The 106,953-nt window shown below is 42.3% G+C and overlaps 6 protein-coding genes, 1 long non-coding RNA gene and 15 other non-coding genes across 26 annotated transcripts; 13 read left to right on the top strand and 9 right to left on the bottom strand.

The window, feature by feature from the left end:
• Positions 1–221: 221 nt before the first annotated feature.
• On the top strand, positions 222–295 carry Trnat-agu5 (transfer RNA threonine (anticodon AGU) 5). The gene has a single exon. It is a non-coding gene; the product is annotated as a tRNA-Thr (tRNA).
• Positions 296–4,687: 4,392 nt separating this feature from the next.
• On the bottom strand, positions 4,688–4,770 carry Trnal-cag9 (transfer RNA leucine (anticodon CAG) 9). Its single transcript has one exon. It is a non-coding gene; the product is annotated as a tRNA-Leu (tRNA).
• Positions 4,771–8,253: 3,483 nt separating this feature from the next.
• On the bottom strand, positions 8,254–18,901 carry Btn1a1 (butyrophilin, subfamily 1, member A1). Its single transcript, NM_001170337.3, is given in 8 exon segments — positions 8,254–11,058; positions 11,468–11,494; positions 11,615–11,635; positions 12,331–12,480; positions 13,357–13,638; positions 17,200–17,550; positions 18,069–18,190; positions 18,780–18,901. Coding segments are annotated over 7 exon segments (1,575 nt in total). The 5' UTR covers positions 18,148–18,190; positions 18,780–18,901; the 3' UTR covers positions 8,254–10,393.
• On the top strand, positions 15,282–15,353 carry Trnae-uuc10 (transfer RNA glutamic acid (anticodon UUC) 10). The gene has a single exon. It is a non-coding gene; the product is annotated as a tRNA-Glu (tRNA).
• A 19,657-nt stretch (positions 18,902–38,558) lies between the features above and the next one.
• Btn2a2 (butyrophilin, subfamily 2, member A2) lies at positions 38,559–51,641 on the bottom strand. 4 transcript variants are annotated; one of them, XM_087590650.1, is made up of 9 exons: positions 51,417–51,606; positions 50,523–50,652; positions 48,508–48,855; positions 45,216–45,497; positions 44,686–44,781; positions 44,129–44,302; positions 42,873–42,893; positions 42,755–42,781; positions 38,559–41,067 (listed from the first exon to the last, which is right to left on the bottom strand). In XM_087590650.1, the coding sequence occupies exons 2-9, from the start codon at positions 50,605–50,607 to the stop codon at positions 40,433–40,435; spliced, it is 1,668 nt and encodes a 555-aa protein (XP_087446776.1). In that variant the 5' UTR covers positions 50,608–50,652; positions 51,417–51,606; the 3' UTR covers positions 38,559–40,432. The 4 variants fall into 4 exon arrangements, with proteins under 4 accessions (XP_087446776.1, XP_087446777.1, XP_087446778.1 ...); NM_001408693.1 differs by lacking the exon at positions 44,686–44,781 and having other exon boundaries at positions 39,757–41,067; positions 51,417–51,641; XM_087590651.1 differs by lacking the exons at positions 48,508–48,855; positions 50,523–50,652.
• A 6,997-nt stretch (positions 51,642–58,638) lies between these two features.
• On the top strand, positions 58,639–82,412 carry LOC134482713 (uncharacterized). Of its 2 annotated transcripts, XR_015641279.1 has the most exons (4): positions 58,863–58,900; positions 61,824–62,075; positions 80,996–81,118; positions 81,682–82,412. It is a non-coding gene; the product is annotated as an uncharacterized LOC134482713 (long non-coding RNA). The 2 variants fall into 2 exon arrangements; XR_015641278.1 differs by lacking the exon at positions 61,824–62,075 and having other exon boundaries at positions 58,639–58,900; positions 81,682–82,407.
• Positions 65,273–65,344, top strand: Trnaw-cca8 (transfer RNA tryptophan (anticodon CCA) 8). Its single transcript has one exon. It is a non-coding gene; the product is annotated as a tRNA-Trp (tRNA).
• On the bottom strand, positions 67,284–67,356 carry Trnar-acg4 (transfer RNA arginine (anticodon ACG) 4). Its single transcript has one exon. It is a non-coding gene; the product is annotated as a tRNA-Arg (tRNA).
• Trnas-aga6 (transfer RNA serine (anticodon AGA) 6) lies at positions 67,720–67,801 on the bottom strand. Its single transcript has one exon. It is a non-coding gene; the product is annotated as a tRNA-Ser (tRNA).
• Positions 71,112–71,184, bottom strand: Trnar-ucg4 (transfer RNA arginine (anticodon UCG) 4). Its single transcript has one exon. It is a non-coding gene; the product is annotated as a tRNA-Arg (tRNA).
• Trnaw-cca7 (transfer RNA tryptophan (anticodon CCA) 7) lies at positions 73,402–73,473 on the top strand. Its single transcript has one exon. It is a non-coding gene; the product is annotated as a tRNA-Trp (tRNA).
• Positions 82,413–83,021: 609 nt separating the features above from the next.
• Trnam-cau5 (transfer RNA methionine (anticodon CAU) 5) lies at positions 83,022–83,093 on the top strand. The gene has a single exon. It is a non-coding gene; the product is annotated as a tRNA-Met (tRNA).
• Positions 83,094–83,473: 380 nt separating this feature from the next.
• Trnas-uga2 (transfer RNA serine (anticodon UGA) 2) lies at positions 83,474–83,555 on the top strand. Its single transcript has one exon. It is a non-coding gene; the product is annotated as a tRNA-Ser (tRNA).
• Positions 83,556–84,545: 990 nt separating this feature from the next.
• Trnaq-uug3 (transfer RNA glutamine (anticodon UUG) 3) lies at positions 84,546–84,617 on the top strand. The gene has a single exon. It is a non-coding gene; the product is annotated as a tRNA-Gln (tRNA).
• Positions 84,618–85,079: 462 nt separating this feature from the next.
• Trnaq-uug2 (transfer RNA glutamine (anticodon UUG) 2) lies at positions 85,080–85,151 on the top strand. The gene has a single exon. It is a non-coding gene; the product is annotated as a tRNA-Gln (tRNA).
• A 2,100-nt stretch (positions 85,152–87,251) lies between these two features.
• Positions 87,252–87,333, top strand: Trnas-gcu8 (transfer RNA serine (anticodon GCU) 8). Its single transcript has one exon. It is a non-coding gene; the product is annotated as a tRNA-Ser (tRNA).
• A 5,057-nt stretch (positions 87,334–92,390) lies between these two features.
• Trnar-ucg3 (transfer RNA arginine (anticodon UCG) 3) lies at positions 92,391–92,463 on the bottom strand. The gene has a single exon. It is a non-coding gene; the product is annotated as a tRNA-Arg (tRNA).
• Positions 92,464–96,204: 3,741 nt separating this feature from the next.
• Positions 96,205–96,276, bottom strand: Trnam-cau4 (transfer RNA methionine (anticodon CAU) 4). Its single transcript has one exon. It is a non-coding gene; the product is annotated as a tRNA-Met (tRNA).
• Positions 96,277–96,977: 701 nt separating this feature from the next.
• On the top strand, positions 96,978–97,425 carry LOC148000149 (histone H4). The gene has a single exon (XM_087591847.1). It carries the CDS (start codon positions 97,007–97,009, stop codon positions 97,316–97,318), a length of 312 nt encoding a protein of 103 aa, XP_087447973.1. The 5' UTR covers positions 96,978–97,006; the 3' UTR covers positions 97,319–97,425.
• A 2,815-nt stretch (positions 97,426–100,240) lies between these two features.
• Hist1h2bg (histone cluster 1, H2bg) lies at positions 100,241–101,209 on the bottom strand. The gene is given in 1 exon segment (NM_022647.3): positions 100,241–101,209. A coding segment is annotated over 1 exon segment (381 nt). The 5' UTR covers positions 101,166–101,209; the 3' UTR covers positions 100,241–100,784.
• A 213-nt stretch (positions 101,210–101,422) lies between these two features.
• Positions 101,423–101,911, top strand: H2ac10 (H2A clustered histone 10). Its single transcript, NM_001408987.1, is given in 1 exon segment — positions 101,423–101,911. A coding segment is annotated over 1 exon segment (393 nt). The 5' UTR covers positions 101,423–101,459; the 3' UTR covers positions 101,853–101,911.
• A 1,432-nt stretch (positions 101,912–103,343) lies between these two features.
• Positions 103,344–104,256, top strand: H3c10 (H3 clustered histone 10). The gene is given in 1 exon segment (NM_001013056.2): positions 103,344–104,256. A coding segment is annotated over 1 exon segment (411 nt). The 5' UTR covers positions 103,344–103,360; the 3' UTR covers positions 103,772–104,256.
• Positions 104,257–106,953: the final 2,697 nt, after the last annotated feature.

Below are 106,953 nucleotides of genomic sequence, written 5' to 3'. Positions count from 1 at the left end.
GCCCTACGGGGTAGCTTCCTTCTAGCGCATCCAGCCTGCACTAGTTATTTTCCCGCCCAGCGGGACCAGGACTCAGTTTTCCAGTTGAGCGGTGGTTTGTTAGGTCTTTGGAGCGAAGCCGAGAGAGCATTTTTAAATTTGGAGACTTGCCTGGGTCATCTTCCCAACAAATATAATGTTCATTCCTTTTCTTTGTTGATTTGAACCGCAGAAAGCGTGCCGGCTCCGTGGCTTAGCTGGTTAAAGCGCCTGTCTAGTAAACAGGAGATCCTGGGTTCGAATCCCAGCGGGGCCTTTTTGTGTTTTTTTTTTCTGCTACTCGTTGCTGCAGTTCAAGACTAACTTCAAAGTGGTCGTCCTGCACTGCCCACCCATCACCAAAGTATTTACTCAAATTAGAAAGTTGGTTTTAATTTAAAAAACTAAATAAGTAGATAAATAATAAAAACTAGGGTTAATTAATTAAGAACAAATATATGCATTTCTTAGTGTTCATTTAACGTTCCACGTAATACCTTTCCCCCTAGCAAACACAAAAATTATCAGGGAAAACACACAATAAACACAATTCAAGAACTTTAGCACCTCTGGTTATTTGATTTTCTTTCTCAGGAATTCTTGAATAGATGTACTCTCACCATCTACCCCCACTAGTTTGTTTCTTTTACTTATTTATTTTTTAAACTGTTTTTGAAATTACTAGTAAATCTGTTGTGGAAAGCCCTGCAACACCTCTGACAACCAGATAGAACAAGCCGTAATTTATTTTAAAGTTCTATGATGCTCAGCTATTTGGGGGCGAAAACATCTGAAAACCTATCCAGGGCAACATCCTGTCACAGAGACTGGAACACAGAGACTAGAAGACAACTCAGCAGTGAGGAATCTTCCTCCAAATTCTGAAATACAAGGAAATTAAGAAGTCTGGAAAAAAATGTCGCTTTTACTCTCAGCTGAGTGTTCTCACCGAGACCAGGTAATAGAAACTCAAGGCACCAACCCCCTATTCACTTCCCTAGATCCACAGAATGAGTGCCAAGCCTGGTTTTATGGCTTTTGTGGAAACAAAAGAATTCTGATGCTCTGAGGAACAGCTTAGGAGATAGTTGCACTGAGAAGGCAGATTCACTGATTCACTAGATTTTTCCTCTCTGTCCACAAACTCCCTTTCTCCATATCCTCCAGTGACAGCATATCGATGTCCCCTTTTCTTACCGAACCTGCCTCATCTGCATCATACCACACGCAGAAACTAAGCACTAAGGTACCACTTCTATATGGCGGGTCTAATAAAAAAGATCAAAGGCACGGGGTGTTAAAATCACAAAAGGTTCTTCCAGGTGTTCCCCTACTTGACCACTTCATCCAAATAGCCTGCCTGCTCTTTAACAGTACAATCGGTGTTTTTGTTTGTTTGTTTGTTCGTTTGTTTGTTTTGTTTTTGTTGATCTCTAAGCATCTGCTCATAAGACTGCCTGCCAATTCTGATCTTCACCCAATTACTTCAGTCAATCACAGCAAGGTTCCTTCAGGCATCTGACATAAGCAATGTTCTTTCTCCAAAAGGAATACAAGATAGTCTATTGTGAGCAGATTACGAGTGGCCGTGGCCTCGGAGCAGGAATTCTCTGATTAGCACATTCCATTTTGAATGGATGTTTTATAGTCACAGAACAGCAACAACAAAAGTCATTAACCCATGTGCTTACCACAGATACCTTGGTGTAGATATTGGGCAAACAGATCATATCAAAGTGGGTGGGGCATCTCTGCCATAGATTTCAAATACTATATGATGACAATCTTAGCTTCCCGATCAATGAAAGGCAATCCTTTCCTAAGTTAATACGTTCAGTAGTCAATACAGAAACTGGTTGATGGATGGCTATTAAGGGGACTTAAAGATAGCTCAAGATCATTTTGGTTCTTGATCTTTAACATGCCAACTGCCCAAACCATAGAGGACTAATCATAATCTTCAACACAAATACATGACTTTTTTTGTGGGAACGTTAGTTCATACAGTAGAAGTGACAATTAACTTTTATAACAACCCATATGTATTTATTTGTCATAATAAAACTACCAACGCTTCATTTATCCTCAAATTTACCAAGAACCACTCTGACCTGTGTTTGGGTGTCTTGATTTACATTTTTGGTTTTGCAATTATTAGTTTTTGCAAATTTGATACAAACTAGGAACCTCAACTAAAGAATTGCCTCCGGGTTTGGGGATTTAGCTCAGTGGTAGAGCGCTTGTCTAGCAAGCGCAAGGCCCTGGGTTCAGTCCCCAGCTCTGAAAAAAAGAAGAGAAAAAGAAAAAAAAAAAAAAAAAAGAATTGCCTCCATCAGACTGAACTGTGGGCATGATTGATTAATGATTGATATGCCCATCACATTATAGGCAGAGCCACCCTGGGTAGATGTTTTGGGGAGCAAGGTAGTAGTCATCCTTCATCCATGGCCTCTGCTTCAGCTTCTGCCTTCAGGTTCAGGTCCTGATTTCCCTTGATGATGAATTGTAATCTGTAAACTGAAATAAACCTTTCCTCACCATGACCATGGTATTTTATCAGAGCAACAGAAAGCTAACTAGAACTGTCTTTATGTCCAAATATCCAAATTAAATTATTTTCTTAGAGGTTCTTTTTAAGATTTCTGTTTGACTTTGTCTGGCTGTAGTATCTAGTAACAACGGGCTTGCCTCAGCCTTCTGAGGGATGTACAAGGTCTGGCTTGGCCTAGCTGAGGATGACCTTGAACCTCTGATCTCCCTTTCTTCACTTCTGGTAAGTTTACAGGTCATGTCTTTGTAAGTCTGTTCACTCCCCGAGCTGGGTCCAAACCTGTCCTGTTCTCTTGTGTCCCTACAAACAAGCCCGTGTCTGACCATCAATAGTGTGATGGTTAATTTAAAACGTCAAATTGACAGCCAGTTGATTCTCCAGATTAGTAGGACCTACATAACTGAACTAAGTATATTGCCATCCCTAATGCGATAGGCTTGATCCAGTCTTGGCCTACACGTGGGGATGGTGTGGTAGGTTGGGGTTAAGTAGGTAGCTTCATGATCTGACTGATTTTATTAGCATCTGCTGTCTGGATTTTCAGTTCTTCATAACTGGACGGAACACTTGCCTTCCTTGTTTTCCAGCTTACAAACAGAAGGTCATGATAGTTCTCAGCCTCGATAATTGTGAGCTATGTCTTCATGATAAACCTCTCTGTGTATTTGTATTTCTCTCTGTTTTCTTGTATACAAGTAGATGATAGGTAGGTAGGTAGGTAGGTAGATAGAAGATAGACACACACACAAGTATGCACTCACGAGCACATGAACACACACACACACACACACACAGCACACACTCCAGTTCTGTATCTTTGGAAGATCTTAACTAGTTTAAGTACATACAAAACCAGAATCCTTTTTTATAAAAATCCAGACCAATGAGATGGCTTAGCAGACATCAGTGACAACAATGAGCCATGAATTAAGAGTTAACATTCAATGGATGAAGCAAAGAAGTGCAGGCCGACAGGAACCGGATGTAGATCGCTCCTGAGAGACACAGCCAGAATACAGCAAATACATAGGCGAATGCCAGCAGCAAACCACTGAACTGAGAATAGGACCCCCGTTGAAGGAATCAGAGAAAGAACTGGAAGAGCTTGAGGGGCTCGAGACCCCTTATGAACAACAATGCCAAGCAACCAGAGCTTCCAGGGACTAAGCCACTACCTAAAGACTATACATGGACTGACCCTGGACTCTGACCTCATAGGTAGCATTGAATATCCTAGTAAGAGCACCAGTGGAAGGGGAAGGCCTTGGTCCTGCTAAGACTGAACCCCCAGTGAACGTGATTGTTGGGGGGAGGGCGGCAATGGGGGGAGGATGGGGAGGGGAACACCCATAAAGAAGGGGAGGGGGGATTAGGGGGGATGTTTGCCCGGAAACCGGGAAAGGGAATAACATTCGAAATGTAAATAAGAAATACTCAAGTTAATAAAAAAAAAAAATTAAAAAAAAATAAGAATGAGAGGATCACTCATCCTGAATATGGGTCTTTGTTTTTGAGGCAAGAGGAGGCAAATAACACAAAGATCTACATAACAGCATTTTGCTGATTGTATGTTCCAGAAAAGCTTAATCTCATTGTCAGAATAAGTCAATGTTACACTGGACATAAGCATTGCCTAGGAAGGGATATAAAGTTGACAGAATGTATGTGTACAGGGGAGCTGTTTACAGGAAAGCTATTTACCCTGAGTTCCCTGCATTTAATTACACCCTAATATCTTTTCTTACAGCCAATTTTCAACATTAACTAGTGGTTTTTCTGAGATACAATGTAGACAGGAATTTTTAAAAATTATCCAGATATTGTTTCTATCCATCCCAAAATTATGACACCTTACACTAATGATGTAAACATTATGATTAAAATAGAGCTGTATTCATAAAAAAAAAAAAAAAAGAGTTAACATTCATCTAAATTTTTATGTTAACAGACAAGGAGAGACGAAAGAAAATACTAAAATCTCTACTTTTCAAGCTATTTTGTAAGTACTCGGTGTTCCACTGTATAGATAGAATGAGAAAGAAAAATTGTTTACTGAAGAAGGAAAAGGAAAAAGTTTCTGTAGACTGTAAAGTAATTAGGTTTTTAGAAAATGACAGCTGTCAGGAGTGGGATTCGAACCCACGCCTCCAGGGGAGACTGCGACCTGAACGCAGCGCCTTAGACCGCTCGGCCATCCTGACCCACAAAGGAACATGGCTACCTGCTCTTACTTCTACCTTAAAATTATACTCTCTGCACTCTTGCTTTTACTCAAGATTTAAGAACTTTTCACTCACAAATTAACAGTCTCTGCATCTAAGTGAACTGCCTTCGGCGGCGACTAACAATAAAACTCGGAATCCTTCGCCTTCTGAGCGGCGGGGAACGCGGTCCGGACTGCAGCCGTGTCTGCTCCGGGTCCTCAGCGGAAGCTCCCCAGTGCTCACCCGCTGGTCACTGCTCACCCGCTGGTCACACCGCTCATCCAGGACCCCTCGGGAAGGTGACATCCCCTCAAGCACACCAGTGGGTGCACTGGCCAAAAGCAAAAGCTTCTTCTTCGGGACAAAAACAAAACTGAAAACCAGAAACTGTTTTCCTTCTAAACCCGCCCAACGCACATTCTAGCAATCCTCGACAACAACGGATTTTTCAAATGCAAATCAAGTGTAACCTGAAGTCAGAATTTTTAAATGTGTTGTTGTTGATGTTGAGTCTCAGCCTTCAGGCGGTACAGTGTCCCTGGAATCTCACTGGAAGTCAAAGGAACTGGAGCTTTGTTTTCAGTCTGCCTTAGATCCAGTCAGCGAAAGAACCGCAGACAAATCGCTCTGGCTTTGTGGGCTTTAGAAACTGTTCTGCCCAACTCTACCATCACCCTTGGTTTTAGTTTTTGAGACCTAAGCATTTCATTTTGCTGCCCAAGCCGGCCTCAGCTTCGGAGCACTGGGCTCACAGGCTTGTATCACTGAGTCTAATCTAGAAACTACTTTTCCTTCTTTCTTTCTTTGTTTCTTTCTTTCTTTGTTTCCTTCTTTCTTTGTCTCTTTCTTTCTTTCTCTTTCTTTCTTTCTTTCTTTCTTTCTTTCTTTCTTTCTTTCTTTCTTTCTTTCTTTCTTTCTTTCTTTCTTTCTTCTCCTTCTTCTCCTCCTCCTTCTTCTCCTCCTTTTTCCTCCGCCTCCTCCTTCTTTTTCCTTTCTTTCTTTTCCTTATTTCTAGACAGTTTCTAGCGTTTAAATTTCATTGATTAAACACTGCTTAATCCCCTGAGACTGTGACTAAACTTTCCAAGCTCTAGATATCTAGATAGATGCTAAATCTTAAGTTTTGCTGTTTAAAACAAGATTATAGTTAATAACAGTGTATCACATACTTGACAATTGCTGAAAATTTTTAAAGGTTCTCACCACAAAACAAAAGTATGTGAGGTAACAGGTGTAGTTTGTAACTTCATTTAGCTTTTCCACAATATACATCCAAATATTTTGCACACCATAAATATTATCCTGACTTTCAATTTTAAGTGAGTTTAGGGGATAATGCCCTACACTGTGTATTTAACAGGCCCTCCACACGATTGTGAGGCACTGTGTCCTCGAGTACTATTTGAGTTAAACAAAATATTACTATAATAATATTTTATAATTTTTAGAGAAACACCTCCCCCCCAATATTAGCAAAAAGTAAGAAAAACTCATTGGAAATGCTTTTGATAACCCTCTAGGAGAGAGATTCTTCCCTGATCAATTAAATCAGGGAAGTCTAGGAGTGTTACCTAATACAGAATTTTAAAATTCATCATCATCATCATCTCTTTATGTCACTCCGGCAGTCCTGGAACTTGTTTGAGTTTTTAAGGGGCCCTCATTACTCGCAGAAACTCCATGTGCATCCGGATTTGAGAGCATGGTTTTAGGGTTAAGTTTTATTGAGAGCCTGAATCTTTTTTTAAGGATAAGGGGGGTAGCAAAAACATTTGTAACAATGTTCAAGACTGTATGGAACAGGACTCTGGTCCTGCTTTTAGTTTTGTTTTGAAACAAGGTTTCCGACAATGCAGGCTGGATTTAAACTACAGCAGTAGCTGAGAAGGATGGTGGACTCTTGATCCTCCTGCTTTCCTCTCCCAAATACTGGAATTACAGGTGTGTGCCCTCACGCCCATCTCCAGTTCTTTTTAAAGGCTGCCGTTACTGTAAAAATAAAGTGCCTTTGTTGGAGAATAAACCTCTTCATCACTAAGGGTGTGACCTACAGAGGTTAAAACTAGAACACAGGCAAGCAGTTCATGGTGTTCCCTAAGACTCTAATGCCTGTTCAGTGCTCCCATTTTTCCTTGAAGACAATGGAGAAGGGAAGCAGAGACAGAGCTGGTTGAAATCTGAAAGAATCCCCTCCCCTTTTATGCTAGTGCTTTAAAACTTACTTTGTAGCTCAGGTGGGCATTGAACTTGTGGTCCTCCTAGCTCCAACTCCAGAGTGCTGAGATTATGAGCATGCCTCACTGTGCCCAGTTCTGTGATCCCTTTTCTTTCTAATCTCAGAGTTACTGGCCCATATATTTTCTGTGAAGGTTTACAGATACATATTGTGATACACATCACACATTAAACACAGTGATGCGATTGCCTACCTTTCCTAGGCATTTAACCTATTAAGCATGCGTATGTGTATATGTGTATGGGTGAGCATGTTCTATGATGAGCATGTGGATAGCAGAGGACAATTCATTCCATCATGTGGGTCTCTGGGATTGAACTCAGTTCATCATGCTTGGCAAGTGTCTCTATCTGGTAAGTTATCTCACCAACCCTCCAAAGCATTTTTGAAAGGATGTTTTGATTATATTTCCTGTGGATTTCTACAAATAAAGTCTTTGAATAAAATGAACATACGTATTTATTTACTGAGATAGGATGTTACTATATAGCCTAGGTCGACCTAGAACTGACATATAGTCCAAGCCAGCTTCAAATATGTGACAATTCTCCTGCCTCTGTCTTCTCAATTCTGGGGAATACAGACGTGTGTCACCATTCTCAATTAAATTAATCCTCTTAAATCAAAGATAAATTGTACTCTTCTCCTAGGAGTTTAATATAAGATAAGCTGTATTAGGGTGGCTAGTGTTTGAGATAAAAAAGAGAAGGAAGACACTGGGTGCTGGGGACCTATGAGGTGATAGAGGAAAGGCCTGCTGCGGTTTGAATGTGCCTTCCAATTTTCATGTGTTTTGGAGACTTAATTGTCAAAAGTCATGTGTGAGGCAGAAGCAGTGTTAGGGATGGAACTCAGGACTGGTGCAAGGCAGGCAAGAACTCTATTGTGCAGCTGTCCCTCTTGGCACCTCTGGCAACATGGTGGGATTTACTCACCAACAATGTTACCTTAGTAGGGATAGAAATGAAGCTGCCTTTGAAACAAGGCTGAGGGCAGGGAACCATCAGCATGGTGGCCATTTTGAAGGCAGTTTGATCATCATGAGTAGCTCCCATCTCTGCCTGTTCTGGTAAATCTCCCAGGCCCAGCTAGCTAGGCCCGGGACCATATAGAACAACACTGTTGTAACAGCACATTCCCAGACATCATTCATTCCTGTTTCAGTTTAATCCAGTCCCTCTTATTGGGATAAAGAAAGAAAAGTTCAGGGGCTGCCTCGGCAAACAGACACACATTTCTTTCTCTTTCTTTATTCAGTAACATTCTAGAAGCCAGGAAAATACAATAGAAGTGGAAGAGCTTGGATACACACACAGGCATTGACAAAACAAGTCCCATACAAACAGGAGGACATTGGAACACACACAAATAGGGACAAACTGTCCAGCTGTGTCGAGCATCATGGTACAACTTTGGGGACTCTAAGGCAAAACAGAATGCAGGGTACCTGGGTAGGCTGCATTGAACAATGGCACAGTGTGGAACAGGATGGCAGTGGGAGGGAATGAAGGTGTCTGTGAGGTGTTAAACATTGCAGTGAGGGCTGAGGGAGCATGCAGCTCCTGATAAAACAGCAATGCTACCTAAGCATGCCGAATGAAAGCTAGTGTGGTGGAGATGGTTGTTGCCAGCACTTGGAAGGTAGAGGCAGGAGGATCAGGAATTCAAAGCCAGTCTAAGCTATATAGTAAACCTCCATCTTAAAACACACACACACACACACACACACACACACACACACCACACACATACCACACCACACACACACACACACATACCATACACACCACACACCACACATACCATACACACCACACACCACACACACCACATACCACACACCACATACCACACACCACATACACATACCACACACCATACACACCACATACCACACACACACACACCATACACACCACATACCACACACCATACACATCACACACCACACACACACCATACACACCACACACCACACACCACACACACACCATACACACCACACACCACACACACACACACACATGCACCATACACACCACGCGCGCGCACACACACACACACACCTTTCTAGTGGAGTCAATAATGTGAGGTTGGATTGACCTTCAGGGAAGTCAAGAAAGAGGAGGACATATAAAGAAGAACAGGACCTGGGGTTGGGGATTTAGCTCAGTGGTAGAGCGCTTGCCTAGGAAGTGCAAGGCCCTGGGTTCGGTCCCCAGCTTCGGAAAAAAAAAAGAACCCCTCCCCCCAAAAAAAAAAAAGAAGAAGAGCAGGACCTAACACCCGTAACCTGGAGGGTTTGTTTAAAATTTTCTCCTCTACTATAGCCCTGGTTCTCTGGCCCCATTCATCTCCCCTCATCTCTGTCTCTTGCTAGCTTGCTTACAGTGCTCTCAAACAAGCAGAGGCCAGTCTCCTCCACCCTATAGAACGTGACATAGAAAACTTAAGATACAGTGTTCAGAGACATCCTAAAAAGAGGACAAAAGACCATAAAAGCCAGAGGGGAGGGAGAATGGCTGAGCAACTCTCTCTTCTGGGCTCTTGTAATCTTGTAATCTCACAGGTGCTAAAACTGGCCCTGTCAACAGTTAGCCTTGATAGGGGAGGGGCTCATGTGGCTGAACTTTGGCTGCTGATTGACTGTAGGAGAGGGGAAATCATTGTATTCAGTGACATCTGCTCTCTAGAGCTCAAAGGAGAGCCCATTAAACTCAGTGGGTCAGGTTTGAAGTCAGAAGGGGGTGTTGATGAAGGGAGGGGAAGGAAGGGGAGGAAATAAAGGAAAGTGAGAGTAATTAGAATGCATTATATACATGTATGAAGCTGTCAAAATTTTTAATTAACAAAAAAATGGGATATAACTGAAAAATCCTAGGGATAGGATAAGTGTATCTAGTTGGACCAAATTCACTTCATTTGCCTGTCACATCTCCTCTAAGTCCCTTTATAGGATTTTAGGCCAAGCTCTTCCTTTTTTAGCATCCTGTGGTTTGGTTTTGTTCTCCCTTGCCTAAAACCTGTTGTCCCACATACCCCTTTTCCTGATGTCTCTGCCACAATTCCATACCAACCTCTTGGTTGCCTCTTGGTCCCTCAGGTGATTGTACCAAGTCCTCCTATATAGGCTCTGGCCTGAAGGACTATGAGCACCAGAAATAGTTTAGGAATCAGCTCTCTACCTCCTCAATGTTAGTACAGAAACAAACTAGGATAGCCCTTCTTCCTGCCTTGTCTGGCAGCAAGATACCACCTTCCCAATGTGAATTAATCTCCATCCAACAGGAAGAAAGAAACAGGACTGAAGGAAGCTGGCAGCTAAAGCTTCAGGGCATTAAGGAGTAGTCAAAGGAAGGCAAACTTGTGAAGCTGGAATATTTGTTAAGGTGCTGCTTGGCTAGGTGAGAAAGGTATCAGTTTAGAATGGAGACTATCTTTGTCTCCTGAAGTAGAGCCTTCCCCCAGAGGGGACAAGGGAATGTTGTCCTGGACATTAGCAATGACTGTGATTTTCTCAGGCACATTGGCGGTTGGACAGATGGTTAGGGGCTTTTTACCACAGGACCACAGACAAAAGAAGGGACGGAGGGGACCAGAGAAAGAGATGCTAGGGAAAGCATAGATAAGAGATCCATCACTCATGTTGTAGAAGGAAATGTCTCCTAATTCATAGTCCAAAAAAACCCCAACTCGGCGAGGGGGTCCTGCCAACCGGAGAGGGGTCCGGAGTGGGGTGAGGGCCCAGTACCCATTTCCATACAACTCCACAGCCCAGAACCCATTATCAGGAGTCATGGGGTCAAACCCTTTCTTCACCACATTCTCCCTACACACACCAATGGCCCAATCAGTTCTATCTCCCACCTCCACCTCCCAATAATGTCTCCCTGAAGTAAAGGTCTCACGGCCCAACACGCAGGGCCAGGAGTCAAATCTCTCTGGTCTATCAGGCAGGATCTGACGTGAATCTTCCAATCGAACCGACTTTGAATCTTCATACAGGAAGAGGTGGGGGTGAGCTGTGTCTGGATCCAGAGTCACATCAACTGGAGGCAAAGAGAGACTGCATCAGCCTGTCGGGTATCAGGACTACTAGACCTATCCCTCCTTCCCAGAGACATAGAAGAGCTCTAGAGCTGTAGGGGAGCTGTAGTAGGAGTCCCTACATGTAGCAGGGAGCTATCAGGCTGCTCATTAGCTGTCCTGTCCAGCCCCATCTCTTACTGGAAGCTACAGAATGATTTAAATATCATCAGGGGTATTGTCAAAGGAGCTTTTCTGCTAGCCATCATCGGTGGTCTCCAGACCAAAAGCGCTGAGACCATTCACTGTCACCTTCCCTGTTTCTATCCTATTACTGTGGAGGTCATAGGACTGTTTTTGCATTCAAGCCTCACAGGTCTTTGACTCCCAGGGTAGGGCTTCAGAGACAGTGAGGAGCTCAGAACCACTGACCTTCATGAAGGGCAGTCTTTTTGCATCCTGAAGTGTAAAAAAAAAAAAAAAAAAAAAAAGAGAGAGAGAGAGAGAGAGACCATCAGTAGAGGGTTAACAGGTAGAAAAGAAAAAATCTTGTGACTCAAAAAGAAGAAGGCCACTTACTGAGTTCTTCCAGAAGCCTCTCTGGAAAACAAAAACAAAAACAAAAACAAAAAGGCTTTTTTAAAATGGGAGAGAGGAAGGAGGAAAACCAGAAGGAGAAACACATAAAGGGACACTCTTTAATCTGTGGTGCCCTGGTGATAGGAACACTGCCTGCAAATCAGGAACAGAAATGCTGCCAGCAAAATAAAATAAAGTATAAAAATAAATAAATACAAACAAACAATACTCCTAAGAAATCATCTGGAAGTTTCTCCTGGCTTAGGACTTAGGACCAGATTTTTTTTTTTTTTAAGATTTATTTATTTTATTTATAGATGGTTGCAAGCCACCATGTGGTTGCTGGGATTTGAACTCAGGATCTCTGGAAGAGCAGTCAGTGCTCTTAACCACTGAGCCATCTCTCCAGCCCTTAGGGCCAGATCTTAATGATAAAATTCTTCCTGGGAAACGGAAAGAGAGTGTCCAGAGAACTTAAAGCTAGACTGTGAAAGAATATTAGGTTTACAATGACAGTTTGAGCTGATTCTGACTCTGCCGGGGTCATGAGCCGTTTTCTTCATATTAGGTACCTGTGACTTTAGAAGGTTTATAATTCCCTCCAGCCTCAGAATTTTAAAATCCAGCCGCTTCCTGTTGGAAGTCACTCAAACAGGCCTGAATCCAACCTTCCCTGGAAGCTGTGACACAAAGCCCTTCCAGACACTGTGACTTACCTTTAGAGCCAAATTCCTTCTTCCGCTCTCTAGATCTTTCCTTGTATAGTTTCCAAGTGAAAAATATGGACCCGATTGCGAGAAACCCTAAGGCCAATATGACAATAGCCAAGGCTACTATCCAAGGAGTCAGCCTTGGCAAGAAGGGAGCTAAAAGACAAAATAAGACAAAAACAAACAACAAATCAAAAAGGGTATTGGTTGGGAACCGGAATAATTTCAGGTTCTCTCCTGGTACCAAAGAAGGACAGAGATGCTCTTGGTGCTCTTGGTGGCCTCCCACCTCCCATGGCAAGAATTGCTCCTTTGTGCTAAGCTTTTCAGAAGGATTTGACCCTGGGCCAAAGCAATCACTGAAGAGCCAGTTTGGGTAAGAACATGTGAAATAAAAGTTTACAGAAACCCCTTGTTAGCCATCCATGAGGTCCTTGAGGTAAAAAAGGAAGTTGGCTGCATGCAGGACAGAATGGGAGTTATTGACCAATAAACAAGGAATGATTCCTGGTAAACCTAAACCACAGGTAATAAGCTGGAAATGATGAAGCTTCCAGGAGGAACTTAGAGGTCTTTGGCCATCTATACAGAGCTCCATTGTGGAACAAGGAATGGAGGAGAGGTTCAGGGAGGGCACAGTCAAATCAGAAAAATAGTTTAGTCTCCCTGCTTATTGAAGGAGAAGGGTCGAATCAGGAAGGACCCCAGAGGCAAAGCTTCTCTGTCACCTGTTTCTCTGGAATAAATCTCTGGAATTTTAATGAGATTGGTCTAGTGGTGGTGTGTGCAGACCTAGGGGAAGAACCCAGGACCTTCTGCATGTCATACAAGCACTACATACATCACAGAGAAACAGCCCACTTCTCAGTATCTTTATTCTAATTAAGTCAGTAGGGCTTCCTCAAGTCAGCAGGCAAGAGTTGTAGAGGAAGATGTAGGCAATTTTACCACGATGTCCCTTCTGAGCAGGGTCCCAAGTCATATTACCCTGAGTCTCTGTCGCCATTAGTACACAGCACTAGTTCCACTGACCTGGTAAGGAGATCTCTACTTCCTTCCCCTGGCCAAGGAGGATATTCTGAATGCAGCAGGACATATTCTTTATGGAGTTGTCTCTGATCATCATAGAAGCTGTCACAGTGAACAAGCCTTCCGTATCAGGATTCCTGGACTCTGATGTGGGTGGTAGCATCTCTCTGTTGGCTGTTCTCCACTGTACCTGAGGTTCTGGGTACCATCCAGAGGAGGTGCACTCCAGCTCCATGTCTCCATTCTCTTGAACCTTCATACTGATGTAAGGATCTGAGCCCACAGCTATTAGAGAGAAACTGACCTTAATCTTTCAGTGGATGCTTTCCTGGGAACATGATAATCTTCCTTTGAGAAAGACAGAGAGGAGGCAAAAGTAGACTGGGGCTAGGTAGGATTCCTCTAATCCTAATCTTCTGTATGAAGACTGTATTAATAAAAACAACATCTTATATATTATTAGAGATGGAGCCTTACTGGGATCACACCCTTCAACACAAAGAAAAATCTGATGAGTAGACATAGAGGTGCTTGTCCAACCATCAAGAACAGCAAGAACAATGGCTGAAAGGTGGCTCTAAAGTCAAGAAAGCCCTCTATGGTTAGAAGTACATAACATGATTTAGAGGATGAGAGGACTATGGTAAGAACGTTTTAGGATGGATGAGAAAGTATTCTCCTTCTTAGATTATCATGTACCTCAGAATGGCCTCAAACAACTGAAGATGACCTTGAACTTCTGATCCTCTTGCTTCTACCTCCCAAGTGCTAGTATTACAGACATGTGCCACCAGAAACCATTTTTATACAGTGCTGGAGATCCCACCCAGGGCTTTGTGCATGCTAAGCAAGCACTCTTCCAACTGAGTCACACCTCTACTCCCCACAAGACTATAATCTTGAGAACAGAGTTTGGAATTTTGTTTGGTTTTGTTTTTCCCCCTTGAGGTTTGTTGTTAATAATTTAACTTTCCTTTACCTAGGATGCAGACTCAAGAATTTTCTTAAATGGTTTCAACCTCATCTTTCCTCACAGAATTATGCCCCAACAAAAGTCAACACAGGGGACACACACTGTAATCTTAGCACTTAAGAGGTGGAGGGAGAAGAATCAGGAGTTCAAGGCCAGCTTCTGCTATGTATGTAATGAGTTCAAGACCGTATCTCTAAGACAGAAGAGAATGTTAGTCTAAGCACCGGCGAGGCTGAAGCAGGTGGCTTTCTATGAGTTCTAGGCCAGCCTGGTCTGCAGAGTAAGCTTCAGCAGCCAAAGCTACATAGTAACACCCTGACCCAAAACAAACAGCAACAGAAATTCAGCAACAACGAGGTTAACATAAAGTTACCTTTCTCTTTTATTTAGTCTAAATCTTTTTTCCCCTCTCTTTTCCTCCCTCTTTTTCCTTCTCCCCTCTCCCCTTTCACAGTTCTACAGGATACAGAAAAATGCTGGGCTGTAGAGAAGTATCCTTAAACAACACCTCTACAGTTCTTCCTATTTTAAGCTAGTGTGTATGTATTTTATGAAAATGGCCATCATTTATTAAAAGATAATAACAACATGGAGATTCTAAGTAGCCAAGGTGAATTTTGAACTTCTAATCTTCCTGCCTGTATATCCCAGTTGCTGGAAATACAGGGTGTCACTAGTTGAAATATCATACACAAACACACAAGTGTGTGTGTGATTATATACATATGTTTATATGTATATAAACATGTATACATTATATAATTGTAAGATGCCCTTCCCTAAAAATGACGTGAGAGTTATATTTGGTACATTATATATGGCAAAACATGGCAATGTATTTTTGAGCTAGGAGTACAATTAAGTTGATTCCTTTCCCAGCACATTAAGAGCAGGTGTAACATTTGCCTGTAATACTGTACATGGGAAGAGGAGATAAGGGGAGGAGAGTAGAAGCTCCCACATGGTCTAGCGGTTAGGATTCCTGGTTTTCACCCAGGCGGCCCGGGTTCGACTCCCGGTGTGGGAACTTTGTTCTTTTAGGTTGGTTTGTTCGATACAAATGATTCTAGCACCTGAGAAAAAACGTTAAAGCTTTCTTGAAGCTGTGGAGTTTTGAGACAGACGTGTCAGCTCCTTTCACAAAAGTAGCAAATTAAGTACCTAAATAAACGAGAACTACCGGAAGGGATTATCTGTGTATTATGCACACTAGTCTAAAATATAGAGATTATTTTATGAGTATATGATGCTTTACCATGAACAAAATGTTTTTCTCTTCTCTCTTCACTCATTACCTCGTTGCAAATTCTTACTGGATTTAGCTCTTTCTCGTTTCAGAGTAGGAAAAATGGAGTGGGAGATTTGTTTGCTTTGGATCACTAGCAAGGAGGGAAATTAGAGCTCAGTGTATTCTTTCCTTATTATCTCAGAGAGGGAGGAGGGACTTTGGGTAATATGAGCAAAACCATTTTGGGGTGGATCAAGAATTTTCTCAGCGGTTGGCGGCTCCAGAAGCAAGGCATACACCTGGCCCAGGGCCTGAACAGAGATGAACAGCTAGAGAAGGGAGCAGCTGCAAACTGGGCTCTGCCCTGTGTCCACCAACAGGAGCCTGACCCTCACTGTAACTAATGAGAACCCTCTGCTGAGCTGAGGGTAACCATGTGGCTGCTGCTTTCCTTTCTTCCCAAGTCTCCCAGAATGTCTCATGTGGCTATCTATTATTTATTAATATTAATATTATTAATATTATTATATTATTATATTATTGATCGCATGGCTGTGGTATCCCATTTCTTTCTTGCTACACTGTGGTTAGACAGTGCAGCTATGTCTAGCAGTCCTCAGGTAACTATGCCTAAATTTTGTGCCTTTCTTCCTTCACGACAACAGTACCTTTAAACAATGAGGAGGTCATTCCTCGGTGTCATCAGTTATAAATGGAGAGACCCAAATGACAAAATTATAGTTTTAGTGAAAACGCACTCTCCACAGGGTGAGGATATGTGGTCATACCATTTCCTAAGGTAAATAAAATCCCAAATAAAAACCTCCTGTGTCAAAGTATCACAGGGTGGGTGTGCCACGATCTCACCGAGACAGTCCGATGCTGAGGGACGTGTTGGGGTCTTGCTGTCCCACCATTCTTGTGCTGGTTTGGGGGTTAAACCAGCACATGACAACAATAGTTAGACTAGCTATCTGGGACCCTAAAATGCTCCTTCATTCACATCTCCACAGTAGCTTTTGCAGAAGCAGCATGCCCAGTTGAAGGGCCTCCTAGACCCTTTGGAAGGTGGCATCTAGACATCGGTTTGCTTTTGAGTTTTAAAAAAAAATAATTAAAATTTTTTATTCCTAAAAAAAAAAAAATTTTCGCAGCGGACCACACTCTGTTAGGGTGTGATGCTCACCACAGCCTTACGTAAACGTGAAAACATACACTGGCATACAAATTGACTGGAACTGGTCCAGTAAATTATGTGTACCTTGTAAAAGAATATAATAGCCAGATGCAGGGGTGCACACCTGAAATCTCAGTACTGTGGTGGTAGAAGCAGGAAGATGTCCGGAATTATACAGCAGATATTGTCTCAAAAAACTGAGTTAAATTAAGAATGTTACGTATTTCTTGGACGGAATCATCCTGTGCTAGTGGGGAAAGTGCTAAAGATAATTAGAATAAGGTATCTACAAGAACGACATCTCGCTCTACATCCTGCTTTTTTAGCTGAGTTCCTTCCCACTCATCTCCCACTCTGCGCCGGCCCCGCTTGTTCAAACTCAAAGTAATTTGGAGAATGAACACAATGGTTCCCAAAGTAAGAGTCTCTGCGCTGAGTGACGAGGCGACGCATCCCCTCTGTACCCACCAGCCACTTTGAGATGCACAGCGGCCTCCTCGGAGTCGTCGTTGTCTTTGAGAAAGCACCGGTATTGCCCCTGGTCGGAGACCCTGACACCTCGGATCCGCAGAGTAGCGAGGCCGTCTAGGAGTCTGGCTGTCACCAGCGTCGCCCTCCCGTGGTACTCGGTCATCTGCTCGCCCTCCTGCTCCTGGCCAGCCCGGTACAGAAGTACCGCTGGCGACCTCGTCTGTCGAAACCACAGCAGCTCCATTTGCTCTGAGCTTGCGTTTGGGGAAAAGCGACAGGTCAGCTCCGCATCTGAACCCACTACGGCCAGCACTGACTCCTGAGGTGCAGTCACATTGAAGGGAGCTGCTGTAATAAACAAGGTCAGATGGGACAATGGAATGGGCTGGAGGACCTACAGACCAAACTTCTTGTAAACTAAGGAACTCGGGCTGGCTACTATTCCTTTTGTTCTGTTTACTTTTCAGACTGGATCTCATAAATCCCAAGGTGGCCTCCAGCTCACTATGTAGCCTTGAGTTCCTTGATCCCCTTGCCCTCAACTCTCAAGTGCTAACATTATAGGTGTACCACCACCACACCCAGAGTTCCAATTCCTTTGATTTAAAGGAAAAACAACTAGGCACCCTATGTAACTCTGGATGTCCCAGCTATCTCTGTATAGACCAAGCTGGCTTTGGCCTCAGAAAGATCTGCCTCTGCCCACTTAGTGCTGGAATTGCCAAGTCTGCACTATCTCCCAGGTGGATTTCTTTTGAATTCACTGGATTGTGGTGGAAGTCTCCACCAGGAGCCAAACCGGATTACAGATGTTTATAGGAACTTTCCAACTGTGCAAGAAAGAGAAGGCTAGAACAGAGACTTACCTGAATCCAACGTAGGTAGCTGTAGGACTGTAAAGGTGAGCAGACAGACCAAAGGACAAGAGTTGGTGGGAACTGCCATTTCTGAGCTTGCTGGGGCAATGGGGTTTGCCAAGAACTTCAGGCTGGGAGAGAAATGGTCAGGGCTACAAGCGCCCTGTTCTCCACAAGTTTCTTCCAACCTGGAGGGCTCTTTATTTTCCCTGCAGGGTTATCTTCAGTCCATGTTACAACAGTGCCTACTCTTCTGTAAATCTGGTCAGTCAGGCAATTCCGTCCTACAGCCCTCAGTTGACTCCAGAATAGAACTGTAAGGCACAGCTGTAGATAGTGAAGATATTTTGGAATCTCAGTATTTACACCACCACCACCAACAACAACAATGAAATAGACTCGTGTCAAGTAGGATACTTTGCTGTTCCTATTCAGAAGTGGTAATGACAATAAAGCCTCGGAGGTAGAAATAGAGAATGGAATGAAATGGAGGAGAGAGAGAGAAAGATGGGAGGTAGTCTTCACACCCGTAAGCCCAGCAGCACTCAGGGGCATGATCTCTGGGAGTCACATAGTGAAGTACATACAATCTTGCCAAAGTCTAAGAGAAAGGGGAGAGGCAGAGCTGAAGAGCTTGAGGAACAGAAAGACCAGTTCTGAGAAGAGACAAAGAGAGCTGTGTTATTCTGTGGCTCCCTGAGCTGACAGTGAAGCACCTACCGACTTCAACAGTCCCAGAGGAAAAGGGAACCAGAACCACAGTGAACAAGTGAAAAGGGCTGTTTGTCACCCTAGGGCCAAAGACAGAGCTTCAGAAGGAAGAAGGCTGTGTGCTGTTAGAGAAGCCTGCCCCCAGATAGCCAAGTGTATTTACTTGGGGTGGGGGGAGGGGCCGCTTTTAAACATGTGGACTACAGATTGGTGGTTGGGTAGTTTGGGTTTATCGTTCTCAGCTAAGAGGACAATATATGCATTAAAGAGCTGGACTGAATATAGGGATTGGGGACAAAGAGAAAGAAGGCTTGAATAACTGAAATGAGACATGAGGCCATCAGCCAGCGAACTTACCTCTGTGGCTTCAGTTCTTTTAACCCATGTACATTCAGGAGTTAGGAAGATCATTGCAAGTTTAAGTCCAGCTTGGGATACATAGCAAGGTCCGGACTTACAAGAGCTACATATGGAGAACAAAACAAAAGACAGTGGGATGTTTGTTTGTTAATTTTAAGAAAAAGACTAATGTTAATAATACCTTGTTTGAATTATGCTGAGTTGGAAGAGTATTTGAAACAAAATGGGGAACAGAATAGGAGCCCAGAACGTAAATTCCTTTGTCGTTACATCTGTGAGTAACTAAAGAGTCCACAATGGTTCCAGCTCTCCATGGTTGATCTTTTCCACAAGACACCTTCAGGAGTGTGGGGCTAGGAGGCAGGATTCCACTGGATGCCCACCTTCAAGATGGTCTAACTGTGCAGCTCACAAGGACCTTGAGCTTCACCGTGCCAAAGTCAGCAATTCCTTATGGTATTTACTTTATGTTTAGTTTTCCTGCACAATTAATAAGCTACTAAGTATATATTTGCCAAGATTGTGAGGATTTTTAGTTCTTTTTCTATTATAAAGAATGCTTCTTGGGGCTGGGGATTTAGCTCAGTGGTAGAGCGCTTACCTAGAAAGCGCAAGGCCCTGGGTTCGGTCCCCAGCTCCGGGGGTTGGTGATTTAGCTCAGTGGTAGAGCGCTTGCCTTGCAAGCACAAGGCCCTGGGTTCAGTCCCCAGCTCCAAAAAAAAAAAAAAAAAAAAAAAAAGAAAGAAAAAAAAGAATGCACTTGGCATTTGGTAGAGGGTCCATCTAGTATTCATGAAGCTCTGAGTTTAAACCTAGCACTGCTTAAAATCAGGCGTGGTGGCTTACACTGGTAATTCCAGGTGGAGTTAGAAAGAGCAGAAATTTAAAATCAGTCTCGAATTTAGGAAGTTTGAAGCTCGTCTAAGCTACTTGGCACCCTGTTAGGAACTGTACACGGCATCCTTCAACAGTTCAGTTGGTAGAGCGGAGGTACTGTAAGAGTATCAATCTAGAAATCCTTAGATCACTGGCTCGAAGGAGAGTTGTTTTGCCATTCAGATGGATCTACCACCATGTATGTTTTCTTTGCTACCTGCTACCTGGTAGGTAGCAAACAGTAAGTAACAGTAAGTGGTTTTTTGTTTCTTTGTTTTTAAAGGGTAGGATAAAGTTTTGAAAAAACACACAGTTAAACAAGCATGCTAGTGTGTGCTTCTATTCCTAGCATTTGGGAGGCAGAAGTAGGAAGATCTCTGAGAGTTTGTGGGCAGCCTGATTTACATATCAAGTTACAGGACAACTAGAGCTATCAGTGAGAATCTGACTGGAAAAAAGAAGCAGGAAAAGACAAAGAAGAAATAATAGGAGGAAGAGGAGGAGGGAGGAAGAAGAAAATAGAAAAAGACATGAATTTATGTGTAGCTCTTTGTTTATAAATATGATAACTACCCGATACGCTGTTTGATCCAATTCCATAAGTAAAGCTATTGAATCAAAGGGCATAAACATGTATGTTATCAGTGACCTTTCCTACAATATGGAAAGGACTGTAGCATCTACCAAAGTGTCCTTCAGGCCTGCCAGCAACAAGAGGTATTATCTTACATGTTTATATGAAAATTAATGAAATTTAGTCATCATCATCATCATCATCGTCATCAGTAGTAGTAGTAACAACAGCATAAAGCCTTTGCACTATAGCAAAACTGGTCATTTTTCATGTATTAGCTAACCACTTGGTATAATCTAGACTGGAGTCGTCCAGTCCAATTGCTGTCTATTTTGAGGTCTGTAGACTTTTTAGAATTTAAAGTTAATAATTGTTAAATATTTGGAGTCTGAGGAGATGGCTCAGCAGTTAAGAATACTGGCTGCTCTTGCAGAGGACCCAGGTTCATCTCCCAGCACCTACACAGTAGCTCACAACTGTGTGTAATTAAAATTCCAAGGACCTCCCAAGTATCCACACACACATGACAGACTTACATGCATTCATATAAATTAAAAAAAATTTTAAAGTAAATTTTTAAAAAATTTAAAATTTAAATTTTAAAGTAAGTTCTTTATATTTTTGGCAATATGCCTTCCCAATTTTATTTAATTTTTAAAAATTATTAAGATTAAGACCAAAGCTAGCTACTCCAGTTGGCCTGATGGGCTGCCAGGATGTATACTGTTTCTATGCATGAATCTGGTTTTATTGCTTTTTGCTTAAAATTCTCTGCATGCTAAGGACTGGCATGAGGACTTAGAATGTAACAGTCACTGTATGTCTGAATGCCAACCAGAAATGCCACGCTCATCTTGTTCATACCTACAGGAAATATATATTATCAAAATATCCCTTTCAAAACTTTAGTACTGATTTCTTGCCTCATCAGCTGTGGGTAATTTGTATTTTTAAAATGATTTATACAATAAATTTAAATGTTCCATCCTATCTTATCAGACTAAAGAACAAAAAAAAAATTTTTTTTTTTGGTTCTTTTTTTCGGAGCTGGAGACCGAACCCAGGGCCTTGCGCTTCCTAAGCAATCGCTCTACCACTGAGCTAAATCCCCAACCCCTAAGAACAAAAATATTTCTCCAATAGTTGGGCTGGAGAGATGTTTCAGCAGGTAAGAACATGGACTGCTCTTGTAGAGAACCTATGTCAAGTGGTTCATGACCACCTATAACTTCAGCTCCCAGGGATCTGACACCTCTTCAGACTGCTGTAGCATCTACACTTGTGTGCACAAACCCACACTGGAGCACACAAATAGATACACAATTAAAGGTAATACAAATAAATCTTTAAATATACCGATGATCACTAGATCATTAAAACAGGTTTTTGTCTGTGTAGTTTCATCACTTGGGACTTGGAACCATGGTGAAAGCTGGAACCCTTAGGCTCTGTAGGAAGAGACATAATTAGGATGACCATTTGAAACAGACAGGAGGAGGCTAATGCAGGAGCATTGCTCTGAGTTTGAGGGAGGTTTCCCTGGCCTACAAAACAAGACACAGACCAGCCAGGCTACATAGGGACACTGTGTCTCAAAACAAGAACAGGAGAAAGACAAATGGATGGGAGGAGGGAAAATACTGAGGTAGTCCAGGGCATGTTCAACCTGTGGCCCTGAGCTGTGTGTAACACATCTCTCCAGCGTAACTGTGAATGAGAGTCAACATAGACTCATGAGGTCATTTTGTGCTTTCCCCCTCCTCCAATGTGTACTTTGTAGATGACAAAGATGTTTCCATTGGAAAAGGTTGAGGTTCTCTTTCTGTTCCTGAATTGTTCCACTAGCAGGCAAAACTCGGAATTGGTGTGGTTACTCAAAGCACCTCTACCACATAATAGCTGTTACTTGTCTACACGTTTCTGAACACAATAACTCATTTATGCTTTTATTTCTGGATATAATCATTTATATTTTGGGTGCTCTCTCTCTCTCTAACCCCCCCCCGCCCTCTCTGTGTCTTATTCTTGATCAGAATCCTCAGGTAATGAGGCTGCTGCCAGCTTTGCAACAGTTCTGGCCAACTGAGCCAAGAGGAAGTTGCTGCAGTGAATAAGAATCATGCCAGCTCCATGCTCTTGGCTGGTTTGCTGTTACACTTCATGGTCAGCTCTTTTTCAAGGGAATTGCACACAGTTAACATGCACCCATGACATTTTGACAGTACAATTCTAAAGTTACATTCCTATTTACCAACCTGTGCATAGGTAGGTAGTATGATGGAATTTGTGCATTTGAAGAAGGCACGAAAAGGAAGCTTCAAGGAGATGGGCTGGAGAAGAAGATGGAAGGGTTGCATCCATGTAGATGTAATAGAAGCCCATAAACTGAGATTGGATTGAGCAAGGTAAACAGAGAATTCAGGGAAGGAATTAAACTTGAGGCCTTCCCTGAGTTCTGCCCCTTTGCAGCCTCTGTGCTACTTCTGGTTATTGCTCACTCTGGTTTATCAATGGTCCTGTGGCCTTACTGTACAACTGGCAAAGCAGGGCTGCCTTTTCCCTCTGGATGACAGGGTGTGGCTGGTGTGAGTAATGTTGGACTCTGACTTTTCGGCAGCAGCCTATACATCTGTCATCCAGCAACAGGGTAATGGAAGCAGCAGCTCAGGGGTATTTAGGGATTCAGTCAATATTTAGGGCTTCCAGTCAGTCTGGGGTACACAAGGTCCAGCCTCATTTTAAAACTGGCCTGATCTCACCCATTTTCCTCTTGCCATTGCTGTCATTTGGTAGACCCTGATTTAAACCTTGTCTCCGTTTGTCTTCACCAAAAGCAGACCTTGACACAAAGATGTGGATCCCCGTATTTTATTGGGATCTCAGGAAGCACAGTGAGGAAGTGAAGAAAGGAGAAAAGGACAAAGGACAAGTTTATTAGGCTGCTGTTGTAAGCTCAGCTTTGTTGGGGTTTCTCTTTGAGACAGTCTTACTTTGTTACCTTGGGTGCCCTGCAGTTCAATATATAGATCTGTCTGACCTTGAGCTCACAGGATCTGTCTGCCTCTGCTAATGGATTTGGTGCTAAGATTAAAGGCATGGGTCGGGGTTGGGGATTTAGCTCAGTGGTAGAGCACTTGCCTAGGAAGCGCAAGGCCCTGGGTTCGGTCCCCAGCTCTGAAAAAAAGAAGAACCAAAAAAAATAAAAAATAAAAATAAAGGCATGGGTCACCATACCCTACAACCAGGGACTCTGAAGCAACAAAATGGGACTAGAGACTCCCATCTCAGAACCAAGTGGAAATCTTGCCCTTCACTGGGGCTTGGATAGTGATCTTTGTCAGAAAAATGCCTGAGTATCCAGTACTTCTCCAGGCAAACAGGGTAGGGGGAGGGACAAAGGGGTGAAACCTTGAAACTCGGGAGATGTGAGACTCAGAAGACAATTGTCTTCAAAGAAGTTGAACACCATGCTGTCAATTGTTGGTACTCTCGAGATCTTTCCAAGCCAGCTCACCACTGTCCTATACCAGCTCTGGATCTCTGCTTCTCTTCACCACTGCATTTCCAAATACACTCTGCCTGAAATCCTCCCTCCCTTCCTTTCAGCTAGAACTATAGTGCTTCCTAGTATGCTAGAGAGGCAGAAATGGGCCAGCTAATTGTTGTGATCAACTTCCAAGAGACAGTTTGTGTCCTAAAGCTTCAAAACAACAACTACCATCTCTTTCCTCTCCATCCTTTTCTCCAAAACTGTTTTTATCTTTATTTTTAAAATTATCTTGCATTTTGAGGCTTAGAAATTGTGGGAGGTTAAAGCTGAGACTCCCTGTGAATTCAGTGGCCAACACTTCATTTTGCCAGTTCTGTGGTAAGGGTGGGGCTTATAAAAGACTTGTTTGTAGAACGATGGAGACAAGGAAGACTCATATTCTTCCAAAACCCTTTCTGAGTATTTCTGGAAAGTGAGCAAGACTAAAATCAATTATCAGGTGAGTTACATTTGTGGAAATCAGTTGAATGGGTTTAAGATGAATTTCTTGGAATGTATACATTAAACTCACAATGAAACAACTGTCCCCTCCTGTGAATGTCTGATTGCAGAAAAATTATCATAGTACATCACGCTCTGTTTCAAGTTTTCTTCTTAGAAAGCTGGGGGAAGTTCCTCTTGGCTTCAGATGTCAAGAGTTTGCTGTATCTGAGAACTCAAAGTGAGGAGCCAATTTGGGGTGGGTGCTGGAAGTTCTGGGAGAGTGGTAGAGGGTTCTGATTGCCTGTGGCTATGTGAAGCATTGGCCAAGGTCTACCAGCTGTCCAACTAGGGTTTATCAGTGTCTGTGGGTCCCAGATTAGAGATATAGCTCCATATTGCCACCTACAGCAGCCTGAGGAAGTTTTGTTAGTTAGTTAGTTTGCTTGTTTGTTTGTTTTCAGATGCTTAAGTAAAGATGGGATTCTTGGCTTCACTACAGCAAAGAAATTCAGGATGAGCTAGTATGAAGTAGAAGGGAGATTTTTTTCTCTCTCTTTTTTTTTTCTTTTCTTTTTTTCGGAGCTGGGGACCGAACCCAGGGCCTTGCGCTTGCTAGGCAAGAGCTCTACCACTGAGCTAAATCCCCAACCCTAGAAGGGAGATTTTTAAGGAAGAGATGGTAACATAGATTGATTATTTTATTACATTTTATTTTTATTGATTGATTTTTGTGTGTTGAGGGAAGATGAAGAATACATGCATGTAGAGGTTAGAGAACAGCTTTCAGAGATCAGTTCTCTCCTTCATATGGTCCCAGGGAATGAACTTGAAGTGGACTATCTGGATGGTGAGTCCCCTTCCTGCTGAGTTCTTAGTTTAGACGTAAGCACAGGAGATAATAGAAAGGAAGGTACCCAGGGAAAGGAAAAAACACACCAAGTATGAATGTGAGGATCTCAAAGAAAGACTTACACTTACGTGTTACCAGTAGCCATATATATGATTTTAATGGCTTTCAAGTTAGATCTCAAAGGGTTGCTAAGAAATATTTCTTTCTTTCCTGTTCTTCCTCTTCCTCTCCTCCTCCTTCTTCTCCCCCCCCCCCATTCTCTCTCTCTGCTTTCTGATAAGTGAAGTTATAGGTGGCCCTTATGGTGAGGGATTGGATTTCCATCTGAGAAAGTAAAAACCATGGGCCACAGAGTTTGAACAAGGGGTCCAGTACACGAAAATTGTAGAGCCTGAAAATTGTAGCCTCTACTGAGGCTCTTCTACAGGTCCTGAATTCAATTCCCAGCAACCACAACCATTGGTATATAGGATCCAATGCCCTTTTCTGGTATGTCTGAAGATAGTTACAGTGGACTCATATACATTAAATAAATCTTTTAAAAATAGCTGAGCATTTGAAGAATTTTTATTTATGTGGCTATTTTATTTAGCTATCAACATTTAATATAATAGAAATTCAAGTCAAAAACATTTTAAGCATATATAATACAAAAAGTACATATTCAGCGGTAGGATAGTGTCATCAGATGTCACTTAACACCCAGAAAATTCTGGGGTCTACATGCAATGTACAAAGATGTGAACACAGTTTTTGGTGGAAATGAAGAGTTCTGACTTCCTGGATCCTCTTAAATTGTCTTGAGCTGAAGCATACTTTTGGAAATTCCTCTCTATGATGATTCCAAGGAAGACTATAAGACAGTTACTATGGAATACTTCTCAGTCAATACATTGGGGGAAATTAAGGAAGACAGACAGAGGTACTAAAATAGTTATCAGAGGACTTTGTCATGCCACAGTAGCCTCTGGAAGTAGGATGGCTTTCTGGAATTACGGACCTTGGTCACAAGCTACAAACCTTTATACATACACATTGACCAGTCATTGGATGCCACCCCTTGCCTGCTGTGGGAGGTATGGAGGTCCTTGTACTTGAAGATAAGCACTAGAGGATCCAAGAACATTAAATACATAGGTTTGTCCCTTCAAAGGCAGAGATGCATGACCTGTTTTTCACCCAGAAAGCTGGAAGCAGATATGGTTAGTAGCCTAGTGATCTTGGAAATATCTATGTGGTTGAAAAGAACACACAAGACTCTCCCCAGACCCTTATCCTGTTGTTTTAAAAAATACAATCCCAAACATTCAATTTACCAAATTAAGACTCAGGAGCCAGATGCTGTGGTGAAAGCCTGCTAGCTCAGAGAGGCAGAGAAGGCACCCAGCTGACCTTCCTACTTCACTGATATCTCTGAAGGGAAAAGCTCCTTCTCCACGCTGTCTTAAAAACACTTCCATTCAAACACCCTCCTTACTGTTTTCCTAAGTTCACTTCCTGTCAACTGGTGACTTGCTCCATCTCCTGACCTAGGGTTGACTTTATTTAGCTCTTGGATTAAAAGTATGTGCTAGCACTGAGCCACACCACAAATACTTGTTTACAGTATACCGAAAGCTCCAGGGTCAAAGGCTGAGCCATGCCACAATCAGAAAAAGGATTTTAAAGTTCATAATCTCAGGGTTTACAATGCAATTAAATATCCTGTAACATCATTAGTTTGTCAATCTACAAAACCCATCTTTATGGAAGGGCTCACATGTACTTTCTAAAGAGTTTCAATGTAATTGAAGTTTTACTGTGTAATTAAGTTTCACTGTGCACAGGGAACTGAGTTAATTATCACTAGGAAATTTTTCTCCAAATCCTGCTGTGAATAAATATGCCTAAAATACTTTACTTAGGATCAGAGTCCAGAAGTTTGAACCAACACTGGCTGCTGAATCCAGTTGAACCAAACAACCTTCTTGCCTCCCATGGGTCATCACATTGCTGGCTGTGGTACTTCCAAAGACCTTTATAAATGCCCCTTCTTGGGCAGGGAACCTTTCTTTTACTGTGACCAATTTCACAGCATGGCATTAAGCCCCCCCAAAACTCTGCAGATGGTTGACAGTGTAGCTTGAGATGTAAGGGTTGATCTGGGCCAGCTGGTCATGACCTTTACAGAAGAATGGTAGTGAAGTTATAGGTGTCCATGGAAGAGTGCAGGTAGACAGGCTAAGGCCTTTCTGTGAAAATAGTTCGAAATGATGAAAGAGAGACATTTCTTTTGGATTCTCAGACTTTATCTTAGTTGTAGTAGAAATGGTCTTCAAATACTATCTCTCTCATGAGTATCTGTTCCAGTATAGGTGAGAAAGTCAAACCCCACCACACATATAAGGCCAAACTGAGTTCTTCATTTTTGGAAGGCTGACACCTCAAAATGATGATTGGTGTTGAAGCTCAGGTGTACAGAGTTATGAAAGCCAAAACCTCATCAATATTAGATGAGGGCCAGAGTAGCCACACAACATTCCTCTTGACAGAGCACAGTAGTTAGTTCAGACAAAATGTGACAATTTGATTTAGTTGTGACAGTTTATGTTTAGTTAGTATGGACATTAACCATCTTGGCTAATACATTTGAACCATGACCAGGGGCATGGAAATCCCCCAAAAAGCCAATGCTGTGGGTTTTGAGGACTAGGAATCATCTTGGGAGACATAAAATGGAGGTAGGACAAGATGGAATTACTTCACTTCAAATTCCTCCACCCAGTGAGAAACAACCTTGTGGTTTCCCATAAACACTTTTCTTACAATCCTGTCTTACAGTTAATCTCACTTAACTCTTGCCCATACCTTCATCAGCATACTGGAAGAATGGTGGGACACTTACCTGTTCCTACTGTGTCAATTTCTGCATTAGATTGTCTTTTTTTTTTTTAAAGATTTATTCATTTATTATATATAAGTACACTGTAGCTGTCTTCAGACAGACCAGAAGAGGGCATCAGATCTCTTTACAGATGGTTGTGAGCCACCATGTGGTTGCTGGGAATTGAACTCAGGACCTCTGGAAGAGTAGTTGGGTGCTCTTAACCGCTGAGCCATATCTCCAGCCCTAGATTGTCTTTTAATCACTGTGGTAAAATACTTCAAAGAAGCATCTTCCATGAGGGAGAGTTTACTAAGGCTCATGGTTGGAGAGTGGACAGGCTACTGAGGCTGGGGAGACATAGCAGCTGGTCTACAATTTGTCTGTGGTAGCAGTGGGAGTGTGAGACTGTTTGCTCAAAGCTCAGTGCATCAAGGGGCAGGTCCAGTTTAACCCTTAAGACCCGTTCCCAGAGAACTACATCCTCCAGTTAGGTTGTGCAACTTCCAAAAGAACAGCTCCATATACTCTGGTTTCTCCTCAGATCGTATAAATCTTTCGCCTTTTACTAAAGAACAGCTCCAACTGGGGACTAGTGTTCAAACACAGGAGCCTGCCAAGGATGGTTTCCCTTCACACATAGCATTTACTTTGACTACGACCTTCCACTTTCTGTGGCCTCAGTTTCTTCATGTCTAAAATGAAATATTTGAAAATACAGGACCAAACCATTTAAAAGACTTGTGTTTCTGCAACAATCTAATAAATATTTTCCTGAAGAAACCAAACCAAAGTGAATTCTTTAAAATAAAAACCCCATACCGCAAGCAACCAGAACTCACAGCGATGGTTCCAGACAACTAACCAAAACAAAAAAACAAAAAACAAAACAAAAAACCAAAAAACCCAAACAAGCCAGTTTTAGAACAGTTAACCAAACATCTAATAAATAAAGGCTCTTCATAGTCTACTCAGGCCTTTACCCAAAAGTTGAAAGAACACAGCTTGATACAAAGGGTTTTAGGTTATAGCAAACCACCCTGAAATTACCTCATGGAGGCTAAGCCGGGTGAGACCTGGTTAGTACTTGGATGGGAGAAATGGATTTAACAAAAAAAGGATACAAAATTATGGAAACAAAGCAGTGCATACAAATACATAAGTTTAGCTTAGTACAGTTCTCGACATTGAACAATCAGTATTAGTGAGCTTCCTGATGTGCTGATAAAAATACTTGATATTAACAGTTTGAAAAGGGGAAAGATTTTGGCTCATATTTTCAGTCATGGTTTCTTAACCCCATTATCTTTGACTAAGAGAAGCATCATGGGTGGGAGGACACAGCAGACTTAGATCAGACGCCAGGAAGCAGAGAAAGGTTAGGGGCTGTGAATTCCTTCAGAGTTATGACCCAGTGACCTACTTACTGCAACTGGGCCTTACAGGTACCAGGTACAGAGTCTGGAAATGCAGCCTTCAGCACAGGAGACTTAGGGGACATTGCAGATCTGATACACTGCAGTCTTTCCCCTGCCAGGGCAAGCTAGCTGTAGCATACCAACAGGAACAAGGGCTGAGTGAGGAAGGGGAGGGGAAGAAACTGCTGTCCTTGCACGAATGCGACGCACTGAGCTACAGCTTGAGTCATGGTCTTAGGTGCTTTTGACAATTAGAGTGAGCCAGTGGAGGGGAAGGCACATAAAAATCACTGTATTTCTCTGAGGCTGGGCTCAGCATTTAATGTAGTATGTACTTAAATCTCTCCCCTTAATGGCATAAAACGTGGATGTGGGGAGAAATGGCGTATGAGAAAAGGAACAGTGACATCCATTCTAGGAATAGACGAAAGCATGAGCTAGTTCTCATGACAGACAATCTGTAAGCAGAAGAGATACTGTATTAGCAAGGAGTGGCTGGGTGTGAGGCATGGAGGACAGTAGTTAGTATGGAGGTGTCCACAGATAATGGTGTGTGAAAGGCAGCTGATGGTACCTAGGAAACAAGAACCTGAGGCTCATCAAATAATGTCAACAAGGTGAGAGCAGGAAGACATGACAGGAGCACTTTTTGGAGCCACTGAAGTGATGCTGACCATACAGGGGCTAGTCAGGGTCATGTGGAAGATGCTGAGACTGAAGTCCTATCCAGAATCTTTCTATCACCTCTATGCTGGAGACCCTGTCCCTTCCCGCATTTCTCAATGTCCTGTCAGCCTGTCCAACAGAACCTAAAGGAAAAACTGAATTCAGTTACTCTGTAATAGATAAAAACATCCATCTGTAGAATTCCGAGGTGAGCTTCCTGACTCATTCTTGGTCTGCTTTCACCTCACTTTATTTCCCTGTCCCACTCTTCCCTAACTCATTTATCACTGTGTATCCTCCGAGTATATTCCCAACCTCTTAAATAGAGTTGGTCTAAAGCTTATTACAAAGTTCCCCACAATCTGCCAATGCAGTTCTCCCCCAGTTTTCTTAATCTGACCCAGTCCAAAAGAAGTCACTGAGGTTTAGAGAACAAATGTTGGCTGCAGTCTCAGGAGACGGGGACAGGAGAAGGTAAACAGCAAACGACATAGAATAGAACAAGATGTCTGATTAAGAGGTCCTGTAGATGGACTATGTTGTTATGTGTTTAAAAAGGAGATGTTCAACCAAGCAAGCTGACCACAGTCTCCTTAAAGGCCCTGGGCACTAACTGTCCATGACTGTTGGACAGATGGTCAGGGAGACCTGCCAGGACTATAAACAGAATAAAGGATGAATTTGGCCAGAGAAGGAAGTATTGGATATGGATTCTAGTACTCACGTCATAGAAGGAGACAATTCCTGACTCATAGTCCGGGAAAATACCTACCCGATGAGGGGCTTTGGATAAAGAGAGAAGGACCTGAGATGGATTAAGGGACCAGTACTCCTATTGGGACAACTCCATGACCCAGAAGCCACTCTTGGGAGACATGAGAGTGAATTCTTTTTTTCAAGACATTCTTGGGGCTGGGGATTTAGGTCAGTGGTAGAGCGCTTACCTAGGAAGCACAAGGCCCTGGGTTCGGTCCCCAGCTCCGAAAAAAAAAGAACCAAAAAAAAAAAGACATTCTCCCCACATACCCCTACCAGCCAGTCAGTCCTACCTCCCACCTCCACCTCCCAGTAATGTCTCCCTGAAGTAAAGGTCTCTTGGCTTAACACACAGGGCCAGGTGTGAAATCTCTCTGGTATATCCAGTAGTTTCTGACATGAGTTTGCCAGGTGAACTGATTTTAAATCCTCACTCAGCACAAGGCGTGTGTGTGTGGGGGTTGGTGGGGGTGGTTCTAATCCAGAATCACATCCTGGAAGCAAAGAGAAAGTTCATCAGAGAATGCCGGATAACATAGCCTCCTTCCTTCTCTAAAGACACACAGCAGTGTTCTAGGAGCTGACAGGTATCCTCAGGGAAGAGTTGCCTGCTCACAATTCTATCCTTTTATCAGCAGCCACAGGAAATGTCAAAGATGACAGCACCCAGGGGTTGCTTGTCTTACCTCACCCTGTCACAGAGAGCTGGTCTCTAGATCATCCTCCAAAGGACCTTGAGGAGTCCCAAGGAAATATCAGGCTGTCTCCTAAATCTCTCTGTGCTATTATAAGTTTATGAACAGTTTCACTTCTGCTTATTCTTGGTCTTTAAATTCTTGGGAGGTGTTCTGGTTTAATGACAATGGCCTCCTATAGGTTTTTGTGTTCTAGTTGGTAGATCTGTTTGGGAAGGGTTAGGAGGAGTGTGTCACTGGGGTTGAGTTTTGAGGTTTCAAAAGTCTAGTGCCATTCCCAGTGCTCTCTGCTTTGTGTTGTGGTCAGGATATAAACTCTCAGCTGGTACCCAGTGCTATCCCTGCTGGCCACCATGTTCCCTGCCATGATGGTGATGGATTCTTGTCCCTCTGGAGGTGTAAGCCTCGAATGTACACTTCCTTCAAATAGTTGCCTTGTCTTGGTGTTTTGTTACAACAATACACAAGTAACAGGAAGTTAGATCCCAGAGCCCAGAGAAGCAGAAAGTGAACTGACCTGCATGTGACAATGCCCATCTCCATTCTAGAATAAGACAGAAACCCAAGTAACTACCATACTAGGGAGAAAATATTTTATGAACAGTAAAACACAAGAAAATGAAAACAAATCAAATATTTAGGAGTTTTTCTATAAAATAATATAGGTCTCCTGAAGCTAGAAAAGTTAGGAAGTAGAAAAAATTGGAGGGCCAGACACAGCTACAAGGGTACCTGATGTAAATTCAGACAGAAAAACAGAGCAGGATTTTTGTTCCTATGGAAATAGCATGGGAATTCTTGTAGGTCTGCAGTCAATTCTTCAGACTGTTATAGACTGTTGTTCCATCTGTGGTGAGGGAAAGGCAACACTTGGCAACTCATGGGTCACCAGTGCTTGCTTCAGACAGCACCAAAGTGTGGACCAACCCAGCATCCTCCTGTTGGACAGTAGGTTCCTCTGAGATCACAACTTTTCATCTTGGAGGAAGCTCATTAAAACACAGAATGTTAAGGGGAGGGAAAACAACAGGATATACTAAGGAGAGGTGGAAGATTCCATCCTGTAGGGAAGCTTGTTAAACTTGGGAAGTAAACAACTCCATAGCTTCAGGATGTCCCTGAAATTGACCAGAATCTCCTCCTTTCCTAAGTATAGAAAAGGTGTAAAGACTGCTGAAAGACATTTTCAGACCACTGAACTGCCTTAGAAGCAGAGACTAGCCAACTGACTAGAGACTCAGACCAACTGAGCCACCTGGACAGAATACTCCTCAACTTGCTGAGATGCCTACAGTTTTCATACTGTCCACCAGCTCTCATGAGCTGTCACCCATGGTGACCTTGATGATACAGTTGTCTTAGAGTCATTCCTGCTCCTGGGAGTAACCCTGATAAAATTCAGTTTCATCAAGTTGGATGTTAATGCTGTCTGCACTTTGGTCTGTCCTTGGTTGTTTATCTGCACTGAGCAGATGTCTACTCATATCTCCTCAGGAACCACCTCACTACACATAGTCCCTCAGCTCAGAACCTGTACCGTGCTGCAAAGCTGCGCTTACTTCACACAGGACCACAGGCTAGAACCTGTATCCAGGACCTGTGTTTATTGTATCTCTATCACGTTCTCCTTATTCAAGCCAGTTGCCCAGTACACCTAGTTTCTCTCCTAGAATTTAACCACTGAGGGGTGTGAACTTGTAACCTCAGAGGTCTCTTGGTTTAAGGAGCGGGACTCCATTCAAATCGAATCAACTCCTCTTCTGAGCTCTGGATGTTTGCTGCTGCATGTGTTTATACTCCCTTTCTACTTTGTGATTTTTGAGGTAATATGCTCAAGGGAAGTGCAATCTCTATAATGGGACCCTAAAATGTAGATCCACCATCCATGAGTAATCTCACTTTTTGTGATTGACCTATAGGAGCAGCCTTGCCATTTCTTTGTTTCTTGTCCTGTGTTGTCTCTAAGCAAAATATATTCCCATAAGCCCCAGGAATGCTGGCAGCAACATGGCAATCCAGATAGAGGCAGATGGTGCTATAGCAACCCAGAAGTATGTTTGCTAACATTTTTGGAGAAGTCAGTAACTTAGGGCCCTCATGATGTACACAATACCTTGAGGGCTTTTGGCCAGTGACCACCTCCACTGACATGTTTCTTCTTTAATTAAACAAAAAGGGACGAACTGTTGCAATGCAATATAATAAAACATTTCTTACATTCTAAGAGTCTGGAACTTTTTCTGGACCTCAGTCAGAGTTAATAATGCATGTTGAGGTTACTTAAGACTGCTAGTCTAGGGGTTGGGGATTTAGCTCAATGGTAGAGCACTTGCTTAGCAAGCGCAAGGCCTGGGTTCGGTCCCCAGCTCTGGAAAAAGAGAGAGAGAGAGAGAGAGAGAGAGAGAGAGAGAGAGAGAGAGAGAGAGAGACAAGACTGCTAATCTACTGCTTGTTTAACTTGCATTTAAGAGAACAAGGTAACCAGCCTTACTTATATTTCCCAGTAAGCAACTCTTACAACATAACACAATGTATAGCTTCAATCTTCAACTATCTGCTTCTCCATGGACCTGAACCAGAGTAATGCCTGTGTGTGTGCTCTGATCATTTGCTGGAAATGACAAAAATAGAGATTGATGGCAATCTCACAGAACAAATGGATACTGCCTGATAAACAATGGTGTTTGTAACAGTGTTTTTTTATTTGGCCAACTGAGGTCAGCCGGAGTCAGCGACTTAATTCCTTGTGACACTCTGCTAAAGATTTCCCTAAAGTATCCTTCATTTCTTTCCCCATGTAATGATTTGTGTGTGGAAGAGAAGAGAAGGGAAGGGAAGGGAAGGGAAGGGAAGGGAAGGGAAGGGAAGGGAAGGGAAGGGAAGGGAAGGGAAGAGAAGAGAAGAGAAGAGAAGAGAAGAGAAGAGAAGAGAAGAGAAGAGAAGAGAAGAGAGAACAAAGCCCTTTGTTGGGGAGAGACACATTCAGACAGATATAGAGGGATTGATTCACAAGACAGTCTACAGGCAGACATAGGTTCAGCCTCCTTCAACAGACAGGAGGGAACAGAAGGAAAATGAAGTAGAGTACTTACATCTTGACTCAGTCTTAATTAAAAGTTATTAAGGGCCAGCACTTTGATTTATTTTTTTTATTTATTTTTTTTTTTTTTGGTTCTTTTTTTCGGAGCTGGGGACCGAACCCAGGGCCTTGCACTTCCTAGGCAAGCGCTCTACCACTGAGCTAAATCCCCAACTCCTGATTTATTTTCTTAATACAACACCCACCCGTTAATGGTGAGTCAGGTTTATTAGTAATGAGCTCAAACTCATTACTGTACCTTTTCAAGATTATATGTTAGTTCATTAATTTAATGAAACACTTACACAGCCTCCAAATACAGCAAGAGTCCCCAAGAAAAGTGCCGTTTAGTACTTGTGGGCCCTTCCTAAGACTATTTACAACAGTTGACTTGCTAAAGACAGCTCTTTAGAATCTTTTGGATAGTTTCTAGGTGACCTGGAGACATTTTAGCTCTTTTTGCTCCTCTCACTGATGACCAGATCCTAAGAATGTCCAACTTACAGGTCTCTGCACCCGAAATGTCTTTCCGGAGGAGCTCCGCAGGTCAGCACTGTGTGTTCCCTGTAGCCTCCCAGGAGAATCCTCCATTTTCTGGCTGACTGCCCGCCCCATGGTCACCCACTAGGATGGTCCCTCACCCCTGTGCCCCTACCTGGCAACCTAACTGTCATTCTCTCATTCGCCTCCTGCTACACATTTATAACGCATAGTTTGGACAAGGAAAGTATCAGGCCATCAGCAATCTCCCGTGCTTAAGAAGGCTACACACCGGGGCTGGGGATTTAGCTCATTGGCAGAGCGCTTACCTAGGAAGCGCAAGGCCCTGGGTTTGGTCCCCAGCTCCGAAAAAAAAGAACCAAAAAAAAAAAAAAAAAAAAAAAAAAGAATGCTACACACCTCAACTTCTGCAGTGTTTTATCCTGCAGCCTTCCAACCCAAGCCTCTTTGGAGCCAGAGCAGCAGGACTCTAAAAGGAGAGCGATTAGCTGGGTAAGGCCTGGGAACCAATTCCAAAAGACTGACTTTGATTGGCTGTAGCTCTTGTATGAGACTCAGCCCATTTGTCTTTTAAGTTACTGTTTCTTACAGAAGAAGCCAGTAGAGGTCTTTCTTAAACCAAACACAAAGTTGATCTGGAAGAAAGGATCTGGAAACTGTCCACACATGTCTACTACACTCACTCTGAAAAAGACTAACAGAATTTTTTTAGTCAAAGTAGTTATTTGAAGGTAATTGTGGTGTGTGTGTGTGTGTGTGTGTGTGTGTGTGTGTGTGTGTGTGTGTGTGTGTTTTAAAGAATACGATCACATAGCATCTGAAATCTTTAGCATCTGCTTGTAACCTGCCTCCCTGATCTCCCCATTTATGTATTTGGTAAATGAATAATAGATTTATGGCTGTCTTTTGTTCTAGTATGATGAACTGTAGTGTAGAAGTTAAGATGAAAGAAGCCGCTTGCCTAACAAGCGCAAGGCCCTGGGTTCCGTCCCCAGCTCCGAAAAAAAGAAAAAAAAAAAAAGATGAAAGAAGCCCTTTCCTCCCCAGTTTGCTTTAGCACATAGTGATCACATCAACTGAGAAAACAAACTGGCGTGTCAGACTTAGTTTAATCCCAGGCCTCAGAGGAGAGCTAAGGAGCTGCACCTCTAGGCCTACTCTAGAGCCAGATGCTTCTTAGTTCCTGTGATGCATCTCTCAAATTTCCCTATTCAATTGGTTTCTGCAGTCAGCCTTGATTCAAGAGGACTGCGCTGGGACAGATGCTGGAACAGCTTGAGTGTATTTCCTCTGTAAGGTGAAAGTTGTGGAGCTTTCTTTGAGACTCAGGAGAAGGAAACATTACTAAGGATAAACAGTTGCCTGATTAGTACTCATCCTACACATTCGTTTTTGCCAAAGTGTTCCCATATCCAAATTTGCTCTAATCACATATGGACCACTTAGTGTTTTTTCATAAAGTCACTTCTTGTTTTGATGCTCCTCTGCTTGCAGTTCACACTGCTCCCCCAGCTCTCACAGGCTGATTCTTTCTTAGTCCGCAAGTTACAACAAAACCATAGCTTCCTCCAGGAAGTCCTTTGAAAACTCAGATACCTCCTCTATTCACCCCCACCCCGCCTCAGTCTTCCAAAGGACCTCCCCTTTCTTGCCCTCCTCAGTGGCAGCGCCTGTGCCTGAAGGGCTGGCACAGGATAAATGCTAAATGGACTGAGTAAGATGCAAATGGCAGGCAGAGCAAAGCAGGCAGGGCTACACCGTTCAGTATTCTCTTAGTATCAGGCACAAACGTGGGGTTGTCCAGTTTCAACCAACAATCAAAACTTATTAACTTTAGGTTTCAGAGAGCCCTTAAAGATAAGGGATGACTTCTTGAAAAGGCAAGAATGTGTTAACAGGTTTAGGATATTTCTGTAAACTGGAGACTGATTGTCTTGATTAGTGTTTTTATTGCTGTGACAAACCACCATGACCAAAAGTAACCTGGGACGGAAAGGATTTATTTCAACTTATACATCTAGATCACAATCCATCCTGAAGGGATGTTAAGGCAGGAACCTAAGCAGAGGCCATGGAAAAGGGCTGCTTACTGTGTTGCTCTTCATGGGAGAACTTCATGGGGAGCCTGCTTTATCATATATCCTTGGCCCACCACTCTGGGTGACACCACCCACAATGGACTGGACTCTTTCACATCAGGAACTTTGACTCACAGGCTAGTCTAGTGCTGGACATTTTCTCAGTTGAGGGTCCCTCTTCTCAAATGACTCTAGCTTGTGTCAAGTTCACAGAAAACAACAACAACAACAACAACAACAACAACAACAAACCTAACTAGAACAACAGTGTATCTGTGGAAGTTGTAAAGCCTTAGTTTAAGAATGGGGACAGAGGTCAGAATGTCTGAGGCTAATATTTGTTTTGTATTAAGACATTGTTATTCTCTAAACAGTACACACTGCAGTCTCCAAGATACGGTATGTCTTCTGATAGCCCAACAAAGTAAATAACAAGGCAGGCTGTGAACTGAAAGCCCAAGAATCTAGTAGTTGTTCAGTTCATAAGGCTGGATGCCTCAGCTGATCTTCAATATGTGCTGGAATCCCAAAGAAGTGTCCAACACCAGTGAGGGAGTGGATGAGCAAAGTGGGGGCAAGCAGGCAGATGAGCAAAAGCTTCCTTCTTCTATGCCATTATATAGACTTCTATCAGGAGGTATGGCTCAGATTAAAGGTGTGTGTGTGTGTGTGTGTGTGTGTGTGTGTGTGTGTGTGTGTTTTCCCACCTCAAGATCTGGATTAAAGGCCTGTGTCTTCCTGCCTCAAGCTCTAGATCAAAAATGTGTATCTTCCTCAAAGGTATGGACTAGAAATAGATTCATCCACTTCAAATCAAGTAAAAATATCTCTCTTTATATTTCTAGATCATTCCAGATATAGTCAAATTGACAACCAACAATAGCCATCACAGAAACAACTCCCTGCCTTGTCCTCCAAGACAGAGTTTCTCTGTATACTCTGTATTGCTTTGCCTATCCTAAAACTCACTCTGTAGACCTGGCTGGCTTTGTACTCAGAGATCTGCCTGCCTCTGCCTCCCAAATGCTGGGATTAAAGACATGCACCATCACTGCCCAGGTCAGAAACAAGTCTTTAAATAAGACATATACTGTTCATATGAAACTATAGTTGGCTTTTTATTGGTTTAATATAAATTAATACATGTAGTTGTTTTTCTGTTCTAAACTTCCAATGTCATAAGCACCAACAGATATTAGTTAGGCTTAGGCATGATGATATAAGCCTATAATCCCCACACTAAAGTGACAGAGTGAAGCCAGGTGTAGTAGAACACACCTTTAATCCCAGTACTCAGGAGGCAGAGGCAGATCTCTGTGAGTTCAAGATCAGCTCACTGCACATAGTGAATTCCAGGACAGCCTAAAAATACACAATGAAACACTGCCTTGAAAAAACAGTAACAAGGGGCTGGGGTTTTAGCTCAGTGGTAGAGCATTTGCCTAGCAAGCACAAGGCCCTGGGTTCGGTTCCCAGCTCCGAAAAAAAAAAGAAAAAAAAAAAAAAAAAACAGTAACAAAAAGATGGGAAGAGTCAAGGGCAGTGCTATACAGTGAGAGCATAACACAAGAGAAAAACCAAAACAAATCACAACAGGTATTAACCCAAGAGCACAGAAGCTTAATCTTCTCCATACATCCTAAGATCATAAATTGGACACAGTTGTGTGTGTCTTTAAACCCAGCACTCTGGAGGTGGAGGCTGGCCTGGTCTACATAGTGAGACCCTATGTTGAAGGAGGAAGGGCTTGGGGAAAAGAAGACATCCTGGGCCTAAGGAACTTGAACTGCTACTATCTTTAGTAAATCGAAGTCATATGGACCATAAGCTCAGCATGGACCTCAAGCCTCAAGCCATTCTTACTGAGCACGACATGGGACTCAGAAGTGAGTGTTTATTGTGGGGATGCCTGAGCCAGCTTCCATTCAGACCATCAATATGATTATTTCCTCTCATGTGTAGGTCACAGATACACACTCCAGTCATAGTATGTGAGATTTAAATCTTTGGCTTTGGCTATCAGTGGACCATTAGTTCCTACCTACCCATAGCTGTCATATAGGGCTGACCCTGAAGCTCTCCAGTACTTCCTCCATCTTTCTTCAATTTGTATTTACTTGTCTCCTTCCTCTGCAGTGTTGTAGAAATATAAAAATAAAAAAGTAAGGTTGTCTTTTACCCGGTGGGTCTACACCTCGGTGCCCCAAGATATCTGCTAGATATCTTGGTGGAAACATATCCCAGCCGCACACTTTCTTACACTCAAACCCTCACATAAAAGAACACACAACACAATAATCTTAGACCCAATTGGTAAGATATAATTGCCCACTTAAACATACAAAGCCTGGTACCATCCATCCCTTAGGAACATTGATAACAACCTGTAAATACACAGAGCAGAATCTTAACATCACCTGCCATGGCTTCTCCCCTCTCTCCGTCTGTCTCTCTTTCTCTTCCCGTCTCCTCCTTTTCCTTCAAACTTCTCTCCCACCCATCCTTCCTTCTCCTCCAATGACAGGCCTCCTTCTATCCTGTACCTGCCCCTCACCTGTACTTTACAAATTCAATGGGGGAAAAGGTTCTGATCAAGTCACCTGATTCCTGAGTATGTGACTAGGCAGCTGTCCTAGGGGCAGTGGAATTAGCATCAAAATACAGATAACTTCAGGGCAAACCACAACACTGCAGTTCTCTCTTCTTACATCCTGAGGCACCCTGTTGCCCTTGCCTAACATCCACTGTGGCCAGAGCATCATGTTGAAGGTTCAAGTTTTCTGCCTCTCCCCTTCTCACAATTTCTTCTCAGGAGAGAGCTGTATCATAGCAACAGTCCCCTAAGACTGGGTCTACTTAGGCCCATAGTTAGAAGAAATGATGTAGTGAACTGAGTGAGGCATGGGCCTGAAGTATGTATGAAGGCAGCAGCTGGAAGATGCTCCACATGACCTGAAGGACACAGAGTTCGCTCTACACCAGATAGTGCTGTGCTGAGGACTCTGGCTTCCTTACAAGGCTCTGGGAAATTGGTCTTGTCCTATATAGGAACAGGCCTCCCTCAGGTATTGTAACTCCCTGTGCTCCTGTGAATGCTGGACAGATAAACAGGGGACTGTCATCAGAACCGAGCCTAAAGAAGGGTCTCAGGGGCCCAGTGAAAGTCACAGGAGGACATGTGTAGATGTGTGATCTGTCTCTCATGTTGTAGAAAGAAATATCCCCACCCTCACAGTCCAGGAAGACGGCCACGCGGTGAAGACGCTCTTTCAGAGGTATGATTTTTTCTGGGGAGGACAGGGCTCGATACTGGCTTCCAAACATCTCCAGGGTCCAGAAGCCATTCTGAGGAACCAACAGGGCCTCCCCTTTTCTTTCAACACTGTCTTTACAAACGCCAATGGCCCACACCATTACATTTTCCACCTCTACCTCCCAGTAATGCTTTCCTGAGGAGAAGCTGTCCCTGCCCAGGACACATGGACGGCAGTCAAATCTCTCAGGGTTGTCAGACACACTCTGCCTCGAAGGGCCTCGTCTTACACTTCTCTGGTCAGCTGATAGGAAGAGCTCAGGATGAGCTGTATCTGGGTCCAGGACCACATCAGCTGTAGAAAAAAAAAATGTCTCAGGCTTAGTGCTGAGATCTCAGTCTCTAGGATATGCACAACCTCTCTTTCCCAACCCAGATCCCCAGATCCTGGGAGCTGATGTGGGATTCCTCTGTGTGGTAGCCTTTTCAAAGAAGTATTTTTTTGATCCAAGCTCATGATGAAGCTCATTTGTCTCCTAGGGACAGGAGCCTTGTCGTCTGTAGAAAAGACTGAGGATCAAAAACCCCAGAAAGTTTAGCAAATAAACAAAATGAATTGTTTCCCTTTCCAGCATTTTCAGACCTGTCCCAGTGTTTACCATGATGTAAGATCTCTGGAATTCCCTTAGTAGAAATCATCCAACTTGACTTGGACCAACAAGAGAGGGTGAATCTCTCATGCTCCCTAATGATGAGTCAATTAGAGAATTAAACTGAGTCTCACTACACAGTATCTTGGCTAATACAGGATCACCTCACTGGTCTCTACATTCCTTTAACAAATGATTTAAATAACAGATAAGGTTACCCACAAAGGATGAAGAAGGAGAACGAATGTTACCCAAAGCCAAGAACGTACAGCCAAGTCAAGAGGGAGAATACTCAGTCAGGTTTGAAGCCGCTCTGAACATATGAAGTTCTTGCCAACCATCTATACTATGGCTTGCCTAATCTTCGCTTATCATGTTAGACTAGTACCTTCCTTCCTCCAAGTTGATATGTCTGATTGTGACAACTTGTGATTGTGTGTCAAGTTAGACTGTGACAGTTTTGAATTTCCTCTTAAGGAGGAACAGTTCTTGTGCTGAGGCATCTGGTAAAGCCTGTATTCTTGTTGATGAAACATGAAAAAATAAATAAAGCTCATGAAGAAAAGGCAGCTATACGCTTCGGGTTCTCCTACTCACCTAACTCACTGAGTGTTAGTGGTCTCCTAGAAGCAGGAACGCATTTCTAGACACCTAGTTATTACAGCCCTGATCAGCCCAGGAAGCAGATTGCCTTTTTGCCACAAGGATACAACTGTTCACTCTAAACCACCTCCCAAGTAATAAATACCCAAAGCAGAACTGTCTTCTTCCAAACTGACTCAGGATCCAAGAGGAAGAGGTACTGTTGACAGAGCTATTCTGTATGGTAGACCTCTGCTACTCATGGATTACCTTCTTCTGGGAGAGAGAGAAAGAGAGACAGACACAGAGACAGGGAGACAGAGAGAGAGAGAGAGAGAGAGAGAGAGAGAGAGAGAGAGAGAGAGAGAGAGAGAGAAAGACAGAGATAGACATAGGGAACTGTGAGATGTAAGCTGTGGGGCTGATAGAAAGCTCTAGTGAGGGCTGGAGAGATGGCTCAGCGGTTAAGAGCACTGACTGCTCTTCAAGAGGTCCTGAGTTCAATTCCCAGCAACCACATGGTGGCTCACAACCATCCGTAAAGGGATCGATCGATACCCTCTTCCGGTGTGTCTGAAGACAGTAACAGTGTACTCACATACATGAAATAAATAAATAAATCATTAAAAAAGAAAAAAAAGCTCTAGCGATTCCCTGACCAAGCTGGAGTCCAGCATTAGTGGGTCGTGGGTCGTGGCCAATGAAGCACTCTCAAGCCTCTACCTCCCACTCCAGGCCCTTGAGTCTTTTGTTTGTGTCCTCCCTTGGTGAGGAAATCTCAATGTGTAAGAGAATACCAGAGACACTCACCGGCATGTAAGAGGGTTTGTCTCCATTCTGCAAATGAAGAGAGGTGAATGTCATAAGGTCATGGCTGAGCCAGCAGAACACAAACTGCAGAGAGTAGTTCAGGGAAGGTTAAACTTACGCAGTTCCTCTTGAAGCTGCCCTGAAAAGGAAGCAAAGTACTGTACTCAGTAAACAGCTGAAAGAATTTAGATTTGTCTTAAAGCAGCGCTGGCTCTTGCTACAAAACTAAACCCTTCATTCCCACCTGAGAGAGTTAATCTCAATTGTGACATTGACAGGATTTAGAATCACAGTGGAAACGAACCTAGGTTTGTCTGTTAGAGATGTTCTAGGTTAGTTAATGAATTTGAACACGGTGGCTCAGAGGGTAAGGGAGTTTACTGCAAAGCCCAAGTCCACTCTCCAAGACCCACAAAGGAAAGAACCAACTTCCACAAATTGTTCTCTGATTGATTTCTACATGCAGGCCATGGTGTGTCACCCTTCTATAAATAAATAAATAAATAAATAAATAAATAAATAAATAAATAAATAAATAAATAAATACATGTAATTTTAAAATGTTTGGGGTTCTGACGAAATGGCTTAAGGGTTAAGAGCACTAGCTGCTTTTACAGAAGACAAAGATTCTGTTTCCAACACATACATGGTGGCTTCTATACATTTACAACTCTAGTATCAGGCTATCCAATGCCCTTTTCAGACCTCTGTGGGTACCAGGCACCCAAACATTTAGGCAAAATACTCATTTACATAAATGTAATTTTTCATTTACTTAGTGTGTAGGTATATGTTTTTGTGTGTGTGCTTATGTGTGCACGTGACATGTTACAGAAGTGGTGGTCAGAGGATAGCTTATAGGAGCTGGTTCTCTTCTACCATATGGGTTCTGGGTATTAAATTCTGGAATGTCAGGCCTGGTAACAAGTGTCTTTACCTGCTGAATCATCTTGTCAGCTCCTGTCATAGAACTTTATCACAGTAATGAAAAAAGTAACTAATATAATAGCCACTCCTGAGAACTGTCAGAAACCAGGTGAGTGGACAGTGTTAGAATTTTCTTTGTTTGGGTTTGCTATTGTTCAGTCATTTAGTCCTGTGAATAATGCAATGTTTGCAGATTGAGTAAAAAGATCCCAAGGCTTAACCATTAGGATATGAGAGTTCTGAGCACTTCTGCTGCAACTATGTGCCCTCTGTCTAGTTCAGAGGGTGGTGTCCTTTCTTTTCCTCCTCTTGTACGTGGTCCTATGTGGCTTCGGCCGGCTTTGAACTCATTATGTAGCTGAGACTGACCTTAAACTCAAGAGTTGTGAACTTTCCTACTCTACTCTTTTATCTTCTGAGTTCTTTCTCTTTCCCCTAGCTCCTTACGTGCAGTTTCCTTTTCCTCATATTTGGCTTCTTTTTCAGCTGACAAAATCGATTTCTTCCTGTGGTGTTTCTTGACAAGGCAGATGCTTCCAGATGTGAGGAGGATCACCATTACTATAGGCAGAATGACAGCAGTGGCCACCATCCAGAGAGCAAGACTCCGCACGAAGGGTTCTGGAAAGTGAGGCAGAGAAAGGCTGTGAGAGAGATAGAACACTGGGGCTAAGAGCACTCCTTGTGGGGAACTCTCTCAGGTCCCAGACCTGGGATTTCTCCCTCAGGAACAAGGATGGAAGAAAAAATGATAGCTTTTTTTTTTTCTTTTCTTTCCCTTTTTTTCTGGAGCTGGGGACCGAACCCAGGGCCTTGCGCTTGCTAGGCAAGCGCTCTACCACTGAGCTAGATCCCCAACCCCAAATGATAGCTTTTTACTGGCTGACCTCTGACTGCTTTGGCTGTGGCTCAGGGGATTAAAACTGCAGAATCACTCAGGGCCACTATGGATGAATACCATAGATGCATGCCATTGATGAAACAAGGTAAGCAGGCTGCCAAACCTCTACAGGTGCCACCTTGCACAGGTCCCCAGCATTCTGTTCCAGGCTCTTGCAGTGCCTTCCTTCTCACTCTGCTCTTGCTGCATGTGTTCTGTTCTTAACGGAGAGACAGAGATCCTGGTCATACACATTAAATCTTTCCCATGTGCTGGGTGTGCTGGCACATAGCATAAGCCCAGTACTGGAGAGGCAGAGGAAGGGTGACCGGGAGTTCAAGTCTAGTCAAGTTTAAGTAGAGAGACCTGTTATTCTCCTTTCCTGTCCTCCCAGGTGTGGGGACTATAAACCAACGTAACTACTATTCCTTGCTATTCTACCACTGCTTATCACTACTCATTCACGTGGCTGGGACTAACTGACTTTCTAGTTGCAAGGGATATGGCCTCTGTTCGACTCCAGCCTTCAGGTCAGCAGAACCAAAGATCCTTCCCCAGACCATCCTCTAGTCTCCTGTCACTATTTCAGACATCGACTTATTTGCTGAGGAGCCTATCCTTTCAGAGCCTATCTCCAGAGGGCAGGGGACGAACCTGGAATGAGAATCACACTTGCTGTCTCCTGGCTGAGCAGAGTGTTGTTGATAGAGCAGGTCATGTTCCTCACACAGCAGTCCCTGATGATTATAGTCATGGTGACTCTGAAGAGGCCTTCTCTGTCTGCTGTATACTCTTCCTCCAGGGCGGGTACAACTTCATCGTATGGGTCTCTCCACACAGCTCGGGGCTCTGGGTACCACCCTCCAGATGTGCATTTTAGCAAGATGCTCCCATCCTCAAGAGTCTTCATCTGAATAAGCGGCTCAGAGCCAAGGCCTGGGAGGAAAGACCAGGGCTCAGCTAAAACAATGGCTGGTTTAGTTCCAGCACTAGGGAGGCAGAAACAGGAGGATCTCTATGAGTTTGAGGCCAGCCTAGCCTACGTACAGAGTTCCAGGACAGCCAGAGATACATAGTGAGACCCTATCTCAAAAAAACAATCAGTCAAACAAACAAAAAGAATGGCTGGGCTAGGGATGTAGCTCAGTAGTAGAGTACTTGTCTGGCATAAGCAAGGACTTCAGTTTGATCCTCAGCATCACAGAACAAGCAATAGTATTTCAGTGGGCTTGTCTTAAGAGATCTGCTCTTAAAGGTAGAAGCCAAGAAAAGGGAAGTACAAACTGGCGGACTTAGGGATACTGAATATGCAAGCTCCTGCAGTCTCTCCTCTGTGGAAGTGGAAAGATGAGGGAGGATGAAGCAGGAAGAAAGAATGAGATGATGGGTAGGAAGAAGGGCCTTGATTTTAGAGAAGGGACCGATGTGCCAACTGAGCTGGAAGCTCTTCATGAACAAAGGATTCCCTCACATTCTCCACTGTGCTGTAGCCTCAGGGCTCACCACAGCCTAGATATCTACATTGTCTCCTTAAAGGCTTGTTAAGTTTCTGACAGAGACTCTAACTGTCTCATTTCTAAGTAGGTAAGTTAAGTCCAACCAAAAAAAGTCAACTTAGAACTTCACTTTGTGCTCTGTGGAAAAACATCTCAGTTGCTTTAGCCTTGTGAGATTCTAGACTAATACAAGAATTTGTCAGGTTGTCACAGTCTTAATGAAGCTTTCTTACTTTAAGACACTGTCCTTTCTAGCTTTCAGGGTTTTCCATCTCTCAGGGCTAAGCAGAGGGAAGGCACTGGTTCACAGCTGTGTACTAACTGCAATAAGGGCTGCTACCATGGAGATGAGTCTTGACATTTAGAGGTGCTAGGGACTCACTCAGGTAGGTAACATATAGTGCTTTCCCAAATTCACCTACTAGGCACCTGATGTAGTCAAAACTGTCACCATTCAATGTATATCATTGTATTTAGATATGTGGTTGTGAGACATTTCTGTCGCTTTAGGCACACCCCACAAACTTCTATTGACTAGTTCCTTTTAAGCTTACTCAATATTATACCAAAGAAAGGAAATTAAACCATTCACTGATGCCCCAAGCTTTGCGCTCTATTTTATTTTTTGTTGTTTGTTTGTTTGAGATAGGACCTCACAGTGCAGTTCAGACTGGCCTCAAACTCACAGAAATCCTTCTTCCTCATATTTTGTGTGCTGGAATTACAAGCATATGCTACCACACTGGGCTAAACAATTTGATTTTTCTGTTTGTTTTTGAGACAAAAGATTCATATAGCTCAAGCTAGCCTTGAATTGGATATGTAGTTGAGGATGACATTGAACTCCTGATCCTCTTGTGCCTATGTCCCGAGTGCTGGAGTGGGAGTACAGGTGTGTGTCATTATGTATGGATCTTCCATTTGATTTTGCCCAGGAAACAAAGCCATAGACGCCCAGCCTCACTCAGAAAACTTGATGTGGAATAAGATTCAAAAGAACTTGGCCAGCCAGACCTACATTTGAGAGACCCTGTCTAAACAACAACAGCAACCACAACTCCCAAACAACCACACAAAAACAAACAAACAAAACCCCCACAAAATTTGGCAATCTGAACAAAACAATCTTATAAAGCATTCCATGGGGTTCAGAGACAACAGACTTAAGGATGAAATCACCCAGACAATCCATCCAACAAACAAAATATGAATTAAAAAATAAATAACTCAATCAATAAATCACCTGCTCTTCCAGAGGTCTTAGGTTCAATTCCCAGCAACCACATGGTGGCTCACAAACATCTGTAATGGGATCTGTTGTCCTCTTCTGGTGTCTCTGAAGAGAGCCACATTGTACTCACATACATAAAATAAATAAATCTTAAAAAAAAAAAATCAAAGGGTGCTGGGGAGACTGCTCACTGGTAAAGCACTTCTTGTAACAGTGCAACAAGTGCTTTGGATCCTCAGCAGCTATACAAAAGCTGAGGTGGTCTCATGTCTGTGACCCCAGTCCAGAGGCAGGGGATGAGGAGACAGATGTATCCTTGGCCAGCCAGGATAGCAGAGCAGAGATCAAAGTTCAACAACAGACTAAGTTGGAAAGTGACTGAGAAAGACACCTTTGGCTACTATAAGGCATACACACAGGTAAGAACACACATATCATCTAGTTAAACATTTTATAATGCTCTAATTTAGAGTAGGACAAGTCTGTGCAACATGCTTACAAGGAAAGAATTGGGGTTCCTGGAACCTACAAGCACCACTAGCCAATCCTGAAGTCCTGCTGTGAACAGGATCAGGTTACAAGGGTCAGAAAACCTTCCTACCTAACAAAACATGGCTCCCTTCCTGCATGCTCAGTTTAATTGCCATTTCTATTTGGAAGCTTTGTAAAATGCTCCAGGTAGTAGTCTTACTGTTCCTCTACAGGGCCACCAGTCTTAGTACATAATTCTGCTGCTCTAATTAATATTGACATTATCTATTTACGTGTCAATTGCTTTCTCTACAACTATTACAAGGAGAAATGGGGAAAAGGGCAAGGCAAGATTAGCTGAGGATGGTGAAGTTGGTGATACAGTTTGTAATCCCAGCACTTGGTAGGAAGATCAGAAGTTCAAGGTCATTGTCAGCAACAAAGTGATTTTAAGCCTGGTCTGCACTGTAAGATTAATATTAACCAGTGAAATATCTATTGTGGTTTGGGGGACAATGCTTGTTTATCTCAGGTACTCCTGCACATTTCTAACAGTGCCTGTTGCTCAAGAAGCAATGGCCACAGCTAAGCAGAGCTCATTCAGGTGGACTAGAGAAATAGCCCTCCCTGTGTAAAGGAGATTGCAGGCAAGAAATGTGCTAGTCTGTGATGAGCCAGAATGGAGGAGACAAATTTCCCCAAAAAATCACATTGGGAAAAGTCAACAGAGCAAAGCAGAGTGACTTACTTGCCACCCTGAGCCTGATGGTTGCCTGGTCATAGGACCTGCCTTCTTGGAAGTAACAGTAGTAGATGCCATTGTCATAGGTTGTGACATTGTGGATAATGAGCGCAACTCTTCCCTTGCTGATGTCTGTGCTCATGAAGGTGGTTCTTCCTTGGTATGGTACCATCTGCTCCTCTGGTCTCTCTTGATGGCCTCTGTACACCAGAACTGCAGGGGAGAAACGCCACCGGAACCACCGCACCTCCATGTCTTCTGCATTTCTTTCTGGTGTCAGGTGGCAATGTAGTGTGATATTCTCTCCTACCATGGCCAGGATTGGCTCAGCTGGTCCTATGACAGTAAACTGGGCTATTCAACAAAGGGGGACAATCAGACAGGAACTACGGCTGTTAAACTTAACTCATGAGGTTTATTTTGTTGTTGTTTATTTTCATTCTGTAGGTCCTAAGAGTGAACTTTATAGTGGCCATTTTGTGTTACAATGTTATACAAAATAAATGTATCAGTACACTCAGACCACTCAAGCTGTGATCTGGACACTGTCTTGGTTAGTTTTTTTTTTTGTTTTTTGTTTTTTTTTTCTTTTTTTTTCCGGAGCTGGGGACCGAACCCAGGGCCTTGTGCTTGCTAGGCAAGCACTCTACCACTGAGCTAAATCCCCAACCCCACTTGGTTAGTTTTTAATTGTTAGTTATACTTGACTGAACCTAGAATTGTCTCCTAAGAGGATCTAAATTGGGAAACTGCTTAAGTCATTGGCCTGTGGGCATCTTTGTGGGAGATTCCCTTGATTGATTGTCAATTGCAACAATGTTAAGGCTGCCCACACCATTGCCTAGGCAGGGGGGTCTTACCTACATTAAGAGCTGATAGAAGCCAGCAAGCAGTATCTTCAAGGACTCTCCTGCACTTGGCAGTGAAGTTAGTTCCCTGGTTGGAGGTAATGCCATGTGGGATAGCAAGCCCGCCTGCCTTCAAGTTCCTCTCTTGAATTCCCTCCATGACGGACTGTGGCTTGCATTTGTACCTAATTTGTACCCTTCCCTTTCCTAAGTTGCTTTTTGTCAGGGTATTTATCACAGCAAGAGAAATGGAAGTAGAACAGATACTTTTGGATCATTTAATGTAGGGCCCTAGGAAATTCTTCATCCAGTATGTGGCCTGGAGAACTGAAAAGGTTGGACAACCTTGGATTAGATAAGTTATGTCCAAAGCCACAGGGGCCTCCTAGTGGGCTGGTAGCTGTGGCTAGAGGGCAGCATTTCTGGGAACAATCGAAGGAGGCCGCAAATATTTTAGGAACAAAATGCTACCCACGTGTGTAGTGCACACCCATGATCCCAACACTGAGTAGATGGAGGCTGGAAGATCGGCTCTTCAAAGTTATCTTCAGCTTCATAGCAAATTCAAGACCAGCCATGAACAATAACAAAATAAAACTAGAAAACCAGAACCGACATGACCAGAACACTGCAGTCACCCTGAGCATTTAGTGTAGCTCCAGCACTCAGAAATACTTGTTCTTCAGCCCAATGCCTGAGTGTGGTACAGACTCAGGATTCAAACCATAGCCCGTGCATGCTAGGAAAGCACTCTACTGACTGAGCCACATTCCTAGCCCCCTTGTTTTGTTTCATGAGACAGCATCTTATTAGGTACCCCTGGCAGGCTTTGAACTTGTGGCAGTCTGGACTCAGCCTCCTAAGTTTATAGGTATGTACCACCACACCTGGCAAGGTAAGAGTTTAAACATTGCTATTTGATGATGTGGTGTTAATATATATCATTCAAATCTACTTCATCTATTTTTAACTCTTTTGAATGTTGCCACTTGGACATTTACAGATTTCCTTTGATGTTCTAGCTGCATTTCTGAAAGACAATTGGGATAAATCCATCGTTCACATTCAGAAGGACGAGCCAACACAGCTGCAATCCTCCTGCCTCTGTCTGTCAGTAGAACTGTGGCCATTGCTTTCTGAGAAGCTGATAGGAGGAGAAGCCAACAGCTGTACCTGAGAGCAGCGCAAGCAGGCTGAGGACCAAGAAGAAGAGAAGGGAGGCTAACGGGCAAGAATGCAGAGAAGTAGCAGGCTCCATAGGACTTCAGGACAGAGTCACCTAGTTCACGTGTGGACAGAAAACCTAGAAATACAGAGGATAAGTCACCCACGATTCCCATGTACATTACACCTTTTTGTCCCTACGCTGGCCTCATGAGCACTCAAACGCGTGCCTTGGATTTACTCTTTTCTCCTATGGAACTGGTTAAACCTTAATAGGTGGATTCGCCAAACATTCTATTAAACAAACAACATAAACACCTGGAAGGCAGTTTTCTGCTGTCTTAGGTTCAGTTGTCTTTCCAGAGTCCGGTTTCTTCAGCTGCCATTTGATATCCCTCCCCCTCCCTCCTCCTCCTCTTTTCTTCTTGAGCTCCTCCTCCTCCTCCTCCTCCTCCTCCTCCTTCTTCTTCTTCTTCTTCTTCTTCTTCTTCTTCTTCTCTCTCTCTCTCTCTCTCTCTCTCTCTCTCTCTCTCTCTCTCTCTCTCTCTCTCTCTCTCCCTCCCTCCCTCCCTCCCTCCCTCCCTCTCCTCTTCCCCACTTCCCTCCACTTCCTGAACCTCCGGGTCTTTCTCCTATTTCTCTACCTAGTTCTTCCTACTCTTTCCTCCTCCCCTCCTCCCAAATTGTCTTCCCTCCCCCCTCCCCCGTCTCCACCGGCTCCCCCCGGGGAACCACAGGTAAAACTTGGGTAGGTGAGGCTACCCCTCCCCCAAGGTGTTCTTTCCAGAGTCAAAGATCCGGCTTTTCCCACCCAGCAGTCAGAGTGGTGCCCTATCCCCCCCAGTCCCGCCCCCTCCTGCGGCCCCTGCCAGGACTCGGAGTGCTCCCTGCCCCCTTCCCTACCTTCTAGAATTAATTGCGTTTTCTTTTCTTCTCAGACCCCGAGAATGCTGATTATCTTGCCTTTTCTCTACTCTCTACTCTCTGCTGAGCACAGTCGCCACCAGAGAACAAACTGCTACAGTAGAGAAGAAAGAAGAACTTTCCGCTCTCCATTAGTCGCAAAGTGCCGGGACTCATGACATCAGACCTCAGCGGACCCACTCCGCGTGCAAGTCTCACAATTTCCATTGAGCAGTTTAGAGCCCGGTATTGGCCTGCCAGGAGTCATCAGCCAATAGTATTCCTGTGTCTAGCTGTCACTTGTTACTAGGTAGTGAAAAGAAAATTATACGAATTCTAGGTTTAGAAATATAAAATTAAAAGAGTTAGCCCCAAAAGCCACAAACTCAGGGCTAAGCCCTGCCGCCAAGAATAGCAGGCCATAAAGATAAAGAAAAGGAATGCAGGAACCAGCTCAGGCTATCGAGGACTGACCCATAAACCATCCAAAGACGTCCCCCCAGCTTACTCAGAGTCATACTTTAACCAGATGTCCTCCAGACCCTGATAAGCCCCTACTTGTGCTTTTCAGCCATTGTGTCCTGCAGAGAGCACTCCAAGAAACCGGGCAGCCCAAGCCTAACCAGAGGTGTTTCAAATACAAATGCTCCATCAATTTTGACAAACTTTTAAAAATAATGAGGACCTGAAGACCCTACCCTTCTCCTGATTTAGTAGCTCTGTTCCAGGAACCAGGGGGGCATAAAACCTTCTGGCGTCCCCTTATCTCCTGGAGCCATAAAACAATCTTGTAACTTGTGGTGCATTCCCCTTTGACATCCCCCATCCCCTGGTGCTCACAGCCTCTGCCTTTAAATACTCTTTTTCCCAGCCTCTCGGGGTCGACACCTCTGTCTCCTGCGTGGGATATGTGTCGGCCCGGAGATCTCTGTAATAGGTCTCCGTAATAAACCTCGCCTTTGTTTATTACATCCAAAATGGTCTCTCTGTGTCTGGGGTCCGCGATTTCCCAAGACTTGAATAAGGGTCTCTCTGCGTGGGATTTTTCAGTAGCATACACAGAAACAATCCTTTCTCCCTCCTGTCTTCCTTTTCTTTTCCCCTCTTCTTTCCTCTTATTCCTTCCCTTTCATCCATTCCTTTCTTCCTCTCTTCCTCCCACTTGAGAGATCCTGGAGTTGTGCCTGTTGTCCAGAGGTCTCATCCCTATGTGTTGAAGTGTATGTGAGAAAAAGGGAGGTAGGGAGTCAGACACAATCCTGGTGTGCTGACTCACTCCTTTAATCCCAGCACTCAGGTGCACTCAAGCTCTTTGAGTTCAAGGGCAACCTGGTCTACAGAGTGAGCTCCAGGACAGTCAGGGCCACACACAGACACTCTGTCTCAAAAATCCAAAAAAGAAATGGAGGAGTGGGAGGAAAAGCAAGACTCAGAATGACCAGTGACCTTTTGAACTGTATCCTAGATTCTTAGAATTTTCTCTGGGTGTATCTTCCACACATACTCAGAAAAACATTCCTATTCTATCCTGTTCATGTTCCAGACCTCTGACTCATATAGTCAGTGGTGTAGTAAAAATGGTTGAACTTTGGAGAGTAAATGACTTAAGGAAACTTTCCATAGACCCATGGGTAGTTCAGCAGGCTTAAATACTTGTTCAAATGAACAGATACATACAACATTTACTGTTTGGTCCTTGTTTCTTAAAGTCCTGCATTGCTGCTGTCTTTGGCCCTGGCCAGCCTTTTGTTTTGGCTTTCTTATACCAAACTTTAGACCACTTGCTAATTTACCCATGTAATAGTATCTTTGGATTAGAAATGTTTTCCACTAGTGTGATTGTCTGTGAACTAGAGGACATCATTTGATCAAGTTGAATGCTGTCATATATTTCTGATTATGTATTCTACTAATCTGCTTAATAGGATCTACAGAATCTGATTCCAATCATGTTGGGCACTACTGTTTCTGCAGAGAAGAGCTGTAGATTGTTTGCAAGCAACAAAGAGCTTTGAAACTGGATCTTGAATTTTCATGGTAGAGATGGGTTACACTTTATATGATCTTAGTAATGATCCCATTCCCTTCAGACCCAAATGTTGGTCATCTGTCTTTATTCTGTTTCTTCTCCTTTTCAGTAGACTGCCCTTAGCTGGTTCTTCAGTAGTCTGTCACTATATATGAGGATTCTTTGGGTTGTCTTCAGAGACCTAACTGTCATCAAGACATGAAACTTTTTTCAGCTAGAAGCAGCCAAATCAAGTTAATACCTAGCTACTAAATGACTGTAAGGTAGTTAGTATGCTAACAGCAGGTTTGGAGGTCATTGAAACTCCGTGTCATAAAACAGGACTTTGATTGCTACTTTTAAAAGGGGGGATTTGAATGATGTCTTTGGCCCTAGTAGACACGACATTGTGAACTTCTAGAAGGATCGTATATGTAATTACTATTGGGTAGGAGGCTTTCTTTTTAAGATGATTTTTTTTTAAATTTTCTATGTAGGAGTATATGTCACATGTGTGAAGTTGTCTGTGGGTAGTCCCCTGGAACTAGAGTTACACTCAATGGCTCTGGGTGTTGAAAATAAAACTCCTGGGCCTCTGGAAAAGCACTAAGTATTTTTAACCAATGAGCATCTCTCAAGTCCACTAGAGACTTTAAAAATGAAGAACAAAGTCTTAGTACTGTCTACTTCCTTAAGAGTTAAACAAGTCAGGCATGACTTTATTTTTTTATTTTTTTATTTTTTTTTGGTTCTTTTTTTTTTCGGAGCTGGGGACCGAACCCAGGGCCTTGCGCTTCCTAGGTAAGGGCTCTACCACTGAGCTAAATCCCCAGCCCCAATCAGGCATGACTTTAATTCCAGCACTCAGAGGTAGAGACAAGCCTGTGAGTTTGAGGTCAGCCATAGCTAGTAAGACCCTGTCTCAAAAGAGTTAATCCAAGAATGCCTGGCAATCATCTGGACAGGAAAATCCCCTCAGGAAAGCTGTCTGCTAAAGTGACTTTAAGGAATAATATGAAAGCTGCCTGAAAAAGTAAATTGGTATAAAGGCCATCTCTTCATTCCTGAGAGTACTTTGTTCTACAGTGGCCTGTCCACTATCATCTCTCCAGTGCTCTTATTTAACCTTGCAATAAACTCCATTTTTATTCTACATTCCACTTTCTATATCATATCTGAATTCTTTTGGAGAAATCACAAAGCTCAGGGGAGCTAAAGAGTATGCAGGAAAGTCCCTAGGAACAGAGAGGCAGCTCACTAGTAGAGTCCTTGCCTGGAATCTCTGAGTCTATTGGTTTAACCTCCAGTATTGCAACAAAAATTTTCATACATTTGACTGGCAAGATGACTCACTAAAGGTATCTGTCACTAAGCCTGATATCCTGAGTTAGAACTCTGACCCATGTGGTAGGAGAGAACTAATTAACTGAAGCAAGTTGTCCTTTGATTTCACCTGAAAATATATTTCCAACATGCTTACTATTGTCTTATATCTATTTAATGAGTCATAGCTTTTGATTCATCACTAAAAATAAAAGATCTCAGATGTAATGTAGAATATACAAGGCAAATACATTTCAAAGTTGGGAAATAGGCCTCTGGGCATGTCTGTGAGAAGTTATCTTGATTATGTTATTTGAAATGGGAAGACCTCCCTACTGTGGGTGGCACCATTCCCTACACAAAGGCTCTGAGACTATATTTAAGAGTGCAGAAAGTGATTTGAGCACTGACATGAATGTATTCCTTGCTCTGTATTCCTAATTATAGATATGACATGATCTGTTCCTTCAAGTTCCTGCTGCTGTGACTTCTCTGTGATGAACTGTGATCTAAGACAAACCCTTAAGTTGCTTTCATAAGAGCATTTTATCATAGAGAAAGAAAATAAACTGACAAAAATTAAAGGTAAATAAGAATGATATTCTTCCCTGCTTTCTTTCTTCCTTCTCTCCATCTCCAGACAATGATTTGCCACCTATACCCTGTCTTTCAATGACTATCCCTTGACATATACAAGTCTAAAAGAAATAAGCATCTTGCTTCAGAGCTTGTCTGAGAAAGGTTAGGGATTAAGAATCTGCAGGCCCTGGGTATCTGAAAATATGGACCCAGCAAAACTAGATATTATGAAGTAAAACTTCTTGAATTCTTCACGTTGGCCTCTTTGAAAGAAAGAGAAATGGAATACAAAGTTATGCCTGAACACATTGACTTTTACTGTCTATCAGAAATGACTAGTCTAAGACCAAGTCAACTTTTTAAAAATTCTGTTCCACTGATCAGGGCCTAATAGGAGCAGTACTTGGTAAAATGTTGGTGTGAATCAATGAGTAATGTGTTTTTCTTCCCCAAATGAAATTTTAATGTTTTTTCATTACATTTGTATAATTCAAGAGTGTAGCTTGAAGTATTTTGTATTTAAGAAGATTTAGATCTATTTTATTTTATAAAAAAGTTTCGTTTGCATGTGTGGTCACATGGGGCCAGACAGGGACATCAGATTCCCTGGAGTTGGAGTTACACATGATTACGAACCAGCATATGAGTGCTGGGAAACAAATCTATGTCTTCTTAACCATTGAGCACTCGCTCCAGCACAAGGTTTTGTGTTTTTTTGAGATATAGCACAAGCTGCCTTAATCTCCTTGAAGAGATCTTCCCATCTCTGCCTTCTTCGTGCTGGGATTACTGACTGTGGAAAGGTTTTCAGGTAATTTTTTTCAGACTGGTTTTAAACTTTTTCCTTTGTTTTTTCAAGAAGCCAAAAGGGGCCTGGCTATCCTGGAACTCTCTTTGTAGACCAGGGTGGCCTCAGATTCACAGAGCTCTGCCTGCCTCTGCTTCACAAGTGCTGGGATTAAAGGCTGTGCCACCAATCCTTGCAATTTAAAAGTTTTTATCGTGAACATTTGCAACCAACACAGAAATAAATAGACAAGAAAGAAAAAAAAAAGAAAAGAAAGAAGTAAATAGACATGAGCTGTTGTGTGTTAATTAGTTCAATTAAGCCATTTTCTTTTTTTTTTTTAAAGATTTATTCATTTATTATATATAAGTACACTGTTGCTGTTTTCAGATACACCAGAAGAGGGCATCAGATCTCTTTACAGATGGTTGTGAGCCACCATGTGGTTGCTGGGAATTGAACTCAGGACCTCTGGAAGAGTAGTTGGGTGCTCTTAACCGCTGAGCCATCTCTCCAGCCCAAGCCATTTTCTAATATGCTTACAGAGTGTTGTGTGTTATGAATTGATTAGATGTTTACTTGTCAAGTATAAAGAATAAACATATTGTCTTAGTTAGGACTTCTATTACCATGATGAAAAAAATCAGCAAAGTAACTTGGGGCAGGAAAGAGTTTATTTAGCTTTCACTTATATATTGTAGTCCATCACTGAAGGAAGTCAGAACCGGAACTCAAACAGGGCAGGAACCTGGAGGCAGATGCTAAGGCAGAGGCCTTGGAGGGTGCTGCTTATTGGTTTGCTCCTCATGGCTTGTTCAGCCTGCTTTCTTGTAGAAACCAAGACTACCAGCCTAGGGATGGTGCCACCCACAATGGGCTGAGCCTTCTCCCATCAATCACTAAGAAAATGCCTTGTGGCCAGATCTTAAGAAGACATTTTCTCCTTTCAGCTGACTCTAGCTAGTGTTAAATTGACACAAAACTAGCCAGCATGTAGAACCACAGAAGCGTGGTAGAATGCTTCTTTCCTAGCATTCCTTCCCTAGCATCCTGTGTTTAATCCTCAGGCTAAATGACAGCAACAACAACAGTAGTCAAGGCATGGTGGAGATGCCTGCAATCCCAGCATTGAGAAGCAGAGGCAGGAGTCTCAGCATGAGCTGGAGACCTGCTACAGAGTAAGACTCTGTCTCCACAAAAGACAATACACATTAGTAAAAACGCTTTCCTTTTTCTCTGTCTTTTTCCTGCTAACAGAATCCAGGATGGTCTAGGACTCACAGTCCTTCTGCCACAGCTCTGAAGTTCAGGGATTGCAGGGATGCTCCCCATTCCCAGGTCTTATTTCTCCCTCCCACTCACCACCAGGGCAGCTCCGCAAGAATGGACTGTCCAGACATATACTTAGTTCTTTTTTCCTCTTTGTGTGACCTGTTTGATGGAAGGGCTCTACCACCTTGCATCACAGAATGACTGCAGAAATGACTCCAAGCAGTTAAGTGTGGTGAAGTTCAATAAATTGCTCCAATATTTTTTGTTATGCTTTATTAACAACAATATTCCACAGTAAGAACAAAGAAGTAATCACAGTAAATCATTGACCGTTAATGTGAGGAAAACTATAGGTGTAAAACACACTACCTGTTGTTACTATCGTCCAGACGACAGTCCTGTAGCATTTTGGTCTTCTGTAGGCTGCAGCAGTGGACATAGGAGGGCACAGGGCTGCATTCCACCTTCTTGAGATTGTGGTTTGATTTGAGAATTAAATTACAATGAGACAGGCTAACAGAAGAAAAGCCTAGTACAAATTTAACTCTTTTTCTTTTACATTTATCTATTTTGTGTGTGTGTTTCTGCGCACCCACACATGTATGTGCACCATAGGATCCATGGAAATCAGAGTATAACCTGTGGGAAGATGTTCTCTCCTTGCATCTTGTCAGCTCTGGAGATTGAGCCCAGCTGGTCAGGCCTTTCATTTCTACCCACTGAGACATCTCTCTGACCTTTACACAAGCTCTTGTTTTTCTGTTTTGTCTTATCTTGTTGAGACAGGATTGCTTTATATAACCCCAAATGTCCTGGCACTCACTACGTAGACAAGGCTGGCCTCAAAAAAATCAGAGAAATCTGGGGTTGGGGATTTAGCTCAGTGGTAGAGCGCTTGCCTAGCAAGCGCAAGGCCCTGGGTTCAGTCCCCAGCTCAAAAAAAAAAAAAAAAAAAAAAAAAAATCAGAGAAATCTGCCAAGATCTGACTCTGTCTACTTCCCAAGTGTTGGGAATAAAGGCATGTACCACCATGCTACCACACTCAGTCTGATACCAGCTTTATGTGGCACAATAAATCCCATTTTAAAAGGGGGAGAGTTACTGATTTGTGGAGCCAGGCAGGAGAACAAAAAGCAAACTGAAATGTTGTTTCATAAAGTAAAGAGGCTTGGGCCAGGGTGGCTGTAGGAGGAGTAGCTGTGGAGATAAGTTTACAAGGCTTATTTGTGCATAATTCTTTGGGCCTCTACTTGTTTCTCCTCGATGATAAGAATGAGAACAGCTCTCCCCAGGGAATTTCGCTGGTTTACAAAAAGTAGTGCATTCATAGTCAATCTTGCTTTTTGCTTGCTGCTTTTTAAATGCCTTTAGTTCAGACTGTCCCATCTGCCAGACCTCTGCAGTCAGCAAAGAGAGCCCAGGCAGCAGTTCAAGTTGGAAGAAGCCAGAATCCCCTGCCCTGCTACATCTTAAATCAGAGTTTTGGAGCTGCTTCTGAGACCAGGAGACAGCAGGTAGGTGTGTCTCTAAGACACCTTTCTCTAGCCATATTTCTGTAAGGAGTTAGATATTAAGTATTTTCTATTGTTCTATGGTGTGGTTGAAGATGAAGCTGTATTTGGCTGTGACAATAAAACTTAATGTATGTTCTGGGGAGATGGTTCAGTTGGTAAAGTGCTTGCCATGCAAGTATGAGGACCTAAGTGTTTGATCCTTAGAATCCACATCAAAAAGCCACACTCTGTGACAGATGCTTGCAATTCCAATGCTGGGGAGATGGAGAAATGAGGCTCACTGGTGCTCACTACCCAGTTACCTTAGCTTACTTAGTTAGCAATGACAGGCCCTGCCTCATAATAAGGTGGACAATGACTGAAGAATAATACCTGAGACTGTCCTCTGACCTCTGCAAACACACACACACACACACACACACACACACACACACACTATACACACATACACACTACATGCACATTACACACACATTATACATACATACACACACCACACACATTACACACACACACACACACACTATACACACATACACACTACATGCACATTACACACACATTATACATACAAACACACACCACACACATTACACACACACACTACACACACACACAACACAAACATATACACACACATTATAGACTACACACACATATTATACATACGTACACACCACATAGACATTATACAACATACACATACCGCACACATTATACACACATATACACTACACATACACACACTGCACACATAAACAATACACACACATACACATACCACACACATTATACACACATACACACTACACATACACACACTGCACACATAAACAATACACACACATACATACTATACACACACTACAAACACACACAAACAATACACACACACTATGCGCATACACTACACATACACAGATTCACACATTATACACACACATATACATTATACACATATTACACACACATTATTATCACACATACACACTATACACACATTATATACACATACACACTACACACACACACTACACACACACACACACACACACATACACACACACACACGTAAATATGGGCCATATAACTTCATGTAATTTGTCATGGACCAGTATTATAGTTGGTGGTAAACCTTTGGAAATATAAAAATAGCTATGAATGCTGTAAAAATAAGAGGTTATGTGCTGCTCTTCCACAGTGTGAGAAGACCTTCTGTCTGGTCAAGTAGTTTTGGACATCTGAGACTTTTCTAGAAACAATGTAAAATTTGCACATACACACATACTCTATTTTCCCCAAACAAAGGTAGTCTTTGCTGGATGTGCTGGTTCACACCTATAAAACTAGCACTTGGAATGCAGAAGCAAGTTGGAATTCAATGCCAGCCTGGACTACAGCCTGAGACTTATCTCAGGAAACAAAACAAACAAACCTTGTCACAATGCTGATGTTGTGGTTTGCCCTGGTTACTGTATTTTGATGCTAATTCCACTGCCCCAAGGACAGCTGCCTAGTCAAGGACTCAGAACTCAGGTAACTTCACCAGAGCCACCTCCCCATTGAATTTGTAAAGTACTGGTGAGGGGCAGGTACAGGATAGAAGGAGGCCTGTCATTGGAGGAGAAGGAAGGATGGGTGGGAGAGAAGTTTGAAGGAAGAGGAGGAGACTAGGGGAGAGAGAAGAGAGAGGGAGAGAGGGGAGAAGCCTTGGCAGGACAAGATGGCAGGTGATGTTAAGATTCTGCTCTGTGTATTTACAGGTTGTTATTAACGTTCTCAAGGGATGGATAGTACTGGGCTTTGTATGTTTAAGTGGGCAATTATATCATACCAATTGGGTCAAAGATTATTGTGTTGTATGTTCTTTTATGTGAGGGTTTGAGAGTAGGAAAGTGTGCGGTTGAGCTGTGTTTCCGCCAAGATATTTAGCAGATACCTTGGGCACCATGGTGTGGACCAAGCGGATAAAAGACAACTACTCTTAATTATTTTTATATTTTTACAACAACAAGATGGCGCCCAATGTGGGGCACCATCTGTTGTTGTATAAATATAAAAATAATAAGGAATAACAGTGTCTTTTGCCCCACTAGGTCCTCACTGCGGTGCCCCAAGATATCTGCTAGATATCTTGGTGGAAACACAGCCCAGCCGCACACTTTCTTACACTCAAACCCTCACATAAAAGAACACACAACACAATAATCTTAGATCCAATTGGTAAAATATAATTGCTGATACTTGTAATTCCTGAGTAAATCTGTTTCACTAATATTCTTCTCATTATAATGGCATCTTGGGGGGGGGGGTGGGGATTTAGCTCAGTGGTAGAGCGCTTGCCTAGCAAGCACACGGCCCTGGGTTCAGTCCCCAGCTCTGAAAAAAGAAAAAAAGAATAATGGCATTTTGGGAAGAGTTATCCCAAAGGCAGACTCCAGTATTGAAGATTATTTAAAAATACCTTTTAACAGATTTAACAGGTTAGTCACAACGGAGGTTATTATGTGGACCAAGTTGCTTTCGTATCATCAAGTTCATCTCCATCCTTCTCTTGTTCTACTCCACCAAATAAAGCATTTCTTCCCCAGCAACTTTATCCTTTGGCTGCCAGGGAGGCAGATGAGAGTAAGGCAGAAGCCAGGACACCTCTCCAGCTCTTGATCCGGAGGCATCTTAGTGTCCTCAGGACATCCCCCTTCAGAAACAGTAGCAGCTTTTCATTAGCCTTGTTAATTATCTGTGTGGTACTGGAGTGTGAATTCCCCATCCTGGTGGCCAGTTAATTTTCCTTCCTTGGCAATGCCTTTCAATTTAGCCCAGGCCATCTGCTTCTGGAAAGTGATCTTTTGTATGAAATCTTGCCTCAAACCAGTTCTCTTGGGCCTTTTCAGTTTAACGTTTACTTTTTCTGCTCCACCAGGGACAACTTGCTCTTGTTTACTAAAGAACGTTCACCAAAGGCCTCTGAAGACCTCTAAAAATTCATCAGAGGTCAAAGAAGGCAATTTTTATCCAATTCAGGAGGGTGGAAGGGAATCAGAATCTTGGGATTGCTGTTGGTCAGGAAGCAGAGCAAGGCATGCCTGAATAGTCCTGACGCTGCTTTTAGGAGGATGAAGTGGACCTGGAGATGTTGGTGGAAAGCAAGCACAGTGCCGGTGATGCTGGGAAGGTAATGATTTCTTTCTTTTTTTTTTTTTTTAAAGATTTATTTATTTATTATATATAAGTACACTGTAGCTGTCTTCAGATACACCAGAAGAGGGCATCAGATCTCTTTACAGATGGTTGTGAGCCACCATGTGGTTGCTGGGAATTGAACTCAGGACCTCTGGAAGAGCAGTCGGGTGCTCTTAACCGCTGAGCCATCTCTCCAGCCCATGATTTCTTATCTGTGGTTGTAAACTATCTTTCTTCCCTTTCCCTGTCACAGACATAATTATGGGATGTTTTGTCTCCATTTGTCTAGTACAGAGAACATAATGGCCTTCTTTCTGATTGTTCAGGTTGGAAAGAAGTGCGTTCGTTCAGTTGTCCCAATTTTTAGCTGTCTGTGGCCAGATTTATGTTTCAATTGACCTCGCAGACTTATGGTGAAGACTCGATATAATTGTATGATGACACTTGAATGTTCAGAGAAATACACTTGACATTCGGTACCTGTGCTGTTTATTTTTCTGTTGCTGCCAAAGTTACAGAAGACGGAGTTTATTTTGGCTTACAGTTCAAGGGGATTACAGTCCATAATGGTGAGGACAGCATGACATCAGGCAGCTACAAAAGGAAGCTGAGAGATCGGATCTTTAAACATAAATGAAGAACAGAGAGAAAATTGCAAGTGGGGCAAGGCAATGACTTTTTTTTTCTCCATCTTTATTAAATTGGGTATTTCTTATTTACATTTCTTTTTTTTTTAAAGATTTATCTATTTATTTATTTACTTATTTATTTACTATCTGTAAGTACACTGTAGCTGTCTTCAGAGACACCAGAAGAGGGTGTCAGATCTCATTACAGATGGTTATGAGCCACCATGTGGTTGCTGGGATTTGAACTCAGGACCTCTGGTAGGGCAGTCAGTGCTCCTAACCACTGAGCCATCTCTCCAGCCCTCTTATTTACATTTCAATTGTTATTACCTTTCCTGGTTTCGAGGAAAACATCCCCCTAGCCCCTCCCCCTCCCGTTCTATATGGTTGTTCCACTCCCCATCCTCCTCCCATTACCGCCCTGCCCCCAACAATCCCGTTCACTGGGGGTTCAGTCTTGGCAGGACCAAGGGCTTCCCCTTCCATTGGTGCCCTTACTAGGCTATTCATTGCCACCTATGCAGCTGGAGCCCAGGGTCAGTCCATGTATAGTCTTTGGGTAGTGGCTTAGTCCCTGGAAGCTCTGGTTGCTTGGCATTGTTGTTCATATGGGGTTTCAAGCCCCTTCAAGCTCTTTCAGTCCTTTCTCTGATTCCTTCAACGGGGGTCCTGTTCTCAGTTCAATGGTTTGCTGCTGACATTCGCCTATGTATTTGCCATACTCTGGCTGTGTCTCTCAGGAGAGATCTACATCCGGTTCCTATCAGCCTGCACTTCTTTGCTTCATCCATATACAGCTTGGTGGCTGTATATGTATGGGCCACATGTGCAGCAGACTCTGAATGGGCATTCCTTCAGCCTCTGTTCTAAACTTGGCAATGACCTTTAAAGCTCATCCTCAGCAACATACTTTCTCAGAGCAGATGTACCACCTCCCCAATGAATGTCACCAAATAGTATAATACCCAAGTCTATGGGGGACATAGCTTGTTCAAAACACTGCACTATCTAAGAACATTTTATTGATACTGATGTCAGGAACAGACTTCGATGGTATCTGGGGCTGCTTGTACTGGCTCATAGGAGTGAGCTGTGCAAATATCTTTCCAACTCTACATTGGGTGACATAAGTGACTTTATAATGAATGTTCTTAGGTCTGGGGTACAAGGGGGACACTGAGGCAGATTGCCCTTTTGGGTAAGAGGTTTATTAGAAGAGATAGTCACAGTGTTGTAGTTTGCTTTTCTGTTGCAGTGGCAAACATCACAGCCAAAAGCAAATGGAGTACACAGGGGTTTATTTCAGCTTACAGGACTGCAACTCATCATGAAAGAAATCTGGGCAGGATGTGGTGTCAGGAAAGGAAACAGAAATTTTGTAGAAACAACTGCTTACTGGCTTGCTCTTTATGGCTTGCTCAACCTCATTTCTCAAGCAACCCAGGGCCAGCATCTGCCCAGGGGAGGCACTGCTCATATTGGACATGTCAGTCATCAATCAAGGAAATGTTTCTCAGACATATCCATTGGCCAAGCTAATCAAAGGGATTCCCCAATTGAATCTCTCTCAGCTGGGTGTGTCAAGTTGACAGCTGAAGCTAATCAGGAGAAATGCCATGGACAAACAGCTGTAGGAAAGAGGCTACTACAGGGGAACAGGGCTGTATCAATATATGTATAACCTGAATCAGCTATGGTGAGAGGATTTGCCCCTCTGAAATTGGCAAGCTCTTGACCAGCATTGTGTTTTTTTGCCCAACAGTGGCTGCTAAATATGTGTCAGTATACTCCTGCTTGGGAATTGTCTGGAGAGTGAGCTACCAATGACAACATAAATGTGACAACAGACTGCTACTTTACTCTTTGATTTGATGACAGTGGGAAACATGTTTATCTCTGACTCTCCAACTCCTTTCCACTACTGCAATGATCAAGTTCATTATAACAAGGAAATATAGCCTATACTCAGCTTCCTACACAGGATCAGAGACAAGTTTTTCAATACATTAATTTAAAACCCTTTACAATTCCCAGTAGCAATCCTGGGCCATCTTTCCCTTTCTCCTTTTCTTCTCTTCTTTCTTCTTCAACTTGGAAAGTGAAATTTAATTTTTCATTTTTAGAAAGGTGACCATTTTTATAGCAGCAGTCTTCTGTTCACAGTATCAAGTTTATTTCAGATCTGGAGGAGAAAGAGAGAAAGAAAGGAAGAAAGAGAGAGAGAAAGAAAGAGAGAGAGAGAGAGAGAGAGAGAGAGAGAGAGAGAGAGAGAGAGAGAGGGAAAGAATTTAAAAAAAACAAAACAAAACAAAAAAAAAACTCCTCGGCTTTCAGAGCTTTCCTAGGCAGGTCCTTTTTGGTTGGAATCTAATAACCGTCGGCTCCACGCCAGACAAGGAACCGTTTCCTGTACAGAGTTCAGAGACCACCTTTGTCAGCGTCCTTTGAAGGACAGGAACGAAGAAAAGGACTTGTTGAAATCACTAAGGTGTGGCTGAGTAATAGTAGAAACTTAATTTCATAGATTGGGTTAAACAGCAATTAAATAAGTCTTTAGGGTGACCTTGTGGCGCAACGGTAGCGCGTCTGACTCCAGATCAGAAGGTTGCGTGTTCAAATCACGTCGGGGTCAGTGTTTTATACTTGCGATTACTCTTCAAAGAGTAGGAAAAGAGTCCTTCCTCTCAGTTTACAATGCCGAATTATTGTAGTTATAAGAAAGAAGAATCCAGGCAGGTACCCACAAGTAATTTAGTAACTTACTACAAGCATTTTGAATTTCGGTACCCACTCTTGTTCCTGTTTTAACCCCAGATGATACTCTTCTATACTCGCAACGTCTCCTATAGCAACCGCTAGCCTTTGTAGACTCTTACTTAGTCTCTATATTTAAAAAACAAAAGTGTACAAACGTGCCAGCACTTACTGCTCTATGGCACCAGATCTACCAGAGCACCAGCACGTTTATTTCTTCAGAAGAATTACGTTTGTTAGACCTAAGAGGGTGGGGGAAACATTTCCACGACTGTCTAATTAAAAGGAAACTTTACTTAGACTGACCAAACGGCTGCCTCAACCCTAAGTCAGGATTTCAGATAGCGGCCTTCACTGGATTTTGAGGTTCCTTTCCTGGAGAAGGGTTAGGGTTGATAGAAAACAGCTGTCGAGATAATTGGCTGTTGGCACTTGAACAGAAAGAGGGAGGGAGGTGTCAAGGCTCAAGGCTGCGTATGGGGTAGATAAGCATGATAGAACACAGCTGTCGGGATAACTGGCTGTTAGAAAGGAGGCAAGAAAAATAAGTGCAAGACTACTTCATGTAGGAGAGTCATCAAGGTATCTGAGAAGTCACATTTTCATAAGGCAAAAGGGCAATCATATTTGGCAAACAGGAGGTGAGCAAGGCACAAAAGGGTGGACACACATCATGAGGTTCCGAGTCTAGGTTGAAAACATAGTTTGCAGGATACAATTAGGCTTAGGAAACAGAAATGTATTCTTATAAGGTATGGAGACTGAATAACAGCGTGGGAAAATGACTCCTGTTTGGGTTTCACACTTTGTACTGATGATTTTTAAAATCAGGAATTCGATCTGTCAGCAGATGATATAAACGAGGTACTGCACACAACCAATTATTTTTGTTTGTTTTCCGGTTTTGTTTTATTTTGTGACAGGGTTTCTGTGTGTAGCCTTGGCTGGCCTCCAGCTGAGCCTCTCCTGGTCTAAGGATTAAAGGGGTGACCCATCCAGCCCCCTACTGTCTGCTATTTTTTTCTATTTTAAGAATTATTTTCTGTGTATGAATATCTTCATGTATGCATATGCACCGTGTGCCAAGGAAATCAAAAGAAGATATTGAGTTCCCTGGAACTGGAGTTATATTATAGATGGTTGTGAGCCACCGTGTGGGTACAGGGAATTATACTCAGGCTTTATACAAGAGCAACCCGTAATCTTAATTACTGAGCCATCTATCTCTACAGACCCTTTTTTTTCTATTTGCAATAGTTGTGGTGCTCTTGATCCATGGAGATTTCAGAAGGATTACATGCCATATAGCAATTTAGAAAAGGTTTTAAAAAGAAGTGGGGGGGGGTATCAAAAGATAATTAGCACAGTAGCTTTACTACAGTAGCGTGCTGGGCCCATAACCCAGAGGTCGTTGGGTCGAAACCATCCTCTGCTAGAATTTTTCTTCTAGGAACATATTTTGAGTCTTCCTAATCCGAGTGCATCTCTGGTATATATAAAGTATTAACAATAAAAGAAGGGATTGACCAAGGGCAGAGAGTTGTTGAGAAGATTGTACAGAGGATACTTATTTCTGTAGATGAGGCTTGATATTAAGGGAAGTCCTTAAGGAGAGGAGTGTGAGTCACAGTCACCTACTGCAGTGATGCTCTTTGAAGAAAAACAACCACTATGTATGAAAGAAGTGTGGCGAAGTTAAATTCTAGCAGATATTTTTTTGTATAAGGTAAAATGTATAAAAACAATTAATTTACAGAAATATAATACAGGAAAAAAACTTGAGCATTCCTAAACAAGATAAAGCAAAATAAGGATGCCGAGCCAGCCAGGAGTCGAACCTGGAATCTTCTGATCCGTAGTCAGACGCGTTATCCATTGCGCCACTGGCCCATCTCTAGATCTATGTACATAAAGAAAGAGGAAGTGACAGTATTATGTTGAGGTTCTAAGGTTACACTTGGGAAATACTATTTATTTCATTTCAAAGAAGATGCAAAACTAGAAGTAAAACTAGAAGTTTTACTGGTGTCTTTAAATTAATTTACTTTCGTTCAATTTCTTCATGAGAAAAACATCTAAAACGCCGATTAGGAAGTTTATTATGAAATAGCAATTCTATTATTTTAAGTGAATTCCAACCAGGAAGTTTATATCTACTCCAGTGAAATGGAGAAGTCATTGATGTCATTTATAAAACATCCGAGGTGGACTATTTACTCTCAAGTAGAGTTGGAAATCACAAAAGCCCACAGCCGTAGTCGGCAGGATTCGAACCTACGCGGGGAGACCCCAATGGATTTCTAGTCCATCGCCTTAACCACTCGGCCACGACTACAAGTGCTATAACTTTTCTTCAGGATTCAGTATTCTACATCTTAATGTATATCACACATTGACTACCCTTCTGGTATTATTAAGGATTTGTAATTTGTTGAATTCATGATCTACCAATGGAATCAGAGAGGAATCAAATTTAATTCCATACATGAAAGTGGGGACTTGAAGGACATTGTTTGATTCTTTAGAAAACAAATCCGCAATATGTTCTAGGAACTGTATCACAAGCCAAAACTTGTGATATTTATCCTCACGCGTCCCAGAAACATTAAATGTCACAAATTTTAAGTCTGACAGAGGAGGGTTGTTCTTCAGAAATTCACATGTACAACTAGTTAATCCAGTACTTGCAATACAGCTTAAATAAAACTTAACTGCCATTAAAATTAGCATTTTAAAATTCCATCGAAACATTTTACAGGTGAGACTATCGTTTGTTTATTTGTCTAGCTGTAGATATTTTTAGACCATTAAAAATATTTCTGAGGGACTGGAGTGATAGCTCAGAGGTTAAGAGCACTGAATGCTCTTCCATAGGACTTGAGTTCAATTCCCAGCAACCACATGGTGGCTCACAACCATCTATAGTGGGACTAATGCCCTCTTTTGGTGTGTCTGAAGATAGCTACAGTGTACGCATATACATTAAATAATAAATAAATCTTTTTTTAAAAATTTATCAGTACATTGTTGCTCTCAGATCTTATTTCAGATGGTTGTGAGCCACCATGTGGTTGCTGGGAATTGAACTTAGGACCTCTGGAAGAGCAGTCAGTGCTCTTAACCGCTGAGCCCAATAAATAAATCTTTAAAAAATTATTTCTGAGTGAAGTTAGAAAATATTTTTGATGGTTAAATCCTTTTCATTCTGAGGGATCTTCTCTCATAGAAGGACGTATCTAATATTTTGCAGATAATAATTTAGAAATACAAAGATCATTCCCAATGACAGGACAGAACCTCACAAACTTCACTTTTCTGAAACTTGAGTACCGTGGTCACAATACTGTCCTGTTTATGCATTCGTGAGAACACAAGGACTTCCGTTTCATCTAAGGCTGAGAAACCACCGCTCGTGTTTTCTCTCCTAGGCTCCAGAATATTTAGGTGCCCTAGTCATTTCTTTTTTGCTTGTCCCCAAAGTAACACTTTCTAACTCCAAAGGTTCCACCCTCCCAGGTATGGCAGTATGTGCCTGTAATTCCAGCCGCCTCGGAGGCTAAGGCAAGGAGATAACTGAATTGGGGGATAGACTTGGCTACATAGTTAGAGGTTATCTCATGCTACATAGTGATGCCCTGTCACAAAGGAATTAAAAATTAAAAGAAAAAAAAATCCCGCCACAACCTTCAAGATTTTTTTAAGTATCAACATTTACAGACGCGATTAAAATGAAACGTGCTGCGTGTTCCAGTAGCCGAGAAACTCGCTCTAGATCCCACCCACGGAGGTCTTAGCGTATTCCCTACAGTCACTGTAGAACCCAAGGTGCGTGAAGACAGCTGCCAATTCTACATTTGATTTAAATGTTACTGTTGTTGTTAAACTCTGAATTTTGCATGGGGAGCTTGATAAATATTCATAGAATGAATTATACCTAAGCTCAGATCTGAATGTGTATGACGGAGCCAAGCTGGAGGCAATGAAGTTGTGTTCTAAACTTAAACCTCATGGAACGTGGCACCAGAGGAAGAAAGATCTGCCTATGAGAATTGCTTTTTGAAAGACAACGAGAAATCACATTGGAGACATCGTGGAAGGTGGATTATGTCTACCACACGGTTGTTCTTCCTTCTACAGAGAAGATTACCTCATAATGAAAAGGATTTGATCATCAAAACTTTTTACTAATTTCCCTCAGAAATAATCCTTTCTGGGGTTAAAATATTTTCAGCCAGATAAAGAAACAAAAGATAGTCTTGCCTGTAAAATATTTTGGTGGAATTTTAAAATGCTAATTTTACTGGCAGCTGTTTCAGCTTGACCTTTATCCCACCTAGTATTTTTTGTCCTCCCAGCCAGACCACTTGTCAGGCTAGAAAACATGCAGCCACACTTCCTCATGAAGCAAACACTTCTTTCTTCACCCTGATCCTTGCTTTGTTTACAGCCAATGTGCTCATCCTTAGGGCTCTTTTTTGTGAGTAGCTTTTGCCTTGCCTTGCCTTGCCTCTCTCTCTGTCTCTCTCTCTCTCTCCCTCCCTCCCTCCCTCTCTCTCTCTCTCTCTGTCTCTCTGTCTCTCTCTCTCTCTCTCTCTCTCTCTCTCTCTCTCTCTCTCTTTTCCTCTCCTTCCCTCTCTCCCTCTTTCTTTCCTTTTCAAATTCATTTTTTTAGACAGATTTATTTATCTTATTATATACACTGCAGCTATCTTCAGACCCACCAGAAGAGGGCATCAGATCTCGTTACAGATGGTTGTGAGCCACCCACCATGTGGTTGCTGGGATTTGAACTCAGGACCTCTGGAAGGGAGGTCAGTGAGCCATCTCTTCAGCCCTCCTTTTTAAATTCAAACAGGAAAAAAAAAATTGAGTAGGGTCTTGCTTTGTAGCCCAGGCAGGCCTACCACTTGGAATCTTCCAGCCTCAGCCTGAGGGCTGAGATTACGGGTATAGGCTACTACACTCAGCAAAATATTTATTATGATATTTTCAATATATAATGAAAGTGGAAATGGAATTATTTATATATTCATCATCCACAGTCAACAAGTAACTGTTTATTAGTTTCATCTAGTTTTTAAATTTTTTTACTGAACAACATTAAATTAATTTAGGGACATATGATTAATATATAAACATGTCATGTATCACATGAACATATATTGATACAGCCACTGTGCCCTTGTCCAATTGAAGACGCTGTAACAATTCTTTACAGGTATCTAGTAATGTTTTGTTGTCTTTTACGTTTCTTTAAAATATAAGGTTTTTTCCTTTCCCCTTCTTTTTCTTCTCCGACTCCCTCTGAGACCTTGTTTCATTCCGAAGTCCTTGCTGAAACCCCTTGTGTAGACAGTGAGATCTTTAAACTTGTGATGATGCTCCTGCCTCTGTATTGGGATTACAAGAATAGTAGTTGTTTTTTATTCCGCCCCTGGTTCAAGTTGCTTCATACTGTTTGACAGTAATGGCTACTTCAGTCTCTGAGTTTGAAGTTTTCCAGAGTTTTCGCTTTGTTATTTTGCTCTGCTACAAACTTTTTTTAAAAAGTCTTCTTTGTGCTTACCCGGTATTAAGGTTACATCAAGAAGCAGTTGTCAGATGACCTATTGTCAAAGATGAAAAGCAAAAGCCACTATCCAGATCAACCACGAAGGGATTCGAACCCTCAATCTTCTGATCCGAAGTCAGACGCCTTATCCATTAGGCCACGTGGTCCCACATGGAGAATATGCTGCTCATGTATTATTGGAAAACAATCTTTTCTCTTTGCGCTTTATGGTGATTGATGTTATTACAAATTTATCAGTGAACTATGTTTAAATCTAATATCATGGAGTTCTTTCTGATCAGGAACTCTCGAATATAGAAATTTGATGCACCAATTATAGTTGTTTTTGTTGTTGTTTTTAAATCGTTAGATCAGAAGCAAGAATAAAAGGCCACTACAAGCGCAAGGGCTTCCACGGGGCATTAAAGGAAGGGAGCCACTGCTGCACACACAGACCGTGTACCACTCACTGCCCTGCAATGTTTCCAGGTCAGGAATTCAACTTGTGCACTGGACAGACCCACCCAAATAAATCTAAGACATAAATTCAGATAGTATAAAAGACACTCATGAACAGAGACCAGAACTTTTATAATCTGGACGGTTGAGGGAGGAGCAACAGGACCTGTTAGGCCTCAGAAGGCTCAGCTTCAAACTAAGACGACGGTGAAGGTAATGGGGCTGGTACCATCTGCCTCTTCTGCTTCCACTGTGTAGTTTCTCATTCAGTAGGGGACAGCACTGCGCTGGGCTGAGGCGACCTTCAGGTGCTCTACTGTGTCCTCCAGATTCCTTAGATTCATGTGTCTAAACCTAGATCTTCTGAATGTCACTGTACTGGAAGATGAATTCTTTAAAGAGGCGACAAGGCAAAACGTGACTGTCATTCTTACATTCTAACAAGAAGAGTATATTAGAACACTGGTCCACAAAGAAAACCACATAAAGAAGATCATTGCCTGCAAGCCAGGGGAAAGAATCCTTAGGGAGGATATATATATGTACATATACAGTATCTATTCAGTATATACTGTGTGCACATCAGTATAAACTATATGTAGGATATATACTATATATGTATATATTTATATCAGTATAATTTTTAAAAAGTAGAAAAACAAATTAGAAACAAAGTAGAAAAAGAAATTCCTGTTGTTCAAATACTGCACCTTACAGTATTCATTATGGCCGCCCTATATGACTACTACTTTGTCTAACACAATCCTAGAAGGTCAGAAGTTGTGTCTCTCTCCCTTTTCCCCACTTCCTTCTGCTCTTCCCAGGTTGTCGCACTGTAGATTGGAATATCCTGGAATTCGCTATATAGCCTAGACCATCCTCACACTGGAAGCTTATCTTCATAAGAATGTGTTTCTAGCCTGGTTTTGCCTGTTACTCCTTTTAAGAGTTCATTTCAGCTTGTAGAGAAAGAACACCAAGTCTCAAATCTGACTTGAGGAATAAACTTTGAAGATATTAATGGTCTGAAGAGCAAGAAATAAAGAAATCAAAGAACACACGACAGTAAGCAATGAGGTGGGGCAGGGGAAACTCCCAAACGTTTTCCTCTGGCTCATGTGGACATTTGATCAAAACACGTTCTTTTGATTCATCTTCAGATTCTACAGCAAGAAAATTTCCTTTTTCTCAATTCCCAGCTAAAAGAGGGTTCTGTAATGTACGTAATTTCCAGTATTAGTCAGGAAGATGGTTGCAAATTTGAAGCAAGACCCTGTCTCAAAACTCCTAATAATGGGCTCTTGGGCACTCAAATTCAAGTAAGTAGCTACTTTGCTTCGAAATACAATCCTTTAGAAGACCCAGAACCCCTTCCCCAAACCCGACCCTAGTAACAACAGCAATAATAGATCAGCTGTTCTGCTGACCCTGGGGTAATTGCCCACAGAATCGAGGATTACCTCGGTGAGTGTGCTTTCTTTGTATCATTGCTGTGAACAGAGCGATCTGTGTAGGCATTATGGAAGCTAGTGGAGTATGACCTGGAGGCGAGGCTTTAGGGCTAATAGTAGCCCTCCAGGCAGAAAATGGTCGCACTCACAGGCCAATTCTCCTGGCTCACTGCAAAGCTAGAAGTTTGGTCTAGGGTTAGAAGAGATGTTTCTTGGTTCTGTTTACTGTGACTATAAAGTACATTCATCTACTGTTTTTCTGAAAATGAGACAAAATTAGCAAATGAGAAAACTGTATGAAAGTAACAAGACAGTTTGAAAGTTAAGGATAAGTTGGCAGAATTCCTTACTTTATCACACAATGGAGCTATGAATTTTGAAAACATAAAGGATCAAACTTTGAAACTTTATTTTAGCACAAGTGGGCAGGTCATTCTGGATACTTAGATGAGCCTGAAAACCCCTTAAGGCTGTGACCTCGTGGCGCAACGGTAGCGCGTCTGACTCCAGATCAGAAGGTTGCGTGTTCAAATCACGTCGGGGTCAAGAGTTTTGGTCTAGGTCGGCGAAAAAGATTCAAATGAAATGTTTATTTAATTAGTTCCTTGGTTTAAGATCTGTGCTGATAAAAAGCGCTGCATGTTTGCCTTCAGTAAGATTTCTGTTGTGTCTTATTCGGGTTTTTACTGGCATTGAAAAGTGGGTTGCGAGTTCTAGCTTTTGCTACTCTTTAAAAGTGAGTTTGTAGAAAACACAGAACAAGAATAAAATTAGAGTGGTTCGCAAGATCAGGACGGACTGACAGCAAAACTGGGTAACTTGGTAAGGTCTGGGAGCCGTCTGCGGCATCAATCAGGAGCAGGGACTAAAAAGTCTGCAAGGAAGGGATAAACCTCTGTGCTGGTTAGTCTTATGGCAACTTGACATAAGCTAAGTGTGATCTGAAAGGAGAGAACCTCAACTGAAAAAATGTCTCTTATAAGATCAGGCTGTAGACAAGGTCGTAGGGCATTTTCTCAATTAGGGATTGATGGAGGAGGGGCCAGCTCATTGCAGGTGGTGCCATCCCTAGACAGGTAGTTCTGGGTTCTGTAAAAGAGAGGGCCGAACAAGCCAGTAAGCATCACCCTTCATGTCCTGAGTTCCTCCTGTCCTGACTACAGTGTGGAAGTATAAACCCTTTCCTCCCCAGCTTGCTTTTTAGGCCTAGTGTTCATCGCAGGAATAGAAATCCTAACTACGAACAACTCTGAATGTTCCAGGAAGCTCATCGGGTTGTAGTCCCTAACGTGTTTTAACTCAAGACTTTAGTACACTAGCAACTCCGGACCTTTCTGGTGACCTCACCTCCCACCAGGATCTCCTATCTGTGGCATGGCTTTGACCTTGGTGATTATTGAAAATTGGGCACCCTGTTTGATCTGGTTAGCACCCATAGCTTTCAGGAACAACGCTCCCTAGGAACATCTACTGGAATCGGCTTCCCACTCACTGCCTTTCCCACCGCGGACATTGGCTGCTGTGCCCTGAGCTATTGGACTCATTTTACCTCTGCCCATGTTAATCCCAACAAATGAGAGATCGTTACCCAAAGTCTTTGGTCAAATTAAGCAAACTTTATTTTCTGTCACACAGGGCTAACTCCCTAAAGTAGGGTTTGAAAAAATTTCATTGGACATAGGAGGAGGTAGGATTTATAATTAAAAAAACAAAACAAAAACCTGAAGACTAGGGGATTTTCAAGAGTTTGGGAGATCTCCAAAGACATTTGGTTATGTACAAACTTGACTGAACATTTTAAAATTATTTGGCAGAACATCTTATTTTATCAGGGTATATTCAAGGGCCGAGTCAAACAGATTAGGGTGAAACAGATTAAAGTGCAGACAACTTGATTTTTGCACCAAACAGAAACGGACTTGTCTGACCTTGTAACAACATATCTTCCATCCTTAAGATGGAGTCAGGCTAGTCCATCACCCACTGTCTGTGGATAAATTCTGTCTCCAGTAATCCATGGTATGTATCACTTAGGCTAAGATTGCTGTTAAGTTGTTTTCCCCCTTTTTGTGTGTGAACAGTAAAGTGTGCGTTTGAAAAACCATACCCGACGTGATGTGTCTGTGATGTGCAAGTCATGAAGATACAGACATGAAGTTATTCACCTCTTCCCAGTTTTTTTTTTCTTGCTCAATAAAATCTGTGTTTTTACTATGCTTGCTTTTAAAAATTAAGATTGATTTATTAGACAAGTTGTGATTGTGCACATTTGTGTTTTAATGGTGTGTAGTGTATAATGCGGTTTTATGGTGTTTTAATGTTATGCTTACATTATGCTATTTGAGATAGTCTATGTAGCCAAGGCTGGTCTTACCTCTTATCCTCCTGCTTGGGTTTCTAGAGTGTTGAGATTACAGATATGCACTTGACTTCTAATTATCGTTTTTTTTTTTTTTCCCCATGTAAATCTTACCCTGGCAGCTGCCTGTGCCTGTTAACTATGTGTTACTGGCCTTTCAGATCCTGAAGCCTAGTTTGCTTTTTCTCTCCACAGGACTTTTGTGTCTGATTTTTCTGAGAATGTGTTCTGAAAAGGTATTCTCTGCCCTTCGATGCTTGATTTAGATACTTATTTTTCAGTGCACAACCGAAACAAATCGGTTCCTCCAAAGCAGCCTTTCTTCTGACTTTAGTCAGAGCTTCACTTTCTGAATGGCCTCTATCACCAAGTCCTGGGAAATCAGTATGTCTGAATCTGTAAGCCCAGTGCCTAGCAAAGCATGTGACAAATGAATGAAAAATAGAAATAAAACGAAAGGGAAGGGCATGACTCTCCCTAGGTACGATGAAAGGGAAAATTTATTGTAGATAAAAGGGGGACATAGCCAGAGGTAGACAAAACTGGGAAAGTCCTTAGTGGTCAAGACCCTGATCATGTGGGAGAGGGGGATAGGAAGGTAGAGAGTCACAGGAAGGGACAGAAGGAACCAAGTACAGCAGCTAGGGGGCCACAGGTACAAAAGGGATGAGTAACCAAAATAGATCATACAGGAAAGAGCCTCTGGGGGAAGGGCAGTCCAGTCCCTGGGCTGGAGAGTTCAGGGTGAAGGGCGGGGTATGCCAACCATACCCTGTAACAGGTAGGGACTGAGGGATGCTGGGAGAACCTGGAGGCCAGGTCTGATTTGATATGTTAAACAGACATCTCAGAGGTTTGTCCAGGGTTTGAAACTTAACAGTGTACAGAAGGTACCTAATTTTGGAGGAATTATGGAAGGAGATGGAAGATATATATCACAAAATACTACTAAAGAGTTTAGGAAAGATATTGGAAGTGTAGCTCAGTGGTAGCACACTGACCTGATAGAGCTTCGAGCAGAAACCTCTAGTAAGGATAGGGCAGAGTTGCAGCATCAAGTAATGTCACTAGCCTGAGGTACTCTCTTGGTTTTCTTCTCTTTCTCTTTTCTTCTCTTCAGTTTTTCAAGAGAACAGTGTTTTTCCTGTGTAACAGTCCTGACTGTCCTGGAACTCACTCTTATAGATCAGGCTGGCCTCAAACTCAAATTCACAGAGATTTCTGCCTATCTCTGCCTGTCTCCCAAGTGCTGGGATTAAAGACCTGCACTACCTCTGCCCTACTGGTGTGTTTGCTAGCCTATCCTAAATCATACATTGTAAATGATTTTCACTGTGGCATTTTTTTTTACATTATAGAGTGTATTTTGATCATATCCATCCCTTATCACCTTATCTTGTCTCCCCCACTTCTTCCCAATCAGACACCTTCTATTTTCATGGTATATGTTTGTGTCTGTGTGTTCCAGTTTTGTCAAGGATGCTTATAGGAACATGACTAAGGATTACTTAAAGTAGGATAGGCTTTGGAACTCACAATTCCCACACAACCTATTAATTGCTTATAGATCCTCAGGGCACGGTAGAGCCCTAGGAGCCTCTTCTACCTCCTTCACAGGACCAATCAAATGAAAGTGATCACAGCAGCTGAGAAATCAAAAGTGCAACAAAAGCTTTATCCTGCCTGGAAGACAACAGTCCATGTAAATCCTTCCTCTCTTCTCCCTCTTCTGAGATATTCCTTGAATCTTGGAGGGGGTAATAATAGATTTCCAATTTTTGGTGGAGCTCCTTCTTCTCAGCATCGTGGCCAGATATAAATCTCTGCAGTTACCACTTCTCACTACAGAGAGCAGCTTCTCACTGTACTAATCTGTGGTTGTAAGTACAGACAATTGTTAGAAGGCAATTTAACAAAACAATAACAATTGTTTTCTCATTATGGCCTGTGACCTCCAAAATCTGGGGATTTTTAAATTATCAGAAGTGAATTCTCTTTTCTGGGGTAGGACTCAAATTCAACCAGTTATCTCCATAACAGAACTGTCACTGCTACATCAGTAGGCATGCCTTGCCTGGCTGCTTAGGAGGGTAGGATGTCATTTCACAACAGAGTGTGATTACATTTCATAACAGAGTGTCATTACCACCACCACAAACACCAGTCTGCATAGAACCATCCAGAATTATGAGGACTGTCCAGGAAGAAGGAAGATTCTAGTTCGGTTCTAGCTTCATTTCTCAGTGTCTAGTCACCAGGGTATGTGATGTCTTCAATGGGGGGTTAACCTTCTAGTTCCGGTGGGCAACCAGGGGCAGTGGTAATGACCAGTATTGTTTCTAAGGCTTGAGGAGGCCTCCCTGGCCAACAATCTATAGAGAAGTAGCACATCCCTTTTTGGGTTTTCTCTTCATAGCCAGTGGCTTCTAGTAACATCTTTATCCATTCACAAATCTGCTAGAACTTTATTTATTTTGTTTGTTTATTTATTTATTTGCATTGCATTTAGTTACCATGTACAGATGTGTGGGAAGGTCAGAGGACAACTTACCAGAATTGGTTCTCTTTTTCTACTGTGTGGGTCCTGAGACAGTGTCTCACTAGGTAGCCTTGGTTGGCCTAGAACTTGCTATATACAATAAGCTGGCCTTGAACTCACAGTGACACCCTTTCCTTTGCCTCCCAGTGCTGAGATGAAAGGCCCACATCACTCTATCCACATTTGTGGCTATCTTACAAATACAAAATGAACTCACATTTTATTCTATCCAATATCTAGTGAGCAAGTGTATAAGCTATCACAACCACTTAGAAGGAGAACTAATGTGTACACACAGATGCACATGCAAACACACACACACACACACACACACACACACACACACACACACACACACACCCCAAGACACAAGAGGGAAAGTAGAGAAGAGAGAATGTCTTGTGTATTGTATCAGCGCAGTAACCCTCAATAAAATGCTGATTGGCCAATAAGCTTACACAGAAAATAGAAGGTAGGGCATCCAGTAGGGAGATGGACTCCTGGGACAGGGCAAAAGAGGGAGATTGGAGGTCATAAGTATGGGAGCTGAGCAGAGGTAATCAGTCACATGGCACAACTTAGGTTAGAAAGTCCCTAGGGCATAGTGGTACATGAAGGGGAGGCAGGCAAGTCTGAGCTCTTGACCATCGTGATCTATGTATGAATTCCAGGGCAGACATGGCCACATAGCAAAACCATTTTTCAAAACCAAACCAAACCAGCATCAACTAAAAACCAAGTAAACAAAACAAGAACGAACTTGAAAGATGTGTGAAGTCACTGTTTTCTACATCGATTAAATTTCACAGCATGGGGCTGGAGAGATAGCTCAGCGGTTAAGAGCACTGACTGCTCTTCCAGAGGTCCTGAGTTCAAATCCCAGCAACCACATGGTGGCTCACAACCATCTGTAATGGGATCCAATGCCCTCTTCTGGTGTGTCTGAAGACAGCTACATGTATATAACAAATAAATAAATCTTAAAAAAAAAATTTCACCACATGTCCGACTAATGATTCTACTTAATACAGCATACACCTCTTGGCAGGAGATTCAACAATATTTTAATATGTTTGTTTTTGTGATTTGTCACCTAAAATTTTCAGATATGTATAGTAAAGTTTTTCTTGAAAAGTGGAAAATATATTTTGTTTTGTTTTTGTTTTTCATGTCCCAGTAACCCAGCAATCCTGCAACAGCAAACATGATAGCAAATCCAACAGCAGCAAGGGGAGAGTCAAAAGGGGCAGTGGTCACCATGGGCCCTCTCAGGGGCTCTTCCATTTATACCCTCTCCAGAGTTTCCAGAATTAAACTATCTGGAACTGGCAAAAACACACCCCCTCCTCCAGCACAAGGCAACCATAGTTAATGGCCATGGATCAACTGAAACAGCCCTCTATCCCACACCTGGGGTTAAAATACAAACAGTCATATAACATAACTGTCTTGTTTTGTTTTTTTACCCCTCCCCCATAACTGAGTTTTTTAAGAGGTCAAAACTTTCACTACATAGGGTTTCCACTGTGGAGCAAATATCAGGCCAGTGTCGAGAAGAGCCAGTATTAACTGGTGACTAGGATAAAGTATGGTATTTACAAGAACAAGCCCATACTTGACCCAGTTATAGAGGGAGCTGTAAGAGATGGCACTCTCTGGCCGATAGTGGGAGGGGCAGAGTGCAGAGGTCAGGCCTGAGTTCAAAGAATGTGGGCACCAAACAAAGCTTGGTATAAAAAACAACCCCAGAACTGTTTGATTTAAGGACAAGGAGGTGGGTGGGAATGCTGAAGGAACTGAATACCGATTACATTCTAGAGTAAGGATTGTATATAGAGAATGGTATAATTTAAAAAAAAAATGGTTTCTTTAATTCAACAAAGTAGCAGTGAGAACTTCAGTTGTTGCTGTTGTATTTTGCAGCATGGTGCAGAAAAACACCTAAGGATTAACAAGCAACAAACAAACGCTTGGCCAATTTATTCTGCTTCATTGTCATTGATTTTAAGGTGGCTCTGCATGACTTCTAGTGACCATATCTGACAATGATTTAACAACTTCAGTATTTGAAATGTTAGGTTCTGCCTAGTGGATTTCTATAAGGTATTGTCTCAAAGACTCAATAAAATTCAGACTAGTTAGGCACCGTGGCACACACTTTTTATCCAGTACTCAGGAGTCAGAGGCTGCCCCATTTCTGTGAGTTCCAGGCCAGATGGAGTTATGCAGTGAGACTGTTTCAAAAAACAAAACCAACCAGACAACAACCCCAAACAAACAAACTCCAGACTAGAATATGGGTTTTAGTTTCCAATAGGAGGAGGAATGTCTTTTGGAGTCAAGGTACGAAATTTTCATATTGTTGTTACAGAACATGGGGGAGGGGGGATGATTTAAAAGAGGAAAGTATCAGAGACACCGTGAATACATTCCAGCATGGTAAAGAATATATGAGAGTAGGTGAGGTATGTCAAGGAAGTGATGAATTTGTGTGATGAGCTTGCTTTCTCCTTATTCAGTCTAGAACTCCAACTCAAGAAATGGTTGGTTCCATCCTCAGTTAGGGCAGGTCTTCCCACTCAAGTGACCTAATCTAGATGATCTCTCACAGACACTCCTAGAATCTTGCCTTTTTAGTAATTACAGGTCCTGCCAGGTGGGCAATCATTATTAATCACGGGAAGGGCCTGTATATGTAGATTAGGCCGGGTTTGAACTGAAACTTACTGATAACTGAGGATGACCTTGAACCCTGACCTGCGGCCTTATGGCCCAGGTGATGGGATTACAGGGTTGTCCCTCCACATCCAGCTACAGGTATTTTAACGTCATCGTAAGAAAGCTAGAAGATTGCCTATCTACCGTTTTTCTCATTAATTTTTTAATGTAATGGTTTTTAAATATTGTGGGAGCTGGTATTGAAGGTGAGGTTTGAAAATGTCCTGTATGGTTTACTCTTCTTATTAACATGAGTTTACTTCTTACGTGTTCGTTCTAGCATTCTGTTCACTAGATATTTCCTCAGGAACCAATTATGTTGCAAATAAGTGTTTATTCCAGAGCTCCGTGAAATATTCATCAAAGTTTCAGTAGAAGACTCCGAATGACTGCTTCTTGGTTTGTTCTCAGCCTTTGGGATGGTTATAAAATATTTTGTTCTATGTGTCCAGTAACAGGCTTCTACCCAAGACCCAAATGCATGATTTTGGAAGGGAAAATTTTCAGCTTAGGGATGCCTTCCGATGACCAAAGTAGTCGACATCCTTCGCCCTCATGAGAGATCCTCCATCCAGGTAAACCCTCCTTAATATCTGATCCAAATAGTCTTTGAGTTTTCTTTGCCTTGTCTTGCCTTTTCGTTTTTCCAGACAGGCTTTCACTATGTAGTTCTGACCAGTCTGGAATTGCTGTGTAGACCTGGGGTGGGATGGGGTTGGGTGGCGGGCTTCACGAGTCTGGGGTGGTTCTGGAATGACATCGTCAGAGATCTGTCTGCCTCTGTGGTTTCGGCGCTGGAATAGCATATGTAAGTCACCACACCTAGGTTATTTCTAAAGGCTTTAATTTTATTTTTTTCTTTAAAAATTTATTTTTAAGTGTTTTTAATGGGCACTATTTAAACTTTCCTTTGTAAGCCAGTTCTTTATTCCAATTGTTAGAAATAAGTAATTAAGAACAAGTTAGGTAACTCGATCAACATTTTAGATATTTCTCATACTCTTCAGATCTGTATACCAAATTTAGGACTTGGAGGAACTTGATTAAGCTCCAGTTCTCCTTTTCCAGGAAACTGATACGTTTTCTGCTGTTTTGGGTTCTTGCTTTTTCTTTCTTTCCTTTGTTCCCCATTCCACAGCAGTCAATCACAGCTACCAAAAACAACTTGTACACCTTGGAAGACCTACACTTCTCTATTCTGAAGAACGAATAAGATAGATAAGAGGGACCATATTGCAGACTTTCATTTCATTTCTTTCTTGAAATGAAAAACTCTTTTTTTTTTGTTAGAGATAATCTCTATTTTCTAATCATCTATTAAAAATTGTTGGGTAGTCAATTAGATAAGATGGATGAAGCAAAGAAGTGCAGGCCGACAGGAACCGGATGTAGATCTCTCCTGAGAGATACTGCCAGAATACAGCAAATACATAGGCGAATGCCAGCAGCAAACCACTGAACTGAGAACGGGACCCCCGTTGAAGGAATCAGAGAAAGGACTGGAAGAGATTGAAGGGGCTCGAGACCCCTTATGAACAACAGTGCCAAGCAACCAGAGCTTCCAGGGACTAAGCCACTACCCAAAGACTATACATGGACTGACCCTGGGCTCCAACCTCATAGGTAGCAATGAATAGCCTAGTAAGAGCACCAGTGGAAGGGGAAGCCCTTGGTCCTGCCAAGACTGAACGTGATTGTTGGGAGGAGGGTGGTAATGGGGGAGGATGGGGACGGGAACGCCCATATAGAAGGGGAGGGGGAGTGGCTAGGGGAATGTTGGCCCGGAAACCGGGAAGGGGAATAGCAATTGAAATGTAAATAAGAAATACTCAAGTTAATAAAGATAAAAAAATTGTTGGGTAGTAATTTTCTGGTTGTTGACTTTTTCCCTTTACAAACTGACCAAAAAGATTGATACTATGTAATAATAGCTAAGTAAGGAGAAAGAAGATGGTATCTTCAGGTGGTATTGGTGGTTCAGTGGTAGGATTCTCGCCTGTCACGCGGGAGGTTCGAGTTTGAGTCCTGGCCAGTCCATAGCGAAGCATTTATAAAGATTTATTTTAAATAAAACCACCAGAAAGAAACAAAACAAGGACAACAGAACAAAAACAAAACAAACAAGCAAATAAAAAGAGACGCCAAAATGAGTTTGGGTCCAAAACTTCAGGGATTTGGTAAGTTCAAGCTTTTGCAAGATTGCTATTAAAAGTTCTGACATTGAGTGTGTTTTTTGTTCTCTAATCCGAAATAATTTTTATCAAGCTCCTGAGCTCTAACTTCAGCTGACTGATTTTCAGCAGAAAGAAATTCTAAATCGGCGAATTCGTTATTAACCTTTACATTCGTGTAAAGATATCAAGTCACTTTCTATATAGTGCTAAATAATTAATAGGAACGAACAGAATATCTTAGTCCTTAATAAAGATTTCAAAAGGATAGCTTTTTCCTTTTTTTCCTCCCCCTCACTCACGCGTCAGCAGAGTGGCGCAGCGGGAGCGTGCTGGGCCCATAACCCAGAGGTCGATGGATCGAAACCATCCTCTGCTAGGTGGTACCTTTTGGTCTTGATTCAAGGAAAACTTTCAATAAGGAATAGCAGAGTTCGCTAGTAGACTTTTGAGTTCTCAATTTTATGTATAAGAAACACAAAGTCAAATTTTATAAAAGCTACTTATTGTATTCAGTAAGGGCTCCTGAGAGAGCTTCCTACATTCACGATCTCTTTGTTCTGTGTCTCTGTCTGTTCTGAGAACGTTCATATCAGCCAAGTGTTTGGCTACATTTCCTGTCTCCAGCTTTCAATAGCATTGTATTTTAGTACGACGGTAAGTAGTCTACATCTGCTATTACATTTCAGAAATATCGTTTGAAAAATATTTATGGAATAACTTCTCATGGGAATATATACCGTAGGAGTGCACATTCTTGTAGTCGTGGCCGAGTGGTTAAGGCGATGGACTTGAAATCCATTGGGGTCTTCCCGCGCAGGTTCGAATCCTGCCGACTACGTGCTTATGTTTTCTCGACAGGTGTTAAAAACCTGTCCCTACTACCAATATAAATATTATGAAACACCCAGTTTTCTTTGGTTAGGAACAGCATTTTATTCCAATTCCATCTTCTTCTTTTGAATCTAACAAGATGCAAGGTCGTGCCGGTTTGACATTGAAATATGTTTTTTGTCTGAACTCCAAATCCTCGCCTGCATTTAAACGCCAGCACATCGCACACACACTCCAGGGTTTATTTACTGTTTTGAAATAAATATTTCAAACACATTTTCGTTTGACTTGCCTCTAGATTGTTTCGAAAGACGAATTTCTGAGTCAAAATAGCAGACAATTTTCAAAACTGGCTAAATTTAATTTTAAAAATAAATAACCTTGTTGGACACCAATGGGAGGAGAAGCCCTCGGTCCTGACAAGGCTGGAACCCCCAGCGTAGGGGAATGTTAGTGGGGGAGTGGAAAGCGGGGGTGGTTGGGGAGGTGGAAGGGGAGGAGGATAGGATAGGGGATTATGGACAGGAAACCGGGAAAGGGAATAACATTTGAAATGTAAATTAAAAAATCCAATAAAAGTAAATAAAAAAATAATAGCTATCGCTATTTAAAAATTCCCAGACATTCTAACGCGTACAGACATTGCTGTTGTGGAGAAAAAAAATAAAAAAAATATTATTAGCATTATATAAGTAATCGATCCACTGTTAAATGCGGATAAGGACGAAGAAAGAAGATAGTTAAATAGGTAAAGAAATTTATTTTATATCCTAAAGTATTAGTGAATTCTCCTTTTTTCTTGTGTGGACACTTTTTCCTGTAAATTTCAGTGTAGCAAATGTTGATAACTTTGGTCTGGCAAAATCATAGTTCTCATTTTGCAAGGAAGAGTTGTTTTCTAGCAGTACAGTAATGTTTCAAATCCAGATCACAAAAACATTATGAATCAATTTTCCAACTCTTGGTCTATTATCTACCAAGGACATACAGTGTCATGGGCCCCATGGTGTAATGGTTAGCACTCTGGACTTTGAATCCAGCGATCCGAGTTCAAATCTCGGTGGGACCTAATGTTAATTTTGGCGCATTTCCTTTAGAATTTGTCTGTGTATCCATAGCAAGTTTAGAATCCTCAAGTTCGATGGCGTCCGAACATTTTCTCTTCTCATCTATCCACCCCTTCAAGATACTTTACTTCTATACTTACCCTTATCTCTCAGCTGAAGTTTTACCAGGAACCATTTTTGTTGGAAACTTCAGTTTCTAATCGGGCAAAGTTTTGTGCAGATGCGAGAGTTAGGGATGCATCTTGTTTATACTGGAGCTGAATTCCTGTCTAAAGGACTACTCATTACGGTTTGAACGTCAATAGATTTTATATATGAATTTGGATCTTACAAGATAGAACAGGTGAGATATTTCTTGTCTGAGGTAAACTTGTCACAAATTAAAATCTAATTTACAAGTTGAGATTAAAACACATGTAAACATACTTCAGGTAGTTTGTCATAGAGAATGACGTCTCATGTGTGGCCCCATGGTGTAATGGTTAGCACTCTGGACTTTGAATCCAGCGATCCGAGTTCAAATCTCGGTGGGACCTGTTTTCCTTTGTTTTCTTACATTTCTTTCAATGAGTGGATCCTCTTTCTCAATTCTGGCCTATGTTAAGTGTATGTGTAGTCAGAGAGCCGTTCAAGTGTCGATGTTTTCACTCAGCAATCTTTTCTCCGGAGTCTCTTCAAAATATGTTTTCGGATGCAAAGAGAAATGTCAGCAACAAGCTAACACTAGTTATCAGGAGCTATCAGTGACTGTATAAAAATTATATGGTATGGGTTCTATGTTATACTCTAAAATGTGTCCAGTCCATGATATGTTTCTCCTTCCTCTACCTCCACATCTCAAGTCTCTTTAATCATCCATTAGCTCTCCTTCAGAATGTATGCACCTAGCTGCAAGTGCTTTCATTTAAAAAAATTTTTTTTCCTTTGCCTCAAAGCTACTCAAAGCAAAACTGGCTTGTTACCATGGACTCTGTCTTGGAAAGGTTTGGGGTACAGTGGTACAGTGTGTTTATCTTAAGGCTTCTCTTATTTGAGACACCATCTAAGCACCTATACTCACCTGTTGACATTATTTAGATTAACTGTCTATTGAAAGTGTATATCAGACTTTCAGTAGTTATCCAGCTTAAGGCACTCAAATTATAATGTCTAGCAAGTGGACTCCAAGATTCAGTAGATCTGTCTCTTTTGGTGTTCTGGCTTTTCATTTTCACTCAAACTAGGAATCTACCCAGCATGCATAGACACAGCTTCAGACTTACACTTTCTCTTCTCAAGAACGAATCCTAGCCCCTTGGGTAAAGGAAGCCCTAGCAACATCACCCACCTTTCTTATTTTCCTTACTTATTCTTGTTAAAACACACACTTTCTCCTGCCCACCCCCACCCCCTTTTAGCAATTGCATTTGGTACAGAAGAGAAAGAGAAACATATTCTCTGGTGTCCAGAGACAGGCCTGGATGCTAGGGTCTAGCCTGAGACTCAAGAGTTGGCCCTAAGGTTTGTCTTCTGATGCTGTGTAACGTCACAGCTTCTCCACAGAACACTGACATTTTTGATTTCAATGAAATGAGGTAGAAATTTGATCTAACAACAGCAAAACATTTCGCATCTTGATACAATGATTAAAACAATCACTAAATATCTCCTGATAACTACTAATGAGAGATCACAAGTTTTACAGCCTTTCTTTCTACTGTTACCTTCTACATCAAGTCCACTCTGATACATAAGCCCATTTGTATTTTATCTTTTCTTTTTGTAATGAAACATTGTTCTTCCTTAGTATATCAGTTATACATTTTACTATTTAGGTATAGAACTTGGTAGCATCCAGCTAGAATGAAACCTCTTGGTCCTTCCTCCAAAGTGTAAGCATTTGCTGGGAAGCCCTTTCCTACACTTTCTTGCTGAGCCTTCCAGAGTTTCTTCTTATGACGCATTCTTCCTACTTGGGAGAAACAAATCCAATTCATCTGACTGCAAATATGTTTTTGGTGATCTTTGCTTGGTTTGGTGTGGAAACAGATAATAAGAAACGTATCAAATGTAAATACCAAATGATGAGTTTTGTCTCTTTTTTCCTCTGTAAACTAGACAAAACCAAGTCCTTTCCGATATCCCGTTAATTCTGTGTCTCAAAGTCCACAGCTTGTTAAGAACCAATGATAATTTAACATATCCCACCTCTGCTTCTTGGAGTCTAGGATTATGTCACCCAGTAGGCATTTAGTTCTATTGGAAGTATACTTGGGAGCAAAGAGAGATACGTCATAATGCCAATGCTGAAAGAATTAATATGTATGGCCTAAATGACAAAATCCAATCTGAGTTTTAAAACCAGAGTCATCATAAATGGTCTTTCTTATTCATTTCTGCTTCTGTGGCTATATTCAGATCCACTTCTCAGCAGTTTATTTATCGTTCTCTGATCAAACTAAGGGGGCCACTTATAGACAGTAAAGGCTTTGGTTTCATTAATTAAAAAGCCAAATTAAACTAATGGAATTTTCTTCCAAAAAAAAAAAAAAAAAAAAAAACAAAACCCAAAAAACAAAAAAAGCCCAAAAAAACCAATCCTTATAAATTCTAATTGCTCCACAACATAAAACCTATATCAAACACTGTGTTGATGTGACGAGGTGGCCGAGTGGTTAAGGCGATGGACTGCTAATCCATTGTGCTCTGCACGCGTGGGTTCGAATCCCATCCTCGTCGACGAGTTGTGCTCACTTGTGGGCTTGAGGTTTTAGCACCGGGTGTTGAACACAACATTTTACTTTGCCAAGTTTCTCTTCCAAAACACTTATCCGCGTTGTCACTTCCTTGGAGCTTTATCTGGTAGATTTCCTCACTGTTTCTTTTCAGGACCAAATTAGTTCTCCATATGTCTTTATGTACCCCTTGATTTACTCAATTTCTTATTTTCGCGATTTCAGGCCGGTTTATAGGTATGAAGTTGTCTCACCTTATAGTCTCCCACCATTCTTCCACCCGACTCTGCCTTTCACTGTTTCCTGACTTTGCCTTTTAGGCGTGGTTTCTTTCCCCTTCTGTTCCGGGGCATGATGTTCCTTCTGCTCTTTGGCAAAAAAAAAAACTTGCCTTGAATTTCCTCCGTCAGAGAGTGTCGCTGTATTTTAAGGAGATCGTCTCAGGTATTCCAGTTTCTATTTCTGTCTTCTGTATTCTTACACGTACACCTTAATTTTAACACACCAGAAACCCAGAAAAACATCACTTACCTGCTTTTCCAGAAAAATATTGTGCACCCATAATAGAAACACAAAATTGGTGGGGAGGGATTACTAACAAAGATGGTCTCTGAAAAATCTTTCATCTCTTTGTCACTTGTCTCTTTTATAGATAAGGAAATTGAAGTAGAGTTGTTTTAGATCTATCACTTAAAGTGCTGAAGTCTTTCCAACAAGGTTCAAGTTTCCAGGTTCCCAGGGGATTTCAAAGCCTCACACGGGAACTGGAGATTGAGTAGCAATATGTTTTTGAGGTTTATGCACAGGATATATGGTTTGAAGACAGCTTTATTTCATTTGATCTTGTAAATGAACGCGTAGGAGGTGGCTATTCAGTTTGGGAGCAGTCGAGAGACTCCATAAAGTGGATGCTGTGCTCTGTCTCCGAGATACCTGAAGTCAGGAACACCTGAACAGGCCCATCCTGACCTGTTCCTGCTCTTTATGTTGAGAATACGTTACAATGGCTTTTTCTCTTTACCTTTTAAGTTTTACACACATCAAACATGTAACATATTTATAAAATAAATGCTTATAGACATTGCGTGTGTGTGTGTGTGTGTGTGTGTGTGTGTGTGTGTGTGTGTGTTAATGGAGGGATTTAAGGAATTAGAATTTTTTCTATATGTAATATATCTAGGGCACTGTCACTCTTATAGTAACACCTGAGTGAAGCTTTTAATTGTCTGAGCGTGTTAGAAAATAGGGAGGTGGAAGTAGGGGCAGTTTTCCCTTTCTGAGCCTTCCATCTTGAGAAAAGCCAGGCACAGTATCTACCTGTAATCCCAGCACTTGGTGGGTGGAAGAAGGTGAATTAGAAGTTCAAGAGCATCCTTGGCTATCTAGGGAATTCCAGGCCAGCCCAGTCTACATAAAGAGGGAAAGAGGGAGAGGGAAGGAGGGAGGGAGGGATCACTCTCTCTCTCTTTCTCTCTCTCTTATCAAACACATGGAAGACATTTTCAACCTGTTCAAGAAGTCCATTTTCAACCTGCTCAAGAAGTGGGGTGACTTAGAGAGTATGTGGAAAAGGTAGGTAAAACCTTAAGACCTCAGGCTCTGTGGGTCACCCCTACCCTTTTGAGATGCTCCATTTGTGTCTTTGGGAGTATTTTTTTTTTTTTTTCAGTTACAATAAACCTTGCTTGTTACAACTCTATGTGTTTGTACCTGGATTCTTCTCAGTGAAAGGACTGGATATAACTTTGGTAACCACAGCACCCATTAGTCTTTAAATTGCAGATCGAATATCTGATGCTTTATAATAGATTTAGTTCAAGCACTGAGATGGAGCAGGAACACATCACTTCTTGTTACTAGTGGACACCACTGAGCTCTGGTGGTGTTAGCACTTACCATGCAATATACACAACTAGCCGTGTCTGAATAATTGTCTCTTTGTTTCTTTCTTTGTTATTGCTGGGGATCAAGCTCAGGGCTTCATTTAGTGATGGGTAAATGCTTTACCATGGAGAAAAAAAATGTCCAGATCTTAAATTATTTCTAAAAAATAGAAACGAGTATAATAAATAGTTTGGCATTACCTGCCCCTAAATGAATTTCACTCTTGGAAGGAATGTAAATTACATATGTGATCTCAAAAGATCATGGACAATTTACATCAGAAACCTAAAGCCTGGTCTGTTGGCTAACACTCATAATCCCAGCATTTGGGAGGCTGAGGCAGGAGAATCAATCACCTTGGGTTCCAAGCCAGCACTGGCATTATATATCCTTTTGGATATAGAAATCACTCTGGTTATTTCAGTTTATATTATTCAGAAGGTCTCTTTCGACTAACGGGGAAGAAGCAAGTGACAACAGGTTAAAAATATTTTATCCAAGGTGACAATGAGCCACGTAAAGGAAAGAGTACTCAGGGACCTGTGTCTGTAAGTTTTCTATGGAGTGGTATGGGATTAGATGAAGACCTAGCAAATGTGTGTCGCTGACAAGAATACAGCTATGTCAAAGACTTCAATGCCTCAGATCCATGGGAATAGCAAAGCCTTCCTTGATTGAGCTCTGAGGACTGGAAAGGCCTTCCTAGTCAAGACTAATTGCATACAGAAACTATTAATCACAGTTTCCTCCAGATCTTTGCAGCCTAACACTGCTCCCCTATAGAAACGTTTTAACAAAACAAGATAAACCTGCCTGCCTTCCCCCCTCCCCCCAGCTATATCCAACAAATTCATTCATTTCCTGGCTGTTCTTCGTGCATCTCATCAGAGTGCACGCCTATGCCACCCCATCTTTTCTGTATGCCTGTCTATTGTTTCTTCTCCCCACAATGGATCCAATTAGGGCAGTCCTTAAGATCTGCAGGTCATTGTAATGTGTTTATATTTACTGGCTGTAGGAATGTGTAATGCAGCAACTGCTTATAACTGTAACTATTAGCAACGTAAATCAGAGGTTGGTCATGTACACTATGCTAAACAAAAGACCATTAACATTTATAAGACAGAAAGGTAAAAGTGTGGGTCATGAAAGTATGTATAAAAAAAAAACCACAGGGGTTGGGGATTTAGCTCAGTGGTAGAGCGCTTGCCTAGCAAGCACAAGGCCCTGGGTTCGGTTCCCAGCTCCGAAAAAAAAGAAAAAATGGAAAAAAAAAAAAAGAAAAAGAAAAAAAAAAACCACAATAAAGACGCTGATAAAGCTAGTAAGTAAATATTTATATTTTCCCCACTTATCTTTAAACACATAGAATGTTGTCTTCTAGTTCTCTGTTTCTCCCAAGTAAATGAAAGTACAGCAGTGTTTAAAAATAGAAGTTAATTGGAAAAGATTGCTACAGTTGTGTCTTGCCAAGTATATTCAAATGTTTAACCCACCTGCTCTTGATCTGGTTTAGTGGTGGATCAAAGGAAAGTGTTACGTGGAAGATAGCTGACTCATTTGTTTCAAATTCAAGAGCAGCTTGCTTAGCATGAGCAAGGCCCTGAATCTGGGGTTTGTCCCCAGAACTGCCAAGGAAAACGCTGGACAAAATTGTTGGTTGTGGATAAGGATTTGGTGGCTCTTTGGTGCCGTCATGTGGCTGGACTGAAGCACTGCTAGGCTATGGGAACTGTGAGAAAGATGCTCAGGGTCCACAAAAGCCTGGAGCGGCATTTGCATTACGGAAGCTATAGATGAATTTCGTAGATATTCATAAGCAAGTTTCTGTGAGCAGCACTTTCCAACTTTCTTGGGTAAACGGCAAGGCATGTGGTTGAAGGATCCTACGGTTTGGGAGATGGAACCCGGGACCTGTGACCCCTTTCGCTGTCTGACCTTTCACTGAACATTTCACTTGATTTAATTATTTTCCTCTATAAAACAACGACCAACAGAAACATACCCTCAGTTAGGCAAAATGGAATTTATTCGTTTATTGCAACGAAGGAGGCAAAATGTCGTGGTGAATCAGTTGATTCAGCAACTATTCTTGAACTAGTCTTTTTATCTAGTTGAAACAATAATTTAAGACTATACCTATAGGTAGGAAAGAAGTAGTCATCACATGGAGTCGGGGTGGGATGGGTTGGGTCTGTGTTTAGGACATTTAGTCATTTGTTAGCGCTATTATTTTACACTGGTACTATCAACCGACGATGGCTTGTTTGCGGTCCCTTCGTCCCTTTCCCACTCTCCTCTTCCCCTCCCCTTGTTTCCTTCCCTCCCACTTTTTACTGCTTTCCTTTCTATCTTCCCCATCTCCATTCACTTTCCATGCATCTCTAAAGAGCTTCAGAGCATGCGTGTTTCTGAACCCCCGCTTTAAAACAACATGTCTCACATATTTATCAAAGGGTGTAAATATTATAAATATAATATATTAAAAATAATATAATTTCTGATTTTGGGACAAATCTCTAGCATCTGATGACCACTCAGGGTGTCCGAGATTTTTCTTCTTTTTCAGTTTTCCTCTGTGGTATTTCATGGATGGAACATGCCTTTTCTTCTGTGCAATAGAAAGAGGAGAAAAAGGGGAATACTTTGATTCAGGCACGTTTTTATTTTCTTGGACCAGAATCCCATTTCTCCTAGGCATGATGCGGCAGGCATGTGTATGGTATGTGCTTCTTGACCCTGGGAGAATCAGTCCAAGATACCCGAAGGCCTCACTTCAGTTGATTCTTGTCTTCCTCCAGCTCAGTTCTTCGCAGTATTTCTCAACCTGGGGACCGCGCCCCCCGCCCCCCGGAGTGGGAGTTGCATATCAAATATCTTGCATTGATCAGGATATTTACATTAAGGTTTATAACAGTAAGAAAATTACAGTTATGAAGTAGTAACGAAATAATTTTATGATTGGGGATCACCCCAATATAAAGAATTGACTATATTAAAAGATCTCAGCATTGAGAACCACTGCTTTACGGTGTTCGAAAATGGTCTCCTCTTTCCTTTTGATTGAAACAAATAAGAATTTCGGAAAACCCGGGAAATGAAGTTTTCTTTTATTTTTTGACCGTACGTCACAATTTAACTTACAGAAATCAGAGGGAAGGAAGAAAAAAGTGTTGCTAACCACGAAGGGATTCGAACCCTCAATCTTCTGATCCGAAGTCAGACGCCTTATCCATTAGGCCACGTGGTCACAGGAACAGTTCCTGGCCACAACATTTAGGAAGCGAAAGGAACTGTCTGCTGGGCGCTCCACATTATAGAAGGCAATGCAGTCCACACCAGGAGAGTCTATGGATTATTCGGGACCATAGGGTCAGATTTAGAAAAAATTGGGACTGAGTTATTTCGGTATTGTAAACTGCTTCCCTATTAATGCTCGTCATTCACAAATTCATTACTTGCAGACCCTCTGGTGTAACAAAGCCCCCCTCCCACGTTCTACTTTCGTTGATTCTTATAACTTGGTGCCACAGCACTTTTCAAGATACATACTGTTCATTTCAAAGAGAAAACAGTACTTTTTTTTTTTTTTTTGAGATCCTCTAGTTTCTTGACAGGTCCAAGATCATCAATTGCTATTTGTAAATTAGCTTTCATTAATAAGTGAAAAGACCTAAAGTTAGGAATACAAACCATTTTGACTATTACCACGTTTTACACTTATGAATAAAAAAGGTATTATAACAATTTTAGAGAAGAAACATTCATAGAATTCACGATGGTTTCATGATTACTAAAAGCAATTACTGGAGTTCAGAAAGGGAGCCTTTTACACAGCCTTTCTTTCCTGTCAGAAGAATAACATCTGGAAAATAGGAAGAATGAAATAGAAACATGAATTCTTTACACACTTTTGTTCTGGAATCCCACAATCGCCTGTCAGGTGAGCTTTGTTCACACGGACACATCCTTTGGTACTGTGGAAGGTGATTTTGGTATGTAACAGGCCCTGAGACCTTAGCACAACTGACTTCATGATTGAAATGCCATTCCGGCTGTAATAGGTGGCACTACCTGTCAAAACTAAAACAAAACCTCAATCCATCAAAGTCCATAGTTTTGGGAGTCCCTAAATGTATCACCCTTGTTTTCTGGCTTCTGTAGTTCTGCTTCTAGCTAACTGTTCTTGTCAATTGAAGTATCTCACATGATTTTTGTGCTTAAAAGCTAACCCAGAGAAAGGCTCAGGGCCTCACCAGTGATCTGGAACACACAGTGTAGTCACTGGCTGGCTAAGAAGGACTTTCTATTTGGCTAAAACCCATGTCTGAGAAGTCTTTTCTGGTGAACACCCCACAACAGAATGTTCTTTCTTCCCAGAGTCAGCGATTTCTTGAAAAGCTGCGTAGATGCTCAGATGTCACTTGCAGCTTAACCATCAAGGAAAATGGTGGCACAGCTGGTGAGAATTGTTGATGGAAGTCTTATTAGTCTTCAAGACTTTTATTTCTGCTGTTGCAAAAAAAAAAAAGTGTAATTAAATAGACTCAGCAGGTTGTATTTGTGTATATACTTATATTTGTAATAATGATGATGATGATAGAGCTCATGAATTTCATAGGGATTGAGGTATGCATGGGAGGAGTTGGAGGGTGAGGAGGGATGGGGAAATGATATTATTACATTTTAATTAAAAAACTGCAACCCAGCAAACAGCTATCCCCATTGTTTTTGTTGTATGGGATGGAGGAACACTTGGGAGGCTGAAATGTGTGTATTTAAGGTCTGTTTGCCTAAGTCTGTGTATGAAATATTAATGTAGAAATGCCCAATTTAAGATGATCACTCTTGCATAGTTTAATATAGACAGCCCCAAATGAACACATCAGAACAATTCCATATAGCCTATATTAGGTGTCTTGTGTTCTAGTGTTTCATGCCATTTCCAGTGGTTGAAGAGATGATCTGAGTGCAGTCTTCTATTTTCAGAACCGCCTCCCTCACCTTCCTATTATCCCATACTGAATTTTTGTAGTTAGAAGTGTTAAGCTCTCATGTGCACCTCTGTTGTTTTCTTTTCCATAGAATGCTCTTCTTGGCTGTCTAGCAATCACTTACCTGGTGTATAGATGCCAGTGTGATGGTGAAAGAAACTATTTTATGCTAGCCATCCATCTAGCTGCTTGTCTCTGACTCCGGTCCACAAGTCTCAATAACCCTGATTCAATGAACCCCATTCAAAAATGTAGACCCCTGTGTGACTATGTTATTATATGACTAACTTCTTTTTTGCTTCTGGAACTTGCTTACACAGATGCCCACAGATGGCCTTGAGTTGGCTTAACCACTCAACTTGGCAGAATAGAACAGTTTTTGCTTGCTTGTATAGATATTAAAGGTCTTGGAAGTTTCCCCTTTGGAACTCTTTTCCTGTAGCCTTCCCTCCTGGCAACCTCAAATTTAGCTCAGAGATTGTTTGTCCTGTTAGCAGCTAATCAATAAATTTTGTAATTATAATCAGATTGAATCTGTGGCCTTTTCCCAGTAGTTACAAACTCCCTAACACCAGGACAAAGCTATGGGAGCAGAATGGCTTGATTTAATTTTCAGTTCTGTGGATAAGTGCCATGGTGATGACCCTTGGCCATACTCTAAAAAGTACAACCTGGGAATGTTCACATAGCTCCTGGGTGGTAATTTTATTCTACATTCCTGAGGCAGGAAGTCAGTATGATCCATGCTGGTAGCATATTTAATGTAGCATTTAATTTGTAACCAATAAGCATGTGGTCACCGGGCAACCAGGTCCTTGGAGCTATTCTGACTCCTGTTCGATGGACTTTACTAGACTAGCATAGCAGATACACACTCCAGTGGCTCTCAGCTGGAGAGAAGAATGTCTGTCACCAAAGAGGAGAGGACAAGAGAGACTTCTCCAGTCTTCATCTTTGTGACCGTCTTTCCCTATATTGTAATCTTTCCTGCAATCCTAACTGCACATGCATGCAGAGTTATGGGAGGACTTCCCCAAGTCACTGAACGAGGGGATGGTTATGGGGCTGAGATCAACAATTGGTTTTATTCGCACAGCTCACAAAGTAAGTTCTTAAATTTTATTTTTTGTCTGAAGCAAAAAAAAAAAAAAAAAAAAAAAGGCTACTAGGTGGTTCTGTCAATCATTTTTAAGGGCTGATCTTGACCTTCAGTCCTCCCTGAGAAGAAGTAAAGTCTTCCATCTTTCTAGCCTAACAGGAGAGAGAGGCCTTTGAGGTTCGGAAGAACTATTTCAAAAAGACACAGTAAACCTTGTTGGTAGAGGAAGAGGAGCACATCAAGGTCACTCAAAACAAAGGTCACCAAAGTCCCTGTATAGATTCTAGGCTACTTAATGTGTTTTTTCTGAGTTTTAACTTCTAGGACAGTATTTGAACAATTTGAACAGGAATCCTTCCTGTGAGAGAAATAAAAAAAGACAGTGAGTACGAAACTTGAAAAATAAATGTAGAGAATAGCAATAGCTTAGCAAAAAGATTTATATACGGGAAAGTAGAGAATTGCAGGACTAATGTCAGTAGGAGAAGTAGTTTTCTGATAGACTTCAACTGTAGACCCCACATTTTCCCTCAGTGGCACACTTTTCTCAAAACACTACCTACTGCTGTCAAGATTAAGACTCTGGTAATTGCAAAGAATATCTACAGGGACTTTTCACTGTACTTCTAATTTATCACCAGACTTTTGAAAAAATAAGGCTTTATGAATTATGTATGGAAGAAACTGAATTTTTCCTCCGCTCTTACCTTTGTATTCGTCTTCGTTTAGGAATTTAAGGCTTTATAGAGCAAAGATTAGCCAAAGTAAATATGACTTATTATCAAGAGAACACATTAGTTACTACTTGAGCGTCCATGAAAGTTTCAGTTCCGTTTTGCCGAGATCTAACTACAAAACGAACTTAACTTGGAAAGGGAAAAAAACATAGACCATCACATAGCAGAGGATGGTTTCGATCCATCGACCTCTGGGTTATGGGCCCAGCACGCTTCCGCTGCGCCACTCTGCTAGCTAGTAGAGAGGACCTCTTGATATTACCCTTAACTGTATTTGCAGTTGCTGTTCTATAACTACTTCAGACAAAGGCCTGCAAGAAGGCACCTTCTAACTTTGTCTACCCAAAGGGTGCTATTTATTGAGAATAATGTTATTGAATCAAGGAAAAAGCCAAATTTGGACCAGAGTAGCAAACATTAACATACTAGTAAATAATTCGTCGAAGGAGAAAACAGCACAGACAGTCCCCAGCACTGTGCTTAAGTGATAAGTCTTAGTGACCACCCACACATTTACCTTGCGGAAGCAAGACTTTGCAATCAGGCTTGTCCTGAAGTCGAAATAGTGGAAGAAAATGGTGCTGTTTTCTCCAGTGTTTAGTTCTTTACAGCAGGAAATAAAAGCAAGGGAAGCAGATCTCACATGCACCCTACATCAACATTTGTGATAGCTTGGCTCACTAAAGAGCTGCTGTCTCTCTAAATATGTCCCAAGTGACAAATGTGCATTGTTAAAGAAATTCTTTAGTCTGAACTAGATAAAATGGCCGGAAAGTCCTGTTTGAGGACAAAGGACCCAGGTAAAGGAGCGAGAACAACGAACGTTGGTGACGTCATTAGGCATGAACCGTGCTAGGGGCGGGGCGAGAGGGTTCAGTCTTCAATTAGGTCCGAACACCCTGCATATAAGGAATGTGCCTGTACCTTCCATTCTGTTGAGGTCTGCTCTCCAGCTTTGTAGAGATGTCTGGACGTGGTAAAGGCGGTAAGGGCCTGGGCAAAGGCGGCGCTAAGCGTCATCGCAAAGTTCTGCGCGACAACATCCAGGGCATCACTAAGCCCGCCATCCGCCGCCTGGCCCGGCGCGGAGGAGTGAAGCGCATCTCCGGTCTCATCTACGAGGAGACCCGCGGTGTGCTGAAGGTGTTCCTGGAGAACGTGATCCGCGACGCGGTCACCTACACGGAGCACGCCAAGCGCAAGACCGTCACTGCCATGGATGTGGTCTACGCGCTCAAACGGCAGGGCCGCACCCTCTACGGCTTTGGCGGTTAAGGGACTCTCGTCTGTCGTCTGATCTCACAAAACCAAAGGCCCTTTTCAGGGCCGCCCACCTTTTCCTATTAAAAGGGCGAGCATGATTCGTTTAACTTTTGAAGTTTTATGATTAGCGGTGTTATTCAGGACGTCTCAACTAGAATATTTATGATGTACGTTGATAATTCTATTTAAATTCGAGAAGGAGTTGGAAGGATAAAGCCTCCTTTAAAGATACTCTTCCAGGCTTTAAGCGGTGCGGGTTGCAAGGACAAAGCGCGAGAGCTAGCGGATGCACAGCTGGGATAAAGGCATGGGTCGGTAGTGAGTGCACAGCACCGACGGTGGCTGGTTCCTTCAGTACTTTGGCGCGTCTGCGCAGAGTGGGGATATCCGGCTTCAAAGAATGTCGCCTTGCGTGTCCTGGAGACCCAATCGGTGTGGGATTCTCTGGTACTCATGGTGGAGGACAGGTGTCTGCTTATTAAAGAAGGAATGCTTATTAAAGTTGGGCATTATGTAAAGTATAAAAACATTGGTAGTTTTAGTATATAATTTTATGGGAACCTTTCAACTTCGTTCACATGTAGAAGGGCATCCACGTTGGATGTCTAATTAAAATCTAAGACAGTATAGGCAGTTTTGACATTTTCAATGTGGTCTTAGGTTTGTATCTTCAGGAATTTGGTTTCAGCTAGGAGTGGTAAGATTTGAAAGTACTGTACACCGCAAAGTTTGGGGCTAAATGTCCTGATACCTTAAAAAAGGCAAAAGAGGCAAAAGAAAAACTCAACAGAAAACATACTTTTCTTCATAGGCAGCAATCCAATTGTATGGTTATTCTATGAAATCAAAAGAGAATTCAGGGTGTTACTGTGATATTTATTTAGCATTCATTTCCTCTCTCTCTCTCTGTGTGTGTGCGTGCGTGTGTGTGTGTGTGTGTGTGTTAGTGTGCGAGTGGATGACTTAAAGGATTTGGGTCTCCTTCCACCCAGGGATCCAACTCAGCTTAACTGGCTTTGCAGCAATCACTTCTACTCTTTGTTCAGCCTTCTGGCTGGGCTTTTTCTTTTTCTTTTTTTTTTTTTTTTCTTCTTTATTTTTTGAGACAGGATTTCTTTGTGAAGCTCTGGCTGCCCTTGAACTCACTCTGTTGACCAGGCTGGACTCAAACTCAGATCCCCTCTGCCTTTGCCTCCTGAGTGCTGGGAATCATACATTATTGGAGGTCAAGAACTTGTTTGAGGGAGAAAAAAATTTGAGGCTTGAAAAAAAAAAAAAACTGAACAGGACACATGTCAGGTGTTGGGAGCGATTCCCTTGAAGCCCTCCATTGTTGATGTTAAAATTAAGTATGACTGGGTTCATGGAAAATCCCCACCCAGCTGCAGAAGACTAATACAAATCTGGTGGTCAGGATGAATGATATGATAAAGCTAAAACCAACATCCTGCTGACTAATAGATATGACAAACTTGTGACTTTTCTGACATCCTGTCAACATCAGCCGATTCCCTGACCACACAAATACTGTGTCCTTGGCCTGCATAAATGTTTCTTATTTCCCCCCTCCCTCTGTTACCCATGTAATGGTTTAAATTCAGCTTTGGGGAAAAATAAAATTGTCGCCTTGATCAGACTCTTGGCATCCTTTTTCGCGTCCCTTGTCCCCCATTCTCTTCCAGGTACCTTCAGACCCTTCGCGTACAGTCAGGTATTGTTCTGTGTTCTGGAATTTATAGGTATGTATACGTTAAATGTATATGTATGGGTGTTTGTGCACCATGTGCCCAAGAGAGCTAGAAAGATGGTGCTGGATCCCCTGAAACTGGGCTTTAAGGCAGTAGTATGCTACCACCATGTGTGTGTGCTAGGAATGGTTCCCGGGTGCTCTGGAAAAGCAGACAGTGCTCTTAATGAATGAATGAGGGGTTCTTTGTTCATTTTGTTGGAGTTTGCTCTCATTGAGGTGGGTGAGGTGAGAACTATTGCAGGGGTTTGAGCTGTGAATAGGCAAGAGTTAAATTTAAAAACAATGAGTATAGATGTTTGATGGAAACTAGTGTCAAGGAAAACTAGTAATGAGTTTGCTACAACAATTCAGTTTGCAGATGACGTTGGTTTGGATGAGTGGTCTGGGCTGTGGAAAGTAGTTAGGTTCTGTGTATGGTTTTGTAGGTTTAAGATCTACCCTTAAACAATTTTAATTTTTATTTGACCACAAATGGGGCTATGAGAAATATTAAAAATATTGAAAATTGGAGCTAGAGGTGCCTTGGTGGTAGTTAAGAGAGTACTGCTTTTGTAGAGCACCAGAGTTCAGTGCTCACTGCCTAGTTGGGTGGTTCACAACTTCATGTAACTCCAGTTCCAGGAGATCCATACATACAGAAAGACATGCACATATTTAAAAATAACTTTTTAAAGAAAAAGTATTAAAATCAAAGCCAACAGTACTCTGTACATTTTTAAATACATTTACCCAAATGCTAGGCTGAATGCTACCTGAATGCTAGTGTCTTACACAGGAGCAAGTTTTTCCTTTTATTTAGTCTTTTCCTAATTAATTTGTTAGATCTAGTTAAGTCAGCGGAGTCCTGTAAAGGCCTTACATGGCTTCAGGTGGAGGCTGAGGGGAAACACAGAGGTAGAGGATCTAGAATGTCTCTAAACATGAGAGGAAGTTGAACTGTGTTCACAGGACCGGTTGAAGAACTCTGACACAGAGGATTAGCCAAACTGCCAGTCCAGAGCCTCATTAAAGTCATAGATTATAGAGACTTCCCTGAGACTCAGACTGCCTTCCTCAACTGTTAACCATTATACTGAACACACAAGTTCTAAATTATTCCATCTGGGAGCATTTCCTAATCCTAAATAGAAGATATACTGCATAAAATTCCCGAAATCAAGAAATAGTTGAGGCCTGACAGTGACAGCAAGAGAAATTTATTGTGCTTCAAGCCTCTGACAACTTGATAATTCTGATATGGGATACATATCCTGCTTTCAAGTCTTTATTTTGTAGTCATATTTCATTAAGTGCTAGAAGTGGAGGGAACCTGATAGAGGTTAAAACTTAAAGTTGACTAAGCAGGATACATTGTATCCAAAAAGCGAGCCACCAAATATCATTATGTTCCAATCAAACACTGTATTCTTTGTTTCACCTCAGTTTCATAATCAAGGTTACCAGACCTATTGACATATCTAGGAGGCTTTGAGAATAGCCTTTTGTTTGGAGTTTGTTTTATTAAGCACATTCCACTTAAAGGTGGAATTCAAACCATTAAATAGCCCACGCAGAAACACTGGTGATGGGATATTGTGTATTCCATACGCTAGTAAATGAATCTTAAAATAGTACTACACCTTGTGAGGGCTTATTTGCCAGTAGTTACTAAGGCAGTAGTAAAGCTCTAATTTTGAAATCTTAGTGGCTCTGAAAAGAGCCTTTGGATCTGTTGTGAGCTCTGTGGGCTCACTTGGAGCTGGTGTACTTGGTGACTGCCTTGGTGCCCTCGGACACCGCGTGCTTGGCCAGCTCCCCGGGCAGCAGCAGGCGCACGGCCGTCTGGATCTCCCGGGACGTGATGGTCGAGCGCTTGTTGTAATGCGCCAGGCGCGACGCCTCTCCCGCGATGCGCTCGAAGATGTCGTTCACGAACGAGTTCATGATGCCCATGGCCTTGGAAGAGATTCCGGTATCCGGGTGCACTTGCTTCAGCACCTTGTACACGTACACCGAGTAGCTCTCCTTGCGGCTGCGCTTGCGCTTCTTGCCGTCCTTCTTCTGGGCCTTGGTCACAGCCTTCTTGGAGCCCTTCTTCGGGGCGGGAGCGGACTTGGCGGGCTCAGGCATCGTCAACAGAGTGTGAACACCAAGAAAGAACAGAAAGAGTTGTTGGGAGTTCTCGGGTTCTTCCTGCTATTTAAACAAAGCTGTAGCTGTTCTTGTTCGGAGATTCTGAGACGTCATGCACGAACTGTCCAATCAAAATATGTATCTTTCAAATCCACGATACTATTGGCTTAGGTTAAAAAAGCTGTATGAGTAGCCAATAAAATCACTCCGTTTTTCGCGCCAGGAGTTGAGTATAAGTTTAGTGCTGTGGCTGCTTCACTTTACACCTAATATTTCTTTTAAAGAGGTGAAATGTCTGGTCGCGGCAAGCAGGGAGGCAAGGCTCGCGCCAAGGCCAAGACCCGCTCCTCCCGGGCCGGCCTGCAGTTCCCCGTGGGCCGCGTGCACCGTCTGTTGCGCAAGGGAAACTACTCGGAGCGCGTGGGCGCCGGCGCCCCGGTGTACCTGGCGGCCGTACTGGAGTACCTGACGGCCGAAATCCTGGAGCTGGCGGGCAATGCGGCGAGGGACAACAAGAAGACGCGCATCATCCCGCGCCACCTGCAGCTGGCCATCCGCAACGATGAGGAGCTCAACAAGCTGCTGGGCCGCGTGACCATCGCGCAGGGCGGCGTTCTGCCCAACATCCAGGCTGTGCTGCTGCCCAAGAAGACCGAGAGCCACCACAAGCCTAAGGGAAAGTAAACCAGTGAGCGAAGCGTTTTTATCTTTTGAAAGACCAAAGGCTCTTTTCAGAGCCATCACTTGTTCATGTAAGAGTTGGTAACCAAACCCTGGTTTTACCTACTTTGTTGCAAGCCCATATCAATCTTAAAAGCATCAAACTAATTCTATTTGCTGGCTGGGCTAAATCTTTAACTGGTTTGTGGTTCCCGCAGAGAAATTATTGGGTATCGTAGAAACACGGCAGGTTTTTATTTTTATAGTCAGCTCTTGCAGTACTTTACCTAGTATTATTTCTCAGTAGCAGCAGACTTAACGTCTGGGATTGGGAGAAAGTACATAGCGTTTTACAGGAATTGCTGGGTAAGCCTTTACAATGCAACAGCGTTCAGAGGCTAGTGGACGTGTAGTTCCGGTTATATGGCTGCTTGCTTTGTCATTTCAAACAGTCCCCTGTGGAGCAAGAATATTGCTTGGTTTCTGAGTCCTAGACAAAGTACCCAAGTGCATATTTTACATATCAAAGTAGACCTAGCCCATACTGTTCCTGGTTCCCTGCCACTCTTGACTGGTCTCAGACCTTGGGGAAATCAACCAACAGCAGTTTCCCAACAAACCTGCCTTCCACGTGTTCTAATCTGGCTCACTTCAGCTGAGAAATAACCTATCACTTTTCTCTCCCGGCACCAGAAGCGAAAAATAAAACCCAAGGAGGATAGAGAACATACTTTTTTTTTAAAAATTATTCACTTGAGTATTTCTTATTTACATTTCGAGTGTTATTCCCTTTCCCGGTTTCCGGGCAAATATCCCCCTAATCCCTCCCCCTCCCCTTCTTTATGGGTGTTCCCCTCCCCATCCTCCCCCCATTGCCGCCCTCCCCCCAACAATCGCGTTCACTGGGGGTTCAGTCTTAGCAGGACCCAGGGCTTCCCCTTACACTGGTGATCTTACTAGGATATTCAATGCTACCCTTTTTTTTTTTTTTAAAGATTTATTCATTTATTATATATAAGTACACTGTAGCTGTTTTCATATAGACCAGAAGAGGGCATCAGATCTCTTTACAGATGGTCGTGAGCCACCATGTGGTTGTTAGGAATTGAACTCAGGATCTCTGGAAGAGCAGTCGGGGCTCTTAACCACTTAGCCATTTCTCCAGCCCAAGAACATACTTTTCAGAGTGGTTTCTGGGATATCTAGGGTCATGACATTTCAATGTCAAGATTTCTTTGCCTCATGTTTTTTAAGCGGCTCAATACAAGATACAGGTGTAGACATAAACTTAACGTTCAGCTGTGCCAGATTAAAACATTAAAATGTACCAATCTGTTTTATCAGTGTACAAGAATTAACCAATCACCACCTGAACTCCTCAGCCAATAGTACTACTGCGCGTGATTTTTCAAAAGTAGACCAGCCTATAAGGATGCTTCTCTGGGGAGGCGGGGTACGAGTATCGCGCGTGCGCAAATGCAAGCGTACTTAAGGGCAACCCTTTCGCGGCTTTTCATCTTTTTCTTCCTACCATGGCCCGTACTAAGCAGACCGCTCGCAAGTCCACCGGCGGCAAGGCTCCTCGCAAGCAGCTGGCCACCAAGGCTGCCCGTAAAAGTGCCCCGGCCACCGGTGGCGTGAAGAAGCCCCATCGCTACCGTCCGGGTACCGTAGCGTTGCGTGAGATCCGGCGCTACCAGAAGTCGACCGAACTGCTGATCCGCAAGCTGCCCTTCCAGCGCCTGGTGCGCGAGATCGCTCAGGACTTCAAGACCGACCTGCGCTTCCAGAGCTCGGCCGTCATGGCGCTGCAGGAGGCCTGTGAGGCCTACCTTGTGGGTCTGTTTGAGGACACCAACCTATGCGCCATCCACGCCAAGCGTGTGACCATCATGCCCAAGGACATCCAGCTGGCCCGCCGCATTCGTGGCGAGAGGGCTTGAGGAGTTCTGTGATCCACGCAACCACTTTAAAAGGCTCTTTTTAGAGCCACTAATCTTCCAAAGAAAGAGCTGAAGCGTTCTTTCGTAACTAGTGGGTTTTAATATGTCAGCTAAGGAATTTCAACTTCTACGTACTTATCAGATTTATCACAAGCATGCAAGTATTTGTATAAGTATAGTGTTAGGATGTGAGCTACAAGATTCCCTGTAAAATCAGAGGCTGCATTTGTGTATGTGGTGTGCAAGGATTCTGTTTAATGCTGGGGCTTCCCTCTGGATTCCTTTTTCTGACATCCCTCTTACATGGAAATTGTACATCTATTTAGAGTAAGTTATCCACCTAAAGACCCGGATATATAAAGCCTTGGTGCATGGTTACAGTTAAGCATTTACGGAAGGTGAAATAGGATTTTTTAGTAGATGTGTATGCTTTGTAATTGTGAACCATTTCCGAGGGAAAGGACTAGTAATGTAACTGCAAAAAACAAAAATAAACAAAAAAAGTGGTTTCCCACACCTCAAGTGGTAATTTAGGGATTTTAATCCCCCTCCCCCTTCTCCCCTTTTAAAACCGACTAGGCTGGCCTTCAACTAGCTTTGTAGAGCAGGATGGTCTATATCTGTGAGTTCTGCCTTTTGTCCCACAGTGTACTGGGATTAAGGTGTATATGTCTTGCCCTCTTGGGTTTTTTTATTTTTGAGATTCTGAATCTAAGTTTTTTAATTACTTGTTTCAGTTGATTTAATAATCGTTACTTTGAGAAGACAACAACCACTTGGGCACTGGATTTGTCCTAGGTCATTATGATCATCTAGTATGTTATGGAAATTTGAATGCTGGTCTTTAAGGAACTGTGCCAGTGACAGTGTATGATGGGAAACAGTTTCATGTCTGGAGGGTGAAAGTGCCTCTGTTCTCTGAACAGGATTCCATGGAGAGCGGTGGAGATAAAGCTGGTAACATTCACTTGTCTCCGTTCTACACTTTCACTTTTCTCCACTCTACAGAGCCTTCTCAATTCCTTCCACAAGTGTTCAGTAACCTTCAGAATCCACTCTTTCTAAAGAGCAAATGATGATCTGCTGCTTTCCTACAAAAGCATTTTTGTTTTTGTTTTTTAATACTTAATAGACTTAATAAATGAACGAATAACTGAGTGTCGCTCTGTATTTCACTAGGAACTGGACTAGTGGGAAATTCAGTGAGAAATTTTCCACATCATAGATTCAGGATTTATATTATATATCTGTGTATTTATGCATCTATGTACCTATGTATGTATCTACGTGTGTGTATGTATGTATGTATCTACGTGTGTGTATGTATGTATGTATGTATGTATGTATGTATGTATGTATCTATCTATCTATCTATCTATCTATCTATCTATCTATCTACAGTCTGTCTGTGTAGCACTGCTTGATGGGATTAAAGATGTGTGACCAGGCTGGCCTGGAACTCAGAGATTCATTTTGCTCTGGTCCCCAAATGATGGTATTAAAGATGTGTAGCATGACGACATGCTGTAGATCCATAATCTTAATATCTTCCCTGATCTCCAGTTAGCTTATCAAGCCATGACTGATAGTGACACCCTGGATGATGCAGATGCCAAAAGTATTTGTATACATAAAATGTGCTTTGTTGAAAAACCACAGGTGACTTGCCTCAACATTTATTGCTTTTGGCTTTTGAAGACATTGACAGTGATAAGATAAAATACAGTGAGGGGCTGGGGTATCTTTAGTGGGCCTGAAAGATCCCCGAAGAGAGACCTTTACTCAAGTCTCGGGAACTCTCGGACCCCAGACACAGAGAGACCATTTTGGATGTCATACGCAAAGGCGAGGTTTATTACGGAGATCTATTACGGAGATCTCTGGGCCAACACGTATCCCACGCAGGAGACTGAGGTGTCGACCCCGAGTGGCTGGGATAAGGGCTGTTTAAAGGAAGAAGTCACAAGCTCCAGGAGATGGGGGGATGTCAAAAGGAAATACCAAAAATGTCACAAGGGGACACTCTCAAAGTCACAGAATTGTTCTTAAGACTCTAGGGTTTAAATGAGGGGAAAGGTCAAGCATTCTCCTGAGAACAGATCCTGATTGTCCTTTAGGGTAAAAGTTTGTCAGAGTTGATGAGGCATCTGCATCTGAAACACATCTGGTTAGGTTTGGCCAGCCGGATTCCAGGAGTACTCTCTGCAGGACACAATGGCTGGAGGGCACAAAGGGGACTTGAACAAACACACAGGGGCAGAACAAAACCCATTACTCGTTTACTCAGTCCGGTGGTAAGCGGGAGGGTCAGTGTCTCTGAACCAGTTCTCCTGCATTTTTAACAATCTGTCTTCCTGAGTCAGATCCTGTTGCTGAGCTTTGAGGTAATTTAAAACTCTATCTTTCAGGCCCTGCCAAGGTGTGCCCATGAGAAATAATACCATGTAACAGTTTTAGTGTAAGAGGTTTATTGGGGGAGGAGAGAGTAAAAGGCAGATTCAGCGTGGGGACAAGAGGGAGAGCTAGAGGCAGACAGATGGGAACGGGGTGGGGGCGGGGGTGGGAGTGGTGAGAATAGAGATCAAAGAGTCACACACAAGATGACAGAGAGATGGGGTGGTTGGTGGCCCTTTTATCCACAATACCTAGCACACCTGGCATACCTGGCAGTGGCAGGTGATGAATTAAGGTGCTCCTAGGTCCCCAAGGGCAGGCCAGTGGGAATGCCTGGTCATTCTTTTCCCTTTTTGTTTATTGTAAAAGTGAGGAACTAGGGAGGGATGATGGTGAAGTAGGAAGATGGGATTGCATTCTTTAGACTGCTTTCTGCTGTCTGGGGGCAACAACACCTTTGCGGACTCAAGAAAACCAGGATGCTGGCCATGTGCTAGGAGACCTGGTTGTTTCACTCACTGTCCAGGCTCTGTGGGACCTCTGAAGCTAAGAATGTACAGGCCTATTTGAAACAGACTGAATCATCTAGGGATAGCCACTTTAAAGCTGTTCAGGACGCAGATTTTGAGGCAACACCAGAGCTTGGTAGGATACTGAAACATATCTATATCTGTGTCTATGGAGTTGAAGATAAAGCTAAGAAATCCAGGGCAAAACCTTTTTTGTCCTTAGGTGTACATTTGAAACTTTTAGGCTCAGGGTTCTGGTAGTTGGATGAGGGGAGTCCC

Source organism: Rattus norvegicus, chromosome 17 (genome assembly GCF_021556685.1).
Source record: "Rattus norvegicus strain SHRSP/BbbUtx chromosome 17, alternate assembly SHRSP_T2T, whole genome shotgun sequence".
Classification (NCBI taxonomy): domain Eukaryota; kingdom Metazoa; phylum Chordata; class Mammalia; order Rodentia; family Muridae; genus Rattus; species Rattus norvegicus.
This window is presented reverse-complemented; position numbering and strand designations above follow the sequence as displayed.

Bases quoted from the DNA above. Each gene is read 5' to 3' on its own strand.
- Btn2a2 (XM_087590650.1), bottom strand. From the start codon at position 50,607: ATGGAGCCTGCTACTTCTCTGCATTCTTGCCCGTTAGCCTCCCTTCTC. The intron at 45,498-48,507 runs GTAAGTCACTCT...CTTTCCTCCCAG, and splicing joins CATCAGGCTCAGGGTGGCAA to GCCTTGGCTCTGAGCCGCTT. The intron at 44,303-44,685 runs GTTTGGCAGCCT...CTCACTTTCCAG, and splicing joins GCAAGGTGGCACCTGTAGAG to AACCCTTCGTGCGGAGTCTT.
- LOC148000149 (XM_087591847.1), top strand. From the start codon at position 97,007: ATGTCTGGACGTGGTAAAGGCGGTAAGGGCCTGGGCAAAGGCGGCGCT.